At 50.4% G+C, this 141,276-nt stretch overlaps 7 protein-coding genes across 19 annotated transcripts in view; 3 read left to right on the top strand and 4 right to left on the bottom strand.

The window, feature by feature from the left end:
* TRADD (TNFRSF1A associated via death domain) overlaps nucleotides 1-6,155 on the bottom strand; it is a 9,772-nt gene extending 3,617 nt beyond the window's left edge. The window contains exons 1-3 of one of the 4 annotated variants that reach the window (XM_032974570.2): nucleotides 6,074-6,155; nucleotides 2,029-2,194; nucleotides 1,354-1,610 (exon numbers count right to left, since the gene is read on the bottom strand). In XM_032974570.2, coding sequence (XP_032830461.1) covers nucleotides 1,354-1,610; nucleotides 2,029-2,158 — 387 coding nt within the window. In that variant the 5' untranslated portion in view covers nucleotides 2,159-2,194; nucleotides 6,074-6,155. The other 3 variants (XM_032974566.2, XM_032974569.2, XM_032974568.2) reach the window with 3 other exon arrangements.
* A 38-nt stretch (nucleotides 6,156-6,193) lies between these two features.
* On the top strand, nucleotides 6,194-24,095 carry RFWD3 (ring finger and WD repeat domain 3). Of its 4 annotated transcripts, none has more exons than XM_032974521.2 (14): nucleotides 6,194-6,370; nucleotides 6,931-7,079; nucleotides 9,496-10,109; nucleotides 11,022-11,196; nucleotides 11,916-12,013; nucleotides 12,504-12,887; nucleotides 13,029-13,120; nucleotides 13,657-13,771; nucleotides 15,025-15,241; nucleotides 15,860-16,010; nucleotides 16,534-16,710; nucleotides 17,863-18,089; nucleotides 18,729-18,952; nucleotides 21,147-24,095. In XM_032974521.2, exons 2-14 carry the CDS (start codon nucleotides 7,040-7,042, stop codon nucleotides 21,288-21,290), a joined length of 2,658 nt encoding a protein of 885 aa, XP_032830412.1. In that variant the 5' UTR covers nucleotides 6,194-6,370; nucleotides 6,931-7,039; the 3' UTR covers nucleotides 21,291-24,095. The 4 variants fall into 4 exon arrangements, with proteins under 4 accessions (XP_032830412.1, XP_032830411.1, XP_032830414.1 ...); XM_032974520.2 differs by having other exon boundaries at nucleotides 6,928-7,079; XM_032974523.2 differs by lacking the exon at nucleotides 6,931-7,079 and having other exon boundaries at nucleotides 6,196-6,370.
* A 7,239-nt stretch (nucleotides 24,096-31,334) lies between these two features.
* GLG1 (golgi glycoprotein 1) lies at nucleotides 31,335-90,577 on the top strand. The gene is made up of 26 exons (XM_032974514.2): nucleotides 31,335-31,799; nucleotides 50,448-50,480; nucleotides 53,859-53,945; nucleotides 60,996-61,211; nucleotides 67,670-67,870; nucleotides 68,843-68,914; nucleotides 71,374-71,557; nucleotides 72,741-72,961; nucleotides 73,770-73,891; nucleotides 74,531-74,632; nucleotides 75,357-75,510; nucleotides 76,150-76,281; nucleotides 77,616-77,702; nucleotides 79,079-79,141; nucleotides 80,463-80,576; nucleotides 80,702-80,790; nucleotides 81,125-81,242; nucleotides 82,779-82,871; nucleotides 83,721-83,858; nucleotides 84,441-84,564; nucleotides 85,200-85,342; nucleotides 86,379-86,480; nucleotides 86,827-86,934; nucleotides 87,470-87,590; nucleotides 88,155-88,261; nucleotides 88,605-90,577. The coding sequence occupies exons 1-26, from the start codon at nucleotides 31,377-31,379 to the stop codon at nucleotides 88,770-88,772; spliced, it is 3,522 nt and encodes a 1,173-aa protein (XP_032830405.1). The 5' UTR covers nucleotides 31,335-31,376; the 3' UTR covers nucleotides 88,773-90,577.
* A 3,557-nt stretch (nucleotides 90,578-94,134) lies between these two features.
* On the bottom strand, nucleotides 94,135-97,380 carry LOC116954127 (ferritin heavy chain B-like). Its single transcript, XM_032974590.2, has 4 exons — nucleotides 97,148-97,380; nucleotides 95,727-95,873; nucleotides 95,408-95,533; nucleotides 94,135-95,197 (listed from the first exon to the last, which is right to left on the bottom strand). Exons 1-4 carry the CDS (start codon nucleotides 97,247-97,249, stop codon nucleotides 95,045-95,047), a joined length of 528 nt encoding a protein of 175 aa, XP_032830481.1. The 5' UTR covers nucleotides 97,250-97,380; the 3' UTR covers nucleotides 94,135-95,044.
* LOC116954107 (uncharacterized) lies at nucleotides 97,281-105,896 on the bottom strand. Of its 6 annotated transcripts, none has more exons than XR_012929593.1 (3): nucleotides 104,768-104,879; nucleotides 97,580-103,064; nucleotides 97,281-97,464 (listed from the first exon to the last, which is right to left on the bottom strand). XR_012929593.1 is itself a non-coding variant. In XM_076052067.1 (3 exons), exon 3 carries the CDS (start codon nucleotides 99,451-99,453, stop codon nucleotides 98,134-98,136), a length of 1,320 nt encoding a protein of 439 aa, XP_075908182.1. In that variant the 5' UTR covers nucleotides 99,454-101,987; nucleotides 102,978-103,064; nucleotides 104,768-104,879; the 3' UTR covers nucleotides 97,281-98,133. The 6 variants fall into 6 exon arrangements, 4 of the variants coding, with proteins under 4 accessions (XP_075908182.1, XP_075908183.1, XP_075908181.1 ...); XR_012929594.1 differs by having other exon boundaries at nucleotides 97,756-103,064; XM_076052067.1 differs by having other exon boundaries at nucleotides 97,281-101,987; nucleotides 102,978-103,064.
* LOC116954129 (ferritin heavy chain B-like) lies at nucleotides 104,502-107,225 on the top strand. Its single transcript, XM_032974592.2, has 4 exons — nucleotides 104,502-104,744; nucleotides 106,130-106,276; nucleotides 106,505-106,630; nucleotides 106,844-107,225. Exons 1-4 carry the CDS (start codon nucleotides 104,643-104,645, stop codon nucleotides 106,991-106,993), a joined length of 525 nt encoding a protein of 174 aa, XP_032830483.2. The 5' UTR covers nucleotides 104,502-104,642; the 3' UTR covers nucleotides 106,994-107,225.
* A 561-nt stretch (nucleotides 107,226-107,786) lies between these two features.
* ANO10 (anoctamin 10) lies at nucleotides 107,787-130,046 on the bottom strand. Of its 2 annotated transcripts, XM_032974529.2 has the most exons (15): nucleotides 129,919-130,039; nucleotides 125,476-125,620; nucleotides 123,962-124,217; nucleotides 123,542-123,733; nucleotides 122,902-123,036; nucleotides 121,647-121,766; nucleotides 121,024-121,277; nucleotides 120,129-120,462; nucleotides 119,533-119,588; nucleotides 118,719-118,793; nucleotides 118,009-118,197; nucleotides 116,582-116,773; nucleotides 115,358-115,495; nucleotides 114,483-114,599; nucleotides 107,787-113,844 (listed from the first exon to the last, which is right to left on the bottom strand). In XM_032974529.2, the coding sequence occupies exons 3-15, from the start codon at nucleotides 124,146-124,148 to the stop codon at nucleotides 113,770-113,772; spliced, it is 2,064 nt and encodes a 687-aa protein (XP_032830420.1). In that variant the 5' UTR covers nucleotides 124,149-124,217; nucleotides 125,476-125,620; nucleotides 129,919-130,039; the 3' UTR covers nucleotides 107,787-113,769. The 2 variants fall into 2 exon arrangements, with proteins under 2 accessions (XP_032830420.1, XP_032830419.1); XM_032974528.2 differs by lacking the exon at nucleotides 125,476-125,620 and having other exon boundaries at nucleotides 129,919-130,046.
* Between the last annotated feature and the right edge of the window lie 11,230 nt (nucleotides 130,047-141,276).

Here is a 141,276-nt window from a genome sequence, read left to right as displayed (position 1 = left end):
CACCACCAGCATGCCCTCAGTGTGCCCTCACAACCAGCTGACAAGTGTCTAAGGAACTGCCATTAAAGCAGATCACCAAAGGAGAAGAGAAAGATGGAAATGTGTTGGGTTAAATGTAAAACAATTTTAAAATGACGGCTTTTGTCGTCATTGGAGACCAGTTTGTTTTGTTTTTTAGTCAACTATGACTATGGGTTGACTAAAATAATTAAGCGTGAAAATGACTACGACTACCCACCAGAGATGAAAGCAGGGCCGGACTATCATGGGATGAAATTAACTGGTCTGAATGAAGACGTAGACAAAAGATAATCAAGTCAGGTTATTGGAGACTACAGTGCACTGAACAAGACCAAAACTGTTAATTGGCTATAGAGTGAAACCTGGGATTGCGATAACTTGGCCTGCGAGTTTTTTGCAAGACGAGCAAATTTTTTTTATAAATAATTTGATAAACGAGCGATGCCTTGCAATACGAGCAGTACGTACAGTATACGCTTTGTCTGCCGAGCGTCACGTGATCACAACTGAGCCAATGGTTCTTCTCTCTCGCTGTGGGATTGTGGGTAATCATCTCCCATGCTCGGTCTCAGTCGGCGTGCCTCACTCGTATAGTCAACATCCGTGCGAGCGTATACTGTTTACTACAGTATAGTGTTGTGACCACGTGTGTGTGCGTAAAGCATTTTTTTTATTTTGTGTCCAAGTGTAGTGACTGTTCTTTAGTAACTGTACTGCAAGTGAAAGTCGTCCTACACAATAACCCTCTTCTCTCCCTCACACCAGCCACGATTCAATGTAATTAATAAATTTGATTACTTTATATTCAATTTAAATAATAAAAAAGTATTTTGTATTAATCATTTTTTATATGAATACTGTATTTTTGGGTTGTGGAACGAATCATCTGAGTTTCCATTATTTCGTATGGGGAAATTCGCTTTGATATACAAGTGCTTTGGATTACGAGCACGTTTCCGGAACAAATTATGCTCGCAATCCAAGGTTTCACTGTATATACATTTTTTAAGATTTACCAAGTTCAATGAATGGCAGACCTATAATATTGAGGGGGAGGAAAAATCACACGCCCCCTCACACAAATTTTAATAACTAATAGTGGAATAAACTATTGACTGCTTTAGTCATCTAGAATAAGACATTTACTGAACGAAATACACAAATTGCACGTCAACTAAACTACGATTAAACTAAAAATCTTACAAACTTAACACTTGGCTCTTTCTATGCCCCCCCCCACCCCCCAACACCAATCTATGGCCATGCACCCAGCCACCTCAAATCCTGACAATCCTGCGTACCACCATGATCGCAGCAGCAGAAGCGGCTCACCTCATTTTGGCCGATCAGACGGAGCCAGGTGCTCAAATCGAAGTTTCGCTTAACGAGGACTTCACCTCGCACCTGGAGGGAGGTGGTGAAGCTGTCTTGATGTTTTGGCGCAAGGCCTCGATTCAGCTGGACCTCCATGTCCCCATTCACGTAGCGTTCCAGAAACGCGGAGCACGACGCCGTGCTGTCAAACCGCAGGTCCACGCCAAACAGCGTGCTGTGTACCTTCAAGATGACCGGAGGATTATCACTGTCTCCTGCAGAGACACGTCACGTCAAAGCATCTCCACGCTCAAACGAGCAAACGCTCACCCACACTGGCAGCCACAATGACCAGAAACTCCACATTCCCTTTATATACACCAATATATCCATAGGACAGGAGAGGGGGACATTTTCCTTACTGCGGGACAAAAAGGACTTTCAAACATGGCAGGCCACACTGCAGGACGCCCGTACAGCCACAGAAGTGAATGAGTTTGCTAAAATAGAAACGCAGTCATTCCAGATAAAAAAAGATATATCTCCCTCTGGTACCGGATTAGTTCAACGAAGATGTTTGCAGTTTATGGATAAATTATCGATTACGGGACGTTCTGAAGATGTGTGTCTCGTGCGGGGCAGAGACTGGGCGCAGGTGAATGGGACGACCAAGGAATAATAAAGTTATTTGACCTTTGATGGCATCGTAGATGAGTCGGTAAAGTGTTTTCTTGTTTTCATGATTCTGTGTCCATAGCTCTCGGAGGTCCATTACCCCGAGAGAAATCACAAGCGTAACCTGGCCTTTGAAGTATTGCGACATTTTCAAGGGCTGACTTCCGCGTCAGCCAGCGCCACACTGTAAATGAGGAACAGAAACAATAAATCATGACTCACGTTTACGTGTTACCAAAATATGTATATGTAATAAAATAAATGTCAAGTACTATTAGGGGCACATGGTCAGAGTGAGGCACCTTCGGGAAACGTTTGGCTCTGTATACTTATACGAGGCTATCATTGCCGTAAGGATTCTAACGAGAGATATTCAGCACTAATACTAATATAGAAGGAACATATCGTGTGTTCACCGCTCCCAATGCATCAGCAGCAGCAACATGACAAAATTACATTGTTCGGGAATTCTTTGAGGGTCCGTAAATTATTCTCAGGCGCTCATAGAGCCCCTTTAAATTAAGAATCAATTAACATTCATATATTATTCATTTACTATTTAAAATGTTATTTTTTTTGCCAATTCCGGAAACGAATGTACAATACGATTACTGTTGCAACATTATGTATACGGGCGTCTTCACGGCGGAGTATGGATAAACTGATAGTTTGATGGATACACTGAAAGTTTATACATCAAAATATCAGTTTGGAAGTTTATCCATCATCATCATCAAGCCGTGGTCTACGAAGACCCCCCCCCATCCCGGACACACAAACCCAATCGATGGCCTTCCCGCCACCACGACGCGTGCCGACGGTCGCGAGTCCCACAGGGCCGTGACCCGCGACCGGTCGCCGCGGGTCTTCGTGTCGGTGGACGGCGGCGGCGGCTGCGGCCGCGTTGCGCCGCTGAATGTGACCCGGCCCGGCGACTCACCTCCAGCAACCCGCCGACGACGCGAGGAGCGGCTTCCTCCGCGCTTCCGCGTCCCAGTGCGCATGCGCGCGTAGCGTAGACGCGCACTATTTCCTCCATCCCCATCCACAAAGACAAAGGGCCCCCCCCGTGTAGCCTCAACAGACTGTAGGGGCAAGTACTGTTAGCGAGCACGAGGGGGTGGGGTGGCCAACACCACGCCCGGCCGCCTTTGTGTCCCTAGTGGCGATGTTAACACATCGCACCGGGTACACATTTGAGGCTGAGTCGACCTAGGGGAAGCCCAGGACCGGGGATCGAGAACCCGTGTCGCCAGGTTCGTGGCGCAGCGCTCACCCAACCCCTGCGTCGGACGAACACGCGCGCGTGACGCAACGCGGGCTCCGGAATTTTTGTAAAGATTCCCCCGCTCAATGTTGATCATTGAGTTGATTTATGTGGTGCTCTTTTAACGTTTCCACCACCCGCCATATCCCCCCACCAGAGTCGGAGCCACAGGGGGGGCTGGAGGGGGGCTGGAGGGGGGGGCACAGCCCCCCCTTAAATTTTGGGAAAGTCGGTCATCGGAATAACCGGATATCCGGCTGCTGCAAAATGCTGCAGGCTGCCACCTTGTGTGCTGCCCTGCAGGCTGCCACCTTGTGCTGCCCTGCAGGCTGCCACCTTGTGCTGCTCTGCTGGCTGCCACCTTGTGTGCTGCCCTGCAGGCTACCACCTTGTGTGCTGCCCTGCAGGCTGCCACCTCGTGTGCTGCCCTGCAGGCTGCCACCTTGTGCTGCTCTGCTGGCTGCCACCTTGTGTGCTGCTCTGCTGGCTGCCACCTTGTGCTGCCCTGCAGGCTGCCACCTTGTGTTCTGCAGGCTGCCACCTTGTGCTGCCCTGCAGGCTGCCACCTTGTGCTGCCCTGCAGGCTGCCACCTCGTGTGCTGCCCTGCAGGCTGCCACCTTGTGCTGCCCTGCTGGCTGTCACCTCGTGTGCTGCCCTGCAGGCTGCCACCTCGTGCTGCCCTGCAGGCTGCCACCTTGTGCTGCCACCTTGTGCTGCCCTGCAGGCTGCCACCTTGTGCTGCCCTGCAGGCTGCCACCTTGTGCTGCCCTGCAGGCTGCCACCTCGTGCTGCCACCTTGTGCTGCCCTACAGGCTGTCACCTCGTGCTGCCCTGCAGGCTGCCACCTCGTGCTGCCCTGCAGGCTGCCACCTTGTGTGCTGCCCTGCAGGCTGCTTGAGCGGCAGTCTTGCGAGCTTATAGAACTTATTAGCGGCTCCGACCTATTAATAAACTTCGCGTTCAAATCCAATAAAATGTATTTCATACATTTGTGGCGCCCATTGGAAAACATACACTGGATATCTCAGAATATTGAAGTCAGCCCCCCCCCAAGTCAAAATGCTGGCTCCGCCCCTGCCCCCCACATATCTTTGATTATATTTACGAGATGTTCAGAGTTTTTGATGAACGAAGAGGTCCCACAAACACAACTGTCAACAGTAGTAGAACACGCGTGCCAACAAGGACACTCAATTTATTTTGATAATGTTGAAGTTCTGTGCAAAACTAGCTACTACTGGCCAATACGAATTAGATAATCTAGCGAAATTGAAAGAAAGAAAAAATAACTTTAACCGTTCGGATAGCTACCGCCTTAGTGCTGCGTGGAAGCGAATCATCAAATAGCTCATTATTTAAATGCATGCCTACAATTCTACAAAGGGCAGCTGACTGTAATAGGGGTTACCCTTGGTGCGGCTTTTTCAATACACAATAAATATACAACAAGGACTCTAACCCCCCCCCCCCCCCCCCACATCTACGCCTCTATACAAGGAACTAAACAGGTGGACTTCTCCACAAATCTGTCTGTCGCCTGATGAAGCTAGTTGTAATAACTGGAGAAACGTCGTACTCGGATTGTAAATGTTGTGGCTTGACTCTCCAACACACAACCGGTTAGTGCTGTACTAGTATACTACACTGTACACTAGTGCTGTACTAGTGTACTACACTATACACTACACTAGTGCTGTACTAGTATACTACACTATACACTAGTGCTGTACTAGTATACTAAACTATACACTACACTAGTGCTGTACTAGTATACTACACTATATACTACACTATACACTAGTGCTGTACTAGTATACTACACTGTACACTAGTGCTGTACTAGTATACTACACTACACTAGTGCTGTACTAGTATACTACACTGTACACTAGTGCTGTACTAGTGTACTACACTATACACTACACTAGTGCTGTACTAGTATACTACACTATACACTAGTGCTGTACCAGTATACTAAACTATACACTACACTAGTGCTGTACTAGTATACTACACTGTACACTAGTGCTGTACTAGTATACTACACTATACACTACACTAGTGCTGTACTAGTATACTACACTATACACTAGTGCTGTACTAGTATACTACACTATACTAGTGCTGTACTAGTATACTACACTATATACTACACTATACACTAGTGCTGTACTAGTATACTACACTATACACTACACACTAGTGACGAATTGGCCACATTCTGTTTACGTGACAACCCTTACTAGTTGGCTGTGTCGGGTGGCGGCAGGTTTTTAACGACACAACATTTATATAAATTTTGATTTAAAGCTTTCGTGACTGCAGTGATTCATATTCTTGGTTCTTTCGGTAAAGCCACGTTGAAGGGAAACAATAAAATAATTAAAAAATATATATAAAACAATAAAATTCTCACGACGTTTCGAAACGTCGTGAGAATTTTATTATTTTATATATTTTATTATTTTGTTTCCCTTCAACGTGACTTCACCGAAAGAACCAAGAATATGAACATGTATATATTTACACGATCTAACACAACAAACCTCTATTTTGGATCACATAGGTCAGTGTGTGAGTGAGTAACAGTTTGAGAGATCACCGCACATGCATGGGGCCCTTGACATTTTGTTTAGGCGGTTATTTTTGAATGAAAAAAAAACAATTCCAGATGAAAGCTATTAGATTAACATTTTCACCGGCATATATCGAGAAGCACACAAAGCCTTAAACATCAACAACGTGACTCAAACTACATTATATATTTGTTTAAATTAAAAGTAAAAAAAATTTACCAAGAAGCCGCTGCTGCTGCTGCGTCTTATAATCCGGAGGTATAAATCGACGGTTTTGTATTTTGCGGATCGAGCGCGCGTCACGTGGCCCCGCCGGCGACCAATGGGAGCGGCCGCGCGGCGGAAGTCGACGGCGCGGTCCAGGCGCGAGTCGTTGGCCGTGAGAGGAGGAAGCGTTTGGGGGCGCGACAAACTTCTTTTAAATTAACGTTACACAACGAGGGAACTCGCGTGCCATTTTACTGTTGTACGCACAGCGATAACAACCGAGCGCGAGCCGAGAACTATCTGCGGAATGTAAGTAATCCCCTCAGCGGAGAGGGTCATGTCATGCTCCGATGGTGCGCTCTGTTAGCTGCTGTACGCGATGTCTGCTACCGAGGCCTGGTCCCGTCGCCAGAGCGTTTCATCAGCTTCAGTCATGGTCAATTCACTGCTGGTTGAAGGCCTTAACCCCCCCACCACCCACTCCGAGCCGTCCGCATCTCTCGCGATCTTGCCATGCCAACGACCCCAACCGAGCCATCGCCCTCACGCGGGCTGATTTGCATTTTCCGCTGTGGGACGACGTCTCTGGGCCGTGCCATTCCCGATCTGCCGCCCTCCGTCGCGATCCTTGGCCATCGATCATCGTCGCGACGAGCGCCTCCTGCCCTCGGCCTGCATGTTGTCTAACCCACGTTGCGTTCCCGTATCGGGGAGATTCCGATTCGTGCGTCACTCGTTGTTGCGTGCTGCCTGTGGTACTTGATGTCGGTTTCACATGAATGCACGTAACATGTTCAAATGCACGTGCGCATGTAATTAAGTTGAATTCATATACGCATTCAGTATTGTACCTCCTCCCACTGTAGCAGGTGGGAACGGTGGTCACCCGATGGAGTGAGCGGTCCCGCCATGGGAATATGGAATTTCCTCCACTGGTTGTACAGTGAAGAAAAGCACCCCCTCTTCACGGTCGTCTGAATGAGAAACCACGTTGACTTGACGAAGCACTTGATCACACGTGAGGTGAAGCACAGAGTTCCTACCTCACTGCACAGATAGTATTGGATTATCACATAACAGGATCGTGACAAGTGACAAAGGCTTGCAGAAGCCTTCATCCAGCAGTGGATTGATCATGGCTGATGATGATGACTAGCATGCCTTTGAGACCGAGCTAGTTGCTACGATATTTGATCTGTTTCATAAACATGTTACATTGTCGATTAGTTATTTAGCAATAAAACAATGATTCACAGCCCTTTGTCAATAAACTATTGTGCCTGTGAAAATATTTGTAGCATACTGCACTATGCTAGACCAGCGGTACGTTATAATTTACAAAAATAAAGCAAACCGTTGAGAGTAATCACTTATACAATCACATGCTATTTGTGACAAATTGGACAATTAAAATTGTCATTGACCCCCCAGGTGCGCTCGTTATGTGGGTGCCAATGACCGGCCCAATGTCACTCGCTGCTGATTTATGTTCGTGTTGGATGGAAATTGAGTTGAGGTCACCAGGATCTGAGCATAGTACACGTGCCACTGCTCCCACCACTTGAAAGCAATATAATATTGATTTAAATGAAAAAAAACAGTGGGAATATGTTATGTAAGGTGTTTTATGTAACTAGTACCTTGTGAAATATAGGGCAAATATACTGTATAGTAGTGAATTAGGTTGTAAATGTTCATACAGTACAGTTTTTTTAATTTGTAAAAAAAAATGCGAATGGGATATTGAGAAAGGATGGACAATTTCGCAAGTGTAGTGAAGTTTCCACTCCATGGATGTACGTACGTTGAACTTTTTAATGTCGTGCATTGCCAACCGGAGGTGGAGTGGAATGACAACAAACACAATATTTGTGATCAATATTTGGCACCTTTGAGCAGCTTCTGAAAATCAGATAAACGATGGAAACTCGCCAATGTAATTACAACACCCTTATTTACCTACCAGCAACAGCTGGCCAGTGCTTATTTCCTACATTTCTAACTAAAGCTTTGAACCAACCTTTCTGCAATGGACCGTTAATACAACACGAGTTAATGCTCTTCATTAACACTATTCACCGTTTTATATACGCGTGCCAGTGTAAAATGAACCGTTACATTTTACACTCTGTGTTACTTTCACTTAGTCTGTTTTAGTTCCTTTATTTTACCAGGCGATATCCCATTGAGATTCATAGTAATACTAATCTAATGCCCTTTTAAAAAAACACACAAAAAATGCTCAAATGAGTAAAAAGACGGTTTGATTTCTTCAGGAAGTGATGTTTGGCCGATTGCTAAGTGTGTACTGTGCTGTGTTTAACACGTGGGACGAAAACCAGAGCGCCTTGCAGAAAACCCATGCATAGTAGCAAATTACTTTTTGGTTCTTTCGGTAAAGTCACCTAGAAATAAATAAAATAATAGAATACGACGTTTTGATTGCAACACAAGCAATCATCATCAGGTACGAATGAATGAGAAAACAAACCTAGTAAACTTAGAAATATAATGCAATACAACACAGAGAGTCGGCTAACATAACAGTCAACACCCTACCTGGTTGATTACGTTCTTCCAAAGATTGCAACATTTTTGAGAGAGAGTAGCAAATGTCACTCCGAAAACCTGCGTAGGCAGCTGGGCGACCTACTCGGTGTTCTCCCGATTATCTGATGCCCGGCCGGTATCTCTGCAGTTTGAGATGTTTGTGCCACAGTCTCGGCGTGATCTACCAACTTATAAATTCCCCTGGTCACAGGCATGAGCCTGAAAGTGTATAAAAGCATGAAACGGAAATGAAAGAAAGGGAAAGAGAACAGTGAATGAACGCAACAAGCAATGGGGAGAGAGGATTAGGGATTGGCAATTGAGATGGGAAAGGGAGACGGAATAAGGAGAGCAAACGTGAGAGGTGAGCGAAACAGGGAGAGGGATGAGGGAGGGAACTGGGTAAGATACAGTGAAGGAATGAGAGGGGAAATAGGAATTAAGAAACAAGCAAACACAAAGCAAACAATCAGGATACATTGGGATATACAGCACAGAGAAGGCATGAGAAAGGTGGAGAGAGACGGGGCTCTATTAGAATACAAGGTTGGCTGACTGGTAGGGACGGTTGGGCGGTCTTGTCCAAAGGACATGCGTGTTCCTAGTATATCACTAAACTAACTTGCCTGTAAAAGCAATGGGCAAATTTTCTAAATCCCACTACCTCTGTCCACCTTGTAGTGTAAATTGCGATACCACATCCGGCCAGCACATCGCGTGGGGTGAGTTAAATGTCTGGCCAGTAAGGAAGAGTCATAGAAAATACTCTCGACAGGAGCTCTTTAGATCTCTTCTCTGGTGGCGGATTTTTTGCCAGCAGTGGTGTGAGCAAGTAATTGCAGGGCTGCACCTTTACTTCTTTATCTTTTGCACGTGCGTAACAGGGTTTGTGTTCAGCAACATGGAGCATGGAGGAGACACACACATGGAGGTAGAGCACGCAGTTGACCCCTTCGCTTTAGACCCCGAGCCAAACCGACGCATCATGGACATGAATCTCCAACTCGAAGACTCTGTTCCCCCTACCACCAACGACAACCAGGAACCTACAAGCTCCACAAATCAACATCGCACAGCTTTCCCCTACGGTGCCGATCGCGACCCAGGCGCGGTCGCAAATTTGCTTATGTATGAAGACGTTGAAACGCTTGAAGCTAACACTGCTGCCACACAAGCAGCGATGCAGCAGCGGCATGTCAGTGGAGTCGAGGGAACGGCTGGTCTGTCCAGAAGGAGGCCGTGGCGTTTCCGGACGTATGCGGCGCTCGGAGAGGCGTCGGGCCAATCGCGGTCGCGGCCGCACGACACTCGGAGCGCACGGTCCACGAGGACGGGCGGTTTGATGGAAACCGCTCCGGCGACAACGGCTGCGGCGGCGACACGGAGATCCACTAGGACTGGTGGAGGTGTCGGGAGTGGCGCCGCCAGGACCCATCATGAGGTGTCTTCAAATCTTCTCGCCAGCTTCTTCCGTGCGCAGGGAGCCACACTTATGCAGGTGAGTTTTGTGAAATGGCCTGGACAGTCTCAGCCTCCTGAGTGAAAGTCTCGAGGCTCATACGAAGGCTGGGAGGTTTCGATTTAAAGCTTTCGTGACTACAAGGATTCATCTTCTTTGGTTCTTTCGGTAAAGTCACGTAGAATGAGAATAAAATAATAAAATAAATCTATGCTAAATTCTCCTGTTTGATATGTAAACCCCTTTGTCAAGGTGCCTCACTTCTCTCAACCAGCTTAAAAGACGCTGCAAACCTTAGCAGCGTTCATTGTAGCTCTGTCGTCCCGACAGGTTTGTTCCTTTCACCTGAAGAAGGCCACTTGTGTTGTGGCAGAAACGTCGTGAGAATTTTATTGTTTTATTTTATTTTTTTATTCTCATTCTACGTGACTTTACCGAAAGAACCAAAGAAGGCTGGGAGGTGTTTGCTTTTCTGTTACTGACCCTGAAATAGCGGTGGAAGTTATACACTCCTATGACAGCTATTCACCTGGCAGGATTTAATTTCCTGCCAAAGTACTCGTAGCTCTAGGACATGTTTGAGCTTGTACCGCATGTTGTTTGCCATTTCACTCCATCTGCTGGGGGCTTTTTCAGGAGGTGAATTGAACTCCATTGAACTGAAATGAACTCGATTCACTTCCTGAAAAAGCTCCCAGGTTGTGGATTGAAACATTGGACATCAGCTTGAAAACACATGAGAGGGCTTGCAGCAGAACTGCAAACACTTACTGAAAGAGGTATCTTCATTTTTCTGAAATGTTTTGCTCACAATGGTTACATTAAACCGGTCTGCATTGTCTTGTGTTAAAAGGGCCCCTGATTCTGTGTTGTTCACCGGCCAGACTGCGCTCATGATTCGTGCTTAGGAACTAAGCATCCCCTTCCCCTCTGTGCTGTGCGCGAGTTTAGAGGGACGTGCAGATCGTGCTGGGTTCTGCGCGAGCCAACGGCGGCGACGGTGATTCCTCCGATTCGGCCTCGGATCCCGGGAACCAGGAGCCGATTGAGCTGAGCGGCTCCGACGTGGACCCATACGACGAGAGCACTGAGGAGGCGGAGACGGCCTCTATTGTCGACAGTGGCGGTGAGCTTTGCTCACGATCGCTGCCGGTTCTGCCGGGTCACTGCGAGAGGTGCTCCTTGCGCCCCGCTGCTCTGAGCACCAAAAGCAAATAACCAGGAGAGTGCCCCGGTGAAGTGCCACCGCTAAGGTTAGGGGTACAGTTCTGGTCGGTGGGAGGGCTAGTGCCAGTGGCTGGGTGGCTCGTAGAATTGGGTGGGGGAACAGCCCTGGAAGAATGACACCACAGACATGCTTCTGGAGTCACTTCATTTTTTGGCTGGGGTCTGGATTTCACTGCAGGGTCCTGTTGGTGCAGGCTGAGTGCTCTCACATGGCCATTATGAGTCCCAACGGCAGTCGGCCCAACTTTTTAGTCTTTTTGAAGCACAAAAAGTTTCAAAGTCAAGACATAGTGCCTGGCTGCTCAAACAGGCAGTGGGGCAGTGCATATCTCTCTTGGCAACCCCCTGCTTATGGTGGAAATTACACATTCCTGTGGTGATGGCCAGTCCATCCGTAGAGCAACTACTCTTGACTTATCGCAAAGTGATGCTCGTTTTAATAACTTCCAAGGAAGTAGACTCATGACTCCTGACCAGAATTTTGACTCGCAGCTTTCCATTTGTGAGTTTAGCGCTTTTACAACTGTGCCACCTGGCTTAATAAACGTAACATTGAAGGAAGTTTATTGTGCATTGACATATATACCTTCCATAATTTATTCTGTTGTAACACTGTAGATCTGGATGCCTTGTCAGAAGATGGACATGAAAATGAAGAGCAGCTTCCATCTGCAAATAATGAGCCCACAGCAGCTCCACCTAGCGATCTGCAGGCGGTAAGTACAGATAGCGCCCGCCCCCCACAGATAAAGACAAAGATCTGTCTATAGCCTCTATCAGACTGTAAGGGGTAAGTGCTGTTTACAAACGCCTATTAAGCCACCAAGGTGCACGAGGCGGTGGTGTGGCTGGAAACACGCCCAGCCGCCTTCGACTCCCCAGTGCTGACGTATACACGCAGCACCGGGTGTTTATCCATGATTGAGTTAACCTAGGCGAGGCCCAAGGCCCGGTTCTAATTTCATCGGCCACTGATGTTATCTGTGGTTGGGAATCGTCAAGCTCATTTTGCCGGGTTGATAGCACTGTACGCTCACCATTCAGCCACCACTCCCCCACACGTTTCCTATGTAGTGACTAGTACATTCAAACAGTAAAAATTTACTGTAAACCCTGGTCATCATGATCTTTCCCATGTGTGTGTGCGCGTGTGTCCTGATCTATGCCGTGTGTGCGTCTTCGTCTTTGTGCTGCGATTACGTGCAGGGCGGCCCCGTGGCTGGGTCGGCGGGACTCGGTGCGGGGGCGTCGGCGGGAGAGGGAGCCGGTGCCGGGGCGGCAGCGGGAGAGGGAGCCGGTGCCGGGGCGGCAGCGGGAGAGGGAGCCGGTGCCGGGGCGGCAGCGGGAGAGGGAGCCGGTGCCGGGGCGGCAGCGGGAGAGGGAGCCGGTGCCGGGGCAGTGCTGCCGAGGCCCTGCAAGCTGCCCACCGCCGCTTCACCAGGCGAAGAGGAACAGGACCTGTGCCCCGTGTGCTTTGAGGCGTGGACCAATGCAGGATCCCACCGCCTGTGCACGCTTCGCTGCGGCCACCTCTTTGGATATTCCTGCATCGACAAGTGGCTCCGTGGCCAAGGGGGCAGGTGCCCACAGGTACGGGGGGCCCAGTGTTTGGGGGGGGGGGGCGAGAATTCTAATGGGTTTGGTGGCCAGATCGGACCCACGTACCCTTAATCAAATGAAAGTGCGAGCAATGTGTAACGCGGGTGTTTCCCCTCTCTCGGCGTGTGACAGTGCAACAAGAAGGCGAAGCGCTCCGAGGTGGTTGTCCTCTATGCCAAGTCGATCAAGTCCGTGGACACGAGCGAAGAGGAGCGTTTGAAGAGGTGCAGGCTGATGGCACGTGTCATGTTGACCTCTTGTGTTTTGGTGACGGTTTTGATGTGTTAGGGGGGTCGGAGCGGTGGCGCCATGGTTAATCACCGTGCTATAAATTTGGCTTCCTGAAATGGTATTCCCGACCGCAGCAAACGTTAGTGGTGAGTGATATCTCAATCGCTCCTGGACATCCCCTCCTTCACTAAACGGCACTTACTAGTATGTTGAATCATGGTCAAGCAAGCTATAACCGACATAGCCGTCATCAATTAACTGACGAAGGGCTGTACATTTATTTTACATTACACGTTACATGTTGCTTTTTCCTCATAATTACAATTGATTAGGCATAAAACAGTAAAAACGGACTGAATATGAATTTAACTGCGTTTGGAATTAATTTGGCTTATGGTAAATACACCCGCAGTATGAATTAGGGTGGCAGCTGGGTCCCTACCGCAAACGTCCACAGCAAGCAACAGTTGTGCTACCGTTAGACCATGACACCGCCCCAGTGACACGTACTTCTCCATTATCCTGGCAGCGAGCTCGCGGCGCAGCAAGTGCAGCGGAGGAAGGCCGAGCTGGAGTCGGCTCAGTGCCGCCTGCAGATGCAGGTGGTGTCGGAGGAGTATCGCAAGCTCAAGCACCAGCTGCAGGTGGCTGACGGAGCCTTGGCTCCCACGTTCGTGTTGCGTCTTTCTTGCCAAACGACTGCCGTGTCGTTCCGGGTCTCTTGGCCTGCGTTTGAACGTTGTGGAGCCAAAGTCGATTCATCTCTCTGATCCAATGAGTGGCCAGTGTCTCCGTACGTCGGCTGCTGTTGGTATCTTGCATAATGGAACGCATTTTCTTGACTCCTGAGGGATGATGGGGTGAGTTGCGTACCCTGACAGGGATTTTACTCACAGACCTCCGATAACAAATTGTTTAGGAATAGGTTTTACCCTTTTAACTGGCACAAAAACTGACACCTTTATTCAAGGCATCATGTTTGCAATAACCACAACACAAGCAGTCAAAATGCCAACAAAAAAGACAACTCTGATAATAATATGCACTGTCCTTGAATTTGATTGGTCCACACCCGAGACAGCTTTTCTTATAGCCTAGTCTCTCCATTGGTGTTGGACCGGAAGACGTAAAAGACATACGCCTTTTGACGTCTTCTCTAAAGAAAGCTGACGCGAGGGTGTGGACCAATCAAATTCAAGGACAGTGCATATTATTATCAGAGTTGTCTTTTTTGTTGGCATTTTGACTGCTTGTGTTGTGGTTATTGCAAACATGATGCCTTGAATAAAGGTGTCAGTTTTTGTGCCAGTTAAAAGGGTAAAACCTATTCCTATATCTTGTTACTGGCAAAGGAGGTCTCATAAACAAATTGTTTGGTAAAACCGCAGCACCATCGGATAAAATATAAACAGTGTGCAAAGTCGGAAATGATGATGAAGATGATGGTGATGTTTGATGATGAATATTCTTTATTTGATTACAATCATGAAAATTAGAATGATCATGTGAATTGTTTGAAGATTTGTTTATTGAACAAATGCATGCTAGAGGAAAACCCAGCCCTAGATTGTGTGTCATGTGATCTGACGTGAGTGTTAAGATTTGTTAATGAGAAAACACACTTTTAAAATCGCTGCTTACCAGCGTGAGTCTACCCGGCAACAATGCGTGTGTACAACTGAGCCGATTGCCAGGTTACACGTGGTGGGATAAAGGGTGGGTACTCTTCCTAGGCGTGTAGCCAACATGGAAGAGTAGCCCAAATACCGTCTAGAGGCACTCTCTTGAACTCCCCTCGAGCGGAGGCCCCTTCCGCCAGCCGTGAATTGAGCAAACAATTGTTCCAGCATTTCAGTGTGCTCCCCTGTCACCTCTGTCCATCCCGTGCTAACGACAGGAGCTCCGCTCCACACTGTCCCAATACGGCGCGGGGTCGAGCTGCACACCGTCGAGCCAGGGAGAGGGCAGCGGCGCCGTCGGCACCTCCCAAATATACAACTTCACCAAGGGCCTCACCGTGTCGGCTGGCGGTGGATGCCGCGTCATGGCCTTCTCGTCCGCCCAGGGGTGCCTCGTGGCCTCGCAGCCCTCGCCCCATGCCTCCTTCATGCCAGGCACGGCCCAGGGGGGCATCTGGAGAGGAGAGATTCAGCAAGGGCTGCTGGTTTTGTGTAGCGTTGTTCGGTTGCATTGGGATTATTTATTGGAATGGTTTTCGTTCACATTGACTCCGTAACAATGGTCATGAAAAAAGTTAAATGCTTCCCCCTTTCTGGCAGGGTAAATAGACACCTATTATCACAAGGCATCAAGTCTGCATTAACCACACAAACTTCTGGTCCAACATACAAACAAATATATGCATTGTCCTTGAAACTGATTGGCCTACACCAGAGAGAGTCTCTCTTCCTGTTTTAAAGCAGCATGTTCGTAATCAAATTCGGGAAGTTGACTTTCAATTAGCATTACCGTATTCTCGGGATTACAAAATGCACTTTTAAAAAAATTGCCCCAAAGATTAGGGCGCGCCTAACTTTCCGGATTTGTCTGATAATCAGGAGAATGCGGTAACCTCCATTGAGATTAATATGAGCACGATTGTTCACAATCATTGGCATCGTCTCCAAAACGATGATCCACTTTAATTTCATGGACCGGACTAAATGTCATCACACCTGCGCCGTGCGCCTCCTCCACCTGTCATGTGACCCCTGCGCGCGCGTCTCCGCCAGGTTTCGGAGTGAAGAAGATCAGTGGCGGGGACCTGAAGAGCACGCAGTACGTGCCCATCCACAGCAACCAAATACGTGGCCTCTCCTTCAGCAGCCACGGCGACAGCCTGCTGCTGTCCGCCTCGCTTGACAACACCGTCCGCATCACCAGGTGTGGGGCCCGGCGTGCTGCACCGGGGCCCTGCGCACGCTCAATGCCTCTTTTCCGCAGCGCGGCCGAGCCGTGCCGATCCAGTCTGGTGTGGTTCAGGAGGATGCCAGGTTGTTTTTTTTCCCGACGCAGGAGCCAAGCCGCGTCGCTCGCTTCGCACGCAATGAGCAATTCGAGATGCGTGTAGATGATGCGGTGGTGATGCTTCGTTTCAGTTGTGTACTGCAATGAACATGTCATTCGCCCTGGCCCTGCTTTGGTCCTGGCTCGGCGTGGGAAATAATCACCCATACCCTGAAGTCCCTGCATTAGCTCTGGACTCGGATGTGCCAGTGGAAAAGGGGTATTAAGGGCAAACCTCTCTCTTTCCTCTTCATCATTTGGCTAATTTCGAGACTGGACGAACTTCTTCCACTCCGGTCGAAGACAAACGCTTATGTTGGACAGCGTAATGTAACCCGTGGGCACGCACGATTTGTCCTAATTAGTTTTTTTTTATTTGACATTGCTCTCTCCCCGCAAGCCTGACGAGCAACACGGTGGTGCAGACGTACCAGGCGGGCAAGCCCGTCTGGAGCTGCTGCTGGTGCGGCGACGAACAAATGTACCTCTTTGCGGGGCTCCTCAACGGCACCATCCTGGTGTACGACATGCGGGACACGCGCACGCACGTGCAGGAGCTGCCCCCACATGGCGTCAGGTCGGAACGTTCGCCCACACCCCCGCGTGCAATCCTCAACGGGAATTTGACTTGGCTCACTTGGCTTTTGCATAAGTAATTCGTATTTCTATCGATCGGATGGTTGGCGTGCAGAGAACAATTGTTTTTTTTCTAGGGAAGCCTCATTCTGCCTTAAGACTGTCGGAGAATCATGCTTGCAGAGTTTGACTACCGACTTCATACCTGTGCGATGAAAGAGAGTAGCAGGAAAAATCTCTGGACATATGAGGGAACAATGCTCGGCAACCACTTTCCCTGCCGCTGTCTGCAGGCCACCATCTAACTCTGCAAGTTGGGCGTTAGACACACCCGCACAATGATCTGTGCTGGCGCCTCAATGTTTATTATATAATACAATTATTAACCTTGGAAGGCCTCAATAACCTTGGAAGGCCTCTCAATACACTTATTTTTCAGTAGGGTCCTACATTGCCATGTGTGGCCATTGCCATGAATGACTATTTGGCAAGGGGGATGAAACTGGAGTACCCGGAGAAAACCCACCGCACGTACTCGGGGATAAGGCTGCAACCTCAGAGCAACTAGGTTAAAGCCAGTCGGCCTCAATAAATGTAATCTCTTATGTTTACCGAACCCCATTGTTGTGCTGCTACACGTCACCTGGCCACCTATCAGTCCACAGCCCCATGCGTACAACACCTGGTATAGGCGAGTGGGCAAACATCCAAGCACAGTGCAGGGTCGGCATTGCTTAGCTTCTCAGATTGGGTGCATTCAGAGTGACCTGGTCGCAAACATCTGGTTGGTTTGATTTCAGACAATTTTAACAATTTGTATTTGTGAGTGATGGCATCAAACTTCAGACGGCCCAGCCTTGTGTGCTTTACACGACAAATAACTCCCTGCGTACTCTAACCCTATGTATACATCCGCTCTCGGTGGCATGGGAAGACCTTCATCCAGCAGTATATTGGCAACAATTGATAATTTGCAATATAATAACAGAACACCCAACGGTTTCGCAGGTTTTTGCTTCTGCGGTGTTCTAGAGGCCGCGATATTCCACACCAAAAACACATTCTGTGCTGTGCCTCCTCGTAGCTAAAACGTACCGTCGTCCTAACACTACGCAGTCACTCATGCGTGTGCACACGCACGCGCATTTGCCAGGTGCCCTGTGGCATCGCTGAGCTACATTCCGCATGGGGGCACGTCCCCATTGGTGGCCCTGCCGATGGGCGGGATCCTCGCCGGGACCCTGGAGGGCAGCTGCTTCTGGGAGCGCCGACCGGGCGGCAGCTTCGTGCCACACGCGCTGTCGGCGGAGCCCGGCGGCGGATGCATCGACGTGCAGTGCGAGCCCCACAGCCGCCACTGCCTCGTCACCTACCGGCCCGGTGAGACGCCCTGCCCTTGTGTATGCGTACGTGCGTTTATACGTGGGTATGTCACGTGCAGTTGGGAGAGCGGCGGCAAAAGTGGTTGGTGCGCCCCGCTCGAACCCGGCGACCCTGGTTCGAGTCCCGCTCACGTTAGTGACAAATAACTGCCCAGTTCAGCCTGGGTCAACCGGTCCCTAGGTTGGCCCAGCATCAAATGAATGTCTGGGTGAGCTGTGTAAACATCAGAATGGGAGATACAAATGCGGCCAGGCGTGGCGCTGGCCACTCACCCCCTCTGTGCCATGCCAGCCTTAATAAGTACTCGCTATAGGAGCACTAGCCTCCAACAGTCTCTTCGGTCTACACGGTGTATGTTTGTCGTGTGCCGTCATTTTGTGAATGTTCATCATCCCCTCCCCAATCCCCTCATGATTAAATTAATGGTTGTGATTCAGTAGGGGACGGGAGAGGGTGTCATGACTCACCACCCCCTTCCAAATAACTGCATTGGAACAGGGCTGCCCCACGACCTCCATAGTGTGGGAAGTCCCTCATCCAGCAGTAGCCTTTGAAAGGGGCTGTACACGCAAATAAACGTGTTTAACACACGCACGCATGCGTGTGCGTGCCTGCGGTCCATGCACTCGCGAGCAGGCCGGACCCAGACGTCGGTGCGCTGCGTGATGCTGGAGCTGGATTCGGTCCCGGAGCCGGAGCCCGGAGACCCTGCGCGCGTCCGCGTTGCCTGCAACCCCGTGCAGACGTTCCACACCGGCTCCACGTGCAAGCTGCTCAACAAGAACGCCATCTTCCCGAGCCCCGCGCACGACGGCAGCCTGCTGGTGTGCACCGGAGACGAGGCCTCCAACTGCGCCATGGTGGGAGCCGCTCCTGTCTCCACGTCCCCTTGTCTGCACCCACCCCCGCTCCTGTCTCCACGTCCCCTTGTCTGCACCCACCCCCGCTCCTGTCTCCACGTCCCCTTGTCTGCACCCACCCCCGCTCCTGTCTCCACGTCCCCTTGTCTGCACCCACCCCACTCCTGTCTCCACGTCCCCTTGTCTGCACCCACCCCCACCCCCGCTCCTGTCTCCACGTCCCCTTGTCTGCCCCCACCCCCACCCCCCGTTCCTGTCTCCACGTCCCCTTGTCTGCACCCACCCCGCTCCTGTCTCCACGTCCCCTTGTCTGCACCCACCCCGCTCCTGTCTCCACGTCCCCTTGTCTGCCCCCACCCCCACCCCCCGTTCCTGTCTCCACGTCCCCTTGTCTGCACCCACCCCGCTCCTGTCTCCACGTCCCCTTGTCTGCCCCCACCCCCACCCCCCGTTCCTGTCTCCACGTCCCCTTGTCTGCCCCCACCCACCCCCCCCGCTCCTGTCTCCACGTCCCCTTGTCTGCCCCCACCCCCCCCGCTCCTGTCTCCACGTCCCCTTGTCTGCCCCCACCCCCACCCCCCGTTCCTGTCTCCACGTCCCCTTGTCTGCACCCACCCCGCTCCTGTCTCCACGTCCCCTTGTCTGCACCCACCCCCACCCCCCGCTCCTGTCTCCACGTCCCCTTGTCTGCCCCCACCCACCCCCCCCGCTCCTGTCTCCACGTCCCCTTGTCTGCCCCCACCCCCACCCCCCGTTCCTGTCTCCATGTCCCCTTGTCTGCCCCCACCCCCACCCCCCGTTCCTGTCTCCACGTCCCCTTGTCTGCCCCCACCCACCCCCCCCGCTCCTGTCTCCACGTCCCCTTGTCTGCCCCCACCCCCCCCCACTCCTGTCTCCACGTCCCCTTGTCTGCCCCCACCCCCCGTTCCTGTCTCCACGTCCCCTTGTCTGCACCCACCCCGCTCCTGTCTCCACGTCCCCTTGTCTGCCCCCACCCCCACCCCCCGTTCCTGTCTCCACGTCCCCTTGTCTGCACCCACCCCGCTCCTGTCTCCACGTCCCCTTGTCTGCCCCCACCCCCCCCCGCTCCTGTCTCCACGTCCCCTTGTCTGCACCCACCCCGCTCCTGTCTCCACGTCCCCTTGTCTGCCCCCACCCCCCGCTCCTGTCTCCACGTCCCCTTGTCTGCCCCCACCCCCACCCCCCGCTCCTGTCTCCACGTCCCCTTGTCTGCCCCCACCCCCACCCCCCGTTCCTGTCTCCATGTCCCCTTGTCTGCCCCCACCCCCACCCCCCGTTCCTGTCTCCATGTCCCCTTGTCTGCACCCACCCCGCTCCTGTCTCCACGTCCCCTTGTCTGCCCCCACCCCCACCCCCCGTTCCTGTCTCCACGTCCCCTTGTCTGCCCCCACCCACCCCCCCCGCTCCTGTCTCCACGTCCCCTTGTCTGCCCCCCCCCCGCTCCTGTCTCCATGTCCCCTTGTCTGCACCCACCCCGCTCCTGTCTCCACGTCCCCTTGTCTGCACCCACCCCCACCCCCGCTCCTGTCTCCACGTCCCCTTGTCTGCACCCCCCCCCGCTCCTGTCTCCACGTCCCCTTGTCTGCACCCACCCCCCCCCCCGCTCCTGTCTCCACGTCCCCTTGTCTGCGCCCCCACCCCCACCCCCCAGTCATATCTAGGCCCAATTTCGTAATTTTCCGCATTAAGTTTAAACGTGTGTGCATCATTTATCATCCGTCTACCCCGTCCGTAACAGAGAGCGGCAGGCAGAATAACTCGTAAAGACATTTAAAAATGAACAAGCCTCTTTTATAACATTGTGTTGCTATTAGGGACTTACCCTTTTGAAAACTGGTAAAAAAAAAATCCCCAGTGTGCTACCCATCAGTTTCCCTGCTGCATATTCAGTGCTTTCAAGGACATAATTTACGTTTGGAAAGCGTTACATAATGTATGTGTGCGTGTGATTTGTACCTTGAATTTATTCTCATTGACTAGTTCAGCACGTTCAGAAAAAAACAACCCCCACGTAATTACAAATCCTCTTTTTACATAACCCTCTGCAGATGTATTACTATGCCGTGTATACAGTATTGGGGGTGTCTTATCACAGGGCCATTTATTTCGAGCGACAGAATGGATCTATGCTCGTGCGCAAGGCTGTGTGGTCACGCATTTTATTGCTTTGCAGGTCTGGAAATCCACCACAGGCTCTCTTCTGCAAAAGCTGCCAGCTCAACAGCCGGTGCTAGACATATGTCCCTTCCAGATGAATCAACACAACTACCTGGCCACGCTAACCGAGAAGATGGTGAAGCTATACCAGTGGGGTTAGGATTGGTGAAGGCCTCGAGGGGAGCTCGGACTTTGCACAACAACGACAGCGATTGGCAAAATGCATCCTGAACGAAAAGCACCCACCCGGGTGGCGCTTTCATTAAAATGATCCCCACTCAAAAGTGTTCACATTAACTTTGTTTAACCAGGGTGAGAACTCGAGATACCCTCGGATCAGTCTCATTTGCAAGATTGCCCTGGATCACCAAGATTGCCCTAGATCACCAAAGTGACAAGCAAAACAAATAAGTACATAGGTGAAGCAAAATAGAAATCTGAAGGAAAAAAACCTGTGTTTGATGAGAAATTGAAATATTGTACTATCATTAATCAATGTTTCATTTTTAAATCTGTTTAGTGTAAGTCGGATTGGGCAGATGTTTTTTCAGACTGAGCATAGCACAATTACAAAATTAAGTTACACAAACGTTAAAACAGATGCAGGGTGACCAAGGTCGTGGGTTCGACTCAGCTCTTCATCCCTCCGAAAGTAATAAATTGATGCCAACGTGGTTGTCTTGTGGAGAGACTGCCCCTGGCCTGGGAATGTGGGTTGTCCCAGGCTGGCTCGAGGTCCACCAACAGAAGATAAGTGCCGCCCCATTGCTCGCGTATAGCAGGAAGACGGTTTGAAAGTTTGGACTTTGAAATTAAAAACCACCGCCGATGTCGTTTTGGAGTTGAATGCTGTAAACTTCCCACTCCAGTGCTTATGCATCTTGGCCTGCTGATGCATTATCTTAATCTTGGGAGGATGAAAATAAGGAGACCAAATTAGCACTGTTAAAGCGAATGACTGTTCTCTGTGACACGCCGCAAGCTGCGGACGGCAGTCTTGAGATCACGCACATCTGACTGTCCCTGCAGCTGGCAGACCAGTTTACTTGTGCCGTGCGGGCCAAATAAAGTTACACGTGCGAACGTAAAATGTATAAAAAAGTATATATATTTTTTTACATTTGTTAAAAATTTAATGGGTGGGAATTAGTAGACATTAGTGTTGGGGGGGGGGGGGACAACTGTTAGGTCGATTGTATTCCATTTAGGCTGACTGAGATCGCCGCTGTTCGCCGAGGTTTGCTCGTCAAGTCCAGCGGCCGCAATGGTTATTAGTCGCGGGCGTATTCGCAACTTAAAGTCTGTCCCTGTAGTGGACGTTAAAGATCCTGTCATGTTGTTCACAAGAGTGTCGGCCCATTGTGTTTGCCTGCGTCATGGTCCAATTTTTAAAAAAAATTAATGTTACCCGCAAATTACTCAATTGGAATATACATATCGATTGTTGCCCCATATTCAAAACCCTGGCAGGATCCTCCTGAAAACGAGTTATGAGAAAACGAGTGATATTTTGCTGTATAAACAAGTATAATAAATAATTTTAGTTAGTGACTTAACTTATTTGACCTTTTATATTAAAAAATGTATCACTATGTGGGTGAATATGAACCAATGTCAGTCAGTTTATGTATACAATCCAATATTTGAGTCGAAAATGGAACCACATTTTAACTAGTCAAATTGTATTATAGGGAGCACATTAATCATCTGCCAAGATCCATCCACTGCTCAATGAAAGCCTAATCAATCCATAATAGTCTCTAAATGCAATAAATAATCCACTTAGCATATCCATACGAGCCGGACTCATCGTTGCAGCTACACAGTGGATGACCTTTAAAGCGTGGCCCCCCTCATTTTGGCTGCCACTCCCATCAGCAGTCTCAACCAATGGCCATGCAATCCCTTCTCGAAACGTGTCCTGCCCAAGCCCACGTTTCTTAACCCTCAATATAATGTCTAGAGCTTGTCTTCTCTGATCCATGTGGTCCTCTGTGCAATTCCAAGCACTTTTCGGCTTTTGTTCCACACTATTTGTCAATGTCGATCTTCATGTTCCTGTCATAGCAGGGAATACTTTATGAGAGCATAATGAAAGTACAAATCCTCCCAACAGAACATGTTAAAATATATTCAGAATACTGTAACAGACCACATTCACATTTCAATTTAAATACTTTCATAATACTTTGAATTTCAATAAAAAAAAAAGTTGAACTTTATACAGCAGCGCATTGTGGCGGGTACCAAATTTCACTCAAATTGTGAGCAAACGAAAGGAGAATGAGCATTGTTAAGGGACGCGAACACGCAAATTGCGGCCAGGAGAAAAACTGGCGAGCCGAGACTTCCCCCTGCGGCGTGGCGGGTCGTGACGCTTCTGCCGATTGGCACTCTGCGTGCGAGCATGGAATCTCGTGAGCTGCCTGGATCACAGCCTCGACGTCGGTGGTTCTGGACGACCACAGAAGCTGAAAGAAAGGGTTCCAACGATCGGATCGGTCTTCGGAAGAATTCGACCCTCCGATTGCTTAGCTACTCGAATCAAACCTCAACTCGAGTCGATGAAGATCGCACGCGGTGACGATTGGGGGAAGATCGCGGGTTCGTACCGAAGCCCGGCGTCGTCTTCGCCCATCTGGAATCGAAAAAGCGAGTACCACTGTGTGAGCAGTCGATGGTGCTTGTCTTCTAGAGAAACTGGACCCCTCCATAGGATTGTGGCGTTTCCACTGCCGGCTCACAGCCTCCAATGGGGGATGAGCGGTGGACCTTTGCGAGCGCACCACCATGATTTGCCCAGGACATTATAGGACGTCACTAAAGTTTGGTTTGTTGAGAGAATGGCGCTCGTTTTGGGAACGAGGACTTTTCGCAACAGGCTCAGGGCTGGTTATAGATATATATGTTTGATCTTCACACTTGCGTTAACTGTTTACAAATAAAGTACGCTTTTTCAAGAAAAGTTAAATTGTAACGTCACTTGTACACCAATACCGCGCAATCTCTCGATGCCATTGTCCTTGTCGGAAAGGTTCGTATACGGTTTGCTTCTGTGATGTGTTCTGGGGTTGTTGGCCCATGTGCGTCGTGAGATGCTTCATTTCACCCATCGTGCTGGGAGCTCCAGGAACTGCTTTTTGGCAAGGTGTAGGTTTCCTCCCGGTGCACGCGAAGCCCCCGGCACGTGGAGCGAAACGTCGGACATCGTGCCGAACAGCACGCAGTACAATCCGAATATATCCCATAGCTGTGCAATAAAACTGCAAAAACCTGCTCTGTAGTTGACGGTTCGAGAGGCTGAATGTAAACATTTCTGAAGATTTGATTTCGTTGGACTGAAGTTCCGTTATTCCGAGGTGGGTTTTTCTTCCGCCTGCTGCGTTTTGTGCACTCGCCTGTAACTTGAGCTCATTGGCTGTACAATTTAGAGGCGTGTTTCCCCTTTGTGGAAAAATACACGGAATGTTTACCAAAGATAAATTATTGCGGTGTTCAAATTGCAGAGCCTCGTAAGAGCTGCCAACAACAAAATCAATACAATCTTCTGTTTAGTCTCTTTCATAAATATCCTTGCTGCTGCTGCGTTTAGCCTTAATATATTATCCCATAGTGCACTGCATTAAGGTAGCTGTGATGTTTATTACTAAATAATTTTGCCAAAAAAGGGCTATCTGGTTATTAAATGTCAATAACTCAGGAGGCAATATCACCGACATCCACAAAGCGTCCACAAAGGCGATTAAACTTCATAATAACCTCAATGCATAGAATATTGAAAATTTCACCTTGCCTTTCGAAAGAAGATTACTCGTAAATCTGTTGCCATCGGTTGTAACGCTCGAGCAATGTTCTCATCTTCGAGGCGTGGGGCATCATCGAGTCACTGCAGGGGAATCGGCGGTTCATTTCCCACAGCTATCCAATCGATTTTCCAGGGAATTAGCAAAGCGACGCGACTGCTGAGTGGACATTCAGGACCCTGTGACATCAGCATTTGAAAGCGTCAAGCCATTGTGCCCAGCGTCTCGGCTGAAAGGCTGACTTTGGAAATTACTCAGCCGAGTTAGGCATAAAATATCTCCCAACATTTAATGTTTCCAAGGGCTCTTTGCAAAACATGACGAATATTGTCAGGGCTCTGATATGGTTAAATAAGGTGCAACAACACAAGCTATATTCTTAAACAGGCAGCCACCAGGCGTGCATGGTTTATTCACGCACGTGTCAATTTTGCAAAGCATCCTAGGACATTAATGGCCTTCTCGTGTTCTGCCACCAGTTGTTAGTTTAACAGTAAAAAAGCACGTCGCTGTATGGCCCAGCGTGCAGCGTTGGTGAGGCCCTCCGCTGTGCACAGACCAATAGAATGGTGTCCTTTGGCCTGTGTTTCACCACAGTCACGTGTACTAGGGTCGTTGAGAGTAGCCCCACGTCTGTACGTTCGCTATTGAGCTTCCGACTGGTTCGAAGACACCCCCAGCCTGTGACCGATATTTAACTGCGCCCGCCGGCGCGACTGTTGAGCATGCACGAATGTTTCTTTGCTTCGTGTGGTCGAGGCGTGCGTTTGCCCACTTTTCCTGTACCTGCTCGTCGAGGAGAATAAACTATGGTCATCCTCGCAGCAGCAGCGACATTTGGCTGTCCATCGAACAAAGACGGGCACTGCATCGCGCGCTTTCAGATGCGCTTCTGCCGTCTGGAAAGCTCTTCCTTCCGATATTCGGAATCCACTGGAGCTTTGCACTTTTAAACAATTTAGATTGAAAACGTATTTCTTTTGAACTGCTTTTTGTGTTTAAATTGTTGTCCTTCTCCCGCACCTCCGTTTAGCGTGGTTGGCTGCGTACGGTGCGAAAGAAGTTCAACGGGCATACGTGCAGCCGCCGCCGGATCATTCGTAATAATGACCTGCAATCTACATCTGCTCCATAATACGTGTTTTTTGGGTGAGACCGCGTAAATGTAAATGTGTCGTCTCTATTTACGGATCGAAACAGGAGGATTATTATTCCACAAATCTGGCTGTCGCCTAATGATGCTAGTTATTGATGGCGAAACGTCGTACTCGGATTTTAAATGTTGTGGATTTACGCTCCAACACACCGGTGTGCTGTACTAGTAACGAATTGGCACGTTTTGTTTTCGTGACAGACCTTACTAATTGGCTGTGTCGGTTGGTGGCGAGTTTAACGACACATTTTACGCGATCTAACCAAAAATACCTTCGTTACAGATGATCTTGGTCGTGTTAAACTGACTACATCTGCTCCACAAGGTGGCGCTGCGGCAGATTAAACAACCTACCCCACAGGCAGAAGCGTGGCGAGTTTAAATCGTTGCTGGGCAGGTGGTGGTAGGGGTGGCTGTTCATTCCTTAATCCCTCTGGGATTAAACAAATTGGTGTCGTGTTGTGGGAATTTAACAACACTCGTGCTATGGAGAAGACTGGTATTGGTCATATCGATGTGGCTATCCGCTAACTAGTTCAGGGCAAGTGCAGATGGAGGGGGCACTGAAATATGCTCAATTAATTGTGTGAGAACGTATTGATTTTTTAAAATGAAAGTTAAGATCACACATGACTGCGTTGTAAGTCATACACGTTTTCACCCCAGGTACGTGCAATGTAGGGAGATGCACGGATTTGCACCATTCCCGTGGCCCAGTCCGGCACAATGGAGAAGCGAGTGATCCCACGTGAGTGCTGATTTGCGGTGGGATCCCTGCCTCGAGGTACCAGCGGGAACACTTTATAAGCAGCGCTCTTTTTTATCGTGTGACAGTGCCTTTCTGAAAGGGCCTCTGGGGGTAAAAAGCATGGATTTGAGAAAAAATGCCAGAAAGCTCCTTTAAATTATAAAGGAGGTAATTAAGTAAATAAATAAGGAAATCTTAATCCATTTTCGTTTCTGCAATGAGGCTCAAGCGTGGCGTGTGTGCTGTGTGGTGGAGTCACAGAGGCCCCGCCACTGCCATAGGTCGCTTTTCGAGCGTCGGCGTTGGTGGTGTTTTGTCTACACGTGCCATGCTGACAGACAGGATGCGGGAGCATTGTCAATGTTTACATTTTACTCGTGTGTATGCGCCTGTGCGGTCGGAAGTGGCACAACATTGTGTACTGTGTGTGCATTGTGTGTGTACTGTGTACTGTGTGTGCACTGTGTGTATTGTGTACTCTGTGTGTACTGTGTGTGCACTGTGTGTGTGCACTGTGTGTGTACTGTGTGCACTGTGTGTATTGTGTACTCTGTGTGTACTGTGTGTGTACTGTGTGTGCACTGTGTGTGTGCACTGTGTGTGTGTGTACTGTGTGTGTACTGTGTGCACTGTGTGTGTGTACTGTGTGTACTGTGTACTGTGTGCGCGACCCGGCGAGCGGTGAGTGGTGAGTGGTGAGCGGTGAGTGGTGAGGGCTGAGGAGCGAGTGGTGAGGGCTGAGAAACGAGCGGTGAGTGGTGTGCGGCGAGCGGTGAGTGGCGAGCAGTGAGTGGTGAATGGTGAGTGGCGAGCGGCGAATGGTAAGTGGTGAGTGGCGAGCGGCGAATGGTGAATGGCGAGCGGCGAGTGGTGAGCAGTGAATGGTGAGTGGCGAGCGGCGAGTGGTGAGCGGTGAGTGGCGAGTGATTATTGGTGAGCGGTGGGTGGTGAGCGGTGAGCGGCGAGCGGTGAGTGGCGAGCGGCGAGTGATGAGCGGTGAGTGGCGAGCGGCGAGCGGTGAGTGGCGAGCGGTGAGCGGCGAGTGGCGAGTAGTGAGCGGTGAATGGTGAGCGGTGAGTGGCGAGCGGTGAGTGGCGAGCGGCGAGTGATGAGCGGTGAGTGGCGAGCGGTAAGTGATGAGCGGCGAGTGGCGAGTAGTGAGCGGTGAATGGTGAGCGGTGAATGGTGAGCGTGCGTGACCACGACCGCGTCTCCCCGCACTGCCTCACTGGTGCACGGTGTTTTTTTCAGGAATATTTTGCCGTTTTTTTATGTATTTTCTGTTTGCACAGTCACATCGTCACTTTAAGATGTTTTTCTTGTTGGTGTTTTTGGTTTTTTGTTTGTTGTGGTTGCACCCGATTCAAGAGCCGAATGGCTCACAGGGCTATACCAAATAAATAAACTGAAACTGCAGGGCCCTCGACTGCCGCTCCGAGGGGCGCCAGACGGGGACTTGAGACGGGCGACCAGGCCACCTCATTACCTCATCTTCACCTCATCTCATTCGTATCGATAATTATTCTCGGAGTGGTGGTGGGGGGGGTGTGTCAATTTGGTTCGCTTTCACGAGCATGCGGTGTAGCAACAGTAACATCATCACCACCACCACCACCGTTCGGTTTTGTTTACGAGTGAATCACGTGCATCGATAGCAATCGATTGTCACGCGAAACACGCGATCGGTGGTCGGTCAGCTGTGCAAGTCGCTCGGGCCGCCGCTCCGTGCCCACTCCTAGCCGGGTTGCTGACCAGGGCCGTGTGACCCCCACCAGAGCCGTCTCGAGGGTGTACGGCGAATGGGGGCGACCGCCCCGGGCCCCCTCGCTTGGGGGGGGGGGAGTGGGGGGCGCTTCGACGTCTTATAATGCAGATAGAATAAAGATGTGATACAGATATAATACAGTTAAACTACATGACATAATTCAGATATGATACAGATAGTATGAAGGCATTGGAGGGTGGGGCACACGGTGGGAGTTGCCCCGCGCCCCCCATCGGCGCGCGCCGTGAGTGCGAATTCGCCACCCACGCGGCGTGAGTCACCGCTCCGTGTCGCCTGGGCAGATCGATGCTCGCTTTGAAGCCGGTGGCTGGCATCACCCCCAGCCCACCCCTCCCCACCGCTGTGCTCCACGACTTTCTAGAGTTGGTGTACGCGCATGAGCAAAGACAAAGGTCCCCTGTAGCATCTGTTATAAAGAGGCCCTAAATTCTTTTTTTAAACACCTAAATATTAAAACACAAATTGTAAACTTGCGTAGTAAAGTAATTGTATTTTTTTCATTTACTATACAGCCAGATAATACGACAAATCGCTAACCTTAAACACCCAGTCGTTCGTGAAAGTTGAAGTCAGTATAGTACTGTAGTAATGGAGCAAGTGCAGATTCACTGAACCGGAATTGGTAGCTTAAAAGTATTTAGCGCGGGGCCCTTGAAAGTGCGGGGCCCTTGAAAGTGCATATGCTACTTTTGCTACGAGGAAGATAATCCGGCACTGCGTGTAGCGTTAACAGACTGGCGGGGTAAGTGCTGCTTGCGAGCAGTAACCGATGGCACACGAGGGAGTGGGTGGGCAGAAGCACGCCCGGCCGCCTTTGTCTCCCGAGTGGTGATGTTTACACACCGCGTCAGGTACTCATTTGAGGCTGAGTCGGCCTAGGGGAGGCCCAGGACCGGTTCAAACATTCGCAAATGTTTTTGGCCGTGAGCGGGGAATCGAACTCGGGTCGCCAGGTTCATAGTGCAATGCACTCGCACTTCGCCGAAGGCCACCTAACAATGCACCCAAATAAAACCCACGCATACGAGGGGAATTAAACAACCTACCTGCTGTACTGCCTCTTATAGGCACCTATTGTTACGTCCATTTAGGCTCTTCTCAGCCTAAAATGGTCTTGATACATTTCTGATCCAACATTTATATATTTATATATTCACTGCAAAATTGCAACGGAAATTTGGTGAAGATTTACCTTTTTTTAATTGCAATGTCTTTTAGTAAGACAATGAAAATCATTGTGGTATTTTGTGATGGATACAATAAACCTTTTCCCCATTTTCAAAATTGTCACCCTTATCCGTGAATTTTTACAACAGTACGCTGATAATAAAGTTAAAGGTGGAATGTGTGACTTCTGCATCAGCCCGGTTTACTGAAATACAAAGAAGCAGGGGCTGTCGGATGGATCAGCTGCTTTGAGTCTACAGCGTCCATAAAAAAAAAATCGCCAGATCACATCCTCGCGAATGTTGAGTTTTGTCGAGATTGTAGCAATATCTCCCCATCGCCGACAAAGGGACAAATCGCGTGAGCGATGTGAAAAGTGTTGGCCGTTTGCCGAGATGGGAATCTGGTCTAAAATTAATAAACCATTCAAACCATTTCTATTTTACCAGGTAAGGCCCACTGAGCTATGTAGCTCTTTTTCAGAAGCGACCTGGACACAAATGATAGCTCAAAAAAGTGTCTCATCATGTGCAAATTTATAGCGGCTAAATACAACGCATGCATGCTTCTAAATGTAGAGGGCAAACCCGGAGGACCCAAAGAAAAATCCACACGACCACGGGAAGAGAGAGAGAACGTACAAACTCCAAATATTTAGGCGTCAGGGTTGGGATCTAACCCACGACCTCCTGCATACCAGGGCGAGGGAGATAACCTCTTGCCACCGTGACACCCTAATGCCGTGCTCAAAAGGTAGAGTGGTGGTCTGGATCCAGCGATTAACATTCCACGTTACTATGATGAGGGCTAATCAACCCTTTGCATGGCACGATCTGTTGACTTCCCATAAAGTAGAGCTCATGTTATTAACCCCGAAGAACGATGAACTGAGCCAGAAACAGCACGAGGATTTCAACTTGTAACTATGATTTTTAGACGAGTGGTCTCGTCACGGCCCCGAAGCGTGGAAGTGACCTCACGACCACGTTTTTTTTAATTTACTTTTGGGCGGACATCCGAGGACAGGTTCCATCCCTTGGGCTGTCACTCCGTTATTAGTCTTGTCCAGCGGGCGCGTGGTTATACATAGGACAAGTGCTATGAAGAAGGACCCATTGCCCGGAACGTCGCCGATCATGGTTGTTTTTCATCGTAATTCCGTAGTGAAATTGTTGGTTTTCTTTATTCTTTAGATATTGACGAATTCGTTGAGTATATTTTATTTTTTATTCTAGTATTTGTGCTCGTGTACCACTGCCAACGCAGCAGCAGCAGCAGGACCGCCAGGTATGATGTGCCCCCATTGTTTGCAGTCACGGTGCGATGCTGCCCACTCAACCACCCCCTGACAATCGGACAGCAACGGGCACGCAGTGCCAAGCGATACCTATCCGCTCTAGCATATCAAACCCATCGGGGTAGCCGCCTCCACTGAGCGACGGGGGGGGGGGGGCTTTCCGCGTGGGGGGAGGGGCGGGGGCCGCGCGCGTGACCCCGCCCCTCACCCAGCGCCTATCCGTGCTGGGAAATACAAAAGCGGCCCCCGAGGTGAGGGGGGGGGTGAAGAGGCAGCAGCAGTAGCAGCGAAGATGGCGCCGCCAGCGCGACGTGTCCGCCGCGGTGCCGTGATCAGCACCGCTCTGCTCTGCTGCTTCTTCTTCTTCCTCGCCTCGCTGGGCCTCGTCAACGGCGAGGACAGCAACAACGGTATCCAGCACGACCGCAACAGAGGCGCGCCGCGCGAGGGCGAGGCGGCTCCCCCCGTTGACGCTGACCAGGCGGTCGGAGTGGCCGTGGCGCAGCCGGCGGCAGGCCGTGGCCCCGACGGGGCGGCTGCGCCTCCCCCCCCCAACAACGCGCCCCGGAGGCCGATGCAGAAGCGAGGCCCCCAGGGCCCCGCGTGGAAGATCGCGGAGGAGGCGGCGTGCACCGACGACGTCAAGCACCTGTGCCCCAAGAATACGTGGGGCAACAACTTCGCGGTGCTCGAGTGCCTGCAGGACAACCCCGAGGTGCGTGCGTGAAGCGGGTGGAAGGGGGTCGTGGTCGTGCTCACGCCGCGTGGAGGACGACGAAGCCCGCGGCGCAGTGGTCCCGTGGGGCTCCAGGGGCTGTGGGCACGCTCGGGAGTCCCGTGGGGCTCCAGGGGCTGTGGGCACGCTCGGGAGTCCCGTGGGGCTCCAGGGGCTGTGGGCACGCTCGGGAGTCCCGTGGGGCTCCAGGGGCTGTGGGCACGCTCGGGAGTCCCGTGGGGCTCCAGGGGCTGTGGGCACGCTCGGGAGTCCCGTGGGGCTCCAGGGGCTGTGGGCACACTCGGGAGTCCCGTGGGGCTCCAGGGGCTGTGGGCACGCTCGGGAGTCCCGTGGGGCTCCGTATCGCGGTCGCGGGCCCCCTCGGCTTCTGCATCTACGATTATCTTGACTCGGTTATCGTGGTGGTGGTGGTGGGGTTCTCAGTCCCCCCGGACTCCGTGAGGCTCTCGGTTAGGTGGCATGGCCATGAGTGTGTGAGTCCGTGGGGCTCTTAGAGTCTCATCGTCGCTACGAGTCCCTGGGTCCCGACTCTGATCAGGCCCGATCGAGACTCGGCTCAGTCCGTCAGCCTCCAATCCGTGCGTCTTAATCACGGCGAGTGCCACCCCCGACCCCTGCATCACCGACTAAACGAGAGGCTCATAGCTCGCTTGATGAGCCGTGGACTCACTCTGACTCTAGTTAATGGATGCCTCATGGCGGGCGTCTTCAGTGGTGCCTCGTGGAGTCGCATCGGTTGTTGCTTCCTTGTCCGGCTGACTTAACGCTGCCCCCCCTTCGTTGCTGACTCATTGAATCCACAATCTTCGTCACCAGCACCACCGTTCCGTTATCACCAAATCTTCTGCTATCTTCCTCGCCACCGCCACTACCATTTCCTCTGTATCACCATCTTCCCTATCGCCACCTTGTCAACCACTGTCTCCATTAACGCCTCCATTGCCACCTCCACGATGACCTTCCTCACCAGCTCCATCAACATTTAGTTAATCACCACATCCTCCATCACCTCTATCATCATCATCACTTCACCACCACTTCTCCCCCATCACCTCTTCCATCACCACCACTTTCACCATCACCACTACCACTTTTCCTCTCAGACACCTCCATCATCACCCCCACCACCGATTTCACCAACACCTCCACACCACCACTTTATCCATCATCACCACCTCCATCATCACCACTACGTTTCCTCTCGGCCACCTCCATGATCAACATCACCTCCACACCACCACCACTTTATCCATCATCACCACCTCCATCATCACCACTGCGTTTCCTCTCGGCCACCTCCATGATCAACATCACCTCCACACCACCACCATTTTACCCATCACCTCCACCACCACCGCTGTTGTCATCTTCATCATCACCCCTCGTTGTCACTTCAGAGATGTTGTCTCGCTGCGGTTGTGCACGGGGCGCGTTCCGTGCCGGCCGTGAATGAACGCGGTGACATTTTAATCTCCCCCACACAGCCAGGCAACGACGCGACATGCGGGCGGGGGACCCTGCAGCTCAAAGTTGAGCCACAAAGACCCTGAAAGGGAGGGCCTCGTTTTAGTATCACCATCATCCGTGATCAGTCACGATCGATGATCCACTGCTGGATGAAAATCTTCCCCCACCCTACCATCTCCCATTCCATCATCACCTTTTGCTTAAACGTTGACACATTCTAAGGCGCACGCACGCAAAGCAAAACCACCAACAGCAGACCCTAAAATGTGACGTGGCCGGGAGGGGGCGAGGCGCTTAATTAACCTATGCAAATTGTGTTAATTATCCCTGAAAGGTTACATCCAATTAAACATTTACAACAATAACTCTCATCTCGCGCCTCGGGATTTTCCCCCGGCAGTGTGGGAGGCGGGGTTCAGATTTGGCAGAGCGGACGCGCGCCCGCGATGCTTTGGCCGCTCGCGATTGGCCGAGACGCGGCTACGTAGCCGCGTCTCGGCCAATCCGACGCCGCCAAATCCGGCGAGTCGCTTATGCGATGTACGCAATGGCAACGCCTTCCATCCACGCGATTTAGCAAGCGGCCGTGCTCGATCCACTGCTGGACGAACGGGGACCGGTTCTTCCCCAAACTAGCAGCCCCGTCGCCAAGCGCTCGCAATCCCGCGACGTTAATAATCCACCTGGCACCTGCACGCCAGTAGAGCTGACGTTATCGCTCCATCTCCTCCGTTCACGTGCCCTCTGGCGTTGGCACGTGAACAACGGTGGCCCGAACTCGAGGTGTCGTAAATGGGTGCTGCGTGGAAGATATTTATTTTATAGCGGTCTACCGCTTCGTAACAAGCGAGGGTCGGGATTCGTTACTGACCGGTAATTTCACGCGGTAAAAATGTATCCGCATATCTGAAGTTAGAGTAACCATGGTTCCCATAAGGTAAACGTGGAATTTCCACCACTGGCCTAATACCCCAATTCTATTGAGATTTAAAAATAAACACATCACGGTGGCACTGATGTAGCCGTAGAGGTGGCCGTGTCGCTCAAGGCTCACAGCACTGTGACCACCTCTTCACCATTGACATCGTCATATATAGCCTTAACAGACTTAGGGGCAAGTGCTGTTAGCGTGCACCTATGAAGACCGATACGACACAGCAGGGGGTTGGGGTCCAGCACCAGTGCTGATGTTTACACACCACCCTAGCTTGGTACAGTATGTGTACTCATTTAAGGCTGAGTCGACCGAGGGGAGGCGCAGGACCGGTTCAAATATTCGCCACAGTGGTTATGGGTAGAAACCGAACTCGGGTCCTCGGATTCGTAGCGCAGTGCCGTAACCACTGCGCCACCGCTCCCCGCGTCGTCATACCCCGTCCCCTCCATCACCACCACCAGAGCAGCATCAAGTCACCACCGCTGAGACTCTGGGTTCAAATCCGGGTTAGATCCTGACGTGACTGAACCAGGTTCTCAAGTGTAACTAGTGGATCTAGTATCGGCACGAGAGTCATGTTATTGACACTACATTTGGCTATGTGTTCCACCACCTCTGAATAAACATAAATTGGCATGTGGGGAAGTGCGCTCAAAGTGTGTGGATAGGAAAAATGTTACTTAATGGGATCTCGGCAAAAAATGTGTGGTATCCTTTTAGACGGACCGTGCACTCGGCGAACTGATTGACAAGAGTCTGAATTGGATACCTCTGAATCAGAATATTTATTTCGACTGGAGGACTATGATGAGCTGTGAAGCTCTGGTTCACAGGTGTCCAGGAGGGGCAGAACGTTACAACAATGCAAAACACGACAGGCGTGCAAAGTGTAGGAAAGGTAAGTGTGTCGCGAAAACAAGCTCGCGTGACGCAAGTGACATCGGTGGCAATGATTTGAATCAAATTTGTAAAGCAAAAGGTCGTTCTGTAAAGGCCAAGGCTGCTGTCACTGCAGTCCTGCACGAAGAAAACAATCTATGGTGCTACAACCCTTAACCCCAGCCGCAAAACCCCCTCATCCTGAACCCTAAACCATGAACCGCGAACCACTTTACTTTCGTGGAAGAAGACCCTCCACGAGAGGGAGCTCTGAAGGATATTTGGCCTCATCCACACTTACCAGACATCTCGAAAGAGTAGACCAAACACCCCATCGAGGCTGCCTCTGGTGGAGACTTCCACCAGCACTGGTGTGGGCCAGCGAGCACGGTGGCGAGATGTTAACGACCTCGCCTGGTATGCAGGAGGGTCGTGGGTTCGATCCCGACCCTGACGCCTATATATTCGGAGTTTGCATTTTCTCCCCGTGGTCGCGTGGATTTTCATCCTGGTCCTCCAGTTTTTCCCTCTACATCTAGAAGCATACCTTGTGAGTATTTGGCTGCTATAAATGTCCACATGATGAGCCATGTAGTTGAGCTATCATTTGTGACCAGGTCACATCTGAAAATAGCTATATAGCTCAATGAGCCTTAATTAGTAATTACAAGATTAAATCATAAAAACAAATTTTATGTCCACGTGTGCCAATCGGCACATTAATTTTCAAATTCCTCTGGAATCTGTTATTGTTTCCCGACTTTCCGAACCGAATAATTTTATTGTGTTATTTTATTTTATCAATTTATTATTTTATTCTCATTCTACGTGACTTTACCGAAAGAACCAAAGAAGATTCTAAAAATGGTTACCGGTTTATCGATTATTTTTTTTAAACCGTTGTTTCTTTACCCACATTTGTGGGGACTGTAGACACTTTTAAATAATCTGTATCTAAAATACTGACAATTCAGTGATTGAGAACTCATTTGTCTGTGTTCTCATTTAGAAGGCAGACCTGGGGGTCTAAACGTTGTGATTTGTATGTACTGTACTGGGATCTGTGTGTGTGAAAACTATATTGATTTAGAGTTTTATTTAACCAATTGAAAGCTCATTGAGATGTGTAGCCTCAGTAAAAGTAAGACCAGGTAAGATCCTAGGGTCAAATTCGTAGGCTATACGAGCTATGTGGATATACTCTCTATTGATTTGGTGTCCTTTAAGCAGGACAAACCCCACTGAGATTCCCTTAACTCTTTGTTTCATTAGAGGTTTGTGTTATTATAAGACTCGCACAGTTAGTCTCGTGTATGTCTCTGCGCTATGTTGTGATTGCCTTTTATTAACAATGAGATTCATTGTCGCATCTTTTGTTTTTTTCCCCCCCTTCGTCTCACCGAGCTTTGTCTTAATTCTTCACATTTAGTTTGGCATCCTCATCATGCATCACCTTTCTTTGATCTTGCATTGTGCAGCAATCAGTCGACTTATTGTTTTCCCTTCCCCTTGGCCGCCCCCACTTTAATTTCACCGTCCATTAACTATACTGGTTATTTAATTATATTTAAAATATTGACATCCATTGAATAATTTTCCTTCTCTGAGAGTTAGTCTAAACTCTGCAACCTTCTGGACTACATATTGTTTTTTACTTTAACCATCTTTGTAAGTTGATTTGCATTCTCTTTGCTTTGTTGGAATTGAAACTTGCATTGCACCAGCCTCCAAGCACTTCCTGTGTTGAACGTGGTGGGGAGAGACGTCACTAACAATGTCCGGTTTGTCCGCTGGAAGGAAGTCACTTTCCCTTTTAATCTCTCCATTTGGGCCCCGCCATCCACCTTTGTCCAGCTTCTTTATTTTTTGTCAAAAGGTGTTTGTCATTTTCACACCGTTGCTGGCTGCAAAACTCATTATGGCTTCGCTCTCATCTCTCACTTCATTGACAATATGTATTTCGCGTGAAAGATCTTGTCATTTTAAAGGTAACAGCACTGTCTGACCAGTGTGGTAAAATATCATCAAACAATCCCCACCACCCACGTGGCGTGAGCAAGCCATCCTTCAGAAATGCATTGACCGAGGGCTGTAAATTGTAATTTGATTTATTCATGTTTAATTCACTTAAAAACATCACACAAGTATAACACACAATTTGACATGATTAACAAAAAAATACAATAGCCGAGAGGGATAGAATATGGCCGTGCGAGGATGAATATCTGGATGATCTAATTGACATTTGGCTGCGGATTAGTTCACCTTACAGTTGATAGCGCTGCGCTGGATTAAAAGTAAATTCAGGCCAGGCGACGAGCCCCAGCAAGGTGGAGAGGAGGAGGGGGAGGCCCTTTTTGCGTGCCCAGTGGCGTTTTTGCTGTTCCTTCAAACGTGTCGCGTCTCGTGGCGACACGGCCGACATTAGCATGGCGTGCCTTCCCCGATTGTAGTCGTGTACGGTCACGCGCCAGTCGTGCGTGCCAACCTGCCGGTGCGTGCCACCGTGTTGTGGCAGCTATGTTCAGATTTCATTACCACCTAATTTTTACGCCCTGACTTGCAGAGCGGACGGTGCCTTTACGTGTTAATGTTGCCATGCCTGGCTATGGACACAGGCTCTTGCACATCTTCTCTTAAAAGGTGCCCTAGTGCAAGTGTTTCTTCCCAAGCTTCAGTAGATGAATCAGACTTTTAGTTAAATAAAGCAAAGACAAAGATCACCCATATAACCTTAACAGCCTTTTGGGACAAGTGATGTTAGCGAGCACCTATGAAGGCCGGCACGGTGCATGAGGGGGTCGGTGTCCAGCACCTCGCTTGGCTGCCTTTGTCTCCTGCGTTGCGATGTTTTTCACACGGCGCCAGGGTACTCATTTGAGGCCGAGTCGATGTAGAGAAGGGCCATGGCCAGTTAAAATAATCGTCAATGGTGTTGGTGGTGAGTGGGAATCAAACTTTGATCGCCAGGTTTTTGTAGCACAGCGCGCGAACCACTGCGCCACCGCTCCCCACGTTAAATAACACACTCACACCCACACAGATGAATAGGCCATTAAGAGTCATCAATGTACTTCGATGTCAAATTCAGTAAACCATCGGCATAACGCATGAGTCTGTAGTACATGATTAGTCAACAAGTCAACTAATAGCACATCGGTCTTTTTAAAATACGGCTGCCCATGGGTGACCTTTAAAATGGGCATCACACATCACCTAATTACTGGCTGGTTTGCCCAGAGCTATGGCTAACCGGCCACACTGCACATTACTTGAATGGGGCTTATCCTGCTTCACTGATGCACTGAATGCAGATTGTTTCACAATGCACGGTGTGAACATCGTAACACCTTGGTGACACAAGGGCACTTTCATAAGGGCATGCTTCCACACCCCGATCACTGCCTTCTTGCTGCCAGAATATGCAAATTGTTTGACAGTTGCCTTTCAGCTTTCATGGTCTGCTCTTCTTATCTCTGGCACGTCGGGCTTTTGAGGTCTTTCGCATTATTCTTGACGCCCTCGTGCAAGTGTGAGTAACCTGCCCTCCATTCTATTTGGGTGCCCTACCCATTGCAACCTCCTTGCTGTTTTGAATGCTTTTTGTGCCACATTATGTTGATAAATTACAATTTGGATACCTTGTTTCGCTTCACAATCCTGAGCGTTCCCTTCATGCACCTACAGTACTCAAAAGATTGCTTACCATACTAAAATATGCATTCTTCACGTGCCGTTTGCGTATTTGTATAACGTGCTGGATTGCACTTGCAACTGTCCGTGCAGTTGTCTTCTCTGGGGGCTTTTGGAGGAAAGCCAGAGTACACGTGCTTCAAACGGGAACCTTGTTAATGCCAACGCTGTGAGTTTGTTTGTCGAGAGAGAGAGAGAGACACCTTAATGCGATTCAGCATGCCGTATTCATATCTCGATATGAGGAAACCACAGGGGAAGCACCTCAGTGGGTCATGCGGTTTTTAGGTTCTGGCCTTGAGCACACTTTTTTAACTAACTTGACTCCGCTGCCAACATTGCCCTGCACGCCGACCGAGTTATTGCTCCTCTTCTCGTGGACACGAGCTCTGTACAAACTTTACTATGAGCAGCATGTTTTATAAAGCTTTACAACTCGGGGGGGAAGCGTGAATGCATTCGCTCTTGTCTGTTTGGCTGCCTGTCGGTCTCTTTGTCGCGGGTGGCATGGGTGATGTCACGATAACTCTCGTAAAGATGTATCGAATGTGAACAAAATTGTATAACATCCTGTTGATATTAGCCGCTTACCCAATAGAAAACCCAAGATTAATCAAGTGGCTGCCAATATGATTCGTAATAAAAACAGCGGTCATGAAGAAAGAAGCCTTTTCAGCCAACGTGATGAACCTCATACGCCATATATGCACCTTTCTCTTCACTCCCGATGACATCATTACACGTGGCATAATCTTCCCGTGTCTCATCCTCATGTGACTTGTGGCATCTTGTTGTGCAGCTTGGAAGGAATAGCTATTATTGGTAATCAAATACTTTAGAGGACAAATGCACGTCGGAAAGCATTACAGAATTAACACGTGTGTGTGCAGGGGCCGGGTCATTGCACAGAGGCTTTTAGAGGTTGTGGCTTGGGCATTTTGAATTAGCCCCCCCCCCCTCTGCCTGCGTAAAAAAACTAAACATTTTACTGCTTTATAATAGTTTAAACACAATCGTGTAGCACCATGAAACAAATCAGGTAATTTCGTACTTTCAGACCTCGCATTGCCGCTTGTTACTTTCACTTGTGCCAACATTTAAATAGTTTTGTCCACCTTAGCTTGGATATAGCAATACAATTTCTGCATCACATTTACATCTCGAACGAGCATAAGCAAGGTCAGTCAAAATTGAGTACTTGCCATTGGATATTAGTGGTGATTATACGAAGAGGGCCCCACAAACCTATAACAGGCCCCCCTATAACAGGCCCCCCTATAACAGCCCCCCTATAACAGCCCCCCTATAACAGCCCCCCTATAACAGGCCCCCTATAACAGGCCCCCCTATAACAGGCCCCCCTATAACAGCCCCCCCTATAACAGCCCCCCCTATAACAGCCCCCCCCCATAACAGCCCCCCCTATAACATGCCCCCTATAACATACCCCCTATAGCATGCCCCCCTATAACATGCCCCCTATAACATGCCCCCTATAACATGCCCCCTATAACATGCCCCCTATAACATGCCCCCTATAACATGCCCCCTATAACATGCCCCCTATAACATGCCCCCTATAACATGCCCCCTATAACATGCCCCCCTATAACATGCCCCCTATAACATGCCCCCCTATAACGGCCCGCCGACAGCCTTGAAGCTTAATCTTGGCCGTTGCATAGGCATTCATTTTTCTTCTTTGCTTTAACAGTGGGTGGTGCTCTAAATACCTTTTCTCCAGTGTATCACTGCGCATGACTTGTGCATGTATTGGGCATAGCGCATGCATAAATAGTTATTAAAGTCATAGTGATTTTTTTACAAAGACGTACAGCCAAGTGTATCGCCATGTCACCCTGAATGGACCCGATCTCATCGGAAGCTAAGCAGGGTTTGAGCCGGGAGAGTGCTTTGGATGGGCGGCCACAATGCATGGCAGGTGTTACAGACAAGAGACCACAAGGTGTGTGTGTGATGCAAAATCTGTTGTACGGTACTTCTAAGCCCCCACTTCTATGCTCCCCATCTTCCCCGCCCGGCCCTGATGAACGCGGTGAAATATCAAATAACAATCCCTGCGATTTGCATGCCATGGGCCTCATCCAGCAAGTTGATTGAAAGAAGGGATTTTAGTTAGATCGCGTAAAAAAAAGTGTGTCGTTAAAAACCGCCGCAACCCTACACAGCCAACTAGTAAGGGTTGTCACATCAACAGAACGTGGCCAATTTGTCACTAGTACAGCACACCAGTGTGTTGGAGAGCCAAGCCACAACATTTACAATCTGACTACGACGTTTCACCAGTAGTTACAACCAGCTTCATCAGGCGACAGCCAGATTTGTGAAGAAGTCCACCTTTTTCGTTCCTTATGTAGAGGTAGAGATGTGGTGACCACGCTTTCTGCGCTCCTGGATGATATTGGTCGTGAAAGCCTACGTGTGTTATACAGCTAAACTGCTGTCCAAAATCAAGTGTAGATAGTCTGCTCAACACACGTGTGTTGAATACCAAACGTACACGACTTGGGGTGTATTTTTTTATTTCTATCATTTACATTCCTCTATTTGCTTGCTTTCTTTTTGAAAGTTTCTGCCCTTTTCCGACACCGAGCTTGGACTGGCCACCTGTGGAAAAGAGCTTCATAGCTCATCGGGTTCTCTCCAGCTGTAATACAATGTCCTCTGTCTAAGCTTGCAAACCTGGTTGTTGTTGTTGTTTAATGAGTGGGCATCTCTGCTATGAAGAATGTGGCTTTGAAAACATTGTCACAGACACTTTGGCAATGTGACTTTAACCATCAGCAAACAGCTGCTAATTGTTGGCAAGTGGCTATGAGGAATTCATGCTTAGTCTATTTTGACTTATCCCTTGGTAGCTGTCAGAAATGGTGGTGGTTATTTACAATTTTTGTTATTCGATTCGAAATGAAATGCTTGACTGCTGTTAAATTGGAGTAAATTATAAATCGAGGTACAAATTTGACTTGAAGTATACTACCATATAATCATTGACACAGCCTTTAAGTTTTAACATAAAAACATATACGAGATGAGTCTTTGATCTAGAACATTTTGGAAATTTATTCATGGAATTTTAGGCCCAAGTTAGTATTTGATTTGGATTTAAATATTCCATTTGATTATCTTTCATTGCTTATAAATATTACTCGTTTGAATTCAAATTATTTTTTTTACCTAAAATGTATAAGTAAAACCAATAATTTAAATGAAGCAATTTGTATCGTTGAATAATTTAAGCAAAAGTCAAAAAGACTTGACGTGACGGATTGGAAGTGGCACCGCTGCCGGTGACGTCTTGTTTTCAGGTTGGTGCGAAACAAAACACCTCAGATTTATCCCAAAATCGCGAGCACATGCTGTTGTAGGCCAAGGCTGTTGTCGGCGATATGATTCTTCTTGACAGCAGAGGTCTGGTAAGTGGCTTATCTGGCCAGGTGGCGCTGTCCTTGGGAGTGTGACCCACAACAGCCTTAGAGGGCCGATCGAGCCACCGATTATTTTTCCGGATTGTCAATAGGGCATACCGTTTTCTTGGGGAACCAACAATGATTGGTCTCCATATTTGAGGTTTTTCTTGTTAGATCGCGTGAACATAAATGTGTCGTTAGACCCGCCGTCGCCAAACACAGACAATTAGTACGTTTTTTTCACGTACACAAGACCTGCCAATTCGTTAGTAGTACAGCACACCGGTGTGGTGGAGAGTAAACCCACAACATTTACAATTCGAGTACGACTTTTCGCCAGCAATTATAACCAGCATCATCAGGCGACAGCCAGAGTTGTGGAGAAATCCTCCTGTTTCGGTCTTATATAGAGGAATAAATGTGGTGGCGGGTTTAACGACACGTTTATATTTACGGGATCTAACCCCAAAAACCTCATGAATAATATTGGTCGCGAAAGCGTACTACGTGTTAAAATGATTTGTCTCTGAATTTTCAGTCCCTGTTCATAGGAATTTGGAATTTCTACTTCCGACTCAGAGCAACAGAAATGAGCACTGTCCCATTGTGTCTTTGAGCAGGGAGTTAGTTTAACTTGCGTGGTGGATGGAGAATACATTTTCTTAATGCTGTTTTTTAAATAGGCAATTTATAGGACCATAATGGAAAGAGAGTGCTTTATTTTATCAGATATATCGATTAAAAAATCTTTTGAAAAAATGATTTCAAATGTAAAATTATGGTCACATTTTTAAATGGGTTCAAGATGTATTGTGCACTGGGGAATTAAAATATTTCGGTGCGGATTTAAAAAAAAATCAGGATTGTCGTCTGTTAAATACTGCAACGGGTTTTAAGCTTCCTAAAATGTTGGATTTAAAGGGCTTGTAAAGAGGGTCATGAGTATGAAATTTGGATTAAAATGTTAAGTTCATCTGACATCCAAGACGGCCGAGAGGAATCTTCGAGCTGCACAGCGTTCGTGACTGTTTCACTCTAAAAACTGTTAAAACTAAAACTCATTTCATTTTACCAGGTAATGCCCACTTAAAGCTACATAGCTCTTTTTCAGAAGCGACCTGCCCACAAATGATGGCTCAACAAAGTGGCTTGTCATATGGAAATAGTTTGCAGCCAAATACTCGAGGCATGTTTCTAAATGTGGAGGGAAAATCCGGAGGACCCGGAGAAAAATCCACGCGATCACTGGGAGAGAGACACGCAAACTCCAAATATACAGGTGTCAGGGTCGGGATCAAACCCACAACCTCCTGCACATTAGGCGAGGTAGTTAACATCTCCTAGCTACCATGGCGAGACGTAAAAAAACACGTGGATCTAGTCGGTTGTTCACAGGACGTAAACTGCCCACGTAGGGTTTGTGCGGTTGTGCGGTGTATCACTCTTGTGGTTCTGTGTAGTGCCACGTCCTGTACAGCACAGTGTGGGCATCGGTAGTGTAGTGGTTTACGGGCTGCGCTACGAACCCGGCAACCCGAGTTCGATTTCTGCTCACGGCCATTCCTGGGCTTCCCCTAGGTCGACTCAACCATAAATGAGTAACCATCAACACTGGGGAGGCAAAGGCCGCCGTTGCTTCGTGTTTGTCATTCGCCTCGAGTGCCGTGCCGGTCTTCATAGGTGCTCGCAAACAGCACTTGCCCCTACAGTCTGTTAAAGGCTTTATGAGAGATCTTTGTATGTCTGACGTTTTGCTCCATGTGCTTGTGGCTTCAGGAATTTAGTTGAAATCTCTTCCTGAAGAAGCTCCCAGCACGTGGAGAGAAAGTCGGACATGGTGCCACACAAAACACGTGGTACACCGCGCGATAAGATATAAAGTTGTTTGCATCTGATATTTTCCACCGCATTACGTCTCGTGCAGGCGGACCTGATGGTGTATTCCTGTAACCCAGTGACTTGGGGGAGGTGGTGTCGGACGATCACGCGGAGTGAATTGCTTGTAAAATGCAGCGCAGGAAGTATGTTGTTGATATCGTGGAGATTTTGGAGTTTCATCCTCATAAGTTGCCGAGGGTTTCGCCTGGTATTCCAGTTTCGTCAGATGTAATCAAAGGCAAACCATCCCAAGCAGAAAACCCCTCAACGAGAGCCGTGAGAGTCCACGGAGCATTTCCACACGGAGAAGTCTCGCCGCAGTATTACTATTATTCTACTTCGGTTTCCACTCAAAGTCTTAGGCATATGCCGAATGGAGGCGGGCCATTTTAACCCCGAAAGACCCAGTCCCAATCTCCACGGCAATCTTTCCTCCGCCACTGACGGCATTTATCAAAACGAGGCACAACCAGATACCGTAGCTTGAGAGGTAACTTTTTCAAAACAATATAAATGCTCTGCCTGCTTTATCGTGTATCGGTAAGCAGCGATATACGAGGCGTTCTGGCAATTTCCAGGCAAGTGTTCTCATGTTCCTTTTGTGTAGTGATTTTCTTTCATTGCCACTGCAATTTCAGCAAACGGTCGTTCTTGGCCCCAGGCTTGAAAATCTTGCTTTTTGTGAGGAGTGGAAATCTGGCCCTGTTTTATTTATGAGTCTTGCCATTTGTTGTGGGTTTATTGGGACCCCTCTGTGCCTTGCGGATACCTTAGCACACGTGTAAGTCAATCATTCGCTAATCTGACAAATTGTTTAATTTACCATTCTGCTTTGTTTTTATGCCGCCAAGTTAATTTGTTTAGGCTGTCGTTTGCAGATATTTTCCAAACGCTCAATCCCCGCACCTCCGATGAGCACGGTTGGCTACATACGGTGCAAAAGAAGTTCAACATATATGCTACAATCTTGAGAGTGCTCCTATGACCATACATTAGCTTATTTATAAATCCAAGTCAGTGTTGAGATTCACCGCCTCTATTGCAAGGGAGACGTGGGAAAGTCAACTACAACTACGGTGACGAGGATTCAAAATAACATTTAAAAAATTTCACAAAAACATGGAAAGCCAGTAAAACGGTGTGATTGTTTGCGGTGCAAGATTAGACTTGAAATTGGAAAGAATAACCACGCCATAATTATAGACTGCGGGCGCAACTATTGACGCGATAAAATATTAATAGCCAGTGCTTTGAAGTCGAAACCGTTCAATCAAAGTGTGTCTGTCTACTCAACGGAGCGTGGTCCGATGCTCATCTACATTCGTGGCCATGAACCAGTCCTGAAGACTCCTCGTTCCTATGGCAGGCCTAAGTCCCCCACCAGAAAACAACTGGCGGCAGCCTCTAAAGTGGCACGCCGTTTATTCTTCAGTGGTTCCATTTGGATTCCGCATCGCAGCGTCGCCCCCCTCCTAAGAAAACTTGGCAGGACCCTCCTGAGAAAAGTACTGGGCCTCGGCGAGGCTTTCCTCCGCAAAACGTAGCAAGTAAATAATTATAGAGGCGTACTAAACTGTGTGTTAGCAGAAGCCAATTGAAAAGGTCTAGAACCATAGACAACGCAATGTACTCCACATTCGATTTAGAAAGTGTGTGTGTGTAATGTTTGGTTAATCACAACAGTCGGTGCAGCTCTTTGTGAATCCACCATTGGATGGGAGCCTCGTCACACCGCCTTTTTCATCGGTGGTGTGACGAGGCTGCGGAGCACGCTGCTCGGGCCGTCCTGAGGACGGCGCAACCCAGATCCATTTGAGAGGTCGCTCGGCCAGCGGACTCTCGATGGATTCCTACTCGGTACGCAGACTTGGGACGGTTCAGTTGATGTAGAGGTCTCCCCCTGGACTCGTGAGGGTCTCTTAGATGCCTTCCTAAGGATCCACCCCGACCCCTTCTAAGGAAATCCCTCTGTCCATCAGTGTGTCCCATTTATTTACAATCTGGGACAGGCTGAGATTGGCCAGGTACTTCCCTCTCAGATCTAATGGGGAAACCCCCGCATTCAGATCGGCAAGCGAGTGGGCTCCCGCTGGAACGACTGTAGCCCTCGTGGGAATTGGTGATCTCACGTCAGGGGGGCTCACGGGGGTTGGGGTTGTGGCTCTCTTTTGAGACCCTTAAAGAGAAATGTCAAGTACCTAAATCTTATTTTATTAGAGATCTCCAAATTACAAGTGCTATCTGCTCGCTTTAAGGTAACTGAAGGCACCCCCAGGATTATTCTCCATGGACTCAAACCCCCTGCTACCCACACCCCCCCCACAACGTATGATTTCTGTTCAGTCTTAAAGACTCCCAGCCCTCCGAAAATAGTGCAGACAACTTGGCTGTGGAAGGACCGTGTGTGGACTCAGCTTTTGAAGAGGCAGATTGGTCTCAAGAGTTGGGATTCCACCCATTGAGGGCAATAATAATTATTATAATTATGCGTCCCTGCCGCTGCCTCATCCATAGCCCCGTATCAGGCACACGAAGCGCGCAGAGCGCGGCGCTTCTTGCCACAGAGCCCCCATTGTCCTGATCGCTCCACTCAAACCATACAGGCCTCTCCTTTCACGTCGTTTGGCTGTGCCCAAAGGTTTTAAACCCCTGTAGCAGGATATCACCCAATTTCTCAATTACCTATTAGTGACATCCGCGCTCCCTTCTGTCCGTACGTGCCTATCGGGTATTCGTCCCATCGATCTCGGCCTCATGTAGCGCTCCCATCGATAATTGCCCTTCGTGCCTTTAGACTCGTCCCGCCGAGGCAATGGGAGACTTGTGAGCCTGTCCACAGTAGAGCCCTGGCTGAGTCTGATACTCGAGAACGCCTCTCGGGAGCATCTCGGGCCTCTTGTCGCAGGGCCCGCTGATGGTTTATGGGACGGGTTCGTCTCCCTTTGTTGTTGGCTTGCTTCATATCGGACCCTTTCACCCATTATATATTCTTCCTGTCGCTCGTTTCTTTTTCGCCCCCTTCCTACCTCCTGTCATCGTCTATGCTTCCCTGTCCTCCTCCTCCCTGCTGTTTCCTATATTGTAACCATGGGCTTCTAATATTAGTCATCTATTTGATGGTCGGCTGGACGCTGCGTACACCAGTTCTGCGTTATCTTGTACGCGTTGTTGGAGTTGAAATTTACAAATAAATATGTTAAATATAATATCACTTGTCGCTGATGTTAGCCGCGCACTGGAATTAAACTCGGGTCACCAGGTTCATACTTGACAAGGCGGTGTGCTAATCCCTGTGCCGTCACTCTACCCCAATGACAATAACAAAGCACAACATTCTTTTGAGTTCAAATTCCGTGTTGTCAGCACAGCAAGTCATACTTTCGACGTTGACAAAATGACGACTAATACTAAACAACGTTGCCCCTTTATCCAGAATAAACCTCGCTGAGACTGTTTTTAAGGGGAGGGTTCTGCCATTGGTGGATTTGGCCAATTCCATTCATGAGACCTTGGCACGTGGGAGAGAGAACCGGAGAACGCATTGAAACAACGTGGTAATGGTCACAGATACATTCATTAAATCCATGTTTCTACCTCCCAGCCACCTCGCATGCTAAGCCTTCAATGCTTGCGATTAAGCAATCTCCCGCACAAGTAGAGACCGAACTCTCAAACCCTGCTTAGCTTCCGAGTTGTCATGTTGGGTGTGTTTGATTTATAGGGATACGTTAAATGTAACCCCACGACTTTCTGGAAAGTCAACAGTGGTTTTTCTATACTGGCTTCTGGAATTTAAACGTGAAATTTTCTACCACTGGCTCCGGGCCGAAAATCCATCTGTTCACCGCCCCACGTGCTCCTTTTGAGAAGGGTGAGACTCTTTGACTTGGGCCTTTTAAATACTTCTCTGCCTGTTGCTTTGGACGCAAACATACTCGGCAGGAAACACAAATCAAACGTATATATGAGCCGCAACAGATTGTTTGCATGCGCGTTTGAATGAAGAAGGAATGCTTACCCGCATATAATCAGAAACCCTGGTGGAGGGTTTTGACTCTCAAATAAATGAATGTCGGGGAAGGAAAGTCACACTTTACTCTCCTTGGTCGGCACCAACACCACACTGGTGTTGCCTTCAGGTTGCCACACAGAAACAGAATAGAGTTAGAATAATATTATTATGAACGTTAGCTTTTATCCAGCCAGGTGGGTGCTTTCGGGTAGGGTGGTTGATTCAGTGTTCAAATGGTTGTCAGGGAGGCCAACTTCAACCCATCATCATTCCTGTGTGGTTGGTAAAAATGAGTAGCGATAGAGGTGGCCGGGTGGCTCCTTGGGTCGAGAGCCGAGCCAGCACGACTGAGACGCTGGGTCCAGATCTGGACAGCCACCTATGATGAAACCGGATTTTCAAGTTTAGTGTGTTCATGGCCTCATCCTGACCACCAGTGGCAGCACTAAAAACCCAACTTATTAAACTTAATGTGACCAAAACTCCAACTCTGTGAATCAGCATAAAGGTTTTAATGCCATATGATGAGCATCTCGACAGTAGGAGCATAGGAGAGTACAGTGTCTCCCTAGTTTGGATAGGAAGTCACTTGGAAGGGATTTCAAAAGTAGTTCTGTAACATCACCTTCAAAGAGACACTAACATGTGGCCATGTTCTGTGAGAATTGCAAATGAAAATGTCATCTCATGACATGACGCCAGGAGCACAGCTTGAAATAAAATGTGGAGCTGAAAAGGAATGGCACATTTTGAGAAGTCAACGGTGTTTGTAATACGGAGGGAAAATCCGAAGGCCCCCGTCATAGGAATGTGGAATTTCCACCACTGGGCTGGCCGGTGAGAACGGGAGTTTTGCCATTTTTATTGTTTGAACAAGAAGACACTGACTGGAGTTCTTTACCCAGTAAAGCCTCACTCGAAGCTCTCTTTCACGAGGGTTCTGCAAGAGGATGTTTAAATCTTATCTTATTTAATATTTATAGAGCGCCTTTACTCAAATCAATTCCTCAAGGAGCGATTGTGTTTGAGAAGAAAATGGAGTGCATATTTAAGTGTGCGTGTGCACCCTCGCTTGCCAGTCCAGTGCCGGGTGACTGCCTCCCCAACGCCATGCAGGGACCGTTCTTCGCCATGCTGGACGGGTATTGTGGGTTGATGAAGACAGGGAAACGCACAAACAATGGACACACAGCAGTGTGGAAGTACAACAATGACCCACAAAGCCTACAGCAGCAGCAGCAGCAGCAATCTGTAGTGCATGGTGGATCACTCATCCAGGCTCAATGTTGATTAGCTTCTGGATCTGATGAGACCGCGTGCATTATTGGTGATTTCGTCCATTGATGGAGTGTGGATGCTTGGCGATGGCGCCCAAATGTGTGTACTCGCCGGATTCGCGCGTCAGAAACGAGGTTAGAAACAGCGAGTCGGCATAACACCGCCGCCATCTCTTGGGCACCTCATAGCCTCGCAGACAATGAGCCATCGGGCCCCTCCCCCCGTGGAAGCTGGGTCACAGGTGTACATATGCCACCTCATCTCAGTTACCGGTTGATGAATGCCTACACAGTTACAATTCAATCGTCTGCCTGCAGTTCTCCCCAGGAGAGTGCACGTCAACTTGTCGGTGCCCACGAATTATCCAAGCAGGCATGCTTTTCCTTTCCCGTAACGAGCACAAGGCAAAGCCACGCCCCGTAAATTGGCCACTAATCGGCACAGCTACTGGCTGGCAGTGCAGCACAGTGTGTGGCCACTTTACAAACCCAAATTCTTGCAGCCTCCCTCTTGTACTCACTTTTCTCTCCGTCGTATTCCTTCTCGGTGTTTTTGTTTGTTTGTTTAAATCCCAGTTTCCCTCGCAAAATAAGTTTTTCCTCATGGGCCCGCTTACTTGGTCGTTAGGAAGGTAAGCGACTGATCCACCGGCTCGCTGGCTGCCTGTGTCATCGGGAGCGCTTCGCTTGACACATGGGAGAGGCTCATTTTGTGTTACGACCAACGCAGGAAATACTAATTTTCTCGTCGCTGCAGGGAGTCATTCAGGGACGTCGTCTGTCTTAAACTGCCCCCGTGGTTTCGCAGACCATAAGACACAGGTCCCATCATGCCTCTTGTATACCGTCCACTTGGCAGGCGCATGTAAAATTGACGTGCCTTGTCTCGTCTGTCTGCATCGCTTTAAACTGGGGAGCTCTCCCGCGTTATTAAACGCCTGCTGCTTGCCGGCTCCTGGTGCCGGCGCTGTGATGCGCGACCTGCGATGGAGAAATGGGTTGCGTGTTGTTGCTGATTCTTATCCCCCCCCCCCCCCATCTTTCTGCCCACAGGTGGACGATAAGATATCCCCGGACTGTCATCACGTAAGTATAGTGTTCCTTGCATTGCTCCTTGCATGAGGATTGTCACGTTGTCCACTCGCAGGCCGAGCGTGTTTCCTTGCTTGCGCGAGTTGCGACCGGGTGTCCCCTCCCTCATTGCGGTTTGACGTTTTACAATGCAGGAGGTTGGCAAAGAGTGCATCTGGAGGTTCACAGTGGCCGGATCGAAGCCCTCGAGTTGACATTGCTGATATTGTTTGCACCGCCCATGTTTCCGATGCCCTCGCTAAAAACCCATTGCTCGAAAGGTGCTTTGTCGGGCAACTTTTGCCAAATGTGTCAGTTGTCTTAGGATTCCGTCTTTTTCTGTGTCATGCGGCCCTTCCAGCAGGGCACATTGGTGTACCATCTAGCTAAAATAATAATAATGAGAACTTAGCGCATTGGTCAATAACAGTGTGACCTTAGCAAGAAAAATCTATCATTGATGGTGTTGCGGGTAGTGGCCCTTCTATTTGTATTCTACGAATAGCGGCCATTTACCAGAAAGCGTGGCCGGTTATATATACAGTATAGTGTTTTATTTTAAGGCCCCAGCGTTCTTGACGAATGTGAGTTTTAGATGTTGATTCGGCTTGTGCGCACCACTGCCAATGTGGCATCGCTAACCGACCTGCTGATGAGCGCGCCGTGTTTGTTTGGGCGGCCCTTGGCCATCGCTCCCCTTGCGGCGCTCGGTGTGGGAGAGGTGACGGTGAGGGCGACGCTGCCATTGGCCAATCGGATCTCTCAAGAATGAGTTCCTCCACCACCTCCGGAATTGGTGTGAATTCACGACAAAGCCATCACGTTTCCTCCTCTCTGCACCACGAATCTGCAGGCTTTGCCAGTGATCTTCTGTCCCACCCAATCTTTTAGCCTCGTGGGCAAATCAGCTCGTTGAAATTGACTTGTTTGTTAACCAGCGTCCTTCCACATTGGCCAGTGTATGTGTGATCCTGCTGATCGCGGTCAAGCTGGGCTAAACACAAAAAACAAAGAAAAAGATCCCCCGTATAGCCTTAACAGACTGTAGAAGCAAGTGCTGTTTGTGAGCACCTTATGAAGGCCAGAACGGCACACGAGGGGGTAGGTGGCCAGCACTATGCCCGGCTGCCTTTGTCTCCCCAGTGGCAATGTTTACACACTGCACCGGGTACTCATTTGAGGCTGAGTCGACCTAGGGGAGTCTCATCACCGGTTCACATAATCATCACTGGTGTTGGCCGTGAGTGGGAATCGATCTCTGGCCGCCAGGTTCGTAGGGCAGCGCACTAACCGCTACACTACCGTAAACACACACACACATGCAAGTTTAGTGTCACACACTCTTTAGTTTTAATTTGTTTTCTTGCCCATATTTACAATATATCCCATTGTCATAGCTGCTAGGCAGACTTGGCGAAGTGCACTGTTGAGCTACAACAATACTCAAACATATAAGTGGCCCTTCAGGGAATTTTGTAAACAACAAAAATCTAATTTAATTATTCATTACTGTTTTGTTCCGGTAATTATCCAAGGTCTCGGCTCAAGAGCCTGAATGATCATGATGACCCATGTAAGAGTGGCCTCTCTGTGGTAAGGTGATGTTGTGGTGTTGTGGTTCACTGAAAAATTGTGAGCATCAAAATAATTCAATAATATCTCATCTCCCAAGTTGCGGAGTAGATATGATATATTTTTTCCAAGCTCTTGTCAGGCAAATACTTTTTTCTGCTTGATAGAATAATGGTAGGCTGTGATCAAACTTTCACTGCCCAATCAATGTGCCGTACCTTACTGTCAGATAACTTTCTACTTACACCACTTTGTCGTAGTCCCTATGTCGTAGTCCCTATGGCTGCTCTATTGGGAAATTAATCTCTAGAAACAATGTGTGTTCTTTCAAAATAACTCACGATTATGTGAGTTTTAGATTGTTCTATTTTTTTCCCAACAGAGTAATTAAGCGATGAATTGCGCTCGCGGGTTTGAGTGACACTGCGCGGGTGTGTTTTTTCTCTTCACTCGCTGTATAATTTATACGTGTTTTTTTCCCCCCTTCCTAGTGACGCCTGGGGGACACGTAAACCGCCTACGTGTTTATTAATGGTTTTTGGTAAATTCATGCCACGATTTAATGTGCTGTGGCCTCTGCTTACAGAACGAGTGTGCTTCTTCATGGGTTACCGCTGGAAAAAACACACCGCACATCTGTGCATGAAACCACACCGGTGTTGAACATTGTCTAATGCCTTCCTTAATCGGTGCTCATCAGTTTTTTTTTAGATCCTTGCAGTTTGGCAGATGGATTGTAAATAGGTTTCATATGAAATGGCGCACCGTGCGTATATAATTGCTTCAGGGCAGATGTAACACATTTGAGGTACATTTTCCTGGGTTGACTCCCATCCATTCAGAATGTTACCAGGAGCAGTTCTTAACGTACGGTCTTCCGAGTTAGGCCACATGTTCACCAGGCACTGCTGCGGGCTTCTTCAGGAGTTGAAATTTCAGAATTGAAGATGATAATAATCATAGTATTTATACTTGTAATGAGTAGTTTTCACTCGCCTTAGAGGAGACGGGGGGAGTGCCTTACAAGCGTGAGGATCCACGGACAAGCTAGAAGGTAGCCAGGTGGGGAGCCTGTGCCAACAATTCCCCAAATCTGCAATTCTCCGTGGATTGAGGTGTATTCGGCCAATTAATGTGTTTATACATCCGGGAGCAAATTGGGGCGCCTGGAGAAAACCCTCTCATAAGAGGGTACAACACCCTAACCCCCCCCCCCCCCCCCCCCGTACAGATGGAAACAGATGGAGTTTAATCCACTTGCTGTACTGCCATCTCCTGGCAAGCCAGCGTAGGGTAACCTTCACGTCCATGGGAAATTAGTTTGGCAACATGCGTGATGTCCGCAGTAGTGTGTGGTGCAAGCTTGAGTGAAGAAATGCTCATGAGCCAGTCTACCCACAGGGCCACGCTTGGATTATGCATTGTAGTGCAAACCTGCGTGCTGAAGATCTGAGCAGTTCCGATGTGAACCTGGCCTGGTCCTCTTAGGTCGATTCAGCATTACATACGTTCCTGGTGGGGGGTGGGTGAAAATCGGCAATGAGTATAGATGTAGGTTTCAAAGCAAAGAATGCCGACCACATGGCCACCTCGTGTTGCCTAACGTCCTCGTTGTGACAGCCCTTTGTTTTGACAGCCCTTTGCTTTGACAGTTCACGAGACAAAAAATCACATCTACGCGTCTTCGTGGACGGAGCTCTGAACACTGTGCGAATTGAGAAGTTGTCGGGAGGGGGTGGGGGGGGTGGGAAGTGTGGCGTTTTGTTGAAGACCCAGCGCGAGAATCTGTCATTTTAAAGCACCCCGCCGGGTCTATTGCAGCTGCTGTGGAATTACAAGCACAACCTCACGACGGACGAGCGGTTTGACGTGGCGGCGGGGGAAGTGTGCAAGACCGCCCTGCAGGAGGTAAGAGATGTCCCCTTCTTCCTTCCCGTGCCTGCTGCAGCGTGCGTTCTCCGATCCACGTGCTCCTCTTTTTTTCCATCTCCCGGCGTTACTCCCGCACCTCCTGATTTTGCACGGTTTGGCTACGTACGGTGCGAAAGAAGTTCAGCATACATGCATTCCAAGCGCATGTTTCTATGGGAATCTTTGTGCACGTTTCTTGAGTTTTTCTTCCGTCTTATTTGGCAATTCCCATGTTTCTGAACCGTGTGTCATAGTAGGCAGTATTCACCGATTAAAATGTAAATGTCGTTACAAAAATGTTAGCACGGTTGGCTACGTACGGTGCGAAAGAAGTTCGACATACATTATAGCCATGACACTTATCTTAATATTACCTCCTTTTCTTAATTGCATCCAGTCAGATGGCACTGGTGAAGCGCTCTTCGCACCATCGGAAAATCACAAATTCAAATCCCAATCTTGGGAGTCTCCATCCACTGTGTGCGATCTCAACAAATGGTTGTACTGTGGAGAAAAAAAAAAAACCTGCCATATGAATGTGGAATTTCCACCACGCGGGGCCTCCAGTTGAAGTGAGCGCTGTTTTTTGTTTGGGTATGAAAACACTTTCCTATGACCTCAACTACGACCAATATGATTGAAACTCCCATGTCCTAACTGTATGACAACCATAGCAATAAAGCACACTTACTTTAACCCTGGCCCAAATGTGAATCTTCACATTGTGTGACCCCCATACCATTGATAATGGTGGATTTTAATGGATCAGACCCTCTTAATCATTCATAATATCATCCTAGCAATAGGTCCAAACATGAAATAATATAAACTTAACTTAAACACTCTGCCTTTGAAGGGATGTTCCATAAGTATCATGACCCTCACCACAGCCCTTATCCTCCCACAATTGCAAATTGACAATATTTTTTTGTTGCACAGCATGTTTCTTTAAACGCGCTAAAACGCTTCCTTTCAGCGTCACGGCACCCTAATGAAAATACAGGAGGATAGCTGGAATTGGCGGTGCGTGCTGATTTATACGCGTGAGGTTATGGGTGTGTGTGTGTTCGCGCGCGCACGCACGCGCGCGCGTTCAGTGGTTTGACCTTGAGAAGAGGAGAGAGCGAGTGGATGAGTGTTGCTACGCTCTCCCGCATTGGGTCAAGGGGGATGCGCGCTCGGCTCCATTAGGACCCACTCCCCGCCCCCGCCTCCGCCCCCCCCACCATTACTTTCTAAGAAATCTGGCACATTTGGCAGCAGCTTAATCAGTCACGGGAACGCCTTTGGGCTTGAGGATCTTGATCAGTGCGGCAACTGGATGACGAGTTAAATTATTCGTGCAGTAATTGGCAGCGGCTCTGCTTGAAGAAAAGTGAACGGTCACTCGCGTTCACGCTGGCCAAGGCGGCTGATATGACGCCGGCTGCCAGCAACGTTACGTTGGAAGGGAGGGTTTGTGCAGGGGTTGCGTAGAACAAAAGCATGGAAATGTTGGTACAACTGTGACTCGTAAGTAATTATCATACTACTACTACTAAAATGAATCTACGCCTTGAGTTGGCTCGCTGGCTGCTGGGTGAGCTCCTCTCGACCCCAACAAGAACTCTATTGTTCGTGGCAGCTGCGGGAAGTTGCCACTGAATCTCGTTGTGTTGTAAACAGCCAAACGGGATATTGCCGTTTAAATAAAATAAGCATTTAATTGAATCGGGCGAGCAAGATCGGAAGACGTAATAATAATGTTAAAAGATAGCAACACTGAAGAGGCGGGAGTAACGAATAGAGGAGACCGATACGGTTAATTTAAAATCGCTCTAACTTTTCAATTTGTGCTCCTGTTAATGTAATTCTTTCGACAGAACATTCCTTAAATCCTTGAGAATATTTTAAAACATCTCAATACATATTATCTTGGAATTTTATGGCGTGAAAAAAGCAGTATTTTGATTTTCCCTTTGCAAAGTGACGGATTCTCTACTCGTTATGATACAACAACAGTAATAAACAACCACATCTGTGCAGTGGCAATCTTAGCATGTGTTGGGCGGCGGTGCCCTTCTCTTCTTGCGAGCCTGAGCTGGCGGTGAAAATTCCACATTTCTAAGCGGTCTTATCGATAACCACCGATTTTAAATGCAGAGGTTGAGTATTTGTCAGAAAGAACACGCTCACACGACAGTATCCACATAGTATCTGTAATCTGAGAGGCTGAAGTAGAGGGAATGTGGACGGCAAGGGCGAGGCCAGCCTGGACGGGACAAAGCGTGACTCCCCCGTTAGTCGTCGCTGGCGGCGACAGGGGCGTGACTCTCGAAGCCAGTGCTACACAGAATCACGTCTTGGTGGACCCGGAAACATTTTTTCTGAAATTCCGAAAACCTGCCGGGTTACGAGGTCACGAGGAGACGGATGGCAGGACAGCTTATGTTGGGTTAGTGAAGCCGTCCGTGCGGACCAATTGAGTGTTAGCCCCTCGTATGAATGAATGGGTTTTGTCCCATGCACCGATCGGTCTTTACAACTGAATTCATCGAATAAATTAATATAGGTCCCTCTGTGAAAAATAAAAAAGACGTAATGAGTCATTCAGGCTTGTGTGGGCAAATCAATGACTTTGTTGTCACCGCTATCATCGTAGAGAATGTCCCTGGAAGTGCGAGAGAGAATAAGACGGCCAAACGGCAATGGCATTATTGGCAAAGCGGAGCTCGCGGGAGGTGAAGTAATGAGCAAGATGAGATCCGGGAGTTAAGCGGGGGTAAGGCGACGTGGCATCACAAAGGCGGCACTTGCTTGCGTGGGTTGAGGAGCACGTGAATGGGTGCAAGGACGGAGGCCTTGGGCAAATTCCCTCCATCCCAACGGCAAGAACCCGACCCCGCGTGAACAACGAGTCTGCACATGCGTGTGTGTGGCAAGCGGCGTCTCTGCTCGCCGCAAAGCATTGCTCGTCGCGAGCGATTCGATGAAAACTGCCGGGCAACGTCAAATTCTCTCCGATGCATTTTCAGGCCGTACCTACCGCGCGTTTCCCCTGGAAAAAAGGCCGGAGGGATGACTGGGAGGGTGGGGGAGGGGCAGGAGTAGTGCCCCCCCCCCTTTCCCCCGTGGGCCATCCGAACGGCATCACGAAACAAACAGGAGACGCAAACTGGGGAAAAAAATTGGCAATTTAAGACGAACGTAATGACGACTTATCGTAAATCGCATAAGCGTATATCGGGGTACACCAGAACTTGTATCCAAGGTGAAAGTGCCTTGTGGCTCAAGCGAATGTAGGGCTGTCCCTCGCTTCTCTTGGCGGCCTGGAGCCATCGGTGGAAGTTCCATATTACTATGGCAGCAGCCTTATCGGTAGCCGCTCCAGCCACTTCACCACCCCCGCTAGAGACGACTTATTTGGCAAGTTAAGATTCGTTAATTCAACCCAGTTTTGCTACTTGTGATCCGTGCATAAGACCACGTGTGTAAAAAAAGGGGAAAAACCCTATTATAAAAATAGCTTGTCTAACGATTTACACAAATAATACATTAAATCCATCCATTAACGAATCCTACAATCTGTGGAATCACCTAGATGTAAAATGTTCACAGTGTGTTTGTTTGCACAACGTTTTTCTGCAAGTACAGTAATACATTGTGCAAATATTTAATTTAGGTGAGTGGATCGATTGAGGATGTTTAAACAGGCAAAGAGAAACGATGCAAACAAAACGGTAAACATTTTACAAAGGGGGGGGGGTCCCCCTTCGTAAAATTGTTGAGTTAAATCGTGACCTCAGGTTGTGGTTGAGAGTGGGGATAATTGTTACTCGCTAAGTAATTATCTTCAACCTGTGTCTGGGGGGAAGAGAGCGGTGGTGTGGTACAATAGTTGTCAACACCGGGTGTGAAAATCTGTGACCCGAGTTACATTCCCAGCCGTGGCAAACGTCAGCGAATCGTGGTCTCCGAAACCCCCCTTGGGTCTCCTTCCCAATGGTCGACTCAGCCTTAAATGAGCTGCTCCTGATACAGTGGGTTGGTGTTGCCACCTCCATGGCCAGCCGTGGAGGTGGCCACACCAACCCCCTCATTTGTAATGTCCGCCTTAAGAGGTGCTCGCAAACACCGCTTGGCCCCAACGATCTATGAAGCTGTCTGGCTGACGTGTCTATGATGTAGTGGCGGGAACTTGTTTAAGATTCACTTTGTAATTAATGACTTGGAGGAAGTTTTCTGGCACGCAGCAAGATCATCGCTGACGATGTTTTTGTAGACATGCGCACATTGTCCTTCCTGGATGATTCTGGAATACACAAACAAAATAATCAGAATTAATATCAGGCTCGTATACTTAACTCATCAAAGGACCTCCGAGGGGTTGTGAGGGTTTGTGCCGAACCTCTGTTGCCCTTTGTGAGTCCCCCCCCCCCCCCCCCCCCGTACTGCCCGACTCGTACGTTTGCGCGGCGGACATTTGGCAGTCGCTCGCGACGGTTTTACCTTTTTGCTGCTCGCACGGCCAACGACTTCCCTCCCGTTTTCATTGCCGCTGCTCGTCGGCCACGCCGCCGATTTGCCTGCCCGGCCGGTAAGCGCTTGGGGCACGCGACGCCGCAATCCGCGGACGCAAATTGGAAGGCGGTGTTCGTTTTCCCCCCGACCGCTGCGGGCGTTCCCCGTTGCGGCCACCGCGTGATTTAGGCCCCGCCACGCAGGGCGCGCGCCTTGGTTCCCGCGGAGGCGTTGCACGGCGCGCGCGACAGCGAGCAAGCGACATACGTGACCAACGATGAGCGTGGTTGGCTACGTACGGTGCGAAAGAAGTTCAACGTACGGTACATACGTACGTTGCCAGGGATGACGGTCTGTCGGGGGGGGAGGGTGCAAACTATCGTCTCTCCCACAGGAGCGGCACGCCTAGTTGGTTACGCGCGCTTCATCAGCTGTGAGGGTAACAGCACCAACCGGACATTCCCGGCCACGTGGAAGTCTGAAAGCACTTTTTTTGTGTGTGTGTGAAAATACCAGTTCAACCCGCCGTCCATTGGCTGCTCGTTCGTGCCAAAACCGGTTTTAAACGATCCGTCTGACCAGGTGCGCTTTGCGCCCCCAACGTGCGGTAATATTATTCGGTGCTGGAAGCTGTTCTCTCTCGATCTGTGTGTCTGGGAGAAACGAGAAACCGCGAGGTGGAGAAATGGCTATTGGTTACACTTTAGTGAGCACTCTGCGCTTGTGTTTTTTAAAGCAGCGGTGGCGACATGAGAGATGGCTGTTGGTGTCCCCTCTCCGGAGGTTCATAACGCGAGCGTCGCAGCACCGAGCTGTTGGGTTCAAACCAGGGCAGGCCCTGGTGGTGATTGCACACCAGGTTCTCGCGTGAAGCGACTTGATTGGCGTGCCTGTGTAATACATCATCGTTTATCAAGTCGAGTCAAAGTGACGAGCAATGGGGGGGGGGGGCTGTCCCTGAGCCCATGGTGGAAATTCTGCATTTTAATTGCAGGGGGGGTTGGGGCGGCGGCTATTGGGGGGGGGGCAGTCTCTACGTAGAAAAGCCACTTACGACTTTCCACACGGTGGTACCTATTTTTTTCTGCACCTCGAGGGATGTAGAGTTGATCAGACCAGGATTTTAATTTTTTCCCCATCCAATTGTGATAATGTACACCACCATGGTGCCACAACCTGGCCAGATGTAGGTGCGTGATGTTGTACTTCTTTCGCACCATACGTAGCCAACCATCCTAATCGGAGTTGCGGGGGAAGGAAAACGGAAATGTATATGCGACATACTCGGGCTGTTTTAAAAATTAATTTAAATAGCCTGAATCAGGTGTGGCACAGTGGATTATAGCGTACTGCGCTATGAATTTACCAATCCGAGTTCAGTTCCTGATGCACGTTTCTCATCGTTTGGTGAGTATTATCTAAACCGGTTCTGGGCCCTCTCTGATTCCCCCATCCACACGGACCAGAGTGGTGAAGTATGGTCAAAGCAACCCCCAATGCCCAACAGCAGTGGATTGCTGGGGTGCGATGACACTTCGCACCAAGCCTCTGTGAACATTAACAATCTCACGGCGCTCTGTAGTCAATAAAGTTTGACCTTAACCACGGTGGATTAAATCCCCACAGCAGGTCATTATAATCCTCTTGCCTTGTTAAACACGCGTAATAGTCCCCACACAAACAACACCTTTCTCTATTACCGCGGGCTCGGATCCACTTTCAGAGATTCAAGAAGCCAGGCACAGCTGTTGAATGCAAGTGTGGTTTAAGCATATTCACTCTAGCAGTCACAGCAGGCTCTGGAAAATTGGCGTTGACTCCGCTTGCATTGCGGGTTAGGTCCCATTTTTCCTTTGAATCATCATTTTGTAAGTCACCATTTTTCTTGTCTGCCTTGGTGTGTTTGTGTGCACACGCTCAACACAAAATGCCATTGTGTAGAGTATCGGTCTTTATAGGTACTTGCTGCTAACAGGTCAATAAGGCTACACAGGAGGTCTTTGTGCGTTTGTCTGTCTCTCTCTATGGCACAGTGTTTTTAATGCTGCACTGTGCTATGATCCTGCACATCAATGGTGAAGGATGTCAAGAAGGGCCTGGGTTCGATTCCCGACTCGGGTGCCTTTCTGTGTGAAGTTCTACCCCCCTCTTGTATATTGGGGTTTCCTCTGGGTTCTGGGTTCTGTTTTTTTCCCATAGCTAAAAACAGTCTTAACTGTAATTGATCGACCATCCCGATGTAGCAGGGACCCCTCCTTAACAAGGGTCTGCGGACTCAGTTTGGCTTTCCTGTGTAAATAAATCAATGAAATGCATTGTTATGCATTCATCAGGGTGGAGACGGAGGCAACGGGGCGTGAACATCGCGATCCCCACACCACCCACCGCCTGCCTCCCGCTTGCGTGCCGGTGGCGACGTCAACCGGCGCTCGTGAGCAGCGCTCGTTCGTAGGGCTAACCGCGTGGCGCGGTGGGCCGTGGTGTGTGTGTGTGTGCGCGCGTGTTTGTGTGTGTGTGTGTGTGTGCGCGCGTGTGTGTGACCCGCAGCTCAAGGAGTGCCAGGGCCAGGAGCGTGGCAAGGGCTACCTCATCTCGTGCCTCATCGACAACCGGCCCAACATCACCGACTACCAGTGCCACCAGTTTGTGACGCGCATGACGAGCATCGTGTTCAGCGACTACCGCATGATCTGCGGCTTCGTGGAGAACTGCAAGCAGGACATCAACCGGCTGCAGTGCGGACGCATCGGAGCCGACCCCAAGGTGACCGCCGCTGACGACGCGTTGCGTTACGCGGGCGGCCCCCCCGCTGCGCGCGGTACTGACGCACGCCTAAGGTGAATGTGACGAGGTGCGGGCGAACCGAGCCGAAGCAACACCCACGATCGTGACCACCGGTTCGTTGTCACCGTTAAACACGGTTATAGCCGCAATCGTAGCCATAGCTTTTTGACCGTCGCCACCCACTGGGCGAAGTTGGCATTCGTACTGCGCGCAGTTTCCCCGCAGAGCCCCCCGCATAAATAATGCAGAGAGAGTTAAAAATTCTCACCACTAGCCCACACACTCGTAGCTACGAACGCATTCTCTCTGCTAATCATCGCTCTGACGGCTCGCCCTTCGTGTCAATGACGGCTGGAAACCAGCATCTGTCCTCCCAGTCCGGTCCCAGTTATTCAGGCCCAGATCCTCCGTGTTCCCTTCCTCGATGACCCACGAGGCTCCGTGGGCCAAGCCCCCCCCCCCCACCCCACCCCCCCTAACCTGACTCTCCATGGGGAGGCGTGGTGGTGGCTGGAAAGCAAAAAATAATTAAATAAAGAATCAACACGGCCATGGATTACGTTTCACAATGTTTAGCTGTCATCTATTACTTATCAATTTTCGCAGTGCGTCAATAATAATGGTTATAAGTTCGCCACGTATATAGCAATGTCTAACAATAAACATAGTTTTACCATTTTAACTGAGAAAGTAAGGCGTTTGCTGTGGTGTGATGGTTAGCACAATCAGTCGATTTGACTCAGTCTCCTAGCTTGGTGGTTGAAAACAATCGGTTCAGTTTCTCAAATCCCCTTGCCTCTGTCCATCCACGCCACAAACGATCTCCTTAGAAGCAAAGCTCTCCTCCACATATTTCTCTTGATGATGGCTTCAATCTTGCCGAAACTTGGAATCGGTTCTCGATGCGCATAACCTGGATCAAGATCTACCTTGGGCGGGTGCGACTCATTTCAAAGAGCCAACCTGGGTTCAAACAAGGCACGGAGTGAGCGGCGTTTGTAGGAGACGGGGACAGCAGCAATCGTGAATGCATTCCACACCGAATGATCGATGGGGGCATGATTGACGTGACGAAGATTGCGAGGAGAGCAGTGATGACTCGATTCAGCTGTCGAGGATGGTTCCCCCAGCCGCGCGTGGCGAAATCTCCGGAGAGGAAATATTAGCCGCGCAACCCAACCTGGAGTTGCGCAAGTTTTGTAAATACCCCCTCCCCCCCCCAACCATTTCTGTCCATCCAACGCTTTGAATTGGTTCACCGCAGTTCGAGCATTATCTCGTCACACACTTCTACGCTGGGAGAAACCCAGTTTAATCGCAGGTGGCTTAAACTAGGAATCATCTAAGTGGCGCCATCACTGACCTCCGCCCATGTTCTCAGTTGACAGCAGTCCCTGACCCACGTTACGCTCCTGGCCATGGTTGTCATTACCGGCAATTAGTTCTCATCAGCAAGCATGGTCGTCAATTAATCCTGTCTTCCCTCCCAATGTTAACCTCTCGCTCATTGTCACTGCAGTACACCGCTTCGCTTTAGGGCCCATCCATCGCATGAAACATTCCAGTTGACCCAACCAAATGCAAAATCCAGCGAACCTTTGTCAAAGCAGACTGCCAAAACACGCAAAAAAATAAACATTTCTCGGCGATTAAATTAACTACTTGAGGAATTGAGGGATAGACATAAACATTTTGAAAGCCAAGGGTTTTTTTGTGCATTTTGTGCAGCAAGACATTAGGATGTGTGGGGATTTTTGGTAAGAGGTTCATGTGTGTGCGTTTGGCCGAATGGAAATGTGAACCAGCGCGGCTCACTTTCCACATTTTAACTGGTGCCGTGCCGGGTTTTGTGTAAATAGTGCCGTTTTTACGTAAGGTGTGCTGAAGTTCAAGTCGGCAAAGTGAACAGAGGCTGCGAGCGGTCTTCTTGAAACAAACGTGATTTCTTCGCACTTTTTGTACTGCACGTACAAAAAAGTCTGTAAAGTGCCCCTGAAAACAACCGTTGAACACGGTGCTCAACTGTGTTATTTTATTATTATTATTGTGGGGGCCAATCCACACCCGAGAGGTGGCGATTGCTGCGGAAGAGGTGGCGAAAGGCGAAATATAAAAAAAAAATAACAGGGCTAAGAGGCCACTCGCTGACCAACTCCGCTCTACCCATGTATGGGGAAGCTGGCCCAAGAGTTGTGGCGTTGTGGACTTCCCACCACTGACTTTTTAGGGGCTGCCGCCGGAAATTAGCGCCATCCCCATTGCTCTATGGAGTTGGGAAACACTGTTGGCTTTATGCATGAAAGACGCACCGAGTCGCTGGACTCTATCAAACCAAACGACACTGCTGGGTGAACAGCGCGGGGGCGGGGAGTGCATTTCAGACACTCGGCCATTGTGTCAACTGGCACGCTGGGAGATCGGACCAAACTGGCGACGTCTGGGATTGCAATTTACATTGGTCCTATCCGCAGTTGCACCAGTTCAAGCATCCCTCCTACATTGGGGTGTTTGACCAAGTTTATTAATGCTTCATTTACACGTTGGAGATAATCTAAACCTGCACAGCTGGGCACCGTGAATTGCATGACACACCCGCTGTGCTGCAGTAGTAACTAATTGGCACGTTTTGTTTACGTGCCAAAGATTACTAATTGGCTGTGTGGTGTGGTGGTGGGTTAACGACACATTTATATTTATGCTATCAAACCAAAAAAAACCTTTATTACGAGTAATATTGGTCGTGAAAGCCTACTACTACTACGTGTTAAACTCAAGGTGGCGTGTAACACCTGTCAGTGTTGTACTTTGCACTGCCCCTGGTTGATGTTTAGCGTCAAAAGTTTGATTGCCTGTGTCCGGCCGGGGCTTGTGAAGCAGCGGTTATGACTTCGCACTTTGAACCTGGCACGCGAGAAATCTTCACCAGGTCTGGGTGGCTCGCCCAGTCTGTGAATGTCAAAGGGGGTGTCGCACATTATTGTATTTACTTAGCTCTTATTTCTGCTCCCTTTAGACACGTCACCGTTCCCTTGTCTAATCTCAGCTCTTTAACGGGTAACAAACGTCCTCTTATTGGCGTAGCCAGATGCCCAATGTGGCACGCTTGATTGAACATGTTTGGTAAGTTATCATAAGCACTTTCAAGTCTGCAAGCATTACGTGGTACAGGTGGCAGGCTCAGACGAGTATTCCCATTTGATATTTTACAATCTCGTGACTATGCTTCAAATTAAATTGACTGGGATGCCCGTGGAAATTAATTAACTTGGAATTAGTGTTTTGGCCTAAATATAAAATACAATTTTGATTTATAACAACAAGCTGCATCTGCAGTTGCATTACATTTCTTGGCAGGCAGGCCACTGAAACGATGAAATTGGAATGTAAAGTTGAACCAAACAAGTGTGATTTAATGTTATTTAAATCATGCAGTTTACAACCAAACTACGAAGCTGTTCAATTTCACTTTTACAATCTCAGCATTCCAGGGATGTAACACACACACTATGGAATGGCACAACATCTTGGTGCAGTGAAATCCCCAGTCTAGTGTCACTTGGTGAGTTTTGTTCTGTATCACATGCCCTATTCATAAAAAAAAAAATCCCAAATGATTTCCCTTTGGGTGCACTGTTCCCTGGTCACAGTTTTTTCCACATTGAACGTTTAACTCTACCGGTCCCCGAGAGAGCGTTTCCCCGAGAGAGCGTTTCCCCAAGAGAGCGTTTCCCCTATAGAAAGTTAGATTGTGCTTTCACACAATGGTTATGACTGTTAGTTTGAAGTGCATAACCAAGTGCATTATCAGGAAATGTTTGATACATTTAGATTCTTATCAGGCCCCATGGTATATAAAGTGCAGTCTCTAACTTCTATCTACTCTTCCGCCCTGGCCTCGCTATGCGCTGTGAATAAATGCCATTGCCCAACAACACATTGCCTCATATATATACGTTTTATTTTTTCAGCCAGTGTTAGTGGAGAACGCCAGTCGTTTTTTAGTTTTAAGTGGCTCATAGTATGCATATATGCGTGTCGCAAGGTACGCTTGAGATGCCGGGTCATGGCCCTGGTACTTTGTACTTGGCAGGTATCTGAAGTGTGAAGTCTGTGCTGTGCACGTGAGTCGGTCTCAAGACGCGAGCGCCCCGAGTCGAGGGCTGGCGTTGTGAAACCGTCCTTGCGTGTTCCCAGTAACAGCCGAGCCTTATCTATTGACTGCAGTGTGTGGGGCGGCCAGACACAGGACCACGCCAGGGCCTTTTGGTGATAAACATGTCACTTTCTAACACGATGGGAAATGCAAAACCTAGTGGTTACTTATCATTGTTATATATTTACTATTTATATACAATAAATAACAAACGATGCCCTTTGTATATCCAGGAAAGCTTTGCTGTGTCGTGTTAGTCTTGCAGGAGGAGGCTCCGACAATCGGATTTTTGGCCAATCCTTCAACCGAGTGGCTTGTGGGGATGAAATCTGACACCTTGGAGAATATGGCACATACAGCGGGGTGACACTAAACACTCTGATTCAATCATCTATTATTGTACCGCCATCTGGCAGCTCTGGATATAGATGTATTATACATAACACAAAAATGTAAGGCGATATTTGGAAATAGTTCGTGTAGCTCCCATTAGCACCACCGATAACCGCGGTTGGCTACGTACGGTGCAAAGTTCTGCGCGCAATTGGATGAGGTTTGTCTGTTCATGGATGTTCTTGGAATCCAGAAACATTCAGTATTTAGGTCAGTTATTTATCCGAGTAACAGCCCCGAGGGTCTCTATTAATAAACATGTCTCCATAAGTGGTGTTTGCATTTTATTGTACAGATCAGCGCTATCTGCCCCCCCCCCCCCGCTTTGGCAATGAGTTGTAATCCTTAACACCATCCTCCCCTATATATATGTGTATTTCATCATGCATTTCTGGAATGATGTACGCAGCCGCGGAGTGTCGGCCGCTCTGACTCGCGTGAAGTGCGAGTGAACGATTTGTTGTTTCATTACCGGCAAATTCTATGGCCGCTCACTTACTTGCGCAAAACTTTGGGTCTGAACGCAGGATGGTTCTCATCTCCCCGGTGGCGGTCTTGAACCTGCAGTGGAAATTTCAAGTTTCCTAGAGTGGAGGGGCGGGGGGGGGGGCAGGGGGACACACACCGGTCACTCCGTGAGAGATCCACTGTTGATGCCCCAGGAAGTGTGTCATCCTCATCAAGTAGGGCATGTTGGGGTGGGGGGGGGCATCCGGGGCATTTGATTTGGCCGCGGTCGAGCTTTGGTGGATGGACAATTGACGGCAAAACAAAGCCACCTGAATCTGCGACTTACGAGGGTGGGGGAGGGTAGGAACAATCTCTGGGATGAGTCTTAAGTTCCCTCTCCTGCACAAAGCCCAAGATGAAATGACAGCCAGAGTCGAGGGGATAATTGAAACTGAATGGAAGAATGGAACATTGTGGGTAAGAGGAAGTGTAGGAGTGGAATGAATCACAGCTGCAATTGATGAGAGTGGGTGTTGTTCCTTTTTGTATATAAAAAAAAATCCGCCTTAAAAAAAGTGGGCTTGGGCAGGACACGTTGGGAGAAGGGATGATGATGATGATGGCCGATAATCGAGGGTAATTTCGGAGTGGGAGCCATTGGAGGGAGCACGCACGCGCGGACGTACACCGCAGAGATGGAGCAATAAAATCGTCTCGCGTGTGGGCGCGAGGTGGGTTGTCGCCATCGCAGGACTGCGAGAGACGGCGACAGCTGGGGGGGGGAACGCCTTCATCCAGCAGTGGATTGATCACGGCTGACGACACTGCCGTTGATGATTCCGTCTCTTCCCCCCGAGATTCTGCCGTCTAGCAGCAGACAGAGAATGTCAGCTGGCGCCAGCGGGGTGCTGTTTGAGCGCGCGACGCGTAGCGCCGCCGCCGCTGCGAGCGGCACGAAGGGGCCGCGTGCACACATGGCGGCTCGGACTAATGGGCTGTGACTGCTGCCGAGAGGATGCGGCCTACGTAATTGCTCGCATAATGGACAGACGTTGTCGTGCTAATGCACTGGAATTTACTTGAGTCGCTGCCGTGGGCCTTGAAGCAGAAGGAACGGGGTTGCCGCTGCTCTTCCTGCCGAGCGGTGCCGTGAATTACCAGTGCCATTGAATCGCACGTTTTGAGTACAATGCGTGGTCATTTATTGAATGCAAATAGGCTATTTTTATTCCGTTCATTTATTCATCGAAGCACTCGTGAAGATCTGAATCCATCATTGCCGTTGCCAATCGCTGCGGCTCTAAAAATAACCAAAGCTCAGCCGCGGGGGGCGAGCAATCGCTTCGCTCGTTTGAGCCGGGAGACGACTCGGTGTCGGGCACCGTCGGAGCCGTTTGGGCGTTGTCGCCTGAGCGTCTCTCCTCCCTCCGCTCGGCCGCAGGACCTCCACTCGCAGGGCGCGGTCGTGAGCTGCCTGGAGAAGGCCCTGACGGACGAGAACGAGCAGAACCAGGGTCCGCATCTCCAGGAGGAGTGCAAGAAGTCGATACTGCGCGTCGCCGAGCTTTCGTCGGACGACTTCCACCTCGACCGGCAGCTCTACTTCGCCTGCCACAGCGACCGCGAGCGCTTCTGCGAGAAGGTCGGAGCGCCCTCCCGTTCCGCACCACCACTACTCGGCGCCGCCGCCACTCAACGCCGCCACTACCGGGGGTCAAATTAATTAATACATGCAACATATGCCAAAGTAAAATAATCAATCATCGAGTGTGTGATTGGACCCATGCAATGGGGAGCATCAGGAATGTAATTAATTTGATGAATCGCTGCAGCGCTTCTTGCCCAAATAATACGATGCACTTTGAGGTGGATTGGCAGCTTAGGGGGCCAACAGTGGGTGGGAGGACTAAGTCAGCACTGCCGGGATCCTGGTTCAGGTCCGGGTTTCAGCCACCCGTGATGAAAGCAGGTTCTCCAACAGAGCGGGTCGGTGATCTCATCGCAACCGTCAATGCCAGCATATGACTCTTGTTGTGTTCATTTAAGTCCACACTAAACTGCGCCACCACTGCACCCACCCGTGCATGTCCAAGTGTTCAAGGTTTAATAATGGGCGTGCATTGTCCTTCACTTGTAAATCGTTTGTTTCGGACGCGCATTTCGGCACACGTATCGTGGCCGCGAGAATAGATTTTCAACGTCGCTTCGTCACGTGCATCGTATCAGAATCGCGTTGTCTTGTATTTGGATGCCCAGGGCAATCCATTCATAGACACCCCGCTGATTTCTAATGCCCCCTCTTAACTTTCTCCCCAACAGGAGATAGAACATTGCACAAGCGATGGCTTTAAAGTCTAACAGAGGAAAGTGCTCGAGGGTTTAATAAGTGTTCTCGAGATTGGTGGGAGATGCGTGCAATGTGGCTTTGAAAAAAATGTTTAATTGCTCTAGAATTTGAGACACCTTTATATGGATCACCCTTGCACCTTCACCGCTGCTTCTCTGTGTGCCCGCTGCAAGGTCTCGCCCGCTCGCACGCCCGCTCGGCCACGCGAGTCCACCGAGCTCGTTGCCCTGGCGCGCTAACGTCTCCCCCGTGCCGCTCCCGTTGCAGGTCACCGCCGGGGAGGGCCGCGTCTACAAGTGTCTCTTCAACCACAAGTTTGAGGATGACATGACCGACAAGGTAACGGGGGTCGTGTTTGTTCGAGATGAAAGAACTTTGCTGGTGTTTGAGCACAGGTGCCCGAGACGGATGCTCCCTCGTCGCCAAGCCGGGCTGACCATTGCGGTGCCACATGGGCCACGCGCGGCGATGCCTCTCGTCCAGCGTTAGGCTGACGAAGAGTTGTTCATTGCTCATTGACAAAACGACCATGACTAATCACGAGATAATCCCCGACACTGTCTCTGTGTGTTTGGGGAGTGAGCACATTGAATCACTCCAACCCCCTATTTATGAACCGTGGTTTTTAAACGATGATCAGTACGCCGGTAAAAAAATAAAAATTCAGAACTGAATATATCGATTCCGAAAGTTGTGGAAATCGGCGATGGCGAGTGGACCGACGGTAACGAACAGACGGCTCTGGGCACGCGGCGCTTGTGACCGGCTGGTTGCCGGCAGCCATGGTACGGCACCGCGTGGCTCTGCTTTTCATCGGTTCCCAAAAGCTGAAGGCAGCGGGAGGCCCTTCCGCCGTTGCTGGTGGAAGGAACCTCGGCTCGAGGTTGCTCTAGAGAGGGTATTTGGTTTACTCTTCCATGCTGACCAGACGATTTTTATACCTCACCACATGCAACCTGCCAATTTGCTGTACATTTTTCAGCATTGGCCTGTTTGGCTGGGCGGCATCGCGTGTGTGTGTGTTTTTTCTCTTAATAGGCTGAAAGGAAGATGTTGTATCTGCAGATTGTCTTAAATAAAGCCTCGAATTAGAGTAGACATCCCATTCCGCGTTTTCAAGTGTGCCTCCCTTGCCCTCGTACTGACGCCCTTTGGCACGGTGTTTGACATTCCGCCGTTCTCTGGCTGCAAGGGGGGGAGGGGTTAACGCAAGGGCACCCCTCGGTGTGCTGACGCTGCTTTTACATTCACCGCACGCGCCCTCTGCCCCAAACTTGCCGAAATTACCCACCGGGGTGAGCGTGCATCACCGATCGCGTGAGTGCGGCCGTGCGTGATCGCCTTAATTCCCCTGCCGGACGGGAATCGTCGTCACGGCGGCTTGGGTGGCCCCCGGGGGGGGGTCGGCCCGGCCGTCTGGTCTCTCCCAGCGCCGTAGGGGCCTCCCGCTGCATCCTAATCATCCGACGCGCACGCCTCAACCCTGCCGAGCAGTTCCCCTGGTTGGCACGGAGGCCCTGGAAAATAGGGGAAGGGTGGAGAGTGAAATTGAGAAGAAAGCTCAAGATGGGGCTGATGGAGAGAGTTGGAGCCACTCAATTGCCACTGGCCAGAGGGTTCACGAGAGTGAGGGATAGAGGGTGACCAGAGTCGCGCTGCAACGGTCAGAGTGCGCCACTCGCCGTCAGAAGGTTGCGAGCTAAAATCCCACTGGGGAAACCAACTTGGATGGATCAATATTCGTTAGTTTACTGGCCTTTATCGATCCATTGTTGGATGAAACTCCACCCCACGCTTTGTCAGTCTTGGGGGGGGTTGGTTGCCCAGGACCGTTTCAGATCTTGCCTTTTCTGCATCAGAGGGAATCAAACTCAAATCGCCACGTTCGTATTGCAGTGCGCGAACTACTGGCACACTTCATCATGTTTTTTTTAGGATCTCTAAAATGAAAAACACTTTGTAGTAATGGAACAGTGGCTTGTCCTTAAGATAGGAATGATAAATGTATGCCAAAAGAGAGAACTGACAGACCTGTTGTTCCCCTTTGGCAAGGGTACGGTCCTTCTCAGTATAAAAGTGAGCGTGCGATGTTTGTTCAATAAATACCGCCCACTGCCAACGGTCCGCTTGTCTCCGAACTTAAGCGCAGATTATCGTGCCGGTGTGAAACCCAGGCAGGATTTACGTGAAGCCTGGCAAGTGAGACGGCTTGGCTGACGAGACTCGGGCACCTCTGGCACTCGCCACGAATCGGGAAGGCGACAAATCGTGTTGTGACCCTTCCTTGGAGGCAGAGCTCGCGACTACACGCCACACACCGTGCGTGCGGGGAGTTTGTCGTTGCCTTCTTTCCTGTGGATTAATAGCGGCGGATTAAAGAAATGCCGCTGCAGATTTGTTGTCCACTCGGTTGCCTTTTCGGAAGCGGGAGTGGATGGGCGACAGCAGCAGCGCGGAGTGTTTTACGACGCTGTCGATGGTTTGGGATTCGTGGGCCGCACCACTCGCGGGCCGCCGAATCTTTGATGGGTGCCATTTGTACATCGGGTGGCCGCATTGGCCATGCCCGGTCCTGATTCGGTTGGTCAACCATTGGCGGCGTGGAGGGTTGAAACCGGGAGGTTCGACGGTAGGGTCCTGTATGAGGTGGTAGACTCACTGAGGCCGTGGTATCGTGGAATTGCCACCCGCCCTCTCATGTGCTGTGCCGGCCTACCTAGGTGCTCGCTGCTAACAGCACTTGCCCCAACAGTCTGTGAAGGCTACATGGGAGATGTTTGTCTTGTTGTGCGTCGCAGTGCCGAGTGGCGCTCACCATGCGGCAGAAGCTCATTACCCAGGACTACAAGGTGAGCTACTCGCTGGCGAAGGCGTGCCGTGCCGACCTCAAGAAGTTCCGCTGCACGGGGGAGAACCTTCCGCGGGCTCGCGAGGCCCGCCTCTCCTACTTGCTGCTCTGCCTCGAGTCTGCGGTGCACAAAGGTGCGTGGGGGTCTCTGTGCCGGCCGGTCGACGTCCGTGTTCGTGCGGCGATGGTGTGCGCGCGAGCCTGTGTGGGGAAAAGGCGGCCGGGCGTGTTGCTGGCCACCCACCCCCTCGTGTGCCGTTCCGGCCTTCATAGGTACTTGCTATAACAGCACTTGCCCCAACAGTCTATTCAGGCTATACGGGGGGGATATTTGTGTCAGGCACAGTAGGGAGCACAGCTGGTGCATTTCTCAGTCATCTCAGTCAGTCAATCCATGGCACCTGGATCTGTCCCGTGACCCCCTGTCAGCGAGCCTTCAACACTTCACGTGGCCTCAAAGTGAACCTGGCCTGGCACGCGCCGTGGTGACGTCACCGTCACTTAGTGGCAAATGGCGGTTGTATTGGTATTGATTTGTGTAATGCTGCTTAAGGGGAGCGGTGGCGCAGCGGTTGGCGCCACTGCGCTACGAACCCAGCGAGCCAAGTTCGATTCCCTGTCACGGCCAACACCACTCTGAACGAGTGCTGGGCCTCCCCTAGGCCGACTCGGCCTCAAATGAGTATCCTGGTGCGATGTGTAAACATCACCACGAGGGAGGCAAAGGCAGTTGGGCTTAGTGCTGGCCAGCCACCCCCTTCTCTCCTGGGCTTTCATCGGTACTTACAAACAGAATCTGAATATTTATATTTAAGTCTGTTGAGTCTACGGGGATCTTCATCCGCTTCAGGCAGCTGGCAACTGACCGCAGCGCGTGACCCCTTGCCATTAAAGTGGATTAAGTGTCATGGCGGAGCAGCAGAGCATTTTTCACTTGTCACAAAGATTCTTTGTTTAAGTTCAGTGGCCACCCTGATCAACATTGCGAGTGTGTTAACTATAAATAGAGTAGACCCTTCGTGCCAGCGCCACGGTCCAAATTTTCCGAACTAGTTCATTACTTAGTCGGTGAAATGCCGCGTAGCAACATCACCCTTTATTGGTGTACTGACGCCCTCTTGCAGGCATGTGCTGCGTTCCCTTCATGCCGTACAGGGACAGCTGTCGCCATGAATTCCCCATGGCTACACAGCAGCAGGACAATAGAATGGTTGACAAGGCCTGTGATGTGAGACCCTTATCGTTGTATTAATTACGTAATATATTCATTGCCGCCGTTGTCTCCGTCCCTTTTGCCGCGACCGACCATCGGCGCAGGGCGGCAGGTGAGCAGCGACTGCCAGGCCGAGATGCTCGACTTCCGGAGGATGCTCATGGAGGACTTCTCGCTGAGCCCCGAGATCATGCTCAGCTGCCGCGGCGAGATCGACAGCCGCTGCTCGGGCCTGCACCGCAAGGGCCGCACGCTGCACTGCCTGATGCGCGCCGTGCGCGGGGAGGACGGCAAGGCGCCGCTCGGCCAGAGCTGCCAGACCGCCGTGAGTGTCACCGCAGGCCCTGTGACGCCCGCCTTCCCTCCCTCCCTCCCTCGCCCTCCTCCGTCCGCCTTCCTCGCTCGCGCTGCCTTCAGCATCGCCGTTGCGGCACCACGGGGGTTCGGTTGGCAGCCGCCCCCCCAAGCCGCTTTGCGGGCGGACACCAGTTCAGCCTTGCTGCACTTCTCCCCAAAGAAGCCCCGGAGCGTCGCCTTGATGCGAGGGTGGCCGAGCTTCCCCCTACTGTAGGTCCCCCCCCGCCCCACCTCCCATTATTTTAAGGCAATATTATTTCCCCTTTCCAAATTATATGCCAACGTCGTTATTTGACATTGTCATGATGTGAAGAATTCTCCATTTGGTACTGGTACCTTGAGTGCGGACCTGAAAAAATATATATCAAAGATCTACTTCTGAGATCCGTCTTTGGAGGCCTCGATATCCATACTAGGCAATACCAAAACGAGTGTCGCTCGTCCGCGATACTGTCAATAAAATATTAAAAGCTGGCTTTTTCAAAAGCAAGCAAATTGCTTGTCGTGAAATATAGTGAAGCCGCGTTGGAAGCTCATATTTTACGTCTCTGGGACAGCTGTAAATACCTTGGAGTAAGTTCAAATCCTCGTCTGTGTCCACTCGTGGTTGGCACCCCCACCACTCGTGTTTTGTTTCCATGGATTGTCCGTCAAGTTCGCGTCTCGTACGTTGCGAGTCAAGCCGCCGCCCGTCCTGACCACGCCGGGATGATCGACGCCGCTGCCTTCCCCGCAAAATCACTGCCCCCCCCCCCCCCCACCGTGTGCACCAACAGCTCCAAGAGCTGGTTCAGGAGGCAAACCCCGGAGCGGACTACCGCATCGACCGGGCGCTCAACGAGGCGTGCGAGTCCGTCATCCAGACGGCGTGCAAACACATCCGCAACGGGGACCCCATGTGAGCCGCTTGCCTTGTCCCTGGCGCCCCCACGCGAGTTGCTCATGCCAGCGATGGTCTCCCTCGTCGTTGTGCTTAATACCTCGTGGCCCTGCTCGCCAGTCGGGCCTGGTGGTGGTGTGGCATTGGGCTCGTGGTTGTGGTTGTTGAGTGGTCACGGTTTGGAGTGTGGTGGTGGTGTTGGTTGGTTATGGTTTTGAGTGGTGGTGATGTCATGTTGTGATGTATATGGGTGGTGTAGGTGTAGATGGTGGTGGTAGATGAGTGGTGGTGATAAGAGTAATCTTTAAAGTTGCTGTGGGTATATTGAAGTATGTATGTTGAACTTTTTTGCACCGTACGTAGCCGACCATGAAATGAGTACCACTTTGTGTCAAAGTTGGCAGTTGTTGTTTGTCAGAATTTAGCCACCAGCATGAGAAAGGGGAATTTGCTATCCTGGCTCTGCCTGTGAAGACAGATTGGCACTGTCCCATTGCGCGTCCGAGGAAGACACACTGATTTCTCGACCGTCTTCATTGATAATGGTGTGATTATTGGGAAGCGGTCGTTTTAAACAGCCCTAAACGCATTCTAAAGGAAGTCGAGCTGGTCTCGCCAGCAATGCGAATGGTGCCCCTCTCTGCTTCGCTTGCACAGGATCCTCTCCTGCCTGATGGAGCACCTGTACACCGACCACATGGTGGAGGACTGTGAGCAGAAACTCCTGGAGCTGCAGTACTTCATCTCCAGAGACTGGAAGTAAGGCGATCGCAATGCCCTCTCACGGCTGTGTGGCGGTTGAACCACAACTCCCGTGCCCAACCTCCTGACTGTCCTCGCTGAGCTTCGCAAGGTGCGGTGTCCATGCCTGGGACTCGTTGGCGAATGGACCCCCGGCCCACCGAGTCTCCTATGGGACTCGTTTAAGGGCCCCAGCCCCTCCTCCCCGTGGATGCCCCGGGAGCTGCTGCCCTGGCTAGAGATCTAAATACGCAATCGGCAATGCCGCTTGCTACCCTCTCACGAGCCTCTCGACTACCAACTGCTCTCCTGTCCCATCACGACGTCATAGACGCGCAAGGTTTCTCATTGGGCTCTTGACAACCTCTCTAACCACTGTTGCCGCATCTGCAGTTTGATTGGGGTCAGATTCCCGACACGGCCCAAACGCATCGAATTGGTGCTGTGCCCCTCTGTTGATAATCGCAACGTCGGCACATTGCGTACGTTGCTGCAGTTTGCTCTGTCCAGATTTGTTCGTTAACTGGTGGTGCCGATTTGTTGTTCGGCACGATGGGAGCTTCTCCCCCAGCGCGTGGAAGAAACCCCGGACATCGTACCGAACAACACGCGGCACAACCCGGAAACACAGCGGAATCTGGCTGTCGCTGCCTAAGTGGCTGGCCGGTCGGTACGGTGGTCTGCATGCCCGTCGGTCGGTCCACCGCTCACGCTGACCGTTGGTGCCGGGCGCGCGTCACAGGCTGGACCCCATCCTATACCGGCACTGCCAGGGCGACGCGGCGCGTCTTTGCCACACGGTGGGCTGGAACGACACCTCCGAGACCCTGCCGCCCGGGGCCGTGTTCTCCTGCCTCTACCGGCACGCGCACCGCACCGAGTCTCAGGGCCGCCGGGTGTGTGGTGGAGCATGCACTGGCACGCACGCACCACCTACACACCTACACACACACACCGCACTTACACACGCGCACACACCGCACCTACTCGCACACTGCACATACGCTCGCACACACACTCGCACCTACACACACCGCACCCACACACACACCACATGGCCAACTTACTAATGAAGCACACTAGCTCATGCCAAGCTTGCGTGTTGATACACCACGCCCGCTCACACAAACGCTACTTCAGTTACTCGCACACCACACTTACTCTTACACTACTCCAGCTCGTACAACGCCCGCTCACTAACACACCGGCACCTGCTCACGCATCGCACTCGCTCGCTGACGCGCGCTCTTTGCCACCCCCACACCGTCTCGTACGTCACCCTTCGCTCGCTCACCACACCGCATCGCCGTCACGGCGACGGGGCGGTCGGCTTGGGCTGAAGCAGCGCGTGAGCAGGATGGATTGTGGCACCACGCGGGGGCCGTGGGGGGGGATGGGCAACCGCGTTGGCGAGGGCCGGCAGGACGTGGCTGCTGCCGACGATTGACGCACCGGCGTGCGCTGGCGTGTGTGCTCCCTCCTGCCGACGATTGACGCTCCGGCGTGCGCTGGCGTGTGTGCTCCCTCCCCCGCAGTTGTCCCGCGACTGTAAGCACGAGGTGCGCCGCATCCTGCAGCAGCGTGCCCTGGACGTGCACCTGAACCCCGAGCTGCAGGAGAGCTGCCTGGCCGACCTGGGCAAGTGGTGCTCTGAGAAGCCGGGCAAGGTGCGCGAGTGAAAGAGAGCGTGGCACGCGTTAGCTCAGGCTCGTGGCCAGCCGAGCGCGTTGGCCGATTTGGCCAAGAGTGGTAAAGGTGCGGCCCCGCAATAGCTCGCTCACGGGACTGCCGGCAGAACGGCCTCCACTCGAGGCACCTCTCTAGAGAGACCTGCTCGAGGCTGTTGCTGGCCAGATATGTTGGAAGGGGTGGGAGCATCCACACTTTACCCCACGCGACCTGCCATCCCGCTAACTTCTGGGTGGACCTAGGCAGGGAAGCTTAAGAAAGGTGCACCTTTTATTCTCAACTGGTGATCGAATCGTATCGACGACTCAGTCCAGCGTGCGGACCGTCACACCGCTGTGTGGAAGGGGCAGCGGCAGCGCCTGCCTCCCCCTGTGGGGCCGTCAAACAAACGAGACGCAGGCCAAATTAAAAGGGTCCATTGATGACGAACCTAATGATGAATCATCGTAATTCGAATTAACGTATTTGAGGGTACACCTGTACCTGTACCCTGAAATGATTCAATATACTTTGTCAAGTATGCTGCTGTGGCTGTAGTGATGAGCGCACTGGATGTGGATTCCAAAAGTTACCCATCCGATATGATCTCCCGGTGTGGCAGTTTACATCCTCCCGCCTCTGTCCACCCAGTCGTATAGACGTGAATACCGCAGCTAGTCTGTTGGGTGTGGTTGGGTAACGTGTGGGTCACTGGCACATCTTCGGAGATGTCTCGCCAGCGTAGAAGAGTCGACGCCTCCGATGAAGGCCTCCGCTAGCAGTGGCACCAATAAGCAATTTCAGGGCTGTGCCTTTGCCTCGTACTGTGTCGAGTAGTCCAGCGAAGAGCATTCTGGGAAGGCCTACAGTTGACTACAGATGCTTGGACGCAAACCCACAGTATTATTAGAGACGTCCACGTCCCCCAGTACCCCCCACTAGCTCGACTCGGTGAGTCAAGCTCGCGCTGCTCAGCCTACGTCATCCACATGGATTTGACCTAACTAATGGATTTGCCGATTTTAAATTAATTATCGCACAGTGACCTAATCAAGGGCGACTGATTGAAGGTACATTCAATTAGTTGAGTTGATATCCCAAGCGTGCTGCATGGCTTACCCTGCTATGTATGGATGAGTGGATGAGTGATCGAGGCGTTGATGGGGTGTGTGTCTGTGTCTTTGTATGCATGGGGAGCGGTAGTATAGTTGCGAGCGCACTACACAACGGATCCGACGACCTGAATTTCCATTCCCACTCACAGCCAACATCGGTGATGAATATCTGAACTGGTTACCTGAGGGATCTTCACCTTTGTCCTCGTGCTGTGCAGGAGCTGGAATGCCTGCAGGACAAGCTGGACGAGCTGCTGAAGCCGTGCAAGGACATTGTGACCAACCTCACGGAGATGGAGTCCGAGGTGTGTTACATTCCCCCTCTCCCGCCTCCTCCTCTCCTCGTCCCGCCGTTTCTAACACCGGCAGCAAAGCGAGAGCTGCTCTCGCTGTGACCACCGCAGCCATCGTCCCAACGTACCCACGGGTGAGAATTCCCCTGACCTTTCCGCGTTGAGAAAACACCTTTGAGTTGAGCGAAAGTCCTACACGTTTCACTGGGTGCCGGGAGAAAGCTGGCTTTGATCAACCTAAGCGGTCAGGTGACTCGGGGTAAGGGGGGTGCGGGGTTTGGGGTCGGGTAGGTGTTCACTGTTGGAGCACTGAGCTCTCTTTGTTGACTTTTAAGTTCCTGGGTTCAAGCCCGAGTCTGAGCGTCGACCACCGTTGGTGAGTGCGGGTTAATCGCCACGTTGTTCACGCTCGCGTCTCCTTCACCCGTGGAAACTTACACGGGCCGCTATCGTGCCAGTGTGTCCGTACAACCCAAACAATGGGCCCATATAGTAGTAAACCACTGAAGCGAGAGCGCTCCCTCAACGGAGGAGGAATATAAAACTGCACAAACTCTCTCACCTTGTCCTGGCTAACAAGCCTCGACATTGGCATCTGGCTCCTGGACGTATCGCTGCCATCATGCACAAGAGTAGAACAGTTCTTGGTCTCGGCCTGGTCAACAAGCGCCACCAAAAAGGCAACGCTGAAAGTTGCGGGTTTTCGGTTAATGCCGCATATCTTTCACCCATGTTGGCGAATTATTTTTGTGACTTCAAAACTGACAATCGCGTTACAGGGCATAAAGACGAGAGCCTTCTGTTATGGCGTGAGAGCAGGAGTGAAATGCCTCTGTCCTCCGGGACGATGCCTTGCTCACTGTGTGAGACATCAACGCCACATGTTTCATGAGACAGAATCGGGGATTGTAAAGACATCGGCTCATTCCTGGTTGAACTGTCCATAAAACGCTTATCCGTTGTACAACGGTGTTGCAAATAAGCACCTATATACGTGTGGCCTCTTAAGGAAGCATGTGGTGGTGTCATTTTTTTTCTAAAATGTGGCGATTCTCATTGAATTTTTGCGCAAGGTTCGCGGCTTCATTATCGAGTAGTAACGACGTAACGGTTCGCGGATTAACATTGATTGTTACACTCGTGGTGCACGTGCTGAATAATGCAAATTAGAATGTATTATTCCGGATTTGTAACCGTATGCCACTTTGGGAAAATATACCACGATGGATTCTGCTTTCGCCGCAAGGACAGGAAGAAAAATATTGATTGGTGAATTAAATCACGAGTCGCGGCATCGTGCCATTGCATCGAGCATCGGTCGGATGAATTGTTACATCACTGTTGTACGGTTCAGACACTTTGTTTTATTGTTGCTGCTGCTGCTGCAGGACATTGAGATTGAAGCGCTGCTCATGAGGGCGTGCGAGCCCATCATTCAGGCGTACTGCCACGTGAGTGCACGCGCACGCACGCACGCACGCGTCCCCGCCACGCCACCATCGTGTGCAGTGTTTAACAGGCTGTCGGGCCACGTTCTGTCAGCGAGCAGCCATGAAGGGCGACGCAGCAACCGAGGGGGTGTTGTGGCCAGCACTACGCCCCCAACCGCCTTTGTCTCCCCAGTGCTGGTGTTCGTACGCCGCATCTGATTTCCATGATGCAGCACAGTCTTTAAACTACTTGTCACCCTGTAGTTTTTAGTTGTGGTGGGTACCGTACAAGTCTTCGTTGTTAGTCACTTAATTGCACCACTATGTATGAGCGGCTCGTTGGGCTGTTGGCAAAGTTCCCATGTTATTTGTGGCCTTGTTTTAAATGCAGTGGCCTTTATTGAGATCTTGAACAGGTTTTAGCCCAGTTCACCATCTGGAGATGAATCTAGATTTGAAGTTTTCGTGACTGCAGGGATCCATATTCTTTGGTTCTTTCGGTAAAGTCACGTAGATATAAAATAAAATAAATTAAATCACAACGTTTCGGGCGCAACACCAAGCGTCCATCATCAGGTGGAACAACCCCAGCAAGAAACAACTACAGTTGTTTCTTGGTGTGGTTGTTGAAACAACTACAGTTGTTTATTGCTGTGGTTGTTCCACCTGATGACAGACGCTTACATCTGGGGATGTTTGTCAAGGCTGCTACTTTCCGTTAAAATGGCTGCGAACCACTCTTTCGATGTCAATGCATGGAGGTCGATGGACATGCTGATGTACTAAATTTATAAACCATTGCATAGTCAAAAACATAAACGTTTAATGAAATATAATTGCTCTTCTTGAGGTTTTGTTTATTTTTTATTGCATTTTTGCTGTTGAGATTAAAAAAAATTACGTTATAGTTTTATGTAGCGCCATGCATGTAAACTTACAAAATAGCTGACGAACCACACAATGCTGGGAAGGCAGCCAGGCAGTAAGCCAGTGCAAGCAATTTCCCTAGCTCTGCAGTCCTATATATAACGCACGTGCGAGAGGACACCACTCCATCCCATACAGAAGCGATAGATGATATTAGCTCGTACGTTGCTGGACTGCCTTCTACTGGCAAGCCAGGGTATGGCTCCTCCTTGACGCCCACGGGTGAAGGGAATGATACCACACTTGCACGATCCACCAACCCAACGCTCGCTGTCTCCACAGTGCTGGATTACAGGCCACTTGCGTGGCCACCAATGCCCCGAGTTTAAAATGCCGTACAGGAGAATTCCTATTTCCCGCGTTCGTTGTTGCCGTGGCTTTTAATTGAGGCGCCTTCATTCTCGGCTTCCTGCAGACCGTTGCGGATGACAAGGGTGAAACGGACGACCTGATGGAATGCTTGGTGGAGAACAAGCATCAAAAAGAAATCAACGAAAAGTGCTACATCGGCATTACGCATTTCCAGCTGGTATGGGTTTTTAGTATTCTTTTTTTAATAACCCACACAGCGCGAGTTGATTATTTTACTGACGACCAGCACCGGACGCCTTGTGCTCAGCTGTGTGTGTGCCGCTTGTGTCAACCGCTCTGCAGATCCAGATGAAGGATTTCCGATTTTCGTTCAAGTTCAAGACGGCCTGCAAGGAAGACGTTCTCAAGCTGTGTCCGAACATACGGAGAAAGTGAGGCCAAATGCAACACGTGTGCGTGTGCTTGAGCGGGGAGTGGTGGTGCAGCAGTTAGCGCGCTGCGCTACGAACACAGCGACCCGAGTTTGATTTCCGCTCACGGCCAACATCTGTGATGATAATTTGGACCGGTCCTGAGCCTCCCCTAGGTCGACTCGGTACCTTGTGGTGCAGTGTGTAAACATCGGCACTCGAGAGACGAAGGCAGGCGGGCGTGGGGGCGGTGCTTGTCTGCCACGGCGATTCTGAGACGAGAGAGTAAAACCTCCACATTACTCTGGCGGGGTCCAGTCTGCGTCCGCTCACGGCGATGGTTGTTGTGTTCCAGGTCGGACGTGGTGTTTTGCCTGAGCAGCATGGTGCGCAACGACACGCTGCTGGAGAGCAAGGACCAGCGCGTGTCCGTCAAGTGCCGCAAGCAACTGCGCGTCGAGGAGCTCGAGATGGTGAGACGGTGGCGCCTCCACGTGCGCTGCGTCGGAGGCGCGACGTGAATCACAAACGATGACGACCCCGACGACGATGACGATGACGATGACCCCGACGCCGGGAGAGTGTGAGAGTTTTGTTTTCCCCCCGCGGTGGTGGAGCCGCTGCCCCTCCCTCGTCCCAGCGGGGGTCCGCACAGGAGTCGGCGACGCCGCCGTCCTGCGTCTACGAATGTCCGGACGGCGAACGTGGCCGCTGTGACCGCGAGGGTCGGTCCTGCCGTGATGCCCCGATGGCGCGATTCCGCGGTGCACCGCACGCTCGCGACCGTTTGAGTTGATGGATCTGGAGGGTGGCCGTGCGTGTTGTTCAGAGAGACCGGCCCCGGCTGCAGGGAATGCGGCATTTTCACCGCTACCCCTGGGTCGCGAGAGAAGATGTTTACACGCGGAGACACTCAGACTTTTGACTTGAAATTCACCCCCGCCCCCCAGGGGTACAAATGGGTACAGCACGATGTGTCGGATCGGCAAGGTCGCGTTTGGTGGGGTTAAGCGTGGGCAGGGGCGGAGCCAGGATTTCAGGCCGGGGTGACATTCAACAATTTTTTATTTCAAGAATGATTAGAGAGTCAGGCTGTTGAACTAGACGCCATCGGTTGGCGACACACTCTGACAATGCAGTTGCACGGAGTCCGCCAGACCGAGTGTCGTACACTTATACGCAGAATGTCACCCCCCCTGTCACCCCCCTGGCTCCGCCCCTGAGCGTGGGTACACCCAAATATTCCAAGGCGTCTGGTGGCGGGAGGCCCTTGCGCGAGTGAGCGGTTACAGGGCCCCCGCTGTGTTTACTCCGTGTGCCAACTTGGCGCGCGCGCTACCGTTGAGGTGTTAGCGTTGTCAATGAGCTACCGTGTTAGCGTTGTCAATGAGCTACCGTGTTAGCGTTGTCAATGAGCTACCGTTGAGGTGTTAGCGTTGTCAATGAGCTACCGTGTTAGCGTTGTCAATGAGCTACCGTGTTAGCGTTGTCAATGAGCTACCGTTGAGGTGTTAGCATTGTCAATGAGCTACCATTGAGGTGTTAGCGTTGTCAATGAGCTACCATTGAGGTGTTAGCGTTGTCAATGAGCTACCGTGTTAGCGTTGTCAATGAGCTACCGTTGAGGTGTTAGCATTGTCAATGAGCTACCGTTGAGGTGTTAGCGTTGTCAGTGGGCTACCGTTGAGGTGTTAGCGCTGTCAATGAGCTACCGTTGAGGTGTTAGCGCAATCAATGAGCTACCGTTGAGGTGTTAGCGTTGTCAATGAGCTACCGTTGAGGTGTTAGCGTTGTAAATGAGCTACCGTTGAGGTGTTAGCGTTGTCAATGAGCTACCATTGAGGTGTTAGCGTTGTCAATGAACCACCGTGTTAGCGTTGTCAATGAGCTACCGTTGAGGTGTTAGCGTTGTCAATGAGCTACCGTTGAGGTGTTAGCGCTGTCAATGAGCTACCGTTGAGGTGTTAGCGTTGTAAACGCGCGTCATCTCTGCCTGCTTGCCCTCACAGACGGAGGACCTGCGGCTCGACCCGGAACTGAGTGAAACTTGTGAGCCTGACATCAAGAAGTTCTGCAAAGAGGCCTCCTTTGGGAATGCTCAGGTACGGGCAGAGCAAGGCAGGGCGGGACGAGTTCGCAGGGGCAGAGTGAGAAACAGCTTTTAAAGATAACCTTGAATGTTTGTATTCTTCTTCTTTGGTTCTTTCGGTAAAGTCACGTAGAATGAGAATAAAATAATAAAATAAAACAAAAACATTCTCACGACGTTTCGGCCACAACACAAGTGGCCTTCTTCAGGTGAAAGGAACAAACCTGTCGTCCCTGCCAAACACTGTTGTTTTAGGAAGAAACTGTTAGGAGCGGACGGCTGTCATAGCGGGGGGCGAATCGCGCTCCGAGTTTTCGCTGCGTCGCTCATGCTGGAATTTTAGGTGGCGATGCCGCTGCGTTTTTAATTACAAATCACCCCATATCCGACTCGACTATCTAAACATTACATTTTACCAGGTGAGGCCCACTGAGCTGTATTGCTTCTTTTAAGGGACCTGACCACAAATGATAGCTCAACGAAGTGACTCATGTGAAATTTCTAGCAGCCAAATACTCAAAATGTGGAGGGAAAACCTGGAGAACTGGATAAAAATCCACGTTGCCACAGGGAGAGAGACACGCAAACTCCAAATATACAGCAGCAGGCATCAGGGTTGGGATCGAACCCACGACCTCATGTACACCAGGCGAGGTAGTTAACATCTCCTAGCCACCGTGATGATGATGAGAGAGAGAAAGAGACACGCAAACTCCAAATATACAGCAGCAGGCGTCAGGGTCGGGATCGAACCCACGACCTCCTTGTACACCAGGCGAGGTAGTTAGCATCCAACCACAGTGGCGCCCTGACTGCCTTACGCTGGCCTGTGCCCACCCCCCCCACCCTTCACCACTCCCAGGTGCTCGAGTGCCTGAAGGACAAGCGGAAAAACCTCAGCCCCAAGTGCCACGAGAAGATCTTCAAGCGTGAGGAGCAGGAGATGTCTGATCCCGAGATGGACTACACGCTCATGCGGGTTTGCAAGCAGATGATCAAGGTATGGAAGGTCCAGTGCCTTTTCCACTGCACAACACATCCGCGCCAGGGCCGTGCCAAGCCGCGTCCTGTCTGACGTCGCGCCCAACGGATGTGGCGTCAGCCCCGCCCCCTGGCCCTGCTTGCCTTCAAACCAGATTCGGATGTCTTGTGAGGCCCGCGTATCGCGGTTTGGGTCTGGCTCAGCACAGCGAATAGCCAGCGGTAACCACCCGGACGCAGCACGAGGGACCCCGTGCTGGCTCTGCTCGGATGTGCCAGTGGAAAAGGGGGTATAAGTGGCTGGACCAGTGCCTTGTGAAAATAAGGGTGCCTGATCGGCACCGATCAGAGTGAAGTCTGGGTTCAGATTCGTGTGTGTGGTGTGGTTTCACTGTGTCCTGTAGCGCTGGTCTGAGGTGCTACATAAACGAGGGCGATTTGCGTGAACCGATCTCGTATGTCGTATACGAATTAAAAATAACGCATTCTCTCGCGCGTGCAGAACTTGATGCGTGTGTCGTGAGCGGAAGAATCGTGAAGTGTGTGTCGTGACGCTGGGGGGGGGGGAGTTTGGATGTCCCACTTTGCTTTGCCTCCACAGCGCTTCTGCTCCGAGTCGGACCCTCGCGACATCATGCAGTGCCTGAAGCAGAACAAGCACAGCGAGGTCATGGACCCCAAGTGCAAGCAGATGATCACCAAGCGGCAGATCGTGCAGTACTCAGGTGGGGGTTGGGGGCTGGAGGTGGTGAGGGGGGTCCACTCGATAGCGGGCGTCGGGGCACTCATCCCCTTGCCCGGCGACAATGCGATGACCACCGATGTCAACGTCACGATTAGATTCCTTCATCGCTTTTTAGCTCTTTATTTATTTTTGTTCTGACACGGAGATACAGTGGTCCCTCGGTTTACGATATCATCGAGTAACGATCCGCCTCCCACAGGGTCCCATTGTTTCTATTGACGATACATTTTCGATTAACAATATGTTTACGATTTCGCACGGCCGCCAATTTTGGCCAATCGGAGCGCTTCTAAGTGAACTCGGCTGACCTCGGCCAATCAGCGTTTTGAGAGCAAACTGGCTGCTAGCTTTTCAGTATTTGATATGCTAGCCATTAACATGTATTTCCTAAACTCTATTAACGATAATTTCGATCAACGATGGTTTTCGGGAACCAATTAATATTGTTAACCGAGAGTCCGCTGTATAAACAGCAATGTTTCTACTTCATGTGGAGGTTGGTGAGTGAGCGAGCGAGTCGGTGGACACTTTCAGGAGTAAATCCGTTCCGCTACTCGCCAGAGAAAAACAACCCCGTCCATTTCGCACAAAGACGTTTTCTTTTCATTCCCCCAGACTATCGGCTGAACCCCATCCTCAAGAAGTCGTGCAAAGGAGACATCCCCAAGTTCTGCAAGGCTGTGCTGGAACAGGAGAAGAACGACGAGGAGTTGGAAGGAAAGGTCATCTCGTGCCTCAAGCTCAAATACGGCAAACAGGTTGGGCCAGCCGGGGGGTTTAATTAATTGCTTGACCAAGCGGTGAATGTACGCTTGTACGCGCGCTCGTACGCTTCGGTAGCTTCAACCCTACGAATGAATAACCCTCATTGTCATCAACGTTACCTAGCAGTTGCCGTAATGGTGATGTTACTGCAACCATAACGTTGGCAACGCGTGGAGGTTTGAGCGCTGTCCCCGGTTTGTTTCACCAGAGATCCACTTTGACTGTTGATGACAAACTGTGTTTGCATAGCTTACGATGTGTAAAGGCAGTGTTGGCTTCTGCGACTTGTGCTTGATTTGTCAATGTAATACAACGGTCGATCAATGATGATGGCGATGTTGTTTAAAATGAGACTTTAATATCTCTGCGAGCGTGATGAAGCTAATCGTATCCACGGGACGCGCATTCACTATCCGCAATCTGGAGCAGGAGTGGGCCTGCTAATGACGGTGTCAGGTTTTACATTTGCACTAAGTGGCGGGCCCCCACAGTGCCCTTCGTGTTGCACCGTGAGGCTCCAGCAGTAATTACCCATCAACCCTTCGGAACCCGCAGGGCGCCTTTGCCTGGCTCATTAGCAGATAGACGACTAAGTGTAAATTGAAGCGAGCGTGTTTCACATGTGTCATATAGATAGCTTTGTGCACGCTTGGCTTTAATGAATAGTGAGGGTGCCCTAACGTAGGTGGTGTGGTGTGCGTTTGCGTGTGGAGCAGTGGTGTAGCGGTTAACGCGCTGCGCTACGAACCCGGGGTCCAGAGTTTGATTCCCGCTCACGGCCAACACAAGTGACGATTATCTGAATTGATCCTGGGCCTCCCCCTAGATCGACTCGGCCTCAAACGAGTACCTGGTGCGGTGTGTAAACATCGCCATTGGGGAGACAAAGGCGGCCGGCCGTAGTGCTGGCCACTCACCCCCTCGTGTGGCGTTCCGGCCTTCATAGGTGCTACTCGCTAACAGCGTTTGCTCTTACAGTCTGTTACGACTTTACCCGGGGGATCTTTGTTTTGTTTTTGTGTTGCACAGCGTATGTCCATGGACTGTGAGGACCAGATCCGCCTTGCCATCCAGGAGTCTGCTATGGACTACCGCCTGGACCCTCAGTTGCAAATGCACTGCGGCGACGACGTGAGTTTCGGCTTGACACTGGCGCGCACGCACACCCACCCACGTGTATCGAGGACATACATTTCTATATCAGTGGCACCGTGTTAATTAGCGCGCTGCACTCCAGTCACTGGAGTTCGATTCCCAGCCGTGGTTAAAACTAGAGGAGAGCGACGTCTGAGGTGGTCCTGGACTTCCCTCGTCACAAACGCGCACGTGCCAGTTACGGTGAAACGGCGTCCATGATTGACAACGGTGCGGGGGGAGGAGGTGGAGGGTGGGGGGGTTGGGGGGGGGGGCCTTCATCCAGCAGTAGAGAGACGGAGGGCGGCGCTCAGCGAGCCGTGCTCGTGACTCTGTGTCCCAGATTTCGAAGCTGTGCGCCGACGAGGCTGCGGCGCAGGAGCAGGCGGGGCAGGTGGAGGAGTGCCTCAAGATCAACCTGCCCAAGATCAAGAGCGAAGGCTGCCGCACGGTACGGCGTCGGTTCCCACGTTGCCACACCCGCCAGACCCTACCCGGCCGTGCACCGGCCGCGTTGACCTCCCGCGTTGACCTCCCGCGTTGACCTCCCGCGTTGACCTCCCGTGTTGACCTCCCGCTTTGACCTCCCGCGTTGACCTCCCGCGTTGCACGCCAACAACCGGCACCCTGCGTTCCGCACACCGCCCAGGCGGTGGGCTGGGCTCCATCTGCTCGCTGCTATCCTGCCGATTGCTGCGGTGCGGGTTTTAGCCGTAGAGTACACACCACCCGATGTCGTTCAACACGCGTGGGCGATTGTGTGCCGATGTTGCGGTCAAAAGTTGTCGTATTCTGAAGAAAACAAAAAATCGATTGGGATTACGCACAGCAACGTCGCCTTCTACTGAGAGACTACCGCAGATCTGTAAAACGACGCCTTCGTGATAGCCTTGCGCCATAAGAATGTCGCGAATACCAAATGTACTTCGGTATTATTATTATTAATCGTACGTTGCTGACAAGCTGCGCCCCGCTGTGACGCGCAGGAGGTCTTCAACATCCTGCAGGAGAGCAAGGCGGACGTGTTCGTCGACCCCGTGCTGCACACGGCCTGCTCGCTCGACCTCAAGCACTACTGCGGGGGCGTGGCGCCCGGGGAGGGCAAGCGTAAGTTCCTACCCCCTCCCCTCCCCCCCCCCGAGCCGGACCCCGGACAGGACCGTGCACTTGCGGTGCCCTACGGGACACTGACCCTGTGACCGACTGTCCTTTTGATTTACTGTTTCACTCCAATTTGGCTTTTGGTGTCGTTGTTGTGACGCCTTTTTCTCCACCTGTCTCTTATGCCGAGGGGCTGCGAAGATTGGTGGGTGGCGAGTGTTGGTGGGTTGGTGGGTGGGTGGCGAGGGTTGGTGGGTTGGTGGGTGGGTGGCGAGGGTTGGTGGGTGCGTTAGTACGCTTCCCTACAAACCCGGTGATCCGAGTTCGATTCCCACTCACGGCCACCAACACCAGTGACGAATATCGGAATTGGTCCTGGGCCTCCCCTAGGTCTACTCCACCTCAAATGAGTACCTGGTGCGATGTGTGAAATTAACATCGGCACTGGAGAGATCAAGGCGGAAGGGCATGGTGCTGGCCACCATTCACCTCGCCAGCCATGCCGGCCTTCATAGGTGCACTTGTCCCTACAGTCTGTTAAGGCTATGCGGGTTGTCTTTGTCTTTGTAGAGATGTCATGTTTACTCGAATCACTGGATGACAAGACAGTCCGTCTGCAGCCCGAGTGCAAGAAGCGGCTGGTCGACCGCAAGGAGATGTGGGAGTATGCAGCCAAGGTAAGCATTGCCTGTGACGGCCAATACAAACGCTAATTACGGATGTCTCTCGCCATGATGTCGTCATGGCCAGCACATTGGTCCAGAGGTCACCGATTCAGCCTCCCGGCCCGACGCTTGAACCAATGGACAAAGTTTCTGCATTCAACCCCGCCTGGGGATCGACGGTATCATCGGGTACACCTCGTTGGTCGATCAGCGGTTGGGGTAAAGTACGAGTACCCCCAGCTCATCCAAGACTTCTGACCAGCGTGGAAGAGTAGACCAAAATACCTTTCCAGAGGAAGCGACGGCCGCCTGAGCGATTGTTGTTGTTGTTGTGTCTCCTGCCGCGGGCCGCCAGGTGGTGCCTCCCGACAGCTTGGGGGAGCTTGCCAAGACGGTCTACGACTCCCCGTCGCGCACGTACTTCCTGATCGTCATCCTCGCCACCATCTGCGTGCTCTTTGCCTTCGGCCTGCTGTGCGGCCGCATCACCAAGCGCGTGGCGCGCGATGTCAAGGACAGGTAGAACGCCAGCCAGCCAGCCAGCTCGCTCGCCCAGACCAGTCAACGATCCTACGCCACGCGTTTGTTGCGTCGATACACGCCAGCGATGTGCGTGCGTTTGTTCTCCTTTTTCTGACTCTTTCGTTGTCTACTGCGGTCTCTTCCTTCCTCTTTCCACTGCCGCTGTCTGTTGCTCCTCTCGTTTTCTGCTATCGCGCTCTCACTGTGTCCGTCTAACTTTAACTTGCTTGCTCGAAGTCTTGCAACACTGTCGCTCAGAGTTGTCACCTCTCTCTCTCTCTCTCATCTCCTGGGTTCCTTTCTCTTCCGAGCCTCTCTTATTTTTGCGAGCTCCTGGTTTTTTTGTTGTTGTACTGCGATAGTCTTTGAGCGTCTCCACATAGCCCCCCCTTCATATCACAGCGCACATTCCCATCAGCACTCAGACCGTAGATCCAAGACAATTCTTGGATGGGCGTCTTGTTTCGATAACTGTGAGCGGTTTGCAGGTATCTAGCCGGCGGAGTCGTGTTCTTAACTCAAGCTCTGTCTCTGTGTTTATCTCGTGGACTGATTGTTAAAAGTGTCACGCTCTTGACGACACAATTAATTGACTTCATCCGAAATACTTTTTTTTATTTTTATTTGTTTATTTGCCCTTGAAACTGAGAATGGAGATTTGTAACGGAAATGCTGTTTGCGTCTCCCAACCTTTCCCATGCAGTGTGCATGTGGTGACATTGTAGCCAAGCAAAGCTGCGCTTTCATTTTTGTTTGAAGAATTCCCTATTCTTCAGAAACAATCTGCAAATCCGGAGCTCTACGTCGCTACATACTTTTCAATCGTGCGCAATTGAAGCGCAAATAGTGTTAGACGTCACGTTTTTAATCCACCGCTGGATACAAATTGCTGTTGACGTTGTCAGGAGGTGAAAGCGCCATCGTCTTGGTTGAGCTCGTTTGAGTCGAGCGTGTTGGTTTTCATGTTCTTGTTTTCCTTGGTTACTCGCAAGAGTTGGTCTTTCAAAAGTGACAGATAGTTGCGAGTGTAATTCCGCCTAGGAGTTGGGCGGGTTGGCTTGATTGTCGCGCTGGATCTTCAAACGCCTCGCCGGGTTGTGCGTGGCGTTGGCGTTGCTCGTTACGTGAACGTGACAACGAAACGCGAAACGTCGAAACGTCAAATCGCCGTGTACGGAGTGTTGGTCGATGGACACGTTCCCCGTGTGTCCCAACAGTTGAGATTCCCAGCGTAAGATTATTCAATCTTCGGATTCCCACGTATTTTTTTTTGGGGGGGGGGGGGGGGGGGGGCGGGCATTTAAATACATTAGCGAGCAATACATTTTTCAACTTCGTTCAATTAAATTGGCCGAACGAATGGACCCCCCTCCCACTCCCCCCCTGCGAGTTACGTAGCCTGCGGTTGTGTCGTTGCAAGCATATAATCATTCTCCAATTGTGTCTCGTGCCCTTGGTGTTCAACACAAACGGATTTGTCCATCAACCTTACAGAGAGCCAGTGGTTACATTTTTTTAGGTGGAACTCAGCTTATCGTATTGGGAACCATTCTTGTGTGTGTGTGTACATATAAAAGCAAAAATATCATTAGCTGTCAACCCTATAATCTTAAGCCATTCAAACCCAGTTAAGCGAGAAACGGTCTAGTTACTGATCATTTAGTTTCAGGGCACAAATGTACAAACGGGTGTATTTAATTCTAAGAAATGTGGTCAAAAAGGTTCTGTTGGGATACAATAATATTATTACTGTTATTTTTAATGGCCAGGTGTGAATTTAATAAAGTAATGCGGTTTGTTTGGGAACGAGCAGTCGTCCTTTGGCTTTTTTCTCATAATACGATCGCTCTGAACCACGCACAGAATCTGCTGTGCATCCCCCGCCCCATCGAGTTCGTGGGTCTCCCCCTATAATCAATCGAACCACTGCCCGGAAGCACAAGCGGACGACGTGGAGGTGCATCGGTGACGTCGCGAACCCGCGCCGTCCGCTTAAAGCGCGTCGGGCCGGTGCAGAGCCCCTCTCTCTCGCTCTCTCTCTCTCGGTGTCCGCGTTGCCACGAGCTGCTAGGGCTGTAACGACGCGGAGGTGACTGTGGCGCGCACGGTCTACAAAGGTCCGGGGCTGCAGCAAGGGAGGGGGGAGGGAGAGATGGTTGTGGCTCCTCCGTCCCGCCTGCACCGCAGTCACCTTCCCAACGATTACATTTGCGTAGTTAGTAGTAGTAGTAGCCTCGCTAAGGGGTTGCGTCAGGAGGTGCAAAAATGTGCGAAGAGTTCATTCTCGCTAATGCTGTGACCCCTCGCCTGATCGGTGACGGCATGCGTGCCCGGGTACACGTCGGGTTGAATTGGCGACAGCGAATCGAGCGTTTGTCGGCGTCGAGCGTCTCATCGACCGTTGGGGGGGCGGCTTGTCACAAATCGAGCGGCGTTGGAATCGGCGTCGTTCCGGCGACATCGCCGCCGCCGCCGCCCTCCACTCGGCAACGTGCGGAAGCTCTCTCCGATGTGCTTCTGGTGTTGCCCCCGCTGTACGTTGTCTCGTCGTTTCGCTTCGCGTGCTGGAGAAAAAGCTCCCCGGCACGTGGAAACGAAACGTCGGACGTAGCGCCGGAAGGCGCTCGGCGCGACCCGAACACGCTTCGGGAGAGCCGCACGGCACAACCGCAAAAGCCTGTTGCGGCGGCGGCGGCGGCGGCGCCAATAGCCGTGGTGGCGAGCAGCTTCCGTGCGGGAAATGCCAGTCTTCCCAGATCGCGATCGCGTTCCTGCTCCTCTCCCAAGGGAGCCGCGTTGCACCACCGCCTCGTCGGTCAACTGGAGCTCAATGGTGGTACCCCTTTTTCCACTGGCACGTGAGCCGAGCACAAGGCCCCGGTGACGCGGCTGGTTTTCCACCGGCTTTCCATGCCGTGCCGAGCCAGAACCAAACCACGATACGCCGGACTTGCAAGACGTGTGAATCTGGCTCCGTTGCAAGTCGGGCCAGGGGCTAACGCTAATGGCACGTTTACTGCGTGCCACGTAGGTCCGGTACACTGCGAGGGCACGCGCAGCGTCGCTGCATCCCCCAGTCGCATCTCAACCCGTTCATTACATGCACCATCAGTAGCGTACCGCTTGGCTCTGCTTCGTTGGAAAAATTCATTTCTGGCAACCACCTAAGCGGCGCTCCGGGCTCGCGCAGCGCACGGCCCTGGCACGCTCTCGGTGGTGCAGTGGAACAGAGGCACCCGCCGCAGGGCAGCGCTCGTGCTCGCACTCTCCCGTTGGCACCGCGCGCCACCGCGTCCGGCAACTCCCGGCGACGCGCAGTGGCGTGCGCGCTTGTTGGCGGGCGTCCACCGCGCTCCCCAGTCAGTCTCGCATCGCCCCCCTCCACCCCCAAAAAATAAATGGTCTGAGCCGCGATAATGCATCTTATGCACCACCTTCCCTACCACCACAGAAATGCTGTTGTTACCCTGAATGTAAGAAACAAGCTATTTGGCTGAATTAAGGCACTCTGTGGTACTGTGAACCTTTAGCTTTTGAATGCTTGCAGCATAAAGATACTTTGTTTTCCAGAGTGATGATAATGAATTTAGAGTGATCTTAATGGAGATATCTTTAATTTTTCAATATTTTGTAGCAACCACGTATTATTACGTGGTCACAATTTGCTATTTAATGCGTGATTTTTTAAATATATATATAAACCCTCCACCCACCACTCTCGCCTCCACTCGTTGATTCCTAATCATTCAAAGTAGGAATGCTTTCCAATCTGGGAATTCTGGAATTTTATACTGGCTTGGTAAAGCGGTCTGGGTACGGAGAGGGCTCTCAAGCGGAAGTGTAATTTTCGGCTGAATGCTGAACGTTGGTCTGTTTCGTTTGTTATTTTTCACGTCTCGATTCGGTGTGCGTGTGCTCGCTCGGTTGTTTACTATGATTTCGGGGTGGGGGGGGGTATATCGGATGGGGGACGGGTTGGACACAAATTATATTCAACGTGGGGGAGGGGGGGCAGTCGTTGACAATTATTTTTTGCATGACTCAGCTGTGAAATAAAAAAAAAAGAATCTCTGGGTTTGATAGCTGTGTTTTTATTGTCATCATGATTATTCACTAAGAGTGAACTGTTGGCCACGAGCCTTGAAACCAGTTTGAGTATGGTATGCCATTCGTGGCTCGTGAGTGAAAATACACGGCTCGATGTTGCTCATGATGAGATGTGTAAATACTGTTTGTCCCCAACTGGTTTGAAGTGTCGCGTACGGAGCGCCTGAGCAGCCATCACGGCCTCTGGCATCGAAACATCTCGGCGGTTTTTTTGTTGTCGTGGCTTCGTGCGACTTCACAGCGAGGATTTTGTATCATCCCTAATTGGCGTCGGGACCGATGTCGCGTTTAAGCTAGCAAGTGGGGAGTGATGTGCTATAAGGTGAGAGCATCACAAAAAAATACATTCAAACGGTATCAGAACATGTGAGTGGCTGGCTTCATAAACGCTGCAAGAAAATAAAATGTTTTACTAAAGACCGTGCTCCTATTGTTGTCATTGCTGTGTTATAAATTCACTACATTCTTTTGATGTAATGCAGCACATGGGAGGTGGCTTGGTGTGGCCAGGACCATGCCGGCCCCGGCCGCCCTTTGTCTCCTCAATCCCAATGTTCACACACCGCTCTCATGGTACAGTACTTATTTAGGGCCGAGTTGACCTAGGGGGAGACCCAGGATAGATTCCCATATCGTTCGAGTGAAGGGCTTGAGGCCGAGTTCCACGCCAGCTGTGGCTCGGCTGATTCACGGTCACCGTCCCAGTTTCCCACCCTGGAGCTTCAATCCGCTTGGTTGCAGGTGACGAGAGGAGGGGGGAGTGATGGGGAAACTGCAGCAATCCTTGCCAGTGGCTTCGATTGCTGGCCACGTGGTTTAGAGTCTTCATCGGCTCTTGCCTGGTTCTAAATACAGTTGATGGTAATGGATGGTAAAATGTGAACCTAAGTTTTGTGTGAAGCCGGAGTGCAACGGTTAGCGCGATGCGCAACGAACCCAGCCACCCCTGAGTTAAATTCCTGCTCGCGGCCAAACCCCAGTGATGATTATCTGAATCTGGTCTTGGCCTCCCTAGGTCGACGTGACCTCAAATGAGTACCTGGTGTGATGTGTAAACATCACCACTGGGGCGTGTGCTGGCCATCCCCCCCTTGTGCTGTGCCGGCCTTTATAGGTGGCTGGTTACAGCTCTTGCTCCAACAGTCTGTTGTGGCGATATGGGGGGGATGGGTGCCTTTTATCGTAAAATGCAGTGAGGATCTTAACAATGGCATACTCTGTATCTCTTTGTATAAAGATGAAAGCGAGACAATGGGTGATGCTCGTCACACTTTATTAGAGGCTCCTTCTCAGCACAGCAGCTCCATCTCGATGGCCCTCGCGCTCACACCCCGGTTGGAGCATCGCCACCGCCCAGAGGCGGAGAGTGAAGGCCACGGGAAGAGTCGCCGCAGAGAGACCCCGCGCCCCACCAGGGACACGGCCGCTCCGGCCCGCTTGGCGCTCCGCTCCTCCTCCTCCTCCGTGATCTGCCCGTGGTCGACTCTGACCGTGCTTATGGCTCGGGTGACGATGTTGCATTTATCAGGAAGAGGCGCCTTTATAATTGGACAGGTCGCAGTCGACTGCCTCCGGGGAGAAGAGGGATTTGTCTGCGAGTCGCTGCCGAGTGCACCGGGCACGGTGCTGGGGACGTCTCTGGGTATGGATACGAAGGTGCACACTCCTACACAGAGGCAGAGATGTCTCTACACGAGTACCTCCTGACATAGGGGGTACTTGTGTAGGAAGTACTTGTGTAGGAGGTACTTGTGTAGAGGGTACTTGTGCTCGTTTTTATTCATTAGAAAATTGCTGTTAATTTTCATGCCTTTAGCTCCCCCCCCCCACCCCCCAAAAATAAATTTGTCCCCCACATTTTCTTCATTCTACTCATTTCTTCCTAACTCAACCGTTAAGAGCGATGGAATGAGAGCGTTTAGACTTTTGAAACAGTCCTTAAGATTAGTAAGCTCAAAACCTTCGGTGAGTTTTATTGACCTAGGTCAAAGGTCATAGGTTGTGCTTGCTTTGCGATGAACAGAACAATGAACATGACTCAAGCGAATGCTGTGACTGACTAACTGACTGACTGACTAACCAACAGACAAATGCCGTTTCTCAAGGAGGAGTCACGGGATACAGAGAGGCTGAGCGTGGCGAGGCTGAGGGCGACGGAGACACAGCTTAGCTGCTGCCCAGCGTGAGCTTGTCAAAGAGGTACTCTCCCGTCGTGGAGTGCGGCACTCCCAGGCGCTTGAGGTTGGTGACGTGGTCCCCAAGCTTCTTGATGGACTCCACCTGCTCCTCCAGGAACTCGCTCTCCAGGAAGTCGCACAGCTGTGAACACATCAACAACATCAGCCACGGCTTCATTGGTCAGGGAGACGTTTCATGGGGTGTGGTGGTCGCTCAAAGTGACTGGCGACTTGTGGACGTCGTGGAGTGTGGCCGTGGGACCGAGCGGGAGGACAGCTTCGTAGCGAGAGAGCCGCGGGTTCTGAGAGTGACCACAGGGTGCTTGGGACCCGAGCCACCGAACGTACGAACCTGCGGGTCTTTCTTCTCGCTGGCCAGAGCGTGGAGATCCAGCAGGGCCTGGTTCACGGTCTTCTCCAGCTGCAGGGCGAGCTGCATGGCCTCCAGACCACTGCCCCACTCGTCACGCTCCGGCTTCTGCTCCCACACGGAAATGAGACGTACAGAGTCGGTGTCCGGATTTTCCAACCAGGCGGCTCACGTGCCAAGCGCGGTGTCTCTTGAAGCGGCCCACCGAGAGCTGACGAGATGCAGAATAATGGGATGAACGATCGGTAAACGTGAGGTAGGAGACGAGAGTGCGGTGAAGTACGGTCAAATAAACAGGTACCTTGATGTCCTGGAGCACGGCGCGCCCGCCGCGCTTGTTCTGGTACTCGAGCAGCTTCTCGGCGTGCTCGCGCTCCTCGTGCGACAGATCCTTGAAGAACTTGTGGAAGTGCTTCAGGGCCACGTCATCGCGGTCGAAGTAGCTCGCCTGCGGTTCGCACAAACAGCGGCGACAGTGAGGCCAGAAGCACACTCCCGGCACTGCCGGCTGGGTGCGATGGTGCATCATCGTCCTCATCATCATCCATCTGTGATCTATCTACTGCTGGATTAAGGCCTCACGAAGTCACAACCATGCACCACGGTCTCACTATGCAACAATCCACACAGCAGCTGCGCACGATGTCATGATTGTGTACATATTTGTGAAGGTGTACACCAGTAAATATTGTATGAGTCTCTCTGTCAGAGTTTGTTATTGTGAGTTCTAGGTCTGGCTTAAACAGGGGATGTTGGGTTCATTGTCACAGCGGGATCGAATCCATCTGCAATTCACACCTCCGCCAATTCTCACTACTAATTATGTGATGGTCAAGTTTTCTAAATTTAATCTCTGATTTTAATGAATCACTTTGACCATCTTGCGATGAACATTACTCTCGGTGGCCGGGCTGAAGGAAAATGTATCCCCCTCTAATTGTGTGGTGGGTCAGAGGTCACTTGAAGGGATCTCAGAGGTAGCTCTGCGATATCCGCTTCCTTGGGCCGTTCGCTAACACGGAGGGCGGCTGCGCTGCCGCCGCCGCCGCCGCACGGAGGATCGCGACGGACTCCTCGTCCTGCGGCACGAACCCCGATAGCGCAACGTGGAGCCGGTTGGCAGAACGCACAACAGAGATGTTTTTAATGACCTCTGCGAAACCGAGCTGAATAATGCAGAGTCTACATGGCAGTGTGCCAGAAGAAGTTTGTTTTTGATCGGCACAGTACGTATCACATGCTCCAACATGGAACAGAAACTTTCACCGTGACAGGGAAACTGGAACAGAATCTCGAAATGAGCATGGGGATGGTCATGATTGGAATGCCAGCGATTCAGAAAGAGGAACGTGGGGATGAGAGAACGTGCACCAGCCAGGGGCGTCGAACTGGCCGCTGGGACACGCGGGCTGCGCGGGTAGGGCGCGAGAAGGGACGATGGACGGCGGTGGAGAGTAACGACGGAGAGGCAGCCAAAGTAGCGAGGGGGAACGCGTCTCGGAGGACATCCACGGTGGAGACGGAGCGGTGAAGGCGGCGCGTGCACAGGTGCTGCCTCTCGCACCTGCGCACGAGCCGGCCTCGTCGCATCTCTGTTGCTGCATCTCGTGAGAGATGGCAACGGCTTGGGGGAGGCCTTCATCCAGCCGTGGATCGAACATGACCGATGATGGTGATGATGGTTACATGCGGGCCCGTTGGCCTCGAGGCAGCGGCACTCACCATGGACAGGTAGACGTAGGAGGCGTAGAGCTCCTGGTTGACCTGCCGGTTGATGGCTGCCTCCACCTCCTGGCTGAAGTTCTGACGGATCTGGGACGTCATTTTGTTGGTGTTGTAGTTGTCGTTGCTGACGTTTGAGAGTTAACTGAGATGACACAGGGGGTGAGTTCTGTTCAAGCACTGTTGAAGCAAGAACCGCGTCCTATGTGAGCTCCAGAGACTGTGAGCGTTGGAGGAGAAGCTCCGACTTTTAAAGACGGACGGCGCTCGCCATTGGCCGGACAGCCGCCGCCTTCCTCGCCGTGGACGTTCGTGGCCTGGACACAGGACGTGAAATATTAATCTGCGATGGGTGACGCATCATCGCGCTTGCCGTGCTGCTGAGATGACACAACCGTGGTGTCAAGTGGACGTAGGGATCGCGTGACTTACGATCTGCTTTCACACTGACAACTCGGAGGAGTCTACGCTTCCACGAGCTGAGAGTCGCCATGAGTTTGCACAGGGCGCCCTGGGATCCACGGTCTAACGACTGCTGATGAATGATTTATTTCGCATCATCATCATCATCATGCGGCACAGAAGAGAGAATATCAGCAACTTTGTACCTGCGGCAACACCACGGGAAGGGGAGTAGAGTCGAAGACGTAATGCAAGGAATAGAGAAATAAGATTGGGAAGGGGAAGAGAGCGAATAAAGAACGGGAAATGATAGAAAAGGAACGGAAAAATGCGTGCAAGGGGTGAGGAGAGATCCGCGGTTGGGGCGATGGTGCTTATGTGTGTGTGTGTGGCACGTCAAACACTGCGTTGAGTGACAACTTCCACGTACTCTACAGTAAACCATCAGAATCCACATTTTTGTTGTGAACTATTTACAGTAAAGATAAATGTTTGTAGTCATAGAAAATGGTTGATGTCAAGCTCGCCGAGAGTAACATTTAAAATGGAGGCTGTTGTTGAAGTGTCAACACTCAACCGCAGCATTAAGTCTTCCGTCTAAACATGTCGATAAACGGATTGGTGTACACGGAATGATGGACACGGAATGGTGGACACGGATTGGTGTACACGGAATGGTGTACACGGAATGGTGGATACGGATTGGTGTACACGGAATGGTGTACACGGAATGATGGACACGGAATGGTGGACACGGATTGGTGTACACGGAATGGTGGACACGGAATGGTGGACACGGATTGGTGTACACGGAATGGTGCACACGGAATGGTGGACACGGATTGGTGTACACGGATTGGTGTACACGGATTGGTGCACACGGAATGGTGCACACGGAATGGTTTACACGGATTGGTGTACACGGAATGGTGGACACGGATCGGTGCACACGGATTGGTGCACACGGATTGGTGCACACGGATTGGTGCACACGGAATGGGGATACGGATTGGTGTACACGGAATGGTGGACACGGATTGGTGTACACGGAATGGTGTACACGGATTGGTGTACACGGAATGGTGGATACGGATTGGTGTACACGGAATGGTGGACACGGATTGGTGTACACGGATTGGAGTACACGGAATGGTGTACACGGATTGGTGGACACGGAATGGTGGACACGGATTGGTGTACACGGATTGGAGTACACGGAATGGTGTACACGGATTGGTGTACACGGAATGGTGGATACGGATTGGTGTACACGGAATGGTGGACACGGATTGGTGTACACGGATTGGAGTACACGGATTGGTGGACACGGATTGGTGTACACGGAATGGTGTACACGGAATGGTAGACACGGATTGGTGTACACGGATTGGAGTACACGGAATGGTGTACACGGATTGGTGTACACGGAATGGTGGATACGGATTGGAGTACACGGAATGGTGGACACGGATTGGTGTACACGGAATGGTGTACACGGAATGGTGTACACGGATTGGTGTACACGGATTGGTGTACACGGAATGGTGTACACGGATATCCGAAGGCAACGGCGTGACCTTTAACCCGAACCGTGGCAGAGACACCGAGCGACCATGTTTGGTTGTCGATATATCATCCACCCCACGTGTCTTATATCGCTGAGCCGTGGCCAGGTGAGGACTCATTGTAGCCAGCTTGCCCAGCTGCAGCAAGACACGGTGAACGTTGCCTAACGTGGCCACGCTCAGGTGACGTGAATCGTCGCTGCTGCTGTGGCTGCGTGCCGTGCCCCTGGTCACGTACGCACTTTCCTTCTCGCTCCCGCCCTGTCCATAGCGCTGCCTCGTTTGTACTGCCCGTGTCTGCAGGCCTGCTGTCTCGTTTGTATCGTTTCTCTGGTGCATGCTGTCTCTCTCTCTGTGTGTGCTGTCTCATGTGTTACACCTGCCTGGCGTGGGCTCTACTTCATTACAGGGGCGTGTGTGTCTGCGTCCTGTCCGACATTCGTTGTACTGTCGCTTGTACTGTTTTGTAAGTTGTCTCGTGTGTATTTTCCGATTTACACTCTCATTTGTGCTGTGCATCTTGTTGGAACTGTCTGTCTCGTTGATGTTTTGTAAATTCCACTTAGTACAATACAAGCAATACAATACAAACTATCTCATTTCAGAATATTTAATACTGGAGGAATCCGATGAGCTATAAAGCTCTTTTTCACAGATGTCCACTCTCGTTTTAATCCAGTTTTTACTCTGGCCTGCACTGTCCCGTGTTTGCTTGTCATATTTGTACTGTCTCGTGTGTCAATTATATTTGTACAAATCTCATTGTTTTGAAAGTTCTAATTTGTTCTGTCGTATGTACTTGCTCTCTTTTGTCGAGCTGTCTCGTCCGCACTGCCCTGTCTCGTTCGTGCCGTCACGTTTTTGTTTTTAAAGTTAATGTTTAGTGCTGTGCTGTGCTTTATTGTGGAAGACTCTGCCAGTGGTTCTGAACATTTACTGCGGCCTTGCACCGCCGCTTGAACATGTTCTTTTACGATTGAGACCAAAGTTAATAAACACAATGGGGTTTGAAACAAAGTTGTTTTCATTCTCGTCGTGCCCGTGCTTAAATTGTGTTTAGACGATTTTACCTTCTGGCCGTGTCTCGCACCCCCAGAGTGTGCCTGGACCCCCCCCCCCCCCCGGTTTAAGAACCACTGGTCTATACATCGTACTTTAGAATACATAATGCGATTTAGAGTACAGTATAACAACATGCACTCGAACATGTTTATAGCCTGTAACACCACGTGTCGTCCGCACACCTGTCAACCCTCTTATCTCAGTGCCCTACCTTATTACAGACCAACTCAGACCTTATTGGTCACCCCGTGCCCCTTATACAGCTAAACGTTCATCCTACAAAAGTCCCATCACAAGGGAGAAACACAAATAGATTAAATAAATTGCCCGTACTGAAGCGGCTGTCACGCCGTACGGACCTGAAAACCCAAATCTCCCTGTACAAGAACACACGGGGTTCTAAACCGTGTGGGGTGACAGCTTAGAGTCCCGGCTGACGGATTGGGTGCGCCAGGCGGTTTTAGTTGATTCGTTTTGCTGACGGCACCCGGAGCCATTCCACGCGGCGTCAGGTGAAGCATTCGGCGCGCTGTGATGGGGGCGGTTCAGTTCCGGCAGCGATCGCTGCTCGCTGTGTCCCAGTGAACCCAACGCGCACATCCCACCCGCAACAAACAGGTTTATACGGGGCTGTGCTCACGCACATCCCACCCGCAACAAACTGGTTTATACGGGGCCGTGCTGACGCACATCCCACCCACAGCAAACAGGTTCATACGGGGCCGTGCTGACGAGACATAAAAGGTTAATGAGCTGCCGCGGGGTTTGCGGTCGTGCCCCCCCCTTTAAAAAAAAGCACGTTTCATCTTTTCATTTATTCTCCCTTGGGCACTCGAAGGTGTCGGTGACTTTCGTGTTGTTCGTCTCGGCACAACGTTGCTCGCGACATTTCACAACCGATTGGCGGCCATTTCAGAGGGCGACGGACGACGCGAGCCGAGTCTGTTTGAGACGAATGAGTTTCTACCACGCGATGGGTCCACGTCGCGAGAGAGAACTACCACGGAGTACCATGTGGGACTCTGCGACCTTCTGAACGCCAAGGCGCGCCGCCTTACAAGTCTGCAGTGGTTGTCACAGGCAGGGGGGCGATGGCGCTTCGTGTACCATTCATCCCAAATGGATAGGTTGCCGGCAGTGCCGGATGAAGCTCGTGCGGTGCCTGTAGCATGATGTTATAAAGGGGCCCTAAATAAAAAAAAACACCTTCATATTAAAACACAAATTTTGAACTTGCATAGTAAAGTCATTGTATTTTTTCATTTGCTATAAAGCCAGATAATACGGCAAATCGCTAACCTTAAACACCCAGTCGTTCATAAAAGTTGAAGGCGGTATAGTACTATAGTAATAGAACAAGTGCAAAATCACTGAACCGGAATTTATCACTTGAAAGCATTTAGCGCGGGGCCCTTGAAAGTGCGGGGTCCGTAGCTACTACACATGTAGCTACTACATACTTAGCTACTACACATGTGTAGTAACTACTACAAATGTGTAGTAGTTACTACACATGTGTAGTAACTACTACACATGTGTAGCTATTGTTGCTACTTGGAGAATCTGCCACTGGTTGCCGGGGACGTCTTCAAATTTGGCAAAGGAATCTTAGGCGGGACCCCGGGGTCCCGAATAAACGGAAGTCAAAATCATAATTTTATGTTTGGCGACTCCGTCCCCACCGCGCACATAAACGCCGTGACCCACCTGGCGCGGATCGTTCTGTTGTCGTCCAAGCGCAGCTGAACAAGCGAACGCGCTCCATGCTCGGGTATGGGCAGGATCACGAGTCTTGTCCAAAGCTGCTCAAACTGCCGACACGACTCAAGTGCTTTACTTGTCATCACGGTATGAATAATACAATGAAACTGCTCTCTTATCTTCATTATTATTTGTGACCTACCAATGTTTGCAGCCAGGATCAATCGATGACAATCCTATTACCTGCAGATATTTAACAGATGAGATGCGTTGCACCGTTAATTCCTCCTGTTTGATAATACTTCTCTTGTCCGTATGCATCTGTGCAGATAGGTTTTTTTTTTGCGGTTAAGCCATAATCCCCACCTACTTCTCGTATCAATGCGGATAAGAGGAGCGGCGACCTACTACTCTGTAGAGTAACATTGGCATAAACGCTTGATACTGTTTACAAAGTGTGCTCACAAATCCACACTGAGAAACACGATTGACAGAGGGGTGTAAATGATTTTTTCGACAGTGGATTTAAATCGAGGTACTGCAGGCAAGTAGTTTTCAGTTTTAAAGGCACAGTTTAACAAGGCAACACTTGCCACCATCCTTAAAACCCATTGGTGAATAACAGCAAAGTTTTTTTGTGTACATAACATAATGTTTACGCGAGAGCCAGGGGCTTATGGGAGGTCCCGCCATAATGTTCACATGTTGACCCGTGGCACCACGCCAGCACACCATGGCCGAACTCGTTTTCGAATTGCAATTAGAGACAGAAATGAAATCAAGTAAAGTACCGGAGACCCAAGCGCAAGTTCGAGCAATAGCAATGACGATTGTACGTGTGAACCTTTTTCACACGGCACGGAGCCAACAATGGTAATCGGAGGTGCGGAAAGGAAGGACAAGCTCAACACAAAAATCAACAACAGTGAATCACGTGATAACCACTTTAAATTAGAGGTTATCAAGTGATTCACTCTCAGCCGTATAAATACATCGGTACAACTAAAGATTTGCCACCTTCGATGGTCTCGATGTCTCCCGTGACCCGTGGACGATAACAATCGACCCGATTCTGTAGAGGACCGGTGGAATAAAAATACCTTTGTGCCGATTATTTGTGGACCACGCTGAGTCAAACCGAATCCGTGTAATCCAATGCAGTCGTCCAAGCGCTCACAAACCGAGGCCTAAATGACAAAAACGAACATTCATAACTTGGGCAGGGCATAGCCGACGAGGGCCGAGACTGGAAATGGAACGGCAGCCAAAGGTGTGAACTCTCCCGAGGGGACGGAGCCATCGTCTCGCGTGCGGGAGCTCGTTGTTAGATCGTCACGTCGCAGGACTGAGGAATGTCGACAATTTTGGGGAAAAGTTGATCCAGCAGTGGACAGACTATGGGTGATTATTATAAAAACATTTGCACATTTTGCCAACTCATGCTGCCGCGGCATTGTGAGTCATGTGCCGCGTGTCAAGTTGCGTGGTGTGAATGTCGCTATTGGTGTCGTTTTACGGGGAAGCGCTGAACCCCGGGGGCTCGGCCACCCACAAGTTTCACCGCAGCGGGGACGCAGCGGCGACACCGCCAACTGCACTGCCATTCACACTGCAGCCATTGTCATTGCCCTGCACGTGCCACCATATAACATTGTCTAACCCTTCACCATCATCTATCTACTGCTACTTCAAGTCCTCTATCAAGTCGTAGCCATCTCACGATCCTGCAACTGAACAGCATGTCACGCTCCTAATAAAACTGAATAGAAGAAGTATTAACCCTCTAGACTCCTATCGCACCGATTAAAATCGCTCATTAACACCCGTGGAAACAGAATAATGGGAAATATCGAGGGCAACCAATCATATGGACAAACCAGGTTTGGGAACGATTTCTCAACCAATTGACCATACAGTATACAATCGAACATATACTTATAATTTATGAAGGCAGACCATTATAACCCAACCGAGATGAATGTCATCATAGCAAGGCTGGGCAAAACACACCGACACATCGCTCGAGCATCGATGTTCTTCCGCGTCTGATGAACGTGGACGCTCTGACATCGATGTTGATCCCTCCGTGAGACCGGGAAACCCATGGTGGGACGTGCCACGCGGTGTTTAGAACGCCGCAAAACACCAAACATCGACAGCTCTCTGATGAAAATTAAACCTGCAGCCTCTCCGAACGTTCGTGTCGGGTAATCGCGCTGCTGATCGTGCTGAAGTTCCCGTATTGACCCAGCAAACAGTAGGAATCTTGTTCCAGTTTTGCTATTTTATCACCATAGTTTTTTGTTACAATAAATATTTACATGGCTCTTTTGTTGTAAGTAGTTAAATAGAAAGATCTATTTCACTCGGACGGTTCAGCGTTGTTACAACAATGGACGTTTCCACCAAACACCCCGAGTGGACCCCCCCCCACCACCACACCTGGGCAACGCGGAGTCCGGAGCAGCCCATTGGCCGAGGCCGCTCACCCCACGGCTCACCTGGGTCCCGCCCACCCCACAGGTCACCTGGGCCCCGCCCACTCCGCCCCCGCAGGTGAGCTCGGGGGGGGGGAGGGGCTGGAGCCGACCAATGGCGTGCGCCCCTCGCGCCTATAAAGGGCGGGGCCCGGCAGCAGCGCTCACAGTCTCTGGAGCTCACACAGGACGCGGTTCTTGCTTCAACAGTGCTTGAACAGAACTCACCCCCTGTGTCATCTCAGTTAACTCTCAAACGTCAGCAACGACAACAAAAACAACAACAAAATGACGTCCCAGATCCGTCAGAACTTCAGCCAGGAGGTGGAGGCAGCCATCAACCGCCAGGTCAACCAGGAGCTCTACGCCTCCTACGTCTACCTGTCCCTGGTGAGTTCACCTCCGACTCTCACCTCGTCTAGCGCGCACTCCCCTCTCGTCGTGTCACCTCTGCGACGAGCGAGGCGTCTGCTCGCGCCGTCCTCCACACGCGGGGATGTCCACGACTCTTGGGGTCTCCCGCGGTGGACTCCACGATCTTCGCATCCAGATCCATCCACCTCGCCTCTCCTCTCCGCGCTCTCTCCCCGCACTCTCCAGAGGACTTCGTCTCTCGTCCCCTCTCCTCTGAGCGTCCCTCCTCAACCCCGAACCCTTCCCGCCTCCTCCCGCCCACCCCTTCACCAACCCGCATTGACCAGCGTGGTGAAGTATGGTCAAGCAAACCCCTACAACCGACGCTGCGTGGGGAGTGGGTTGACAAAGGCCCGCGACATGTTGATGTGTTGTTGTTGTCTCCGTGTTGTTGTCTCCGTGAGAATGAGTTCACTTGGCCCATTCCAGCCAGTAGAGGCCGCTGCGATCATAAATGGTAAAAGTAACACCACTACGTAACACGATTTTTGTTCCTGGGCAGTGTTATTTCTAATTGTTTATGCCTCACAGGTATAGAAAATGTCTATTATTATTCCCCACAAACTTTGCTTTTGTGACCAGGACTTTATGTGAACGAAAGACACAAATGCACACCACGTTTTCTCATTGAAAATAGGTAAATTTAAAAATATCACTGTCCTGGTCACAAAAGCAGAGTTTGTGGGGAATAGTAATAATCATAATAGCCATTTTCTGTACTTTAGAGGCATAAGAAGTTAGAAGGTAACATTTACTGCCCAGGAATAAAAAAATATATATTTAATCATCGTTACACAGTTTATAATCGATGCGATAATTGAATCGCCACGGACGCCGATTGTACCGCGGGGCTCCTAGACTCTGGGTGCCTCGTCACGTGACGGCGCCGCCCTCGAAAACATCGTCACGTGACCCGGGGAGCGGCCCGCCGAGTTTATTATTTATTTAGTGCCTCGTGACGGGCGGGAGCGGTGGCGCAGTGGTTAGCGCGCTGCGCTGTGAACCTGGCCACGTGAGTTTGATTCCCGGCCACGGCTACTACCGTCGGTGGGGCGAGTGACGAGTTGAACGTCGCTCACAATAACCCGCGTGGAGCCTGGCGGAGAGATTCACTCGCGCACAGCCACGCTCGCACATCTCGACGCATCGACACAATTGTCGCATCGCGCGCAGCTGCTGTGTGGATTGTTGCATTGCGAGACCGCGATGGATGGTGGCGACTTGGAGAGTCCATCTAGCAGCGGATAGATCACGACGAGGATGACGCACCATCGCACCCAGACAGATCTCGGCACCCACCCGGCACAGTGCCGGGTGGGTGCTTCTGGCCTCACTGTCGCCGCTGTTTGTGCGAACCGCAGGCGAGCTACTTCGACCGCGATGACGTGGCCCTGAAGCACTTCCACAAGTTCTTCAAGGATCTGTCGCACGAGGAGCGCGAGCACGCCGAGAAGCTGCTCGAGTACCAGAACAAGCGCGGTGGGCGCGCCGTGCTCCAGGACATCAAGGTACGTGGGGGGGGGGGGGACTGGGGGGGGTGGTGGTGAGGTCAAAGCCTTGGAGGGGCGATCCGCAGTGTGCCAGGAGCGTCACCGTCTCTGTTCGTCTCCGCCCCGGGGACCTCTGTGTCGCGTGGGTGGGGCGACCGAGGGCTGTGAATCCGTCCGATTCTCGTCGTCGTCTCATCTCGTTCGCTGTATGAAGTTTCCCGTCGCTGTCCGTCTGTGTGCGAGCAGAAGCCGGAGCGTGACGAGTGGGGCAGTGGTCTGGAGGCCATGCAGTTTGCCCTGCAGCTGGAGAAGACCGTGAACCAGGCCCTGCTGGATCTCCACGCTCTGGCCAGCGAGAAGACTGACCCGCAGGTTCGTACGTTCGGTGGCTCGGGTCCCAAGCACCCTGTGGTCACTCTCAGAACCCGCGGCTCTCTCGCTACGAAGCTGTCCTCCCGCTTGGTCCCACGGCCACACTCCACGACGTCCACAAGTCGCCAGTCACTTTGAGCGACCACCACACCCCATGAAACGTCTCCCTGACCAATGAAGCCGTGGCTGATGTTGTTGATGTTGTGTCCACAGCTGTGCGACTTCCTGGAGAGCGAGTTCCTGGAGGAGCAGGTGGAGTCCATCAAGAAGCTTGGGGACCACGTCACCAACCTCAAGCGCCTGGGAGTGCCGCAGTCTGGCATGGGAGAGTACCTCTTCGACAAGATGACCCTGGGCAGCTAAACAGTGTCCTCCCATCGACACGAAGTTGCGCACACCAGCTGTCATTTATAATCTGTAGTTTCTTTCTTGCTGGTGAAGTGTGCAGGGTCCTTTTAAAGTTCGGTTCTCTCCACAGTTCATGTAATCCTTTGGTGGGGGTGGTGGATGTTGTGGATAAAATCTGGATGCTGTCATTGTCTTTGCATAAACAAGTGGAACCTCGTAGTGAGAATAAAAATTCTGAGCATTCAAATTGTGCCGAGCGTTTTTCGTGGTCTGCAATTCGTCCCCAGTTTGCGTTGGGGCTTCACGAACACCTTGGGGTGGCTTCGATGGAGCACAAAACTAAACATTCTGCTGAAATCGTGGATTTGCATTCAGACAGCCACTTGTCATGAGACAGGGTGCTCAAGTGTCGCGAGTTGATCTGTCAGGTCACCAATGACTGCACAAAACCCACCAAATTACATTTGATCCTGCACTTAATGGGAACATTTCAGTCCTGAGGATTAACAGCATCGGTTTCAGTCGACTGATAAACAATTACTCCGTGGCAGAGTGGGTGTGAAAGTGCTCTCTAATTTGTGGACCAGAGATCACTTGAGGATTCTCAACACTCTCGTCCATTGCCGAGCGATGTGCTTGTACGTATGTGGCAGTGCAGCAAGGTTGCAGGAGTGGAATTTGTGTTGTTTGAGTTGAATTTCTCCCATGCACAATACCGGAATAGTTGAGTCAAACGATTAAAAAATATGACCATTCCTAAAAAAACTATGAACAATAATGTATCCCTGTAAATTCACAACAAAAGCCATTTCACTTTTTGGAGACATTTATTTTTTTTGCATCCATAAACTTTCAAATATTGCATTATGCAAGTGAAGGCAGCTTATTAATAATACAGTTAACGACCTTTCCCCATAGGCCACCAAACAGTGCATTGCAGCAAAAAGCAAGAGCACTCAACGCAAGTGTCAAACGACTTTCGTAAGGAATTGAACTCTGTCGACAACATTGTCGAAGTGGAACACGACGGACAAGTGCTTAAACTGTGTTGAACCGTTCCACTTTAAACTTTGCGTGTGTTCATGGCAGTAACTTGCAGCCCCTTAATTCACAGGGACCTTGAGAAACTGGCCATTCACATTCAGCGCATGCTGAAGTGAGACACAACCAGGCTTTAAAAGGGGGGGGGCGTGCAAACAAATGCTACACGTGTCACCAGCTCAGTGAATATATTACGGCATACGGTTGACAAATGGCCCTAAAACGGATGGAGTGGCATTTTAAACTACTCAGAGGGTATCCATCAGTTAAAGAATAAGAACATTTAGAACTTGAATTGGGTATTGAGGTTAGAAGCACAGGGCCATAGGGTGTTGGATGATCATACAAAGAAAGTATTCAGCAAAATGTGTTTAACCAAATCTGGAGAAAATTGTGACAATTTCGTTTTTGTCCTGCAATGTTATTTGACCTGTTCCACCAACACTGAACTGGCAATGAGCTGGCACCTCCTTCAAGAGAAAAAAAACCTCCCAATTCAGTCACTCTTCAAGAAGGCATTTAAGACGAATATTAAGATGAACGATCACTGCCACCACACCATCACTTCTTCCTGCCAGATCTCACAGCTGGAGCAAAGCAGCAGTGGAACAGGGCTCGTGACCCACTGAATTACACGGCAAATACAGAGGGCATTCAAAGCAACAATGTGCCATCCACGAACCCAGTGAATGTACTCTGTATACGTGTCGGTGCAAGTAATGCCCCATACTCGGCCGTTGCATAGTTCAAAATGTGGAATTGAAGTTCGTGGATCTGCCTGTGGCACACTGCGGAGCTCCTCAAACACTGCCCGGGACAGGCCACATTCGATTGTTACGAAGCAGTTGTGACGACAGTGCTCGTCACAGAGATCCCGAAGGGGCGAACATGACTTTAGATACCTTTGGTCGGGTCACACTGTTGTCGATTATAATAATAGTTGATCGATCAAGCGAGGACTGTAATCATTGGCTTGTGACCTTAGAACTAATTGAAAGACAACAGGTCACTGTGCTTGCACTACAATTAAAAACAGTGTTGCCAGATAGAAAATATTACTCCCCCCTGCCCAGCACCCGATTGGTTCGGCTGATATCAACGCAGTAATGTCAATCATTTGCTGGCCGTTTCGAAGTGGCAGGACCCGCGTGGCTGTGTGGAATGTACAGGGACTCCTTTACTTACGAACAATCGACTTACGAACAGACATCTGGAACCGAACTCGTTCGTAAGTTGAGGAGTCTCTGTAGTCCTGCTACAGACAGACCGGCCCCCATTGTTCGTTTGAGCCGGGAGACACTTCGACTCGACCGTCGCAGAATTGGAGAAACAGCCAGGACGTGTCCACGCAAAAACAACAACGCTCAGCGTACCGAAGCAAACCTGCCGACCCTTCACCGGGTGAACAAAACATTACCAAGTACCGTTTTCACTTGGAGCAACCGGCTCCCAACCCATGAACAAGAGATTCACGAGCTTTTGTTGGGTGAAAGTATTCCATGAGACTCAATGTAATCACTTGTTTGAATGTTTAACAATTTATAAGTTTCAAACTAACCTGTGAAACTCTTAACCTTAAGTTCTTAAGGCCCGGGATTCCTAAAACACCATCACTTTCCACTTGTTTGCATTTCCATAATTACTAATCTCAATCCACTCAAATGCACCTGATGATTTTAAACAACTGGAACCTGCACTGTGGTGGGTTAGAGAGTTGTGGCTTTAAAAACCCAGCTGTAGTTGTAAAATCAAAATGACCCTACCAGTTGAAACCAACTTGGCAATTCAACACTCACCACGGATTCACCCATTATACACGCACACTCAACCAGGAGCGATGCTTATTCTGCTGCTGGAATGACAACCCTCCGTTCATACAAGATGACCCACAACTCTCTAGCACATGCCGGACTCCACTGGAGCTCCATGTCCTCCTCTTTGGTTGGACCTTTGCCATTGTTACCTCTGTTAGTGCTATTCCCATCACTTATTTTGATCATGAATCGTCATGAAGCTGTGTTTACACGACGGAAGCAAGGTTCTGCCACCTGGCGGCCCATGGGCCAGGTAGGGGCCCACGGAGATGTTGTGGAGGGGCCCACCAAGAGATGGTTCACAGAGACACACAGTGGTCAGACGACAGTCCACAAAGCGATGGATATGAGAGAGCTGTGGACAAGAGAGACGATCTAGTGAGAGGAACGCAAGATAAACAAGATAACGATGAGAGCCCTCCAGAAGCACAGATTAGGAGTCACATTTACTGACGTTGTTATGACACCATGATCACGTGATGTCATGACATCACATGGACCACCAGCTTAAGATCATTTTACGTGACTTGCCATAAAACAGAGTTCAAGAACGATGCATCAGTTCATATCAGACTTAAAATTGCGTCATCAGACCTGACATGAGCTGGACTGAACCCAATCCCGACCGGGCCGTGTTCCCGTGATCCCCATGAACGCCTAGACAGTGCATCGCCTCTTGGACTTTGGCAAGTTGGGAATTCAGTTCCTCTCTACTTGCTACGAACTCCAGTTCCAAATTGCTCGTTACCCTCCGCATCCCGAGTGGTCTTCACTTTAGGCACTTGTTCTCAAAATGCTCCTCGGTGTCAACGGTGCAATAATCCTCGAGGGCCAGGTCTCACCACACCGCACTTGTTTTTATTATATCTGGCGGAGTGGCAATGCCGTTAAGAGCACGCAAACCGCAATCGGAAGGTTGTGCACTTAAATCCCGGCCTGGGCTGGACTCGGCTCATCATCTCCCTGGGGTAGGTAAAACAGCAGTGGTCGCCTCATTGGCAGTGTCTGGCCTCCTGCCATAGGAATGTGGAATGCCCAACACTGGCTCAGGTGTGCCAACGGAGATGAGCACTGCTCCAAAATATTTTTAACAGGCAGACCACTTATTTTGTTTGTTACGTATCATTTTTGTTACATGCAGTAATTGTGACCTGATGGGAGTTTTATTTTACTCTGATCAAGGTGTTTGTTCTCTTTGAAGTATGTTAGCTTTCTGCTGGAGTACAACTTATATACCAAACTGCTCACAAACATACAGCATGAAGAGTACTAACCAAGAGCATTGTATTCTTTGAATACTTGCAATGAGCAATGCTAACTGCAAATCCTCCAACTGCAATCTTTCAAGAGACTCGTATTGCTATTTCAGTTACAGCAAAGTGAATATTATAACAAAAACACCATTTACAATACGGTACGTAAAAAAACGCATTGCCTCCAACCCGAATTGCTTCCTGTTAAATGTTTACAAAGCAACGTGCAATTATCAGACCTCAAACAGCAAAAGACCAGACTACAAGCTACATCTCCCGCGCAAAACAAAATTAACGAGCTAATCCACGCATCCATTTACCAGCCTGATCCGAGTAGCATTTTCAACAACTGGCACGAAGATAATTCTACTTCCATAAATAATGGCTTGACTTTAAAAAAGATAAACAAGGGGCAAGGGGGCCGTGGGCGACCCGGAGGTCAGAAGTGCGGAGCCGTCACGGCCGAGGGCCTGGGTTCAAACCCGGGTGCCCAACCGCTGCCTGTGAATGCACCGGGGTGGTTCTCAAGCGGGGCGAGTTGATTGTCTCCGTCGGTCACCAGCGGACTGCACAATAAAGTAATCATCGGACAATTTGGCTCCGCACTGCATCTGGCTAAATATATTGCTTTTACTGTCATAGATGCGCCAAAGGTAACAGAGGGTGGGTGGGAAAACAGTGCACCCCAGTGTGGATGATGGGTCACTCTACGAGAGTTTATGAGATTTCAGAAACAATTCAGACCGCAGATCGTTTTACAACACAAAAACTCAAAGTAGTGATTCGTGTTGTTTTGGAGGATAAACAACTCCTCTCCGCCACTGCCGTCGCTCCACACGACAATAAAAGTGTTCCCTGCACAAACCTTCAGCCGCAGGGCCGTGTCGGAGTGCGCAATGTCAGCAGCACTATTTCAAGGCAAGCAAACTCTGGACCAGTTTCGACATCAAATTTGATTTGAACCAAGCAAGCCTGACCCTGCTGATGAGAGCCGCGTCATGTTCAATGTGGAGAGACGGTTATATGAAGGAGACATCGTACGCCTATTTATAGTTTTGTGACGCAGGGTGATGGAAGCACTGCTTTGTGCAAGTTGAAACGGATCCATCGTCTCAAGAGTGCGATGCGGCTATCACCATTCGGATGAAACCGTGAAGCACAACATATCAAACACATGATCCGTCCCTGTGAAATGTTTCGCTACAACTCGGCACCATTTCTATTTGCCATTGGACGCACATTCCAAGCGGAACTATTCTGAACAAGAGCATTGAAGCGCTCTTCAGGCGTATTATTATCGTAAATAAGAGCACCGTGACCTCTTTCACCTTGGTCTTTATGGGAGGTTGTCATCTTATAAGAGTTTTTTTTTTAACAAACCGTTGAATTCTGATGGGAACTGAAAAGCAACGTTCTATTCTCTATAACAGGAACGTCCTACGGACGGCAGACAAAATTACAGAGGCAGGGAATGAAGACGTCAAAGATTTCTCCAATTTAATGGCTCTCTCGTCTGTCCTTTTAGAAAGTTCTCCAGTGGAAGAGACGAAGTGTGTTCACTCCGTTACATCTCATAAGAGTTCCCGTTGATACCCTATGGGGGTTTTACCGTTTGTCCTGTCATGTGCTAATGCCAAGTTGGGATGGGTCTTTGGGCTATCATCAAAGGCTGGGGCTGAGGACACAGAACTGTGTGCGTGTACGTGAAAGAAGGAGCACGTGCTCTTAAATAAACGACTTCCCTCCTCGCGCTCTTTCATCACTGAAGGATTGTCAATGTAAATGCTCGTCACGAGCCGAATAATAAACCTGGCGCACCGTTACGCACTTTGGTAATTATAAAATAAAGGCAAATAAAGTGTCAAGGTTACAGCACTGCAACAAATGGTCGGAGTCCGCAAATCCACGACTTATTACCGCACCTCTTCTGGAGATCTCAGTTACCGTTCACAACGCTGGGACAAATACACAAACCTCTTTATAGAATTTTTACAGTTAAACAAAAGGTTACGTTTCAGCCACTTTTAATTACAGTATATTACTTTTTTGAATATCAATACTAAATATATTTTGTGCACATTTAGTTACAGCAACGTAGCATGACCGTTTTTTTATCTCCATTAGAATTTAGGAAGGCTTTTTCCGATATCTTATTTAGCGTGTAATTATATGTGCGGTGTAAACAATCGCAGAAGTTACTTCCGTTTCATGTCAATAATCTTACAACGGACAAGTTTAAGTGCAGAGCTTAACATCAGCTGGCTGTCTGGCTGTCTGGGTCGCCGTAAAATAATGTCCCACTAGGACTTCTACCACACCACATCCTGCTATGACTTCTACCACACAACATCCTGCTATGACTTCTACCACACCACATCCCGCTATGATTGCTACCACACCACATCCCGCTATGACTGCTACCACACCACATCCCGCTATGACTTCTACCACACCACGTCCTGCTATGACTTCTACCACACCACATCCCACTATGACCAGACACTAGCAGTCACATTCATACTCCAGCCTATGGCGACCCAGAAGATATCCAATGAGAAATGAAGCAGCTTTGGGGTTATGTGGGAAGTAACCTTTTCTTTTCCGTTGTCTTAGATCAGCGTAGGGCGCCCCGCGTCTGATCGTTCGGGAGGTTTGGCCTTTGCTGCTCGCTTTGCTCTGTGATTTATTCACCCAGCGCGCTGTTTAGGAAGTCGCCGGTGCTCTGTTCTGAAGACAAGGACTTGAACACCTGAATTTTCTGCAAACATTGACACGCACACATCACAAACGGTACACATTAGCTTTCAAGATCATATAGATTTCTGTAACATATATCCAATCATGCACTATACTAAAAGTCAAAGTTCCCTCTGCTTAGGTCACACAGAGTCTCTCTAAACTTGCACATGTGCGCGAGCACTTTTTAGTTTTTACAAGTTTACAGCAGTGTACGCTCTTGGATGAGAAATCAATCAGAATGACCAAAGCAGAGTTAATGCACCTGATCTCACCGTATCCCACAAGCTAAACATGATTGAGCCCGGTTAGCACTTGAATGGGGGATATTTCTGGGCTTTCCAGGCATTGTAGGCGTGGGGCAGTGTAGCGGCCATAGGCTGGCAGTGCCCAGAGTCAGCCCTCTCACGTGTGTGGGGTTTCTCCAGGATCCGTGGTTTCCTTCCAAATGCCACAAATCAAAATGGAATCGACCAAACTTTGACCCTTCTGATAAAGGGCCTCGAGATTCAGGAAGACTTTCTTGGGTTGGATAATTAGCTTTTTTTTTTTCATTTCATTCACCTGCCATTTACGCCAAACTAATTGTGTCCCGTCGACAGCCCTGCGTGCGAGCGAGTCACTGCATGCAAACACCCGAGCAGGCAACAAAGCGCTCACCTGTTTCTTGAGCGCTTGCAGGGATTCGTAATCGATGCGTGCCAGCTTCTGCCGCACCCAGCGCGGCTTGTCGGGAATGACGAAGGTGAGCATGAACTTCAATGCGAGGAGCGCGTGCTGAGGAACAAACACAAGAGCCCCAGCCACCGCGCTCACAACCACCGCTTACCGCCATTCACCGCCGGGGCCCCGAGAGCGCAGCAGCGGCCGGGAGCCTTCTTCGCGAGGCCCCAACAGGGGCCTTGACAACAACGGCGGCCGCCCCAAACTCCATCTCCCTAGTGTTGACGCTCGCGCACGCACACCCGCACCCGGTACTACCCGACGAATACATTCGCCCACCCAGGGAAGGCCTGTGATAAGTTTCCGAATGTATTCGCACGCTCAGGAATTTTAACTCGTGGTTGCCAGGACCAGCAGCGAGCCCACCCATAATTATGCCGTCGCCTTCACGCACGCGACTTCACACGGGCTGAGAGGCACAAATACATCCAACTCTCGATTATCCAGGGCAATTGAGGGGTGGAGGTAGCCCGGATTAAATAAGGATAACGCAAAACAAGTAAATTAGTCTATGAAAAAAAAAGCACACATTTCGTACTTGCGTTCCTAGAATGGGGGTGAAGAGACATCGAATGTGCGGTGTGTATTTTATTTTAAGCAATCGATTCACTTGTGATACGGGCACCTAGTCCCTGTGCCCACATCACCGGAACCGGCACTCGTGAAAGGCGCAAATGAGCACAGTTAACCAGAAATCCAGACAATCGGCCCACAGATGGTCTCCGGATAACCGCATTACAGATCACAGGGTGGGGATGCTGGGGTCCAGGGGGAGGGAGGGAGGGATTCTTGGAATTCGACGGGCGTCTCACCTCGGCGGCGACGATGACGAGTACGTAGTTGAGCGTGACGCTGCCGTCCTGGTCGAAAAATGTTCGCACCTGCTCGGACATGGCGATGAGCGCGCAGTTCGTCATCACCGCCATCAGCCCCATCACCTCGAAGGCCAGCTGGGGGAGCGGCGGGGCAGGAAACGCACCGTTGGGTGGGGAGGAGGAGGAGGCGGCGGCGTCGGCAGGGCGACTGTCTAAGTTGGAATGGAAAAGTCCATAGCCTGACGAAAGTGGTGGCTGGCCTCGATGAAACGGTGTCGATTCCCTACACGTTCCTCCTCAACCCCCAAGCAACATGGTCCATCGATGTTCTAAGGCTTTGATCCTCACCCAGAAGATCTCTCGTCTCGGTCCCCACACGCCCCCGGCCACAGCACACGTCGCCACTCCACTGCGACTCGACATCGCGTTCTCAATAAGCCACGCCTACAAGCTGTGGAACACGTGCAACTCACTGGGAGCTGGGTGTGGCGGCTGTGGGTTTTCTTAAATTAACAGACAAGATGATTTCAAACACAGCTTGAAGCCAATGCTATGAAACGTGGTAATTTTTTTGCAAGAGAAGCGTGCACGTTATTGTATGTCAGACCAAAGCAATAGAGAGCCCCCCGTGTGACTGTTTCACAGACTGCTGGGGCGGGCACTGTTCAGCGAGCAACTACCATGGCCGACACGGAACACGGGCAAGCGTGGGTGGTGGTGGTGGTGGTAGTGTGGCCAGAACCACTCCTGGCCACCTTGCTCTAGGGACTGTATGTATGTATGTTGAACTGCTTTCGCACCGTACGTAGCCAACCGTGTTAATCGGATGTGCGGGGCAAGGACAACAAACTAAACCGAAAAAGCAGTTCAAATAAATTAGTTTTCTACCCAGTGCTGACGTTCACACACCACAGCAGGTACTCATTTAAGGGCGAGTAGACCTAGGGGAGGGCCTACCAACGCACGTATGTACGCATGCACGTACGTACGCACACAAACATACGCACGCACACACATACCCACAACAACAACTGCCATTCGCTACAAACTGGCGTTAACATCACCACGGCGCTTGTGCCAGGCTATGTAAACGTTAAGGCCACGCAAAGTGTTGAATGCCCGCTGGCAGGTAGTCACGGGACAGACCCAGGTGCCATGGATTGACTGAGATGACTGGCCGATGCACCAAACACACGCACGCACGCGCACGCACGCACGTACCTGCCAGACCCCGATGTTGGCGGCGGGCAGGGAGAAGGGCCGCTTGAGCACGCAGCACAGCTTGAGCGCGTCGGAGCGCACCTCCGTGATGTTGTTCAGCACGGCGAGCACGGCGGCGAGTGGGTACGCGCACGAGAAGAGGCTCACGTAGCCAAACTGCAGGAAAAGCTCCAGGTAGTCGTCGAACGTGCCCTGCGGGGGGCGGGACGCAGGTGGGCGCGGGAGGGGAGACGCGTTACGGACGCCAATAGCTGCCGTTGCGGTCGCGCGAGAATTCTGTTATTCCACCAGGGGGCGCTGTGGTTACAGCGTTCGAGTCCCAATCGGGAAGGCTGCCAGTTTGAAGACGTTGCGGGGTTCGAACTTGATCACAAAGGTAAGGGCGCAGGGCCTGCAATTGTGTGCTCGTGCCACTGCTAGCAGAAGGCCCTCCATTAGCCGGAGCTCTAGATCCCCCGTCTAGAGTTGTACTTTCACGTGCTGGCCAGGTGTCTTGCTGACGGTGGGTTCCCGCACTTCACCACACCGCACGTGACCCGCCGATCGACGAACCGTGGCGTCATCATCTACACCGCTGGGTGAACAGAGGCACAGAGGCGCAGCGGCGGCGAGGGGTGGTGGGGAGAATTAAGAATCTTGCACCGTTGTTTTTAAGCGCCGTGGCAGGAGATCAAATCGAGCCGGCGATCGCCGCATTGCATGCCCGGCGTGCGGACCCCGTAGCACCAAGGCGGCTGCCCTGGTGAACAGAAGTAGCGCACGTCCGGCCACAACTGCTTTGTGGCGCGCCAGCAGCGTTCGTCCCTCAAGAGCGATTGTTTCTGTGAGCTGTGGCCGTGGAGCTGCACACGTGATGATGGTGGTGGTGGAGGTCTGGCTGTTTGTCGTTGACGTGATCGCTATGGGTAGGTTTGCCACGACGTCCCGATAGAACGGTACATCGTACAAGACCAACGGTGACTGTATCGCCTTTTCTTTGCTAAATATCGTTATTTTGTGATTACTGGGGCTCATTTTAATTTTCTTCGTTATTTTATTTCCTGACACAATATTGAATAAGCAACGAAACAATTAATTAATCGGTAAATTAAACAGCCATTATCCATCAAATTAATGCTTTGTTAAAATGCTTTCCACAGTAAGAAAAATGCATGATTATTAGCTATCATAATTTGCTCAGTTAGTCGATTTGCTAAATAACTGTCTTTTCTTGTATTGTATAGATGCGTGTCAGGTTCACACTGAGTGACCTGCATCCGTCAGCAATCTTCATCCCTCCTGGAGGTACAGCAACGCACAAAACCGAAACAATTCGGAAGCCCAATCACAGACAACGCGATAACCGTCACGTCTAGAAAGTCCACATCGTATCGCATCGTGGAGGTAGCAACGCGACAGGGAGCGTAGTCGGAGCTACGGCGTCGTACCAGGTACGTGTCCATCTCCCCCTCGATGCGGATCTGCTGGCGCAGGGGAGAGTCCTTGTGATCGGACGGCGCCTTCTCCGAGCTCGACCATCCCATCTGCTGGTTCCGGCGCTTGCGCAGCCAGTAGGGCAGTATGGACTCCACCAACTGGTTCAGGATCTGCGATGTGATGAGTAGGGCTGCGAGGCTCTGTGTAGGGGAAGGGGGTTGGGGGGGGGCAGCAGAGTTGAAAGATCTTTACACACTTTTACAAAACCTCGTTACAGGGCTAACACGGTAAGTCTTCGCTTCACCCGTGGTGTTCACGTACCGTGTTTTCGCTACAACGCGGTTCTTCCATCTAGGGACACTTTTCTAAGCTGTCGATGACGAACTACTTTCCTGAGCTGCGCGGTGCGAGTGTTCTGGGTGTACGCGCGGAACGATATCCTGCGCGGTGGAGTACCCTCATCTCAGTTCTTTGTCCCGTCATGGGACGGCTGACCACAGGCTGATTTTATCACGCGAATGTGATTCAAATGTGCATTGTTTGTATTTACTTATTGCTCGGTAATGCATATACAGATATTGCTCGCTTAACGCGTTTTCGTTTCACTCGCACCTCTGTGTCCGCGCGGCGCGTTACAGATGTGTAACTTCGACTTTGTACTGATAGTTATAGGTGTTCTAAAAAAGGTGCACACTATATATTGTGAGCATGAAATTCAAACCTGTCTTAGGAGCTTCATGTCTTGCATGTAGAAGGCGATGTAGAAGAGAGACGCGAAGCAGTTGGTGAAGTTGAACTGCCAAGGGGAAGAGTGAAACCCATTGAGCGCGTTGAGGCCTTGGCGATCGTCAACGTGAGAGAAATGAGGCCACTTTTCTTGAGGATCAGTGGCGTTAAACTTAGTTCCAGGAATTCAAAGCGGGGTGTGGGGTGGGGGGCTCGGGCCACGCTTGTGGGATAATTAAACATTCGGTGGTTCATCAACTCCAATCGGTGGCACTAAGCGAGCGTTGGAAATTCCACATTCGATTGACAGGACAAGTCCTTCTGAAGGGAACCACAGTGTACTTTCCACATGGAGAGGCCAGGGAAGTAGAGTGATCCAAATGGAAAAGTTTTTTTCCTCTACCGGCCTCTCTTTGGGCTATGAAGGAACGGCCATCCCTGACATGTCGCCTCTTAATATATTCTCTCTTTTCAAGGCCAATTTGTTGAGTTTATTTATTTGTGCTCGAGTACCACTGCCAACGCAGCATCAAGAAATAGTTTTATTTTGATGTAGGGCCATTGCCCACAACATCAGCTTGCTAAATATATGTTTTGTTATCATGGGTGTCCCATGGAGAGACTGTGACCTGCCACATGAATCTGGAATTTATGGCACATTTCTGGCCGCCAAAAGAGACGCAGTGATCCCATCATACAGACACTACGCCCTGATACTGACGCCGGCGTTGTGTTTAGATATGTGTTCTTGGCAGGAAGCGTGCGTGTTTTTTTTTACTCAAAGGCACCGTGTAAGGAATGATACTCACAACCAACACTTTAAGGATGAGGTGGTTCTGATGCGTGGACTCCAGACGATGATTTTCTGAGTCAAACAAAAAACACAAAACCAATACAAACCACTCCCATGCTAAACCAGTGGCACAGCGCATCGTCACATCATTGTCGGGCAATCGTGTAAATGATTACACACGACTGTTTATTATCGATCAACAATACATTATATAAACAAATTCAGAATGCGTTGTTTCTCTTCTCAATCATATTCCAATTCTGTTATCGGCATCACGTCACGAGAAGGGACGCGTCTCCATTTAGAACTCGTTGCGGCGAGCACTGCCACACCTTGTGCCAGACAATGGCTCTCACCAAATAACCTCACAGAACTACTCCCGATAACATCGCAGCACTACTCCCAATGTCCTCTCAAAAATCTTAAGACTGCAGAGTCGGATTATTCCAAGATAAGGGACCGGGACATTCGGCGACAGCACGCGACGGCTTTTCATCCAGCAGTGGATAGCTCCCATCTGTCGATGAAGACGATGACAACGGTGGCGATGCCGACAAGACGGACGGCGGTTTATTACACGTAACGGCCGGTGCCGCCCCCTCAGCCACTGACCCCACTCGGTGAGCAGCTCCGCCAGGTACCGGTAGGCGCGGTTCATGACCTCGATGACAACGGCGTAGATGACGCTGGGCACGTAGAGCGCCAGCACGGCCAGCGGCCCCCCCTCGTCCGCGTCGCCGTCGCCGCTGTGCCGCCACGCCAGCACCCAGGCCTCCATCCAGAAGTAGACGTCCATGACGAGGTAGGAGAGGTAGAGGCAAGCGCACACGAAGGGCACCGACACGGCGTACACGCGCAGCGAGCGGCGCCAGCTCGGGTACGTGGGCTCCCTGCGGCCCGTCACCGGGTTCGTGCCCAGCTCCCCGTGGAACCCCGGACGCGGCTCCTACCATCGTGGGGAGGGGAGGGAGGTTGGGAGGGAGGGGAGGGAGGGGAGGGAGGGAGGGAGGGGAGGGAGGGGAGGGAGGGAGGGAAGGAGGGAGGGAGGGAGGGAGGGAGGGAGGGAGGGAGGGAGGGAGGGAGGGAGGGAGGGAGGGAGGGAGGGAGGGAGGGAGGGAGGGAGGGAGGGAGGGAGGGAGGGAGGGAGGGAGGGAGGGAGGGAGGGAGGGAGGGAGGGAGGGAGGGAGGGGCACAGGTGTTTCCGTTCACAAGCATAGGGTAAGAGATGGCAATGTATAAGAACATACAGCAATGTGGCTCGCATTTCCAATACAATTGAGATTTACATCGTGCATTAATGTGACCACATCTCAGGACACCGTACAGAATAAACAGTGGGCGCATTTAGTTTCTATAGAGATAACGAGTCCATCGTGTAGGTCTCTGCGTGAGTCTAATGGGAGTCGAAGGGTCCGGGTCCCTATGTGTATCTGTGAAAGGCACAGATGTGAATGGCCAAAGAGGCTGATGGGGTGTGGGGGGAGGCGAGAGGCTGGCCTGGTCGCACCTCAAAGTCGTGTCTCATGAGCAGCGTGCCCCAGCAGAAGGCGAGCTCCGCGCTGTGCCTCTTCCACATCTCCAGCACCACGGTGGCCCACGCCAGGTTCAGTCCCGCGAACACCACGTACTTGTCAAAGTCCTCCCAGGCAAACAGGTAGTAGGGCAGGCCTACCAGTCCCATGGGCACCAGCGCCCAAGTGAAGAAGCCCAGGAAGCCAAAGTAGAGCGCAATCTCCTCCCCAAAGTAGCGTCGGATCACCTCTGTAGATCGTGAAAGAGGGTCGAGGACATAGGCAGGGCAGAGAGAGCAGTCCGCAACCCTTAACCTCCTTCAGTTCCTCCCTTGAAGCTCACCACTTCTACATTGCCCAATTTCGTCCTCTGCTATACCGGTCACGCACGCTGGCTGGCTGCCCGTCCCAGCACTAACCAGGCCCAATTCCGCTTACATTCTGAGAGCATATTTCGAGTTATTTGATCAGAGGCATAATGTAATGCGTATGTAATGATCCGTATTGTTTTGGACAGGCTACGGGAAACCTACATGCTAATTTTAACGTGTATAAAGTAATTAAGCGCTCCGACGGCGCAGGTGACAGCTCGTAGGCATCACATAGAGCCGGCACTCACCCAAAGGCTGGTAGGATGGCCTCGCCTGCTGGTACCACAGCGCCGACAGCTTCTTCAGCTCCTCCGTGTCGTGCAGTGGGTAGATCTGCACCAGCAGCCGTTTGGACTGCAAGCGGCGGACTGATCCACGTGCGGAAGACACAATTTGGGGGGTGGCATCGGGGGGGCGGTGGCCGGAGGGAGACAGGGTGGTGACAGCCAATCGATAACAACGTTAGAGGGAGTCAATACATTTTGCCCGCGTTCTGCAGAGCGTTTAAACACATACACTTTTCATCAATGCTATTTTTCAGGTGCACAGTCTAGGGCTCATTCAGCTAGTGGTGCCAAGACAAGCAAGCCTTCATGCAGCGATAGTTTCAGCACGGGCCAATTCAAAAGTTGCGCAGAAGGGGGATCAGAACTTTGAGTTGGTGCCGAGGTACAATGTTGAGGTCCTGGTTGATGGGTAGGTGGTTGATGGGTAGGTGGTTGATGGGTAGGTGGTTGATGGGTAGGTGGTTGATGGGTAGGTGGTTGATGGGTAGGTGGTTGATGGGTAGGTGGTTGATGGGTAGGTGGTTGATGGGTAGGTTGTTACTGGCAAGAAAACATGCAAACTCCACTGCAGCTTGCATGTCTCTGCAGATATTTGGTGGAAGAATTCCACTTTGTGGATGAGCTTAAATAATGTGACCTGGGTGATGCCACTTGGACGCGCTACGGCGGCACTCCTGACGAACTCTAAACTTTTGGAGCAAGTTACAACTAATATTTCAATAATGTATGTATTCGTGCTGCCCGTCTGTCTATCCATCTGTCCCTAATAGGGGCATACGATGGATGACCCAATATTTCAGGGCTCACCTGATTGAAAACTGGCCAAATGTATCAAAGGATGGCCAAAACTTGGATGAAACAAACCAGAAGCAATTTCAAATATGCAAATTGACGTTGCCATCGCAGGTACCCATCGGTAAAACACCAACGTGTTGCACCCCGAGAGCTATCCGTCGGCTTCCATACGGCATCACTAAACACTTCCAGAGGATAGACGCACGTCGTAGAGAGCGTGACGTAATCCAAGCGTATGCATGCTTTTTTTGCTCCCTTGTTTCTCATGAACGAGGAAGCTTCACACCCAAGACGTGCAGCCCAGGATCTAAATAAAGCCTTGGCGCATATTTTTCACAAGACAGCTGAGTTGCACTCTCTAAAATAAGGCTCGAGTCTGTGCGAATTCCCTCCCAAGTTGCTTAATACGCCGGTGACTTACACACGGACTTTCCCGGGTAGAGCTTGATGTCGGAGTATCCCGGCATGCTGATCTCCTCCTTGGCGCGCAGGTTATTGAGCGCGTGCTTGACGATGTACTGCTGCTCGGCCATCGTCAGGAACGCGACGTTATCATCTGTAACGCCGCGCGCACACACGCACGGATACACCGCGGGACATTAATCGTATGCGATGATGGCAGCACAGCAAGCAGGTGGTTTGTTTCTAACAAATATATTCGTTGAATTAATAAGGGATTGGCGGATAAAACAGAGATGAAGCCGCGCTCTGGCTTCATCTGTGGTGTTGGCCACCCACCCCCTGGTGTGCCGTTTCGGCCTTCATAAGTGCTCGCTAATAGTACTTGCCCCAACAGTCTGTTAAGGCTCTACTTTGTCTTTGGTGTACCCATCTGGGATGTAATGAGGCACTCTCCGCGCACACAGGTGGTTGGTGACCTGTGTGTGTGGACCCGAGTGTAATTTATTATCCCACAGTAAACGAGTTTAATGTTTCCAAAATTATACCTTCGGAAATGCTGTTCGTTCCTGCCCGCTGGACATTTCTGGCCTTTGGATTTGCGCTCGGCAACAGCGATATGTGACAACAAAAAACGCGCGCACATAGAGATGCTCGTCTACCAGAGTATCCTTCGAAGGTGTGCCGTGAGAGGTAGGTGAAGGCCCTCATGGAGCCATCCTGACAGCGCCGCACAAAGCCGGCCTCCTCCGCCCCAATCAGCAACCGCTTCCACGTGGCTCCCACCAAGAGGGTGCGGCTCTCGCTGTCCGCTCCACCGCCCACCCGCAGTGGCTGAGCCTCCAGGTAGGCACCTACGGGCATGGCACGGGGCGTAAGCAATCCGACATTCTGCACGGAACCCGGAGGTTGCGGACCGTCAATGTACGTATGTTGAACTTCTTTCGCACCGTCCATGCACGGCAAACGGCGAGTCGTTACGGAACATTCTACAGCCACATCAGTGGCTCTAATGTTAGGATGACCGGAAGTTAAAAAAAAAAAAGGCTACCGGGGCGAACGCGCAACCGGCTGTGCCTCACCGCCGTCCAGGTCGTTGTCCCGTAAGCGCGAGAGCAGCCAGTCGCGCGTCACCAGCTGGAGATGCCGGGACAGCTCAATGACGACCAGCGGCTGGAAGCCCAGATGCTCCTCCTCCAGCGGGGCCGGCACTACCGCCCCGGCCTCCTCCGCCTCCTCCTCCTCCACAAGACGATCCAACCGACGCATCCTCTCGGCTCGCGTGCACCGCGCCTACGTGCCCTGCCCGTCAGGCGGCCGCTGTCGGAGCTCGGCAACCTAACCGCCGCACGGGAGTACAGATGACGCATAGGAAATCAGTTCCGCCACTGTTGCTTCTTTTAAGGCGATTGTTCAACTCTTTTTACACGCACTTGCTTGTCCATATTTATTAATGTTATATTATATTGTTTTCCATACATTTGTACACTGGACGAACCATTACATTGTGATGTTTGCTATATTTAGGTAAAGTGCGATATAATAAAGTGTATAGCATTACACAATGGATGACAGATGTGTTACAATCCATTTATTCATAAGCTTGACGGAGCACCATGTGAGAAATGCACTTGTGAAAGAGACACGACATGGAGTTATGACTTCATACACAACTTAAACATGCTCGATCCATATTATTTTTTTGCATTAGGCCACGCTGTAGTTTTATTCTAAATGTTTTTGTAAATAACCCTTCAACCACCGAACATTTACCAAGAAATATCTTTGTCAATGAAATATATTTGTCAATGAGGCAATCTTGCTGTTGGGTCATGGATTGATTAGTGTCAATAATTTTAGCATAAAACTACCGCATGACTAAAAGCAAAAACTAATATGAATCATGGTATTGGCTACGGTAAAACCCACGTTTTAAGATAAACATATATTTAAGTGAACCGAAAAAAACCTGTATTCTAGATATTGGTCGTGAAAGCATACGTGTAAACTGAAATGCAGTTTACTGTGATACTCAACATTTTTCACAGCATTTAAGTAACAGATTATCATCTTCCACAAGCCTGATCTGTTATGCACATTGAGATTTACTGTAGGAAATGTTTAATGAAATATTAAGGCTTGTCAAAGTAGCAAGCTCCGTCAACACGGGTACAATAGTTTAAGTACAGAGCTGTGTGCTGCTCATGAACGTCTCTACGCTTGGCGGCGTGTAAAAAGCAAACTAGAAATAGCGCCGAATGAAATGGATCTGGCAGCACTGCCCGAAGGTAAAAATAATCAGGGAACTGGTTCTCTGTAAGCACGCTGCCAACAAAATGAGCATGCGGTGGCACGTTGTGTCGTTTTATAGGCCAGCAACAAAACATGTACGACTAGTACTGTGTCGTGCTTACAACCTCACCCTCGGAGCAATGCGGCAAAGTGCAGCACAAGAGGCTCGACTGTGTCGGCTCCGTTTTGGAAGACTGTTCGTGACATATTAACCAACATGATTTGGCGAGCATCAGGTGTTGCCGTATCTGCGGCAATGACAACGTACTGGGCAATGGCTCTGAGTTGCCGGTCGCAAGGTCACCTGTTCAAATCGCAGTCCGCGTTCACTCGGCATGCAGCATCCCTGCTGGATCGGTTAAACACGCACCGTCTAGCGGCGTAGCTGCAGTGTGCAGGCGCTGCGACTGCACTGGGGCCCGCTTTCTGGAAGGCCCTAGGCACCGGGCCTTGAAAAAAGGATGGGGGTAAATTTGACAGGTGCCTCGTTTAAGTCCTTGCACCAGCGTCCATGCCAAGCTCACTACGTCCGCCACCAGCACCATCTCGTGGAGTCTGCACAGGTTTGTGGGAAGCCACAAGCGGGTGTCTTGTGGGGAGACCTTTAGCTAGTTGCGTAAAACACATTAAGTGACTTTCAAATGATACCGGTTGAAACGACAAACTTCAGGGGAAATACCTGCAAGGTCTTAATAATGTTCCCAGTATGACAAGGTTCTGGAACAGCCATTCAGGCGAGACATTGTAAAACAATCGCTTCAATATGAAGCGAGATTAGATTCTCGGTATGTCCGTAAGCGCACACCACAAGTTTGGTGGAAGTTTGATGTCACTGCTTGTATTTGAAAGAGCATCGTTACGTGACCAAATCGCCCAGAAGGCGCCAGGTGTCGTCAGATAATAATATTCTGCTGTGCGCCTCTACCAGGTGATAAGGGCAATAGACAACATTAGAGCCAGACTCCTTCTAGACTATTCTGTGCAACAGTATTCGAGACCATGGATGAAATAAAAGTGAAGTTTTTTTTTATTCAAGACGTGTGCACGTTCCATTTGCAGACACACGGGCATGGTATAAATTGCCTGGAATGAGTCACAAAAAAACCTCAAGACGTTCGTCAAATGCACTGCCTTAAAAAGGAAAATGATGGGATCGATAACATCTCAGGCGATGACCCTTCGTTACAGCACGTGAGCTATGAGGGGCCATAGCCCGAAAGTAAAATGACCCTTCTACATTGCACGTGCGTTATGATGAAGGGCGATTGGCTGAAATGTCGACTTTTATATATTTTTTCCTTTTAAGGCCACCGTGTTGTTGATAAATGTGTTCAGTCGTGATCACTTAGAATTGTTTATTTTTATTTAAATACTCTAGAGTAAAAGTGTAGTGTCATCGCTGGATGTCACCATGCTGTGGGTGCAGTACCAGCCCTAGAGGGGCACAGTGTGCGCTGATTAATAGCGCTAAATGGCACCACGCCTTAAGTGCAGTGCCGACCCTTCAGGACAGGGTGTGTGGGTGCCGACTCAAGGATAGGGTTGTGTGAGGCCATGGCACTCTGGTTGACCCGGGAGGACACGTGCCCAGTTAAGTTGACACAGGGGCCCCAAGAGGGGGCTAGGGGGGGGTCACGTGATTGGGACCCAGATCCTTCCCGAGGATTCTGGAAGGTGGACGTGGCCAAGGGTGGAGTCGGCCATGCCAGAGAATATAAGCCGTGTCCCGAGAGGGACCAAGGTTGTTGTTGTTCATCCTGGAAGGAACCCTTCGCCTACGATCTCCGTTCAACGAGTCTCCAACACGTGGACCCAGGCCGAAGTCGTTGGTCCCGGTCCGTAGTAGCAGTTACATTGTTACTAGTCTAGTTACTAGTGTAGTAGCTAGTGTAGTTACTAGTGTAGTAGCTAGTGTAGTAGCTAGTGTAGTAACTAGTGTAGTAACTAGTGTAGTAGCTAGTGTAGTAGCTAGTGCAGTAACTAGTGTAGTAACTAGTGTAGTTAGTGTAGTTGCTAGTGTATTAACTAGTGTAGTAGCTAGTGTAGTAGCAAGTGTAGTAACTAGTGTAGTAACTAGTGAAATTACTAGTGTAGTGACTAGTGTAGTTAGACGGGTGGTCACTACCTTAGGTTGTTATTCTGTTAAGGGGAAGTTACTCCGTGTGTTGGAACTGAATAAATGCGTTGCCTCCAAAGTCTACGTTTGCGACTTAGTTGAACCCATTACAAAAGTAATTGTAAAGTGGTGTAACACATGATAGGACTTTTGTAGAATAATGAACGAAGACATGCACAAGTTTTGTGTCCTGTACTCCTACATTCTCTATTCACACTCATCTTTTCTTCCATTTCATTCGATTCCACCATTCCTCGTTCCAATCCTCAAGCAAGGGTTTCTGTATGCGGCATCTACAACTGTATTGCTGATTCCGTTTAGGTCGGTGGTGATATTCCTGTCATTCCACATTCATTGACATTGTGTTCAGGGGACGGTAATCAGGGAGCTGTACAGGTCTTTTCCTGAAATGCCTTCATTACTTGCCCCTTCTTCCATTGCGAGTGCCATTGGCCTCCTGGGAAGGTACATCGACCACCTGCTGGTGTTGGGTGACCCCTAGACTGACCGGTAGCTCGTCCGCATGCACCAGTTGCCACCCTTCCCAGCGAATGGGGCCCACCTGGACCCCTAGGCTGAGGACAATCGCAGGGTCTACCGTCCCGGGTCAGGATGGACCTAGAAGTGGAGAGCAGGGGTGTTGACATCCCTGTATAGTGTACAAAGTACAACGTACACCATCCCAATATTTTTGTAAAAAAAAAATCGCCCGAAGATGCTGGATGTAATGCCAGAATTTGCAAATCGCCCGAAGATGCTGGATGTAATTACCAGCGAAACGTCGTACTCAAAATTTGTAAATGTTGTGGATTCACTCTTTAAACACACCGGTGGGCTGAAGAAGTAACTAATTGGCGTTTTGTTAACAAGACACACTTTTTACTGATTGGCCGTGTCGGGTGGTGGAGGATTGTAACACATTTATAAATAACGCGATCTAACCCAAAAACCTTTATTATGAATAATACTGGTCATGCAAGCCTACGTGTTAAACACGATCTAACGCTGTAGGATGATGCATTAGTCACAGAGAGGGCTGAAATAACTAAGAAAACTGCCACCTGCAAACTCACGACTCGCAAAAAAATGACAGCATCAAATCAAATAGGTGCAGCAGGCAGGGGCATTTCAATGCTGCAGGTACAGCCACAAGCCAAATACGAAGTCTTATTGCGAAATGTGGTGGATGGTAGTAGACACGCCATTTATATTTCTGGCTTACATGGTCGATGGCTTCTACATTTTCTGTTGGTTCCTCTGATCTTTCTTAACATTTTGTAGTTGCTCTTCAAGTTGGTTTTCGCACTTTTTTTTAAACGGCAAAACTATTGAGTTATTCCATGATTGAGATATTTCATTTGTGTGCAAACAATTTCGTAAATAGGTTAAACTGACTCGGAACTGGTCCCACTTCTAATGTGATGTCCAGGTATACCATCAAGTCCAGTAGTTTACACTTTTTAATACTGCAATGGGCAGTTGCTTCAAGTGTGAAACCCCAACCATTTGCATCAGAAAAATGTTTTAAATTCTGGGACGTGATATATTGCTCAGGATGTGCATGCAAACTCATCCACGAATTGTAAGATTGTAGCGTTATCATGAGCTATAGCTTAACTCTTTGGTTCTTTCGGTAAAGTCACGTAGTTAGAAATAAAGAAAATAAAACAAATCACAACGTTTCGATCGCAGTCACGAAAGCTTCAAATCAATTATGGTTCAATTGTTCTTGCCAAGGGCTAACATTGGTGCACGATCATCATCCTGAGTTTTTATGCGTTTTTATGCGTTCATGTTCCCATTGATTTCTATATTGTTCTTACATTTTAGCAGGAAGGGCCTAATGAGCTGCTTGGCTTTCATGGGCGTCCTGCGAGGATGAGTTATCCGCATTCAATACTGTACTGTATGTTGTAAGGCACGTGTCTTTTTATATCTCTCCCATTCCTCAACATGTCTTTTGTGATTTCTGACAATTCATTCCTCCTGTAATTTCTAACCTTTCTTCCAACTATCAATTCACTTGCAACTAGTAAGCTTAGTTATTCCATTATTCTTCCTGGTGATATCCAATCATGACTTTCGCCCTCCTTGGCATTTGCCATCTGTTGCTTATAATCTCAAATCGGCTGCTTTTTCTGTGTTTGATGTCCATGGGACCACCCGGATTTGCCTGCCTGCAAATGAGAGGTGATTCGTCACTATTGGTCCCGCAGTCTCGCGTGTTGATTAAAGGTTGCAGTAAAGACGACGTACCTGACAGCGGGTCGTCGGATAAGGTTGTCAGAATAAACATTGCCATGGGCGGTATATCAATGACTCAAATTAAATCCGTGACGTTGAGTGCATGCGACGGAAGCTATCTTTATACAATTTGTCACTTCTAATGCAACAACAAAATCGAACACAATCATTGAGGCCCACCCGGAGGGTGGGAGCATCGTCGGGCACAGACGCAGCCCCGGGACTCGAAGCGCCAAACCCGGCCGGGCCACTAGCAGAGGGTCGGCGAACCTTGCAGGCCTCGTGGGAAAGTTAAAATATACATCTGTGCTTTTTTTTTCTAAAGAGGCATGCAAATAAGAGTTCGCTTCGAAACCTCTGGGCAACGTTCATCGTCGCCGTATTTACCTTTGACGCCGCGACGCGGATCAGCTCCGCTGTGCGGGCGGCTGGTCGCGGAACGAAATCGGTTCACGTGGAAGGCGGCCGCCTCCTGCCGTGAACGCCCACGGAAGTCCTCACGCCGGGGTGGTGGTGCCACGCCAGAGGGTTTCCCTCTAAAACCAGAAGTTAATCTGGGGTAGGTGGTGCCAAGCCAGAGGGTTCCCCTCTAAAACCAGAAGTTAATCTGGGGTAGGTGGTGCCATGCCAGAGGGTTCCCCTCTAAAACCAGAAGTTAATCTGGGGTAGGTGGTGCCACGCCAGAGGGTTTCCCTCTAAAACCAGAAGTTAATCTGGGGTAGGTGGTGCCACGCCAGAGGGTTTCCCTCTAAACCCAGAAGTTAATCTGGGGTAGGTGGTGCCACGCCAGAGGGTTTCCCTCTAAAACCAGAAGTTAATCTGGGGTAGGTGGTGCCAAGCCAGAGGGTTCCCCTCTAAAACCAGAAGTTAATTTGGGGTAGGTGGTGCCACGCCAGAGGGTTTCCCTCTACATCCAGAAGTTAATCTGGGGCGGTGGTGCCACATCAGAGGTTTTCCCTCTACATCCAGAAGTTGATCTGGGGCGGTGGTGCCACATCAGAGGTTTTCCCTCTACATCCAGAAGTTAATCTGGGGTGGTGGTGCCACACCAGAGGTTTTCCCTCTAAATTCAGACGTTGATCTGGGGTGATGGTGCCACATCAGAGGTTTTCCCTCTACATCCAGAAGTTAATCTGGGGTGGTGGTGCCAGAACCAGAGGTTTTCCCTCTACATCCAGAAGTTAATCTGGGGTGGTGGTGCCACACCAGAGGTTTCCCTCTAAATCCAGACGTTAATCTGGGGTGGTGGTACCACACCAGAGGTTTTCCCTCTAAATCTAGACGTTAATCTGGGGTGGTGGTACCACACTAGAGGTTTCCCTCTAAATCCAGACGTTAAACTGGGGTGGTGGTGTCACGCCAGAGGTTTTCCCTCTCCATCCAGAAGTTAATCTGAGGTGGTGGTGCCACACCAGAGGTTTCCCTCTAAATCCAGACGTCAATCTGGGGTGGTGGTGCCACACCAGAGGGTTTCCCTCTAGATCCAGACGTTAATCTGGGGTGGTGGTGCCACATCAGAGGTTTCCCTCTAGATCCAGACGTTAATCTGGGGTGGTGGTGCCACGCCAGAGGTTATCCCCTCTACATCCAGAAGTGCCACACCAGAGGGTTTCCCTCTACATCCAGAAGTTAATCTGGGGTGGTGGTGCCACGCCAGAGGTTTTCCCTCTACATCCAGAAGTTAATCTGGGGTGGTGGTGCCACATTGTAGGTTTCAGCTCGACATCTGGAGGTTTTACATTGTGCCGCGGTAGTTATGTCAACTAAGAGGGTTTAACTCTGTCACCTGGAACTTCGGCACTGGAGGAGGGATGCCACCTCATTGCGCGTGGGGGTTTAACCGTCGGCTGTCGTGATGCCACATCATACGGATTTACCTCTAAAACGGAATGGTCTATACAAAATGTACATCATGAGTTGAACTGTGTTTTTAATGAGGAAGTTGTATTCTCTTGCCTGGCTCACAGTGACAGGGCTAGGAGATGTTCACTACCTCGCCTGGTGTGCAGGAGCTCGTGGGTTACATCCCAACCGAGTTTGCGTGTCTCTCTCCCCGTGGTTACTTGGATTATACATATATTGCTCAGTGGGCCCTACCTGGTAAAATAAAATAGTTTATATTTAACTTTTGCAACAACGTAATGTCTAGAATGGATTTTTTTTTGTTATCATTCCTACATATAGTAGAGTCTCGTATGTTCAAGCCTTTGTGAGAGTTTGTGGTTGGCTGCATGATGATGGTGGTGGGAGGGAATTCCAGAGCAAATACTCAGTTTGACTCAGCCTCAAAATGAGTACCTGGTGCGGTGTGTAAACATCTTCACTAGGGAGACAAAGGCGGGCGGGCGTGGTGTTGGCCACCCACCCCTTCGTGTGCCGTGCCGGCCTTCATAGGTGCTCGCTAACAGCACTTGCCCCGACAGTGTGTTGAGGCTGCACGAGAGATCTTTGTGTATGTGTCCTGCAGAGTGGACGAGACGCAGCACGGCCTAGCTTGTTGTATGTAGTACGGAGTTAGACTGATGGCCTTAATCTAAGTTTTCTTGTGGTTGTTGTTGTTGTTGTTTGACTTGCATCCCACTGGGATTTTTTTTGCACACAGCGTTGGTAGTGTACGGTGCTTTTTTCAGGAATATTTTTGCTGTTTTTTTCCCATGGATTTTCTGTTTGCACAATCACATAGTCACTTTAAGATGTTTTTCTTGTTCGTGTTTTTGTTTGTTGTGGTTGCACCTGATTCAAGAGCCGAATGGCTCACAGGGCTATACCAAAATAAATAAACTGAACTGAAACTGAACTGCTACCCTGGCAGTCTGGGCAGTGGAGTCACTCAGGGGTTGCGGGCCGCGCCGGGTGACACCATCAGAGGGGGTGACACCATCAGAGGGGGTGACACCATCAGAGGGGGTGACACCATCAGAGGGGGTGACACCATCAGAGGGGGTGACACCATCAGAGGGGGTGACACCAAAATGACAGTCTAAACTATTTTTTTGCAGTGTTTCAGCAGAAATTTATCATTTTTTATATATTAAAAAAATATCCCTGTAGTAATAATAGGGGTTTTCCCCTTTTCTCTGGCAACAAAACTGAAACCTTTTTACAAGGATTCATGTCTGTATTAACCACAATACCTGCAGTCACAATGCAAACAAAACACATACTATAATAATATAAGCACAGCTTACATGTACTGTATCAATATACCTGCAAGGCTAAACTCTGTTCACTCTTTGAACCTTCAAATGCGCTCCGCTCAGAGCTCTCATTGTTCCCCAACTCCAGTGACGCTTCGAGTCACGTGGTCTCGTCTGCACGCGCTACGAGCACGCGCTGCTGTTTTCGTTGCTGCTCGTGTTTTTATAGTCGCTGATTTTATCAAACTTTCTGGTGTTTTAGCTACAATATTTTGGTAATTAGTATTTGTGAACCTATATCAATAACTTTTTAGAGAATGAAGTAGTAATCAAAGGAAATATTGTAATTTAAAGGTGTAATTGAAATGTTGCTAGTTGTTCACGTCACTACTATTGCCATTACATTCATTGATATACGGGAATTAGGATTTACGAGTAACATTAGTACAAAAACCATTACTAAGGATTCTGTATGGTCTGGTACGGGCGGAGGTCCACGAGGGGTGACACCAACCCCAGTGACGCCACTGAGTCTGAGCCGTCTCAACGTGGGCGTAGGAATCATTGATAGATCCAACAGCGATTCTTCGGTGAATAGAATTTCCTCTGCACAGCAATATGGCACATTCGGTAAAGTTGTTTACCCCCATGTGAATCCACAGACGCTTTGATATTAAACGCACGGTGTTGTATAACCAAATACGCTTTAAGCGAGGGGTTGGGACTAAACCACAAAACTTGTTTTGGTTTTCAAATCCAGAACGCAGAGTTTGGCAATCTCGGGTAAAACTTTTTTTAAAGTGCCGCTTCTTCTAAACGTGATTGGCATGTTCTACGTCAGCGTGCCTCGGGCGTGAGGTTTGCCGCAAATGGGTCGCTCCGCGTCAGGGGGATTTTCGCGATACAATTTGCAGCCTCTGACGTTTGGGACACAAGTTGACACCCTCCAATGACATCGAGTGTCCAACCGTGAAAACAAAAAGCACACGCACTTACTCAAGACGAGACGCACTTTATCACTTTGCCATTTGAGGTTCCTGGTATGAATAATAATAATACTTGGATGTGGCACAGCGCTGCAAGGATTTCATGCGGTGATTCTCGGGGTGCGCAGACCGCTGGGGTTACGTGGTAATGTCCCAGGGGGTGACGTAAAGTGATCTACAAACGTGGGAAATTATATAAAATAACTACGAAAAAAATGTAAATCCATCTGGTAAGCTTGAACGATATTAAACACCGTTCTAAACGCATTGGTGGTTAACAACGTTCACGCACAAATGACGTCACGCATGCAGAGTCCGTTCAATTTGTGTTCACTCGCAAGTCACTGACTAGTTCATAGGATACCTCACAAAGTGGACAATAGGTTAAACTAGCGATGCTCATTATTTATTACATTTAGTTCTCAGAGCCATTTTAGGGGTCAGGCTATGTGCGTGTGTGGGGGGGGGGTGTACACTGGGTTTAAACATAATCCAATAAGGGGGGTACAGAAGTAGCCAACTAAGGTCGAGAACAACAGCTTCAAGGGATACCCCAAAGTTCACAAAAGAAGAAGCATGGGGCGTGGCGGCTTGCTTGTGTAGTGGTTGAACTTCACACGAACAACTCTTGTCTTTCTTCAACCAATTCTTTATTTTCACCGTCTAACGCGTCCTCCACACTCCACGGTATCCCGGACACCACGGCTCGCTCGCCGTGCTTCGCCCGTCTCGCTCCCCACCTTGGTTCCCAGTATCACGTCGCTCTGCTCCGCACACACACACGTCTTCAACTCCTCTATCACTACGCTCTCTCCACTGCTGGCTGTCCTCCTCAGCTCCTCCGCTATACAGCGTCGTCGCACACAGCGGAACCCAATCTCACTTCTCTGTCTCCGCACACCTCGTCTCCAGCTCCTCTATTACTACGCTCTCTCCACTGCTAACTGCTCCGTCTTCTTCAGCTCCACTAACTCTACGCTCTCTCCACTGCTAACTGTTCCGTCTTCTTCAGCTCCGCTAACTCTACGCTCTCTCCACTGATAACTGTTCCGCCTTCTTCAGCTCCGCTAACTCTACGCTCACTCCACTGCTAACTGTTTCGTCTTCTTCAGCTCCGCTAACTCTACGCTCACTCCACTGCTAACTGCTCCATCTTCTTCAGCTCCGCTAACTCTACGCTCGCTCCACCGCTAACTGCTCCGCCTTCTTCAGCTCCGCTAACTCTACGCTCTCTCCACTGCTAACTGTTCCGCCTTCTTCAGCTCCGCTAACTCTACGCTCACTCCACTGCTAACTGTTCCGTCTTCTTCAGCTCCGCTAACTCTACACACACTCCACTGCTAACTGTTCCGTCTTCTTCAGCTCCGCTAACTCTACACACACTCCACTGCTAACTGTTCCGTCTTCTTCAGCTCCGCTAACTCTACACTCACTCCACTGCTAACTGTTCCGTCTTCTTCAGCTCCGCTAACTCTACGCTCACTCCACTGCTAACCGTTCCGTCTTCTTCAGCTCCGCTAACTCTACACTCACTCCACTGCTAACTGCTTCGTCTTCTTCAGCTCCGCTAACTCTACACTCACTCCACTGCTAACTGATTCGTCTTCCTCAGCTCCGCTAACTCTACACTCACTCCACTGCTAACTGCTTCGTCTTCTTCAGCTCCTCTATCACTACGCTCTCTCCACTGCTAACCGTTCCGCCTTCTTCAGCTCCGCTAACTCTACACACACTCCACTGCTAACTGTTCCCTCTTCTTCAGCTCCGCTAACTCTACACACACTCCACTGCTAACTGTTCCCTCTTCTTCAGCTCCGCTAACTCTACACACACTCCACTGCTAACTGTTCCGTCTTCTTCAGCTCCGCTAACTCTACACTTGCAATGATGTTGCGCGACAGAAAGAGGAGCGCGTGGATTGTAGAAAAGACGCCGGTGACAATGGACATCCTCCGAACGGTGAAGCCGAAGAAGAGTGGCATGGGCAGGACACGCGGCGCTGGGAAAAGCGGCGTGGGAGCGAAGGGATGCGGCGCTTCCGAGCGACACGTCCGCCGAGGAGATGGAGCGATGGGCTCAGTTCGTGCGGATGGGTTGCGAGAGATAGTGGAGGTCTGGGGAGGCCTTCGTCCACCAGTGGATTGATGTAATGGCTGCTGCTGATGATGTTGAGAGGTCAGCGTTATTACCACTTAGCTGATTTGTAAAGGGGTTGATGGTGCAGCTAGGGTGGAGCGGTGACGCAGTGGTTAGTGCGCTGCGTCTCTATGAGGAGCCTGCCAACCTGAGTTTGATTCCTGGCCACAGCAAACATCAGCGGTGAGTGAAATTTGCAGTGGCTCAGGGCCCCATTCACAAACCCGTGCTGTCACCGGCGTTGTGAGGTATGGACAAAGTCACCAACACAGCACGGGGGAGGCCTGCATCCACCATTGCCAAAGGGAGGCAGTTTGCCTCGGCCCATGCTTGCGCCCAAATATAATATTCACGAAGCGCATATTTTTGCACAATTTTACTTGGGACGGCGGCTACAATGGTATTTTTTTTCCCACGTACTGCAAATTAAACAAATCACCGATATGTTTCAACCACGTAGCCACGTACGGCCACATCTCACGTTTAGAATCGGTTGATATTGACTCGACAATCGCGTAGAGAAAACAAAGAATCCCAGAGCTTGGAGCTCGGTGCACGTGAAGGCCCTCCCCTGGCGCCCAGCGCGCCCGACCTCTACGCCATCAGGCGGCCACACCACCGGCGCAGGTGGAGCCACCGTGGGAGGACATCTGAACACATTCCTTCAGTAAACAAAGTGCGCGTTAACAATGACGTTGACTACTGCAATGAGCCGATAATGTCCGTGTGTCACGCGCGTGACGTCACTCCACATCGGCCAGCCCCCCTCATTAATACTCATGAACAGGTGACGTCCTCCACATGGATCCCCCCCTCATTAATAATCATGAGCGGGTGACGTCACTCCGCATAGACAACCTCCCTCCTCATTAATAATCATGAGCAGGTGACGTCACTCTGAATCGAACAGCACCCCCCTCATTAATAATCATGAGCGGGTGACGTCACTCCGCATAGACAACCCCCCTCATTAATAATCATGAGCGGGTGACGTCACTCCGCATAGACAACCCCCCTCCTCATTAATAATCATGAGCAGGTGACGTCACTCGGAATCGAACAGCCCCCCTCATTAATAATCATGAGCAGGTGACGTCACTCCACATGTAGCACCCCCCCATTAATAATCATAAGCATGTCGAGGTGACGTCTTCCAAATGGACCCCCCCCCGCCATTGATAATTAGCGGGTGACGTCACTCCACATGGGGGGAGGGGGGCGAGGCGCCTCCTCCCCCCTCCTCGGCGTCATCTGACAACCCTCACGTCACAGGCAGAACCCTCACGTCACGTGATCTCCGTCACGCTGTTGAGACATCAAAGTAAAAAGGACGTCATGATGAACAAGGGATAATAACCTGTAAATGAAATAAGTCTGTGTCACCGCGCCCTTACTAATTGCACACGAGTTGATGCAATGAACGTCACGTCACGGTCTGCTCTTCGCTTGCAAGTCTCAGATTTACTGCGATACACCCGTCCCAGGACGGGCAAGAGGCTCCTGCTAGATAGCAGGCGACGTGTTTGGGCAAAGGGTCCTCTTCTTCTTCCCAGCACGCAGAAAGGCCGGAGAGGTGGAGTGTAATTCGAGGGTGATTCGTGTCGAACCAGGGAGTTTATGGTATTCGTTATCCGGGATGATCCCGTTGAGCAAGCTGCCAGACTATTCTGCAAGGGAGATCCGTGGTGCGTGCGCACACCAACAGCGTCAAAGACGTCGGCACTGCAGATAACGAGGAATACCGCAAAACTAATAAACAAGGTATTCACTGGTCGTAAGCGAAACACATGCGAATCACAAAGAGAGTGCAAATATAATACGAGAGCAAGAGGCGTCAGGAAAACGTTCGGTACAGGTGCAAGTAAGCCCTATATTTTAGTCTAACAAAGATCACCCGTATAGCTTTAGCAGACTTCAGTCTAACAGTGACATAAACGCAGGCGAGTAAAAAAAAAAGCCTGCACACACATGGGAGCAAGCGGTACCACGTGCGAGTAAGATGTGATTTGATTTAATATTGAAATTAGCAAGGTGAACCAACCTGCTGATGAGTGGCCAGAGAATTTCCACAAAGGGCACGAGAGAAGTGCTGGATTCAGCTGTGGCCGGCAACATCGAGCAGGTACACAAACGGAGCGGGAGCCTTTCCAGAACCCCTAGAGCTTGTGGCGGTCGGGGGTCCTTCCAGAACCCCTACAACTTGTGGCGGTCGGGAGCCCTTTCAGAATCCCTAGAGCTTGTGGCGGTCGGGAGCCCTTCCAGAACCCCTAGAGCTTGTGGCGGTCAGGAGCCCTTTCAGAAGCCCTACAGCTTGTGGCGGTCGGGAGCCCTTTCAGAAGCCCTACAGCTTGTGGCGGTCAGGAGCCCTTTCAGAATCCCTAGAGCTTGTGGCGGTCGGGAGTCCTTTCAGAAGCCCTACAGCTTGTGGCGGCCAGGAGCCCTTTCAGAATCCCTAGAGCTTGTGGCGGTCAGGAGCCCTTCCAGAATCCCTAGAGCTTGTGGCGGTCAGGAGCCCTTTCAGAAGCCCTACAGCTTGTGGCGGTCAGGAGCCCTTTCAGAAGCCCTAGAGCTTGTGGCGGTCGGGAGCCCTTTCAGAAGCCCTACAGCTTGTGGCGGCCAGGAGCCCTTTCAGAATCCCTAGAGCTTGTGGCGGTCAGGAGCCCTTCCAGAATCCCTAGAGCTTGTGGCGGTCAGGAGCCCTTTCAGAAGCCCTACAGCTTGTGGCGGTCAGGAGCCCTTTCAGAAGCCCTAGAGCTTGTGGCGGTCGGGAGCCCTTTCAGAATCCCTAGAGCTTGTGGCGGTCGGGGTCTAAGCATTACTGGCGTCTTGAGACAGGACCGCCTCTGCGTATGTCTTACCTGTGTGTGTGTTACAAATGCAATACTTACAACCGACGTAAACTACATCTAGATTTAGCAGTTAGGCCGTGCAGTGGTGACGAAACTGCAAAGGCAAATGTTTACGTTTACAGAGTCGTGTTCTAAAAAAAGTGGGGGAAAAGCCAAATTGTACTTTTACTTGAACGCAGCAAGTCAGCTGCAGGGTATATTTAGCAACAGCTTCATTAGGGAGGCAGAAAATAGAAATAATCGCAGTTTACAGTTATTCTTTTACTTCCTCACACAGACATCGCCCTCCCCGTGCCTGCCGGCTAACTGATAAAAAAAAAGTTAAGTATAGTTGGGGACTTTTTGCGAATGGTCAACATCCTCGAGAAACAGTTTGTGTTCGCATTCAAATAGTTTTATTGTCAGAGAGAGGGGCGGTCGAGAACGTTGTCAGCGTGTCTCTCGGAATGTCAGGAGACAGGGTGTCTGCAGGCAATCCTGACGCAGGGCCCCCCCGGATCAGCCCAAAGAGTGCCACAAATGCGTGAAAAAAAATAAACCAGGAGTGAACAAAATGTTGCAACACCATTGCGACCCACAGCAAAAAGGAGCCTGGGTTCGATTCTCAACTCGTGCGCCTTTCTGTGCGTAGTGTTTTTTTCACGTTCTCCCCGTGTTCTGCATGGATTTCCTCTGGGTTCTCTGACTTTCATATATAAAAAAACCACAACTGGCCGATCGCAAACCGAATATATAGAAGACCGCAGAGCTTGGGCAATTGTTGGCACCGGCTCCCCGCGTAACTGCTGCCTTCTCGCGCCTCGCGAGTCATTTTCTGTCTTCAAGAGCGAGCGAATAGGGAGCGCGGCGCCACGTTACAAGTTTATAAATTGTTGCATTTATGATTATTCTACCCAGGACATTACGCCAGGCCTCCCAGACCCGGGGGCTGCATCCAAGGGGTCATTGCGGCGGTAACGGGGGGAAACAAAAAACGCTTTAGTCAAATTAGTCGAGAAAATTGTGAGCATCGTGGGGGGATTTTGCAGGCAGGGCGGCAGCTGGAGCCTGCGGGGTGGGAATCGCCACACAGAGAGCGGAATGTGGCGAGCCTTGCTAGAGGCTCCTGCGCGACCCGCAAGAGTCCCTCTCAGTAAGAGAACCTCTCAGTAAGAGAACTTCTCAGTAAGATAACTTCTCAGTAAGAGAACCTCTCAGCCACGGTACCTCTCAGGAAAATAACCTCTCAGTAAGAAAACTTCTCAGGAAGAGAACCTTTCAGTAAGAGTACCTCTTTGTAAGAGAACCTCTCAGTCACGGTACCTCTCAGTAAGAGAACCTCTCAGTCACGGCACCTCTCAGGAAAATAACCTCTCAGTAAGAGAACCTCTCAGTCACAGTACCTCTTAGTAAGAGAACCTCTCAGTCACAGTACCTCTCAGTAAGAGTACCTCTCAGTCAGATAATCTCTCAGTAAGAGAACCTCTCAGTCACAGTCCCTCTCAGTAAGAGAACCTCTCAGTAAGAGAACCTCTCAGTCAGAGTACCTCTCAGTAAGATAACCTCTCAGTCACAGTACCTCTCAGTAAGAGAACCTCTCAGTAAGAGAACCTCTCAGTAAGAGAACCTCTCAGTCACAGTACCTCTCAGGAAATGAACCTCTCAGTAAGAAAACCTCTCAGGAAGAGAACCTTTCAGTAAGAGAACCTCTCAGTAAGAGAACCTCTCAGTCACGGTACCTCTCAGGAAAAGAACCTCTCAGTAAGAGAACCTCTCAGTCACAGTACCTCTCAGTAAGAGAACCTCTCAGTCACGGCACCTCTCAGGAAAATAACCTCTCAGTGAGAGAACCTCTCAGTCACAGTACCTCTTAGAAAGAGTACCTCCTAGTAAGAGAACCTCTCGGTCACAATACCTCTCAGTAAGAGTACCTCTCAGTCAGATAATCTCTCAGTAAGAGAACTTCTCAATCACAGTCCCTCTCAGTAAGATAACCTCTCAGTCACTTTACCTCTCAGTAAGAGAACCTCTCAGTAAGAGTCCCTCTCAGTAAGAGAACCTCTCAGTAAGAGAACCTCTCAGTCACAGTACCTCTCAGTAAGAGAGCCTCTCAATAAGAGAACTTCTCAGTAAGAGAACTTCTCACTCACAGTGCCTCTCAGTAAGAAAACCACTCAGGAAGAGAACCTCTCAGTAAGAGAACCTCTCAGTAAGAGAACCTCTCAGTAAGAGAACCTCAGTCACGGTACCTCTCAGGAAAATAACCTCTCAGTAAGAAAACCTCTCTGGAAGAGAACCTTTCAGTAAGAGTACCTCTTCGTAAGAGAACCTCTCAGTCACAGTACCTCTCAGTAAGAGAACCTCTCAGTCACAGTACCTCTTAGTAAGAGTACCTCTTAGTAAGAGAACCTCTCAGTAAGATAACCTCTCAGTCACAGTACCTCTCAGTAAGAGAACCTTTCAGTAAGAGAACCTCTCAGTAAGAGAACCTCTCAGTCACAGTACCTCTCAGTAAGATAACCTCTCAGAGTCCCTCTCAGTAAGAGAACCTCTCAGTCACAGAACCTCTCAGTAAGTGAACCTCTCAGTCACAGTACCTCTCAGTCAGAGAACCTCTCAGTCACTGCTGGCTCCAGCGATGATGGGGGGGGGGGAGGG

This window comes from Petromyzon marinus, chromosome 54 (assembly GCF_048934315.1).
Source record: "Petromyzon marinus isolate PM22_M1 ecotype Great Lakes invasive population chromosome 54, UKy_Petmar_22M1.pri1.0, whole genome shotgun sequence".
Taxonomy (NCBI): domain Eukaryota; kingdom Metazoa; phylum Chordata; class Hyperoartia; order Petromyzontiformes; family Petromyzontidae; genus Petromyzon; species Petromyzon marinus.
This window is presented reverse-complemented; position numbering and strand designations above follow the sequence as displayed.

Coding starts and splice junctions, on each gene's coding strand:
- LOC116954107 (XM_076052068.1), bottom strand. CDS start 99,453: ATGCACCAGAGAAACGATACAAACGAGACAGCAGGCCTGCAGACACGG.
- LOC116954129 (XM_032974592.2), top strand. CDS start 104,643: ATGACGTCCCAGATCCGTCAGAACTTCAGCCAGGAGGTGGAGGCAGCC. Junction 104,745..106,129: donor CCTACGTCTACCTGTCCCTG/GTGAGTTCACCT, acceptor TGCGAACCGCAG/GCGAGCTACTTCGACCGCGA. Junction 106,631..106,843: donor GCGAGAAGACTGACCCGCAG/GTTCGTACGTTC, acceptor TTGTGTCCACAG/CTGTGCGACTTCCTGGAGAG.
- RFWD3 (XM_032974521.2), top strand. CDS start 7,040: ATGAGAAACCACGTTGACTTGACGAAGCACTTGATCACAC. Junction 12,014..12,503: donor CACCTAGCGATCTGCAGGCG/GTAAGTACAGAT, acceptor GATTACGTGCAG/GGCGGCCCCGTGGCTGGGTC. Junction 16,011..16,533: donor AACACCGTCCGCATCACCAG/GTGTGGGGCCCG, acceptor TCTCCCCGCAAG/CCTGACGAGCAACACGGTGG.
- GLG1 (XM_032974514.2), top strand. CDS start 31,377: ATGGCGCCGCCAGCGCGACGTGTCCGCCGCGGTGCCGTGATCAGCACC. Junction 80,577..80,701: donor GCATTACGCATTTCCAGCTG/GTATGGGTTTTT, acceptor ACCGCTCTGCAG/ATCCAGATGAAGGATTTCCG. Junction 80,791..81,124: donor TGTCCGAACATACGGAGAAA/GTGAGGCCAAAT, acceptor GTTGTGTTCCAG/GTCGGACGTGGTGTTTTGCC.
- LOC116954127 (XM_032974590.2), bottom strand. CDS start 97,249: ATGACGTCCCAGATCCGTCAGAACTTCAGCCAGGAGGTGGAGGCAGCC. Junction 95,874..97,147: donor CCTACGTCTACCTGTCCATG/GTGAGTGCCGCT, acceptor TGCGAACCGCAG/GCGAGCTACTTCGACCGCGA. Junction 95,534..95,726: donor CCGTGCTCCAGGACATCAAG/GTACCTGTTTAT, acceptor GTGTGGGAGCAG/AAGCCGGAGCGTGACGAGTG.
- ANO10 (XM_032974528.2), bottom strand. CDS start 124,148: ATGCGTCGGTTGGATCGTCTTGTGGAGGAGGAGGAGGCGGAGGAGGCC. Junction 116,774..118,008: donor GGGAGATGGACACGTACCTG/GTACGACGCCGT, acceptor CGCCCCCCGCAG/GGCACGTTCGACGACTACCT. Junction 113,845..114,482: donor TGCAAGCGCTCAAGAAACAG/GTGAGCGCTTTG, acceptor CAATGTTTGCAG/AAAATTCAGGTGTTCAAGTC.